The sequence below is a fragment of the Zonotrichia leucophrys genome, chromosome 4 (assembly GCF_028769735.1).
Source record: "Zonotrichia leucophrys gambelii isolate GWCS_2022_RI chromosome 4, RI_Zleu_2.0, whole genome shotgun sequence".
NCBI lineage: Eukaryota > Metazoa > Chordata > Aves > Passeriformes > Passerellidae > Zonotrichia > Zonotrichia leucophrys.
In genome coordinates, this window is record NC_088173.1 from 46,898,124 (window position 1) to 47,042,302 (window position 144,179).

The 144,179-nt window shown below is 39.5% G+C and overlaps 2 protein-coding genes and 1 long non-coding RNA gene across 11 annotated transcripts; 2 read left to right on the plus strand and 1 right to left on the minus strand.

Moving 5' to 3' along the window:
* Positions 1–13,499: 13,499 nt before the first annotated feature.
* On the minus strand, positions 13,500–51,137 carry PCDH10 (protocadherin 10). Of its 3 annotated transcripts, XM_064711553.1 has the most exons (6): positions 47,515–51,137; positions 46,012–46,070; positions 45,365–45,471; positions 35,997–36,302; positions 20,720–20,794; positions 13,500–18,436 (listed from the first exon to the last, which is right to left on the minus strand). In XM_064711553.1, the coding sequence occupies exons 1-5, from the start codon at positions 50,110–50,112 to the stop codon at positions 20,760–20,762; spliced, it is 3,105 nt and encodes a 1,034-aa protein (XP_064567623.1). In that variant the 5' UTR covers positions 50,113–51,137; the 3' UTR covers positions 13,500–18,436; positions 20,720–20,759. The 3 variants fall into 3 exon arrangements, with proteins under 3 accessions (XP_064567623.1, XP_064567624.1, XP_064567621.1); XM_064711554.1 differs by lacking the exon at positions 20,720–20,794; XM_064711551.1 differs by lacking the exons at positions 13,500–18,436; positions 20,720–20,794 and adding an exon at positions 22,222–22,914.
* Positions 51,138–59,552: 8,415 nt separating this feature from the next.
* Positions 59,553–75,443, plus strand: CCDC81 (coiled-coil domain containing 81). 6 transcript variants are annotated; one of them, XM_064712374.1, is made up of 14 exons: positions 59,553–59,624; positions 65,277–65,588; positions 66,300–66,391; positions 66,491–66,537; positions 70,563–70,624; positions 70,768–70,921; positions 71,278–71,534; positions 71,805–71,890; positions 72,531–72,625; positions 73,620–73,722; positions 73,953–74,058; positions 74,155–74,286; positions 74,943–75,076; positions 75,214–75,443. In XM_064712374.1, the coding sequence occupies exons 3-14, from the start codon at positions 66,378–66,380 to the stop codon at positions 75,245–75,247; spliced, it is 1,224 nt and encodes a 407-aa protein (XP_064568444.1). In that variant the 5' UTR covers positions 59,553–59,624; positions 65,277–65,588; positions 66,300–66,377; the 3' UTR covers positions 75,248–75,443. The 6 variants fall into 6 exon arrangements, with proteins under 6 accessions (XP_064568444.1, XP_064568447.1, XP_064568442.1 ...); XM_064712372.1 differs by having other exon boundaries at positions 59,557–59,624; positions 66,360–66,391; XM_064712376.1 differs by having other exon boundaries at positions 59,557–59,624; positions 65,494–65,597.
* Positions 75,444–81,663: 6,220 nt separating this feature from the next.
* Positions 81,664–100,461, plus strand: LOC135447438 (uncharacterized). 2 transcript variants are annotated; one of them, XR_010440118.1, is made up of 8 exons: positions 81,664–81,710; positions 82,119–82,233; positions 83,427–83,466; positions 86,107–86,150; positions 86,711–86,787; positions 87,504–87,639; positions 98,723–98,890; positions 99,400–100,461. It is a non-coding gene; the product is annotated as an uncharacterized LOC135447438 (long non-coding RNA). The 2 variants fall into 2 exon arrangements; XR_010440119.1 differs by lacking the exons at positions 98,723–98,890; positions 99,400–100,461 and adding an exon at positions 90,119–90,795.
* The last annotated feature ends 43,718 nt before the right edge of the window (positions 100,462–144,179 follow it).

Sequence of the window (144,179 nt, forward strand, 5' to 3'; positions counted from 1 at the left end):
CTTTGTCTTTTTCTAGGAAGAGCCTGGGAATCAATGTTTGGCTGAGAAAAGCATCACAACAAGTTAAAACCAATATTATGAATGATACTGGAGATTCAAGGACTTGCAGCCTGGATATTTAGAAGTATGGAGATTTATGACTTTTCTATAAAGCTTTAGTGTGAAGAGTCTGGAACACAAGATTTCATTTTAAAAATGGAAAAAATATCATAACAGCTTAGGGAAATCAGTAAAAAAAAAACCCAAAAGACAAAGAAACAAAAAAACAAAAAAAACCCAACCAAAAACAAACCCCAAAAACCAGGAACAGTATAACTAGTACAACTAACATTTCTGGATTTATAACTTAAAAATTAAAGGCATTTCTGTTAATGTTAATCCATTTTCATTCTGTTCTTTGAGAAAGATATTGCATTGATTTCTAAATTTTAAGGAAGATTTTTCAGTACAGGTTCAGCTCTGATTAATTTTTTCTAGGCCAAACAGCAGTGGTGAAATTAATAACAATGCTGCTTTACTTATAAACAAACTTTGAAACACGCCTCTGATTATAGGCAGTTCCAATGTGAGCATGTATTGGTAAATTTGTGTAGTGGGCTGATCCTGGCTCAATGCCAGGAACCCACCAGAGCCACTCCATCATTCCTTTCTGCAAATGGATGGGGGAGAAAAAACATATGAAGGTTCGTGGTTTGAGACACACCAAATATTGTCCCAGGGAAAACAGACTCAAATTTGGAATATTACTTGGATTTATTAATAACAAAATCACAGCAGCATAAGGAAAAGTAAAATAAAAAAGTAAAATATCAAAAACACCATTACCCCTCCCTCCTTCTCCATTCTACCTCCTCCCCTGCAGCTCAGCAGAGAGGAGGAGGAGACAGTTTGAGAATTTTACCAATACATGCTCACATAGGAACTGCCTGTAATCAGAGGCATGTTTCAAAGTTTGTGTATAAGTATAAAGCAGCATTGTTATTAATTTCACCACTGTTGTTTGGCCTAGAAAAAAAAAATCAGAGCTGAACCTGTATTGAAAAATCTTACTTAAAATTTAGAAATCAACGCAATATCTTTCTCAAAGAGCAGAAAAATGAAAATGGGCAGGGGAATCCCACCTCTGGCACCTGCAGACCTTGGTGTCTGCAGAGCTGCTCCTCTCACATCTTCTCACCCCTCTCTTCTCTGCCACAATTACAACTGAACAATAACTTTTTTTTTCTTTTCCCTTTCTTCCCAAATCTGTTATCACAGAGGCGTTATCACCATTCCTAATTGGCCTACACCCATATTGGGGGCCACCTGGCATTGTCTCTGCTGGTCATGGAGGAAGATTCCAGCAGCTTCTCACAGAAGCCACCCCTGTAGTGTCCCCTCTTCCCTCCATCCCACTACCAAAACCTGGCCACAGAAACCCAATACAACATATACTACAAAAAATGAAATGCTGGTAAAGTGATTGCAAGCAGGAGGAGAGGATTTCTCAGAAGATTACGACAGGCAGCATGCAGTCCTGATTAAAACTGTTTTCTTGCTTGTTATTTGCAAATGCCATAATTTCCCTTTATTTTAGAGTCTCGTATATTAAAAAAAAAAAAAAAAAAAAAAAAAAGAATAACTTCAGGCTTTTAGCACAGAGACATTGAAGCATATGGTAATCCCAGTCCCAAACACTAAAATGTGCCTGTCTGTGCCAAGTCTTAATTACCAGCTCATTAACACTCAGGTGTCAATTGCTGATGGCAAAGGCAGTACTCAGTTGGCCTGGTTTCTGTCATGCACAATGTAATTAAATTGACCTCGGCAAAAGGAGCCCTGTAGTTGCCTGATACCACTTGGACACCCATTGCCTCACTAATCACAATCGTGTAATTTAGTGAATCACAGAGTGTAATGAGGGAAAGGCTCTGGAGAGTACCAAATTGTACTTGCATGTGTAATAATGACTTTAAGGACAATTAGGGAAATAGTGGCTGCTCTGTTTTCTTCCAAGCTAATAATGAACTGCAGTAACTACTTGAGTTTCTATAGTTGATTTAGAACTTTAGCTGCTTTTTTCTGTTTTAAAATTATGGTCAGAAGTAAATAAATGTTAAAAAAAAATATTCTGCTGATTTTGGTGGAGGTAGAGGTAATTTTCTTCATAGTAGCTGGTATGGGGCTGTGGTTTTGGATTTCTGCTGTGAACAGTGTTGATAATTCAGTGATGTTTTTGTTATTGCTGAGCAATGCTTACAGTGATGGACATGTCACTACCCCTGGTAAGGGCTCCAGCTGTGGCACCAGCATCTGCATGTGACTTCACCTTGAGTATTGTGTCCACTTTTAGCCACCACAACGTAAGAAAATATAAAAAGCTTTGTCCTGCTTCTGGCCAGGACAGGGTTAATGATTTCCAGTGTCCAGGAGGGGCCATGGCTAGGAACCTGAGTTTATTTATTCTGTACTGCTATTTATTCTGTTTATTTATTCTGCACAGGGGGGAGGGGAGGAGGAGGGAGAGGGTCCCTTTCAGTCATACCAGTGGTGAAAAAAGCAGCAAGGGAAGCCCTGGGTTCTGCATGGTGAAAAATCACATGTGAGTGTCCACCCTCTGGTATCATTATTGGGTTTTTTAATGTTTTATTTTATTTCATTGCTGTTTCCAGCAATTGTTCTCATTTCAGTCCATGATCTTTGCCTTTTGTGTCTCCACTTTTTCTCCCCATCCCTCCACAGGAGAAGGGAAGGGGGTGTGGGGAGCTGGTGAGCAGAGTGTGGTTTGGGGCGCTTCAGTGGGAACACTGCATTGGGGAATAGCATTGCTAAACCATGATCAGCTATGAGAAAATGTCCAAAAAATGAAAATGGTGAAGAGTCTTGAGGAGAAGCTCTAGGAGGAGCAGCTGAATTTACTGAAGAGACTGTAGAAGAGGGGGTCTCACAGCTGGCTACATCTTCCTGACAAGGGAAAGAGGAGGGGCAGGCACGGGTCTCTTCCCTCTGGTGACAAGTGGCAGGACTGCTGCAAGCCACCTCTGAGGCAGGGCAACCATGTTCTTCATTGTTAAAGAATCCCTGGGATGGATTAAAGCAAAGTTATGTTAAATAACAGAGCAAAAAAATTTCATTAGAACTGCTTTGAAACTGTAGCTGGGAAAATAAGGTAATTGATTGGAAAAGGGGTGTATAGCCATCCTGGGATGTATGGCCACCCTAAGAGAGGAAATTCTGAAGGGAGAAGTTGGGAAAGACAGGTAGAAGAAGAGCTAGAGGAATATCCCCACACCAGCAATGAGTGTATGATTGTTGTCTGGGGTTGCAACATACAGTCCAGGTCCATTTGGGGTGGGGATCGATATACACATCAAAAATTGGGTTTTTCACAACCCTGTTTTTTTCCAGTAAACACCCCAATACCTACCCCGGAAGCAGGGCATGCATCTTCTTGGGAGACTGGAAGTCTTGTGGCACCAAGGGGATGGGGGGTTGTGTCCATGTCTGTGTGTCCAGGTGCGCCTGGAGAAAGCTCCTGAGCTGTCACTGTCATATTTTCTGGAAAAATCCCTTGGCCAGGATTTCTTCTCCTGGGAAGCTGAGAAGCCTCAGAGAAAAACATTGTTGTCTCATCTGCTTCTCCTGTGTTTTGCTGCTTTGGAATGTGGTTGGAGAGTGTTTATCCAATACACTGGATAATTGTTTATACTTAATGACCAATCACCATCCAGTTGTGTCAGGGCTCTGGAGAGAGTCACGAGTTTTCATTATTCTCTTTTAGCCTTCTGTCTGTATCCTTTCTCAATTCTTTAGTATACTTTAGTATAACATTATTTTAATATAATATAATACAATACCATAAAATAATAAATTAGCCTTCTAAGAACATGGAGTCAGTTATTGTAGGAATGCAAATACTCAGTTTAGCCAATAATTAAATAATAAAACTTTCTCTGGTCAGCACAGAGCTTCTGAACTCTTCAGAGAACTTTCTGCCTTAGGAAGATGAGGCTTTTTAAGACTGAGTTCATTGTATTGAAGTTTTTGTGCCTAAATGAAGCCATCAGCATTTGAAGTCTATGTAATCTTGACCTGCTTCTTGGCCAGGAACCAAGCAGCACTACCACTCATTCCAGTGCTTCTTCAATTTTAACTTTGCCTGATACAATTTTCTCTTTCCCTGTATTATTTAGCAGCTTACTGCCATATCCTAATGGGGTCATCTAATGTTGATGTCTAAACTTAAATGGGATCAATCTAGGCTACGACATGCAACAATTCAAACTTGCAGAGTTCCAAAAGGTCAGGCACACCTAAACTTCAGTATTTTGTCTTCATTAGTTCTGAAGGCTAAGAGTCCCCAGATGGATCTCTGTTCTTACACAAGTAGTGGAACAGCAGAATTTATATTTTGGTGAAGAAAAGCTCAAATTTTCCGGCTTTCTCCATCCCTGCTTACCCTCTGTCACTGGGCCATATTTCCTACACCTCTTTTTTATGAAGTGCAGCTGAACTTCAGTACCACATAGACTGGGTTCCCACTTCTCATTATTGGTTATTTTCCCTTGTGGTCCTTTTTGTTTGGTTGTCTAAATCCTGCTACTGCCTTTAATAATTAAACTGTTACAACTGGGTATCCTATGTGCTATTTAAAAAAAAATACTGATAAACAAAAATCTGATTTTTCTTTATCCACACCCAGTATGGGTGAAAAAGGATATTTTGTCTTTGCACTGATTCGTTGCATGCATTTCATTAATCATCAAATCACACAAAATGAAGCAGAATTTTTTATTATACATATGAGTAACCTTTTTGTATGTACTACAGAATGCCAAATGTATTTTTATGGGGAAATTGAAAGGTGTCAATTTGTAACACATGCTGAAATGTAAAAATTCAAGACTCTGCTGCAAGTGTTTTGCATATAATAAAATCTGCACCTTAGATCTTTCTTTTACTTTGACATCAGTGGGTTATCTAAGCCCTGGGCTTGTGTATGATTGATTCAGTTGTCACAGTGAATGGTTAAAAAGCCACCACCAAAGAGTGCAAGCCATCTGATGAAGAGTTACTGAACTGGGAGAAGAACAAAGGAAAAGTGAAAACTTTAGTTCTCCAAGAGTGAAGTAAATAGATTGGCTGACAACTTTATGCAAAACATGTAGAAGGAACAAAATAATTTCTAGAGATGTTACAAAATCTAAAGACTAGATGAAAGCATTTTGTGTGATGGTGTGTTTATTAAAGATTGTGAATTCTGGAGAAGTGATCCATCTAATAAAGAGAAAGCAATGCTGTGCAGAGATTAGGAACAAAAGGGAAGGATGCTTCTTGAAGAGTGGCAGGCCATCAAGGAAAGCTACTTCCCAGTGAAGTGCTAACAGATGTAACACATGAGACTCCATCAGTTGAAAGTCACACAATCCACAAACAAGTGGAATTCAGCATTTTTTCATGCATAAGTTCCTACCTGCAAAATAGTGCTCAGCATGGATTGCATAAATATGCAGCTAAGGGAGACAGAAAAATTCACAGTACCCTCCCAGCAGACATCTGTAAATGTGTCTCCTGTTTGTTGAACAAAGAAAGCTTAATGTTGAAATAAAGATGATGGAAATGCTGCATTCATAATTGTGGGAGAAAGGAAGTCAGGCTCTTTCTTAATGTAGCAACTTGCTTTTGAGAAACACTGGTTATTCCCAGCACCCTTTGACCTGTGATTGCTCAGAACTTTTAAAAATCGTTGTTTGGAGACAATGCCCCGATTTCAGCCAGGATGGGGTTAATTTCTGCAGCATCCAGGAGTGGGATATGGCCAGGACCCAGAGGATATTCTATGCCATCTGATATCATTGTTAGGGGATCAGAGGAAGAGCTCCCTTACAGTTTGGGGCAGAGGACTGTGGTTGGGTGTTGTCAGGCTCAGTGGTGAGCGTTTGCGTGGGGTTCTCACCCCCTCCCCTCACACTTTTGTTATTAATATTGCTGCTGTTTATTTCCTTATTTCCTTGCTGCTGCCAGTAAGTTGTTCTTATCTCAACAGATGATCTTTTCCTTTTGTGCCTCCAGCTCTGCTGTCCATCCTGATGCAGGGGGAGAGTGAGAGGGAGCAGGAGTGAGCAGCACAAGGTTCAGAGTGGTTTCAGTGGGAAAACTTAATTGGAGGATTCCACCCATAAACTGCCATGAAGCACTTTTTGATAAACAAAGAAATCAACAGCTGATTTCTTTTTGGCTGTGAGTTGTGAAGGATCCACTCTTCAGGCTGAGTACAGACCAAAGGATAGTTTTGTCAGATTAAACCCTTTTCCTGACCTAGAGATGGGGCAACTGAGAGGTGTTTTAAAAACTTATATTCCATTTTCAGTCTCATGAGAAGAGTGAGGCAATACAGATGTTATAATTCACACCATCACAATCAGAAGCCAACTATTTCCTAATTACAATACACTCTAAATGTTTTATGGCCTATCAGCTTTAGCCTTACCTTGCTGTAAATGCTTTAAAGCCAATCATCAAAAATTAACCCTTGTGGTCTTAACTTAACTTTCATAGTTCTGTTTGTCCAAAGTATCTAGTCTGATTTGCAAGGCCATCCTTTGAAACTTGTTCCTAGCTCCGTTTCTCTCTCAACAATGTTTGCCCCATTCCATGGCATTCCTAAGTCAGCATTTCTCATCTCAAGGTTTGCATACAGGTGCACACTATGTGAGCTTTCTGTCAGGCTTTGAGAATTTTCCACAAATCCATTTCCCACACAGCTCCACAGCAGGAATGGGCTGCTCCCCAGCTCATTCAAAGAAAGGTACCCAAAGGCAGGCTCCGTGCTGAAGTCCCAGCAAAGAGAGCTCACTGTGCGAAGTAGATGATGGTGTTATCTCCCAAACAGGAGAGTTGGCTGCAACCTTCTGAAACTCCAAACTATCGTTTATTGTTTTAGCTATTGCATGGCATAAGCACACATAAACAAACCTAATAAAATGACATTTAAAAGTGTCCTCCATTCAGTTTTTGAGAAGCAATACACTATAGTGATGCAGACAGAAGTACTGAGATATGAATGCAGAATTTGCCCCATATTCCTCAAACAGCATTTTTAGTTACTCATCCACCACCTGTACTGTCCATACCACTCAATTTCTACTTTGTTTTGCCTTCCCTTAAGGAAGTAAGCCCTAATTTTTTCTGTGTATGTGTATCCCCCCTCCAACCCAGACTCCCACACTTTCTGATCATGACAGCTGCTGGTGATTTAACATACAAATGGCAGCCAGAGATGAGCAGGCCACAGGGTGTCATTTTTAATGCTATTTTATCTTTGATTCTTCTCATTCTCAGGGCAATAAAGAGAAAGATGGTACTGATATAATTCAGGGTGATAAGCAGATCCTTCTGACTTGAACAGGCTTCTTGTGATCTTCCATATTATTTAAGGGTTCAAAGCCTGCTACGGTTTTGATCTTTTAAGAAAGACATTTCTCCCAATTTAGCTCCTGTGTGTTGAAAAAGTGCAGGGGGAATACAACAGGGTGTTAAAATACAAGATCAGTCCAGAGAGATATTCTCACCAGCATCAAGACAGAACAGTGTCTGCTGCTCTCCTCTTTCTTCTTTGAAAGCCCTAAGGGAGCACAAATCCTGGGAATGGGATGGGAGCAAAAAGAGACCTCTACTTGTAATAATACAATCTGGAATGATATAATCTATTGTAGTCTGGATGGTTGATGAAAAATTGACAAACTTCTATTATGATTAGCCTGTCTCAAGAATGCAGAGTGATTCATTCAGATACCTTTTTATATTAGCTCATTTCTTCTTCCCTAAATTGTGAGCTCTGTGCTACGCCTTTGAGAGGCACAACCCTTCACTTTTTAATTCAGTTTGCATTCATTGATTACTTATTATATATAAATATATATTATAATATATCTAATATAATATGATGTAATATATTATAATATAATCTGTAATATTATAATATTTACATATTAATATAATAACATTAGAATATAGTATTATCTCATAAATATGCATATATATTTAAAACTATAAAATATATATGAATATATATATATTAGATATAATATAAAGTATCACTTATAGGTTATATATTTTATATATATATGTATATATATATAGTTACAAAATACAAATATACCATTGTAGTTCTACATAGATATTTGGTATTTTAATTAGTGTATCAATTTGCCCTCTTTACAATGGACCTGTCAGGGCAAGATGTTGACCTGTGGTGGGCTAAGAATCTACTTTTATGCTCCTTGGTTTATTTGGATAAAACAGGAATCGAAGTAGGATTTTACCTGCATGCCAACAAGTGCACAAAATTCTTTTAATTAAATTCTTTTCATATGTCTCCCATTATCTTATTTTTTCAAAGTACTTGGTCAGGCCAATTTAAATGTCTCAGAAGGGGGGAAAAATTGGGTAAAGAGGAAGACAGAACTCAGTTACATGTCTGCAAGATTTTCCTTTATAAGAGCAAGCCTTTATAAGAGGACCGAGTACGTAACGTGAAGACCTCAAGTAATATTAGTGACAACATATGCACAGGAAACATTCTTGTCTGATTTATTTCCAACAGCTAGTATTTTGCAATCTAAATACTCTAGTATTTAACAATAATATAAAATCAAATAAATAAAATTATCAAGACAAAGCTGCATCTCAAAATGAAACATTCTTTTTCCACCACGTTTGGGACCTCCCTTTCACAATGGAGGCATATCATGCCTGCTTCATTGCAGTCTCTAGCAACAGGTTAGGTCAGCCTGTATTGGTGGAAACAGCCCCAACCCTGGGTACAGAGGGGTGGGCAAATGCTCTTTTTTTACCAGCAGTTCTGTGAGCCACAGTCTTACTTTGTGCCTTGCCTGTGCCTTTGCATTTTATGATGCTGGAGTGCAGGCACTTGTTCCAGGGAAACAACTCAACTGGTATGGTAATTTTGTTGTCTTCAACAGTGTGACTCAGGACAGACCTTGCAGAAAATGAATTCAATTGTCCAGAATTTCTGAACTTTTCAACTTTTTCTGAGTAAATACCAGGTAAGTCCCTCCCAGCAATGCATGCTCTTAGTGTAGGATTCTTAGACTGCCCTTTGTCATAGACATCCTTCATGAAAAATCCTTTCTTTAGGATTTATTCCTCCTGAGAAGCTGGGAGGAATAAATCCTCAGGAACAAAGTGGAAACATTGATTATCTGCTGCTGTGGAATGCAACAGGTGCATCTGTGATTGGTCCATGTTGGATGTTTGTAATTAATGGTCAATCACAGCCCAGCTGGCTCGGACAGAGAGTCAAGCCACAAAACTTTGTTATCATTCTTTCTTTTTCTATTCTTAGCTAGCCTTCTGATGAAATCCTTTCTTCTATACTTTTGGCATAGTTTTAATGCAATATATATATAATAAAATAATAAATCAAGCCTTCTGAAACTAGAAGTCAGATCCTCTTCCCTTATCCTAAGTCCCCTGTGAACATCACCACAGCCCTTGCCACTGCTGTGTCCAAATATTTTCTGGTAACACACTCATCTACATGACCAGCATTTCAGGGGTGGTTTGTTCTTGATCTCTCCCTTTGGAAGAAGAGAAAGCTCTCTGTTATACACCTACTGCCACTCTCTGTGCCATCTACAAACACCTACTGAGCAAAACCCTTTGCACAGCATCACACACTCACTGGAGAGCAAGGAAATGAGTCTGTATTCAATCAGTGGTAAGCCATGGGAGGTGGCAAATGTGCAAGAGGTGTTTAAATGCTCTTGCAGGCTGCAACAGTAGAAAAGGAGAGAATCCTCCAGCTTGCTGTGTAGAAATTCTTCCAGGCTGGGTGTGGATGCAGAAATTCCGTGAGGTGGAAAGAACTGAATACAGATTTCTCACATCCTGGTAAAATATTCCAGAACCATTCATACCATACCATGTCATATTCATACCATCTGCCCAGGAAATCTTAGGTATCTAGTCTTTAACACCTTAACAAACATCTTAACAAAAACAGGATCCTGCTTTTAGGTGTTTGCAGAAAAAAAGTATTGAGCAGAAAACTACCAGACAAAGAAATGCTGTCAGAGGCCCTTTTTATGCCATGTGATCATGGTATTTGCTCATAATCTTGGCTGCTGAGGACAAATGCTTCTTTAATATGATGGGCTCTAAACCCAATTTCCTTTTCCCAACCCTCCCTAATCATCAAATCCAAAAGGATTTGGGCTCTGAGTGGAAAGATGAAGAGCTCTTCATTTTTCTCTTTGAAGCTGTCCCATTTTGAAAAGAATAATTATATATTCTTTTGACAGAGAGACCAAGGGCACCAAATTGCAGATTGCTCTCTAGACTGCTAGTTAGCTCATTAACCTGGATGTGGGGAGAGCTCAGCATGGCAGCACCCATGTGATTTTACATTATTTTCTTGCATAATGATTGTTGTGGTTTTTTTTTTTTTTTAATCTTATTATTTTGATTTAGGAATTAGGTTTTGTTCCCACCTCTGCAGTATGAAGTTTCTCAGTTGTGCTTCAGGAAAATAAGGATAGTGATGCAGGCATCTGTCATAACACTGGAGTATATTTTTGTTATTAATAAAGGATATGAAACCATGCAGAACAGCAGCAAATAAATTTATCTTTAAAAATCTATCTTCAAAAAATCTATCAATAAAAATATCCATCTTTAAAATAAATATTTTTTTTCAATTTCCATATATTTTCCAGTGCTGAAAGTTATATTTGGGATGAGAACATAAGACGTGTTGAGTTTGTTTATTTTTTCCCCCTGAAGCTTTAAATCTGTGAATATTAGCAACATGTTGAGTAAAGCAGTAGATTTAAATCTGTGAATGAAGAATTAAACACCTAAAAAGTTTGCGTGCAAACAGCGGTTTCCAGTTTACTCCAGACAGAGAGGAAACAGGAAAGCAATTTCCCTAGTCCAGTGAATCAAAGTGCAGACTTCAAATATTTTCTATTACTGCATTTTATGTCCTTCTTGAACAGTGGTAGGTCTGGAAATTATTTATATAAGAAAAGAAAAACAGCCAGTTACTTGATTATGCCTCAATCTTTTCCTAATTAAGGGGTACTTCTTAGATTAGACTCACTAAATAGAACAAAATTGTATTTCTTTAATAATAAAATTAAATTTATTTCCATGTGTTGGAACATGGGAAGTGACAACAGGAATCAAAGTAGCAAAATTAAACCTGGGGGCCTTAATCACAGTTTCTATATGATAAGGGCTGCTTGAACTCCATCTATAATTATAAAAGAAAATTTAAGTTAGACTGGTAAATCTATTACTTAACTATTCCTAATGAGAGGGAGCCTTCAAAAATAGCTGACATAAATAGTCAAAAGCACAGTGAAGTATCATCCTTGAAAAAGTTGTATTTGAAGAGGAATATATATTAATACATCTGGAAGTAAATCTGTAAATTATTAAATGTTCACAATAGGATGAGGAATGTTCCAGAATGTTCCTGTCTCCAAGGAAGTGCTGGATGCCAGGATCTCCCCCCTTCCCATCCCCTGGAAGCAGGTGAAAGAAAAATATGATCTCCTCCCATATATACCTCAATCATTTTATTTCAGCTTAGCTGTGATCTAATGTAAATGTGTACCTGGAGTGCCAAGAAAGAGATTTATTTTTTGTTTTGTTTCGGGGGTTTTGTTGGCTTGTTTGTTTAATTTTCAACAGATCGTTTCAGGCAGCTCAGTGAGGTTTAATGATGTTATTACAAGGTATATTGCATTTTCCCCCTAGATTATATTAATTACCTATCTTTAACTTCCAGCACAGTCTCTCTTTTCTTTCTTTGTTGACAGCTGGAATAGAAATCAAACAGAGCCTCTCTCAAAGACTGAATGGCTGTGAGCTCCAAGGGCATCATTTAGCCTCATCTTCAGGGGGTTGAGAATGAGAATGTTTGCTTGCATTCTTCCTTTCTTTTTTTTTTAATATAGCACAAGCCACAACAAATATATTGCTCTCGTGGTAAAATACTTCTCCTTTTGTGATATTTATGTTCCTGAACAAAACACTATTTAAGTATCAATTAATGATGTCTGTGAGACTAGGAAGAGCAGAGAATATTCTCTCTCTTCCTCTTTTTTTCCCCACATAGGAAAAGTGCCACAGCACTGCTTTTTCCATCAGCATCCCAAAATATTTCACCCTTAAATTATTCTGATACCTGGTTAGAAAAGCTGTAGTGATGGACATGGAATTACAAGGCAATTTTCACATCAGGCTTCATCTAGGTCATTTTTCCAGATTATTCTCAACAAATGAGAATTCTCCACTGAGGTGAATGTGCAAACCATTCAGAGGGCTGCTTTTACACTCCAAGTATGTTAGACCAGCCAAGAAGATAGAAAACAACTTTCAGCCAAGCATGAAATGAGATAATGTTCTTAGGATCTGTTACCTTCCAGAGCAAAACCTTCTGAAACATCCACGAGGTTAAGGTTGATTTTTTTTTTTTTTGCTTGTTTTGCTGACATTTTTAACCAACAACTAGGGCAGTGTAAGAATACTCTGTTCCAATGAATTGTTAGCTGTCTGAACTTCTGCATAATAAAAACATGAATCTGTCTTTTCAGGATTGCATTTCTGTCTTTATCTTAATAGAAAACCTAAACATTTATATCACTTAACACCTTGTGTTATTTTGCTTTGAGATAAAATTATCAGAAATATCTGTTTCATACTAAAACATAGCCATGTCTGAAGTTTCAAATATCCAAACTGGATTGTGCAGCTTTTTTAAAAGGAAAGCCAGTGAAGTTTCCCTTTTTATGATGTCAAATAATTTTATTGCAGGCTGATCTTGCTTAAAAAATGCATAAAGAAAGAAACGAAAACTTCCTTTTGCTCTCCTTCATATCACTGCAACTTGGGCCACTGCCTTTAATGGAATTAGGCTCTGATGCATATAAAATACAGCTCAGTTTTTCAGCCTGAATGTTTGTATCCAATATTCCTATAAATTAAGGTTGGTTTGGTTACATTCCCTTTATCACGTATGGTAAGACTCTGTCATATAATACATTGCTCTCCAGGGTTACTGAAAATCAAAGATGAGTTACCCAAAATATGCTTCAAAGTTGAGCATCACAACTTTAATCTTTGAAGTGCAAGTGTTTGAAAGCATTCACTTTTCTTAAATTTTTTTTTTCCATACTGTATGATATAGATCAGTATTTCAGTATAAATTCACCTATTTGTCTGTGTCTCTCTTCCACAGGAATGGTAAACATTATCTCAATCCTGCTTGCAATTTTTGATACCTTCTGCTTGCCTAAAGTGGTTACCATCCAGAGGACACTTTAATCAGTGCTGACACAGTGAACAAGAAAGCTTTAGCACAGTATCTTTCATCTTGACTCAGCAAGATTTCCAGCAATTGCATTTATACAGCTTTTTGACAAGATGCTTCCTAAGTGAAGCGTTTGCCTTCTGGAGAGCTACACCCACAGAGATTTCATTTTTCTTGATGTCTGTCAATATCATGAACTTTATTAACAAATTCAAATTCAAAAACAATTTCAGTTCAAGAAATCTGTCCAAGTTAGTTCTTGGTTATTTCTTACATATGAGGATATCTACAAAAACACAGATGCTCAACAATGGATTGTAATGGCTATGTATATCTGTTTTTATATATATATATATATATGTATCCATTTCTTTGAGACAAAATAAAATGAAGGAGCTCTTTATGAAGAATTTGCTCTATGATTGTAGGGATCAGTGCAAAGGATTTGACTCACAGTTTCAGAATTTATCATAGCACAATATTATAATAAAGTCCTACTGGCTGTCTTTTACATTACTGCAAACAGAACAGAATAAACAACTTTCTACCCTTTATAGACATCTGATGCCAATTTTTTGCAATCAAATTGCAATACCTAAATGTATATCAAAAATGCTTATTTTGGCCCCTACACTTTTGTATAGGTTTAAATTCACAAGCCCAAATGCCATAAAGCTTGAGACTAGAAGAACATGGAACAGTGGCAGGTTACGATCGCCTTTTTCCAGGTAAGACACACAAATATTTAACAGCCTTGCAAAATTGCAATTGCAATTTATCAGCCTAGGAAGACTATCTATTTATCTACCCTTTACCCTGAGGAATGATATTACTTTAAAAAAAGAATGAAAAAAAAAACCTTGAGCAGGTAACATTTTGGAAGTAAAAATAAAAATGAGTTGTGTGCTTGATTGTGGGTTTAACACATGAAGAAGGGGCTGAATTTAATTCTTGAATGCAAAACTCCATTCTACACTAAGGAACAAGTCTTGTTTTGTAGTACCCTAACATGTGTTTCTTCCCTTTTGTTTACATTTACTGATAGGAGCTGTAAGAAAAAAAATCCCATGGCAACTTCCCAGAATTTGAACTATAGTTACACACACATACACATACACCCATGTAGCTCCCCCACAACTATATAGAGGCTATAATGCAGGAATCTTTACAAATTGTATTCATCTGTGTATTTAATTTCACCTAATTTTGCAACAACATTAATGAAAAAGAAGTAACTACTTAAATTACTACACCTTGCTCCAGAAATTTAAGAATATGTTCATGGAAATACCTTCTCTCAATAGGCATGTTAGCAAAAACTTGCTTCAAAAAATTGGAATTCTATTTCAAGTAGTGAAATGTTTTAGTATTTCTAAGTTTTGCAAGAAACTGAAGTTTGATTTTGAAGAATTTTGATAGGCAAGCTGCTTGGAAATCTATTGCTACATATCTAAATCAGGAGTTTAAAAAAGAAAAAAAAAGATTCACAGACCTGATTGCTATCTTTTATAAGACCCTGTCTTCTCTGCTTGAACTCTAATTTACTCCAAAGACAATTATTCTCACAGGCAGCTTGTTCTATTATGCTCATAAATGGTAAATCGAGACATTAAATATTGCTTCAAACAACTAATTGAAGGATAGAACATTCTTATCCCTACAGCTGTGCACAGATTAACCCCTCCAAAGTTCAGCATGCCCCACCAGGAGCATTACAGACCAACAGGACTGAGAGCTTTCTCTGTGCTTTTTCTCTGAGGCAACTTTAAGTACACTTAGATCATCCCTTACAGGTGTGGGGTTTTTTTTTAATTTTTTGCACTGTCCTTGAAAACCTGCAATGAAGAAGATTCCCAAACTTTCCTCATCTCAGTTTTATGGGCATCAATCTTTCCCCTTAATACCCAACCTAAAAATTTCCTGATTATTTTTAATTCACTGTTGGGTCCAATATACAATGAGAGTCCTTCAACATTTGCATCAGAGGAGGAGGCACACACACACTGGGAGAGCTCTGAAGGCATTCACAGGCCTGCCCCTGCTCCCAGCAGTGCCATGGAATATTTGGGAGATGCTGAACAAGGCAATGTCAAAGGCAGGTGGCCAGGTGCCCACTAAAACAAAGAAACAGCACAAACTGAGCCTCTGCCCTGCCCAGTTTGCCCTTTTTTTGGGACAGCAGCTATGCACTGGGATTTAATGTGTCCCAAGGCTTGTGCCAGCAAATTTCAGTGCACCAAAACTCACAGTGAGCAAGGGAACCAGCAGGAGCTACAGCTTCATCTCAAAAGCTCAGGCTGCAGCACTTCAATTCTTCCTTTTCCTTGACACTTCTGCATCCTACCATGACTCCCTCTAGGACCTCTCTAGGATGAACTGAGTTCATCCCAGTGAACTCACAAGGATTTCTGTGTATATATGGGCCAATGCCAATGGTATTTAACATTAAATACAAATAAAAAAGATCAATAAATCTGTACATATATCATACTTGATGGAAAGAGTTTGGTTTTGGAAATGAATGACAGGACATGATATGGTTAATAATTTTTCAGAAAAAAATGGCATGCAAAATGTGAAGGGAGTTTCATAAAATAGAAACAATTTGGCTGTCCATGAAACAGAAAGTAAAATAATTTCCTTTCCCTCACAAAGACCAGAAAACAACCATAAATTACAATATATGTCTGTATTAAAAACCTAATTAGAAACAGGTTTCAGAATGGCAAGGACTTTCTTGCTTTAAAAGCAGAAACAAGAATCTAGAAATCTCCTTTAAATGAAATATTTGTCACAAATTCCATTGCTTTTCTTCATAAAATAAATGAAGGCTGTGGGCAACTAAAAGGTCTGCTACCTAGAGCAGGAGGAACATTTCACTGTTGTATTTGTTCAAATCAATAGCTGTTGAAGTGGTTTGGGGGATTTTTGAATTAGGTTTTTTATAACATACATTTTTAAAAGAATCTCATGAAACAATCTGTCATTATACAATCATGCTAGGTGTGCACATTAAAGTGTTTAATGAGCATATTATTTTGTTTGGAATAATAAATTAATCATGGTAGGGTCCACTAGCTGTACAAAGAACTCGTGGAATTTGATCAGGAATGTTGGAGTCCCTGTGTACATTTGGATCCACAGCAAGATGGCTTTCATACAGGTGATTTATATACTCGTATCTAATAGAAACTACCATTACAGAGAACAAAAACCCCCAGAACCCACAAACAAAAATAAGAAACCCAAATTCTATTATGACATAGCAGCGACCTCTCACACATTCATCCATGGCAGAATTCCAAAATAATGGCATGATTCAAATCCCACTGCAACCAATGAAACATTTGCTCTTGTTTTACTTAATATTGAACCATCAGGTGGAATTGGTTTGAATTTGGCTAGGCATTGGCTGACAACAAGGTGTGCTCTCATTTGCTTTCACTATTTGATGTATTAAGGTACAGTAAGGGGAAAAAAATCACAGCACAAAAAAAAAAAAAAGAAAAAATTTTACTAGATTTTTACATTTAGTAAATGGTACTTAAACTCCATGGACATGAAAGTAGTTTTAAACTTTACCTTCGAAATTTTACTTTTTTCAATATTTCATAGAAAAGAAACGCTCTAAGATACTGTTTCAGACCACAGAATTATTACAGAACATAAAGATTATATGCAAGGGCTTAATCCTTTTCCCAACAAAGATGGTGGCCAACACCATTTGAACTCCCATGGGACAGGGGTCAGCTGAGAATGTGCCATGTTCCTAATTGGAAATCTCCTTTGTGACAAAAGAGTCTTCTGGCATACACTTTGCCTTTGTAATTTGAATTCTATCAACAACTATTCCTAGCCACAAGAGAAATATTTTTAGGCAATATATTTGTATAGTTTCACAAAACTATGTTAAAGAGAGATGTGTGGGTGTTTTTGTGTGTGTGTGTATGTATTTATGTATGTATGTATACATATTTATGAGCTTGGGATGATTTTCTTAAAATACTTAACTTCACTTACATTATATCTTACATTGCAAAATGTACAGACACCCAGTGTTCTTTTTTAACAACATATACAGGTGAATTTATAGAGCCTTATAAAAGATTTTGTGATTCCAAATTAAAAACCATAGAAACATAACCAAAGTAATGGAGAGTGGTTTATACCTCTGATAGTACATAGCGCTCATTGGGGTAATACTGACAGCTGCATCTTTGGCATTGAAAATTCCTCACGACTTTTTAGACAAAATGGTGCTGCTTACAGCTTTTTTTTTTTTTTTTTCAAACAAGAAAAACAGGATGGACCAAAATACGAATTTTGGGGAAGTACTATTAAAGGTTTATTTTATTTTTGTTTTTAGCAAGGATAGCTTAGGAACCCTGAATTATCTTCTCGCTTTAGTGGATGGTGTAAACTGTATGAATCCATTTAAAAATCAACTAAGTTGTACCACGTTTTTCGGAAAATTATATATAATATAATATATATATATTTTATATTTATTTAGAAGCTTTGAAATAGTACAGTAAACACTTTGCAACACGGTGTATAAACTACAGAAATGTCTTTGATAATTTTGTGGGTCTTCAGATTAACAACATTTTTACGACCCACAGGTGAAAAGAACATGATCACAATCTCTCTTGTAAAGTTGGAATAGTTTGGGGAACACTTGATCACACAAAAATAATATAAAACAGTCAAGTTTAAAACAGTGATATTGCATTTATAATGCACATCTCTTTTATCTGTACGATTGGCTTTTTGTGGTGAATATAAACATCTAAAGGGCTCAGTGACATTTTGGAGAGAGAAAGATATATAGTGCTGTAAACAGGCACACACTGATCAGAGAGGCAAGATCAGTTGCCTCTGAAGTTTCTACAGTTCTACACATTTCAACTCATTTCTCAGGCCTGCTGAGAGCAATTAGGTCCTATGGTTGGCCAGGATGTCTCCAACAGCACACAAATCCTTCAGTTACACAGAACTGGATGGCCAAGATAATGAAGTTGAAAGCTGATGCTTTTTGTTGGTCGACTTTCTTTTGTGCAAATCATGCTGCTTCAGGTAAGTCCTGTAGAAGTGACTAGCATATCCTTTTCCGTGCTGCAGGAAAGAAAGAAAGACACTTCTGAGAGGAACAAAAATAAAAAAATTCAGTCTCCAACAGTTCTTAGGTTTAGGGTTTCTTAGGGTGTAGAGAAACAATCAAAACTTGTCACAAACTGAGGCTGGAAATTCCCATTATAGCAAACAGTTTAATGTTGATTCACTTTTCAGAGAAAGCCTCTTTGTGAGGCTTGATAGCCTGAATACCAAATTTCATAGGTTGTTTTATTATTCTGTCTAACTTGTCACGGCAAATATTCCAATGTGCCTGTACAGAATCAGTATAAGGCAAATATTCAGACTTACAGGTGAAGTATTACTCAAATGTCACAGGCTAATTTTTCCCTAGTTCAGCTTGTTTTTTGAAGCAAGATCTAGAATGCCCCCTAAAATTCAGAAGCTAGTTTTCCTTCTCTTTCAAAGTGAACCATTATCCTCATCACTAAATGACCCTTCAGTCTGGTTTGACAGATGAAAAAAATGGTGCATTAGTGCTACAATTCAAATTTCAGCATTTACTGTCAGGCTGGAAATTAACTCATGTTATACAAATGAAGAAGGTCAATGCATTAGCAAAGCCATATCCTAATCCAGCAGCTGCAGTAGCTGTACTACCTCAAGACACTGGCTAATTCAACTGTAATTGGGAGCAAAAGTAACAAGTGATTTGTACCAGCATTCAGGAAGACCCCAGGTTAAATTCTGATCTCAGTCACACATTAAACCAAAGAACTAACCCACTTACTCAAGTATTATAATTAGCATCAGCGCCACTCTTATCTGGTAAAACTTAGAGTGATAAAATCAGGTGTTACCTTAGCTCCAAACACACTAAATCCCTACCTGAAATTCAGTCTGCTTCTCTGTGTGAAGTTTTACAGCTGAAACAAAAAGGAATCTTAACTTTCAAATGGATCTTTAAATCGTGTACAGGTTGATGCTTGCGTGGTGACACATAAACACATCCAGTCTCCGTTCCATTTAACATAAATATATACATATATAAATATATAAATATATATTAGCCATGCTTATTTCCTAGATATATATTCACCAGTAAAGGTATGAAATGTGGGTACTGTATCACATGGAAGTTAGCTTGGAAGTTAGATTACTTACAGGAAAATGTTACTGTGAGTGTTGGATGTTTGTCTGATCTAGCCTGCCTATGCTACAGGGTGCACACAGGAAAATGTGAAAAACATTTCTGCATCTGTTCAACATACAGAAATTTGCCAGATGTGTTGTTAAAAATAAAACATCTAATAGACGAGGTTGTCAATGTTTCAGGTCTGTAGCAAATTAGTAGCAGAATTAGAAAGAATTTTTAAAAGCTTCTGCAAGGTGTTTTTTAAACAATGATTTTAAGAATAATGAGATCAGAACCTTCATGATGCAGTAAATGATCAGATTAATCCAGTATCCAAATATCTTTTAATGTATATTTTTTTAATATTACAAGAAACAACCATTCCAATAATGGTAAAAAAAATAACAGGACTTCTATTGGATCTTTAAAACTTTTTTTCCCAAAGTTCAGTCATAATTTCAGTTCTCCTGTAAATATTTAGGCATAGTTGTCTAGATTGGTGTCTGCCACTGAGGAATTCATGCTGCACTACAGACACAGGAGGAGTTTGCTGGGACAAAGATAAACAGAGATGCAGCTGGGGCAAACACTGCTTTTATGCAGCACCACTGCCCCTCTCCTGTCTGACACTGTACTGATGTGGCACCATCTTCCAGATAATGCAGAGACTGAGTTACTGGCTGTGTCTGGCCTTTTGCCATGGAAATTGATGCATTTGGAAATTTTTAATCTCCATTTAACATGCTTATATTACAAAATAATCAAGCCCTTTTATAGCAATAACTAAATATTATGCATTTAAGTTGCAGAGCTACTGCAACTCTCCCCACCTACAAAAATTGTTGCTTTAAATCTTAAAATATCCTCTGCCAACACATAAAAAACATTGGATTTTAAAGGCAACTTTTGGCTTTCTTTCTGGTTCTGCACAGAAATTTATGTGCAAGCAAATCTCTGCATGTCTATACCTGTTTCCGTCTTTTTACAGATGGGGAATATAAATCAGAGAGGTTAAATGGAAAGGAGGGTGGACTCAACTTAAAAAAGAGAGCAATGAAAGTTCTGACATCTGTTTCCAGTTCTCTGTGTGTGCATGCATGTGTGTTCATAAATAAGCTTTTAAATAACAAACACTAAGCCTCTCTGTATCACAATTTCTCCATCTGTAAAATGGGAATAATATTGCTTACCTATCTCCTAGAGGTGCAGGAAGGTTTAAATCACTATTCTTTATAATCCACTTTGAGATCCAGAGATGGCAAGTGCTATAGAAATGGAAGTATCACAGTCAGTGTAAGAGCTGGAACAAGAACACCATAATTTCTGGTGCCTAATTTCTCCTCTGAGATCACAGCTCTCTCTTTCATCCCTGTTTTATCACCTGTTCCAAACTCTCAGACTAGTACACAGGGAACCCTCAAGTCTCTGTGAGTATGGGTAGTCAGAAAAAAAGGCTTTAGTCACAAGCAGTTCCATAATTCTGACCATATAATTTATACTAATTGTACACAGATCCTAACATTATTTGAGGTGAGCAAGATGATTAAAGATCCACAAGCATTACAATTAAAATTCTTAGGGTAGAGGATTTGTGCTGTATCGATCCTTCCTGAAACAACAAAGATTCTGAGCATTACAGCAAGAATCCTTAATGCATACAATTTATATGGAATAACATACAATAAGATAAAGTAAAATGAGAAATAAAAAATAAAATAAAATAAAATAAAATAAAATAAAATAAAATAATAAAATAAATAAAAAATAAAATAAAAAACTGGCAAAAATACATTAAAATTCATTTGTTGCTCAACACACCCTAATGAGCCTCCCATCCAGAGTGAGCTAATTTTGTGTAGACTGATAAGGGAAGACATGTCAAGACATCAGTGGTAGTTGAACAAAAAAAGAAATTAAAAATATTAACACAATAAACAGGAAAGAGAAACTAAAGTATGCAATAACTCTTCCTAGCTCATGGATCAGAAATGAACAGAAAATACTGTAAAGCCCCTGTCTCTTTAATAAATCTTCCTTTCACCTTGTTGCAAATCATCCAAACTCGATGTTGGATTACTACTTTATAACTGTGAGTACAGGCAGGAACATTTGCTCTTATGGAAAAGCCTAGAAGGGATTGCCTGTGCTTGGAACACCTTCAAACTCTCCAAATCAAATTTTGCTGCTGCTTAGCAGTGCTAGCTGATCTGAAGGGGACAGAGAAAGGGCTCAGTGCTTCCGTCCACAGCTGGCAACCCAAGCAGGAAAAGAAAATCCATACTATAAACCCATCCTATACCTTTTAGAACCATTGTCACTTTCCCTCTGGACTGTATTTAAGAGCTCCATAAGCTCCCACAGCATTACTCCTGCTCTTAGAGAACAACTGCTGAGTCCCCCTAGAAGTGCCAACAGCCTAAAGATCCGAAGGAACTGCTAGACCATAAAATTTCCAAAGAATATAAAATACCAGGCATGCTGTTTCTGTTACAGATATACCCCTGATCCCCCTTCACTTAGGAGAAAGATGACACAAACCCCTTTCTTTTAAATTAAAAACACCCCTGCAACAGCAGAACAGGGGTAAAGCCACTATGTAAATTCTTTTCTTGTTTCAGAGCTACATTTATTAAGTTCAGAGAATATCCAAGCAATATTTGCCTTCACACAGGCTTTTGTGCAAGCATTCAGCTCACTGTCTTCTCTTGGTCCCCTGTACAAGCTGTGTGCCTCACCATGCCACACAGATCATGCCTTCCCCATAGAATATGGCAAATGATAAAGGAGCACAGGGTGCTGTAAATTCCTGCATTTCACTCAGAATCAGCCCAGCTATTCTGGCTTCACTTGCAGGGAGCAAGAATTTAAAAAAGGAGTTAATCACCTCATATGCATGACGCCAAAGTTGGTTTTAAATCTGCATTGTTAATTTTAAGCGTCCTTTATATTTTGATGGTTTCCCTTACAGTCTACATGTTAACTGTAACATATGAAACATGGCTCTTCACTAAGTCCTATCAGAAAATGATAATTCTGGTGACCAGCCAACCAACCAGACTGCAAGTTCATCACTCCTGCTCTAAATCCACCCAAGCAAACAGAGACCAAAACCTAAGCAGCGGCAGAATGCATCCTGTCAGAAATAACCTGGCTGCTCCTGTAAGCTTGGAGCTCAAACATCAGCTCCAAATATCAAATATCAGGCATGTTTTTTGTTTTTTTTTTTTTTTTTTAGAAAGAGGTGAACAAGTGAATGGGAATGCAGAGCAAGCTGCCAGAGCTCCCTCACCCTTCGTAGTGGTGCATCCAGGTAAAGGGTGAGACACACGGCTGGGGCTGGGGCTGGGGGATGGAGGATGGGGGTTACTCTGCTGCCACCCATGCTCTGTGGATAAAAAAGCATTCCAGTCACTGCAAGTGTCAGTTCAGTATATTTTGCAATCCATAAAGTCGTTTTTTTTTTTTTTCTTTTAAAAGTGATCTATTACTTAAAGAAGTTTGCTAAAGCCTTGCTAATAATCTTTTATGAATATTCCATTAATGGCATTATAAAAAGAGAGTGTCTCACCCAGGTCAATAAACTTTGGCACACAAATATAAAAATAACATTTTACTCAGATAGCTTTTGCTCATGAATAAGTTTAAGGGGGACTTTTTTTCCTTTTCTTTCAAGGCTTTAGCGCAAAGATTTTGTCCATCAAATCTATATATTCTGTAGCCAAATATTGGATAAAACACCTTGAATTCCAGATGTCTATGTTTAATTTTACACAATTAATGTGGGTTTAATTTTTTACACAGTTAATGTGAGTTTAATTTTACACAATTAATGTGATACTTTTAAACTCTGAATTAACAAATAGCTCGGGGGTGGGAGGAGAAAAAAAAAATAGAAGGAAGGCGGAACATACTTACTTTTGCATTTGAAATTATAGATAAATAATTCAGTAAGATCAAATCTCCCCTAATGTCAGTGAGTCTGCTGGCTTTGGTGATCACTTTAGGATGTGTCTGAAGGGCCCTGAAGGCCACTAAAGGTGTTCGGTGACAATGAAACCACATTCTGTTCTGTCTGTTGAATTCTGGCATGTGACAACACAGGCAAGGCAGGAGAAGCTCTGTCATTTTCCCCAGGGTAGAATTTCTCCCCCTGATACCAATATGGCATTCAGCATGGCTGAAATGCTCCTTCTGGCATCTGCAAAATCCTAGATATAAATATTGTTCCGAAAATAAACCCACAGCATTGGGACTGATGGGTACAATTACCCAGATTTCATGTGAAACAAGAAAACCAATTGTGAGCACCGGGTCTTCAGGCTGTGAATAAATTAAAGTAAGCCAAAATGCAAAAGTTTTTATTGCTGCACTGAAAGTTTTCTGGAAACAGGCTTGATTTTAGCTAAATAAATAATCTCCACAGGCCATTAAAATAATTTCTTCATTTGAGAGTATATATTTACTTCTGGAACACATATGATTATCCTAAAAAAAACCCCTGTCTTTTGTTTAAAGAAAACTATATAACCATATATACTCTGCTTTTCTTTCTCCTTTCATTGAGAGCATAACATTTCCATGTCTATATTCATTTAAATCAGTTCAAGAAAGAAGGATTCTCAACCATGCCAAAATTTGACAGTGCTGGATATTCCACTGACCACAGTGCATTAAACCTGACAAGCAGTGTTACCTACTGCAGGAAAAGGGGGAGAGAGGTTTGTCCTTTGCACTTAAGTACAAAACTGCCACTTTGCAAATTTGAACATCATGTTCCAGACCAACAACAGATTTTCAGTATTTTTACAAAAACATTTTTCACCAAATTGCTGATTTACACATATTGCCACTTATTTTAGCTTCAAGACTGGAAAATACATAGTTAAAAAGTATTAAGGTATTTTCAATGTTTGGAACATGCAACTATTTTGTTATGGAAAGTGAGATGCCCGATACAAATGCTGACACATCATGACAGCCACTGAAATAATGTTTCTCTGGTGCTAATGGTTGATCTGAGATTTATTTGCTACCTGGACTTTGCTAATCCTCTGGAAAAGGAAAAAAAAAATGGGGAGAAAAAAAAGAAAAAAGAAAAAAAGCTTTTCAGTTCTTAAGAACAACTACCCAATTCCCAGTTCATGTAAGCAGTGACCTTAATCAACATGTGCTCTACATCAAGCACATGACTAAGAGGGATTGACTTTTGAATCAAGCCCTGGATTTTGTCATCAATGTTCTGCTGCACACAGGATACTTTCATGTGCATTTGATTTTCTGTTCTAAATGCAGAGAATTTTTCTTTTCCACCCCCAGCAACAGCCAGAGGCACAGTAGATGTCAGATTTGATTTATCTCTGGCTCTGATTATTTACTACCCAAACAATGCTTTTTAGTTACTACAACTCAGCAGAGAAAAGCACTAAGCTGTATTCTATAATGAACCATAAAGACACAAAAGACTATTTTTTTTCCACAAGATACAGAGGGAATAAAGCTTCTTTGTCTTTCTGTACTATTATAAGCACATTATCTACCTGAAAACACTAAAGATAATGCATGACAGCACCACTGAAGTCAGAGAACCACGGAATATTTAAATTTGTAAGAGTTTTTATAATTATGTTCGGTGTTAAGGCCTATTAAACAACTACCAAATTACTCCTGATGTATGTCAAACTTAAAGCACAGAGCATATTACCTAAGAATATTTCCAATTCTCTGTCAACAACTTATTCTACTTGCATACATATTGTAGTACCAATTCACATTCTTTGTAACTCACTATAAGCTAACAATTTTGGTATCATGCTTAGTAAAACTCCTATTTGATTCCTTTCTTAATTTTTTTAATAAAAATTGCTTATATGCATGTGTGCAGCAGTAATTTCTCCTCCTCCATTTTCTTTTCTTTTTCTCCATTTGTTTTTCTTCCTTGTTTTAAAAATTCACCATTTTTACTGCATTCTTACAAAACATGCAGTACACATTTCTTTCAGCTGACAAGCCTGGAAATGAACATTTCAGTTTGAGGGTTAACCAATGCAGAACACATTAAAGGCCAGCTACTATGTGACTTAAAATTTTCAGAGCCCTGGGGAGAAGAGGAGGGATAGGAACCATTCCTCCTAAATTGCTCATAAGTGCCTCAGTTCCCTATGGATTCCAGGGAGAAGCAGACATGTAGATCACCATTTGGTGGCCTTCAGAGGTGTCTAAATTATTCATGCAGGGTTTGGCCTGAAATAATTAAATTTACTTGTTCTTACATGAGGTAACATGCATTACATACAGCATTACATCAGCATCACACAATGAATTCCTATCCAATTTATCTTTGCCATGATGGTTTTTTTCCAACATTCCTCTTTCCTAGCAGGGATTAGCTGGCATTAGGACCTGACAAGTATGTTCCCACTCTTTTTTCTGAGTGTTTTATTCTCTGTTTCTAAAGCACACTGCTTGTCATGAGCAGCACACACTCTGATTTTAGGGAGTCTTTCCCACTTTACCAAGATAACACACTTAAGTGCAAAAAGCCTTCTCACAAGCCTTTCAAAGCTTCTCTTTTCCAAAATCACATATTGGCTTGTTTCTATCCATACATAAAGCTTGCCCATCACCATTCTTTAGAGTTAAGATGACCAGAATGGAATGATTTATTAATCATTAAAATTCCTCAGCCATATCAAGCAATCCACGTGGGCCACAGCACAGGAACATATTCCATCTGCATCCAGGAGTGGTCCCTGGCACTATGTCCCAGACTTTTTAGGGAAAAAAAAGCTGCTTGACACAGGTTAAAGACAGGCCACAGAGCATCACCTTCCAGTGGTGGAAAGGATCCTGTTTAATTCATCAGAGTGGCCATAAAGAAGCGTGGAAGTACAAAGCACCCAGTCCTTTATCTCAAGTGGAGCAGAAAAAAAAGTTATTACTGCATCTCATTTGTAAGGTAGAACTTTTTTAGATCTCAGAGTTCCTATCAATACCCACAGCTGTTTGCAGCTCTATTCAATTGTCATCTAAATTCCAACTGAGCATAGATGGATGTTAAATTAAAGCCCAAACAGTCAACTAAAAAGACACAAAGTGACAGAATTTTACTCTGACAAAAGATGAGTTCACACTATCAGCATCTACAAAATCCCTTATGAATAAAAAAAGGTTGTGTTCAAGCAGTTTCATAATGGATCTTTTACCAGGGCTGAATGCAGCTGTGATGCTGAAGGTGAAAAAGATTAAGTGAGAAGACTCAGCTCACTTGCAAAACCAGGAATCTGTCATCCCTGGACTTCTTTGGGGGATCTACTCTGCGTCCTTTATTTTTCCTTTCTAAGCCACATTACTTCTGATGACCTGTAAAAATGTCATGTAAAATAACACCTTTCACACATATGAAATAGGTTCATGTGTATGCAAAAAATGTAGATTTACTCCTGCAAGTACTCATACAAGCATGTGATTTTCAGGCAGAATCTGGGAACCAAGTTCTGAAAATTTGCTTCTCCATGTCCACTGTATTCTCTTCAACCCATAAAGACCATTATCCTAACAAAGAAAGAAATCAAATTGACTCAGAAGAGTTTGGATTTTCAGTGAATCCACATCATATTTAGTTTTTCAAACAGGTATTGAACTTAAAAATAATATTCTTATTGCATCTCCTACTTCCTCTCCAAAAAGGTACCCAACACCTAACTTTTCACTTTTCTGACCTCGCCATGCTGCGTTCCTAAAACAAATATATTCACAGCTACTTCCCAGCAGCAGTCATCAGACTACTAGCATGGAAATGTGGATTCTCAGTGGTTCATGCACAAATAAAGCTGTTTACAGGCTTGCCAGACAAACAGCAACACCGATCCCTACAGCGTGCTTGTCCAAACGTGAGAAACAGATGCACTTCCCCATCTCACTGCTTGTTTGTTGCACTCTTTAAATGCTTTTCCCTGTGTCTCCCCACTTAGGGCAAGGCAAGAAAAAGTAAGAAAAAGGAAAGGAAACCCCCTCTAAAAATTAAAGCAGTGGAAATGACCGTGGAAAATCACAGTTATTGTGTACAGGAAAAGATCCAAAGCAAGAATAATTGCCTGTGCTCTGCAGGGCAAGGAGTTCCTTGGGCAGAGGCACGCAGAGAGGAAAAGATTTGCTGTGCACAGACCCAGGATCAGGCACACATTCAATTCTCCAGCTCCTGACTGTCACAGCAAGGAGGTTTTGTGCATTGGAGAGCAGCATTTATTTATAATGAATAGAATTTTGCCTATCAAAAATAAATAACTTCATTGCCTTTGAAAATTTTAACTGCAAACATCTCCATGCTTCCCAGAGGGACTCGTGTCCCTAAGTGGCTAAACTGCTTTTGGCATAGGATTTAAATTGATGGGACAAAAGGCATTTTGGAATTTTAAACCAGCATAGCACACTAATCTTAAAAATTACTCTAAAGTTTCAAGCAAGCTTTCTGCTAGGTTTTTCAGACTTCTTCATACTCCACTGGTAGGAACACAGAAAATGGTATCTCATCATTTAAAAAGAAAAATCTCCACAGATGGTATATGCACAGCACACATAAGCACTGCCAAAATTGACCTAAATGAATAAATATAGCAGCAGTCTGAGATAGCTCAGATACACGAGACTTCCATGCATTCCAGTCAGAAGTGGCAAATACAGATTTTTACAGCCATTAGAGGAAAAGAAGCAGTTGAAATTCTGTATTTTAAAGACTAATTAAAAGTATAATTTTCTGTCAAATAAAACTCACTAATTTTTTCCAACTTTTTTCCAATCACTTTCCTGCACTGTAGCTGGAAAGAGCTCTAGAGTTATTTAAGATAAAAGACAATATGTAAACTCAAGGATGGGCACAATTTTTAATCAGTATGTACAGTGGCAGACAATTTTTTTCCAAGACCACAGTTACACAAACAGCTTGAAGCAAATAGTATTAAATAGCTATCACCTGTGCTTTAAAATTAAAAGAACACATATTTCACTTCCTTATATTATTTCCATAAAAATTGATTAAAATAATGTAATTTATAGGCTTTACTGGGCCACAGCCAAGTTTTATTCTCTGTATTTATATATTCCTTTCTAATCTGGCTTTCTGAACTATCCATTTCCTTTCTGTTGCTGCAGTGATGCTCTGTAAGTGTTCTCCTTGAGCAGGAGCTTCAAGAGAAATATATTCAGAAGAAGAACGCGAACCAGTCGTGAGTGCAAGATAAAAATACCTTTCAGAAGTTATGCAATAAACACTGAGCAGTTGAATCATCAGGAGTGGTTTACTCAAGATCATAAAGAACCTACTATTATGAGTAAAAGCACATCAGTGTCTTGCTCTCCCTAAATTATATTTTAATTAGCACACAACATTGAAGTTTTATTTCAGGTGTAGGAGGTTTCTTGTAAGATTTATTTACCTAACAGGGGTGACGAATCTGAAGTGGCAAACTTGAGGTATGAGGAAATAAATCTGAGCATTTCAAATGCAGCAAATATGGGAATGCTCTAGTAGACTTTTTAGAAAAGAAAAACAAAAAATTCCATTAGGTTTCTCAGCATTAGTAGATGGTGGCCCTTCAACTCATCCTCTGTTTCTGCTGAGCAATTTTGCACAAATCTGTGCAGAAATCAGATAATATCCCTATCCCAGGGATAAATCCCTGAATATGAGTCAGGAGCTTCACTGTGGCAGGATATCCACAGAGTTTTAACTCTTTTTGACCACAAACTGTATTATTCACAAAGCAACAACTTTTTACCGTGCACACGTAACTTGTTTATTCATGCCAATAAAAAAAAATTGTTTCAAAAATTTTGTTTTGTACAACTTTTCTTAATCCAGCATGATGATGTTTTCTTCTTAGACCAAGAACTCCAATTTACTGGAGCTAATTTCTTGGGTTTTACTTCTGTGCCTTTTTACTTCAAGTGGGTGCAAAAATCACAAATTGAATTTATAAACCTATTAATGAAGGGATCAGACAGCTCACAAATTTATACCCGATCTGTATTAGAAATCACGTAGGCTAATTTTAAAATAAAAAATGAAGGCAGGTCTCATTTTTTTAAAATTAATCAAGTGTCCCATTCAAAAATGCTCTTATTGATGTTTATGCAAATGGAAAACAATTATGTCCATCATCACAGCTGTGATAAAACTACCCAAATAATTTCCAGAAATGAGATGTAACTAAACAAATAAAAAATGAAAGAAACGTCTTCCATCATATTGACTGTACCAAAGTGTAATTTCTCTCTCCCTCTTTTTATTTTTTTTTTGGAAAGTTGTCTCAAGACAGTGAAGACTTCTTGTTTAAAACATCTTTTCAAATATTTATGTTAGACATCAGCAGAAAATGTTGTGTTACAAATCCTGGCATACAGAATTGGGCCTTTATGATCCCAACTAGATCAAAATACACAATAAATATTTACATGCACTTTTTTTATTCCTTTGAAAAATAATCAAAGGATTGTGAGGCACTTCTTGTCCCGGTATAAACACATGAACATTTTTCTCCTCTAGGTCATTTATTCTCATCTAATTCAGGGGTTTGGATAATAACTAGAAGTTAGACTGTGATTTGTGTCAGCACTGAGGTAGTTTATTTTAAATAAATGGATGGTTCAATTCATAAACATTGAACAACTGTTCAAGAAGAAAGGGATTCTTTCCCCCTTTCCAATCCACCTTGCTTAGACACCAGCTCTTTGGGTAAGAGCCCAGCTTTTTTATCCTCTGTGTCCTACCTAACATGATAAAATCCTGATTCATCCATGAAATATGTTGATGGTGGTGGCAATACTTTCTATAAAAATGATACCTTTTCATCAGTGAGGATAAAAATGCCTGAGTGTATGTAGAAAACGTTGCAGAGCTAACAAGGGGGCTACTCCAGAACACAATCATTATTCCAGAATGTCTACCTGTATAAACATTGTTATTTCATGCAGGAAATTGTGCCCTTATGGAGTTTATTTTAACCTGCTTTCAAAGGAGATTAAGCTTTGCCAAAGTAATTTTTTTAGAGCAAAATAAGCATTTCTACATAAAAAAGTTCAGGTGTTATGACTGTTTTTGTATATTGAAAAAACCCAAACCCTTTAATAGGAAGAAAAATTATTCTGTCGCTAACGTCAGTATGAAACTTCAGGAAAGCTCTAAAGCATTATAAAATCATTGCCCATCTAGAGTGAACCAGAAATTATATTTAAAAAAAATGAAAGCTATTTATTGTTAATTATAGACCAAAATACTCCTGAGGTGGATTTAATGGTGCTGTTTCCACTGCCATCATCTCAGGACCTTGTTCAAAGTATTATAAATAGAGCAGAATCAGACTGATAAGGTATTAATCGTAGAGACAGTCTCTGTTATATCTCCTACAGAATCTGGTCCAACAGAGTTTGAATCTTGGATTAGGGGTTTTGGTAACTATAGCAATATTATTTATAAAAATAATGGCTAATATAACCACCACTAAAAGAAAAAAAAAATGCTATAAATGGTTAGAATTGAAAACATAGGAATTCTTTAAAAGCTACATTTTATTTTCCTCACCACTGTTATTTCACTTATTTTATTTTCTCCAGTGAAGTTCAGAATTTCTTTCATGTTTTATGAACATTCAAGTCATTATGAAAATTTCTTAACTGTCTGCAGTTAGGAACACTGAAGAAATGCACTGTTCAAACCACATGGATGAACAAGTAGTAAGTGTTAGTTGCACAGTAAGAAAAATATGTAAGTTAGGAGAATCCTGGAGTCACTCCATGAGGAAACTATTTTCAAAAATCTGATCTAATCATAACTTTGTAGTTTTTACTCATAGCAATTACATAAAACTTACAGAAATAAATATATTCCTCAAAATATATTATTTAAGCACGTAGAAATCTACTTACATTACATTTCATTCAGAATAATACATAGAATATGAATGTTTATGTGGAAATTGGTGTATGAGTAAGTCCAATGGCTTAAGTGAAAATTCCATGATGGAACAAAAAGAAAATATGAGATTTGTATACTTATCTACATAATTTGTAATAACAGCTGCTGTTTTCACTTGACCAAGCAATGCCCTAAACCTCCAACCACAAAGAACCAAACATCCAAATTCCCACTATATGGAGTCTCCAGCGTCAACCACGCTGCACAAGTTCAACAAGTCAGAATTGAAAACATGGGAATTCTTTAATATCCAAATCCCCACTATATGGAGCCTCCAGCTTCAACCATGCTGCACAAGCTCAACAGGTTACTGCAATTTATGTCCAATTGGTATCATTTTATCAAATGTGTGTGATTTATGTGTATTTTATCAAATGTGTAGGGTGTATTATCCAATGTGGATGATCAGCTCATGACCCTGGTGCCCTGCAGTTGTTTCTCTGCCTTGCTGCTCTTTGCTGTCGAGCCCAGCAAACAAAAGCACACAGTTTACTTTCCCCACTCCTCCTTCACTCCCCACCCCTATCACAGCTTGCCTACATTAATTAGCAGCAAGCTTTTGATATGACTTTGCACAGAGTTATTTCCAGCATTGTTGCTGCTGTGCCATGTGTTTTTATGGAATGAATAGACTGTCTGGAGGAACACAGTGACACGAGCTGTGTAGGGGTTTTGTAGCACTTTTTTTTCAGTGTGTTTTCAATTCAATTCCCCTTTTTACAACCTAGTGTTTTATTTCCTTCTGGCTGGCTTTGTGCATTGTGGGAAACTTCTCAGGGAACTACTCCACGGTCTTTTTTTTTTATTTATTCCTAAGGATGAATTCAAATTTTTCATGCTAACATGCACCACCTTCTTGATCTTTTTGAAGGTTCTGCACCGAATGCACACATTGGAGGAATCCCAGAGCAGACACACTCCTGTGGCACCATGAAAATGACATCTGCAGACACTGCCCCCTATTTATGGGTGCTGCTTCTAGATAATTCATTTTTTTTAACTCCATGGATTTCTGTATAAATGCCTGGGGGGACTCTGCTTTTGCTGAAATGTTCCATTTATCCTCATGATTTTTTTCCTCTTAGGCACAGAGTCTAGTAAGGCTTTCACCTATGACAACACTTGATTATTTTAGGAGCTTCCTCTAATACACAGAAGCTGTGCTAAAGGGTTTTTTCTGACAGTTCAAATACACTCTATTGATCAATTCTCACTCTATCAAAATTCTAATAGATTGACAATCTTCCTGCATCACTTTCCTGGTCAGATGCCAGCTACCTTGTTCCTAAAACCCCTGAATTACAAATGTATGTCCTATGTTGAGGCTTCTCATTGGTCTCCAATTCACAATGTTTTCTAACACATTTTTAAGTGACAAACACATTTTTTGGTTACTAGCTCTTGTTAGAAGCTGAAAAGTAACAAAACACATAATCAACTGACTCTTTTTCTATCTGTTTTAGTCATTTTTTTTCAACAACATCCTCCTCCATTTTTCACACATTTATTTAAAATGGTTACCTGGGATGGGTGCTATGCCTGCCTTTCTCTGTCCCTGTCCCTCCCTGGGTAAATACAAATACAAAGAGTTTGGAATCTCTGCCACATCCTTGTCCTCACTAACTGCAGCTCAAGAGACTCACCAATTCTACCCTATCTTACTACACCTGGTATTTTGAAGTTATCTATACTGTTTGCATCCCTTTGGCTATTTTGCTCTAAGGTGTCCCTTTTATTTTCACTAATTACTATCCTCAAAGTCACTAGCTACAATTTCTGCTTTTTTTCTGATCATTTGTTTAGAATCTTTTTTTTTTTAAGACACCTTTTAAATTCAAATAGTTTTTGCATTCTGCAATACACCTTTTATTCTTTGCTGCCCATTTTGCATGTGGCCATTTTCAAACATGCTTCAACTTTTTGTACAGTGTTTTTGCTTAATATGAAGGTTCTGTTTCATACATTTTGATTATTTCTTTTAAAAAGTCATTCTGCAGACAAACTGATTTTGACATGGTCTTCTGTGCTAAGAAGTTGAATTTAATTTTTTTTAAGTGCAATTACTCAGTGAATCAACTAAGGTTCCTTCAAAAATCAACTTCCTTTTAGATACTTTTCTTACCTTATTCATTTAATACATTATTAATAATAAATAATTTACTCATTTCTACAACTAGTGCTCACTTGGTTTTTGTTTTGTTTTGTCTTTGCTATAAAAGTATAATCTAAAACATAGAAAAAGAAAAAAAAACACAAAACAAAACAAACAAACAAAAAAAAAACCTCACCAAAATAAGGGAAAATAAACCAGAGAAGCATTACTATTGTTTTATAGAAATTTTAGTTTTGAGGTTCAAGAAAAAAAAGCAAAACTAAATCTGGATTCTCAAGCGTGGATTATCCAATAAGACTCATTTATATTCGTTACTTCTGATATTTTACTTCCAATTGTTTATACCCTTGTGCCAGGAAAGTGCGAGATGTAGATCAATGCCTCTATGTAAAGACATTGGTCAACAAAACTACTTATGCTAGTGTAACAAAATTTAAAATCCCCAAACTATCAATACAAGAATTATGTCACTGCTATTTGAAATTAAACTCCCAGGCCTAGAACAAATCAGAGCAGAACTACCACTGTGGTGTCACCAGATAACAATCATCACTGCAACATCCATCCTGCACCAGAACCATCTAAAGATGCTACCAAACTTGTTACATTAAAATTAGATTTTTAACTGAGGTGACAGTGATAAAATCAGTGCTGCTAGATTGTGCCTTAGTGCTGAAAGAATATTTTGTAGAAATAAATCATGAAAGATCAGTTCAGCAAAGACTGAAATTTGTTAGGCTGTACTGAAATTTCACACCAGTCTTTAGAATATGACTGGATAATTGGCACGTGACATCTTAGCCCAAAATAAGTAATTCAGCCACAAAATGAGCTGATTGTCTCAGGACAGGTTTTTAGGAAGGGCTTTCACAGATCAGAACTGATAGCCAAATTTAAAGTTGTCAGTAAAGTGAATCTAAAGAGAAGAGTGGTAAAAAGACCTCTCCTGAATGAATGAAAATACCAGGACAGCCAATTTAGAAGGGAGAACTGTGCTAAGAATGATCTGTACCAAAGATCTTCACATCTCAGGACTGCCAGCACACCACCCCTCAGAACAACTAAATGCTTCAAGAAAATAAATAAATTAATACCATTCAGAGAGATTCTTTTCTCTTTTACCCCAAGTCTGTTATCCTAAAAGATCTGTTGCTTTAAAACAGGGTCAATATTGCAGAGTTAATGTCTTTGGCTTATTTGGGTGAGATAAACATCATAAATTCTCAAAGTCAAGGAAATTACAGTCTCTAATAAAACACAGAATGCATCAAATAGAATGAAAAAGACATATTAGATCAAAGTGCTATTCAAGGGTTCTACAGCTGGCTCAGACTCCAAAAGGAATTACGAAGGTCGCTGAGATCTATCACAGTCTTTAATGCCACACAACCATAGTCAAAAGGTGACTGAAGAAAGAGGCAAGATTTTGGAATGAGAAAGAAGGCACAGAGGAGCACTGACAAGAGTCAATACTATGTAGGCTGAAAGATGATCAGACTGAGGGCTATTCCTTCCAAACTACGCAAACAGCTACTTCAAAATAATATACATAATGTTTATTCACAAGATACTTCTCAATTATAGAAAGAAGATCCCAGAAGCTCTCTCAATTTAACTCTAGTCTTAGAAAACGTTAGCCTGGCAACACCAATGTTTAAACCATCTACTGAAGAAAATTTTGGAAATAATCCAACAGCAGAAAACAAAACTGAGCGACTCCCCTGTGGCATTCACATTTTTTGAAAAAATCCCTTCGCCCAGGATTTTTCTCCTGGGAAGCTGGAAGGACTCAGAGAAAAGGAAAACAATCCTTGTCTCATTTGCTTCTCCTGTGTTTTGCTCATGTGGAATGTGTTTGGAGATAGTTTACCCACAGGTGATTGTTTTACTGGATTCTGGTGTGAGTTCTTTTGACTCATTGGCCAAGCTGTGCTGGGACTCTAGCAAAAGTCACGAGTTTTCATTATTATCTTTTTAGCACTGAGTAAGTATCCTTTCTGTATTCTTTAGTATAGTTAATATACTATTCTTTAATATAATTTAGTATAATAAAGTAATAAAATAGCCTTCTGAGAACATGGAGTCAGATTCATCATTCCTGCCTTCATCAGGGCGACTCTGCAAACAATAACTCCCCCACTAATATTAGCTGACACTTTTGTTGCTGACAATGATGTCACACTAAAAACAAGCAAGATTTTGTCTTTTTTAAAAAAAAGCCCTGAACAATGCCTTCTTCACTGGTGCCTGAACCCAATAGAAGCCATCTCCCCCCCCACCATTCCTAAGATTGTGCCTGTATTATTCCTAGCATGAAAAGCAGAAAGAGCTAATTTTTGCTCCTGCAAAGGGAACTCTTCCAGAGAGCTTTTTGAGCAGTACTTACTCAAATATGGTGGTTTGTAAGGCGCTCGTGTATTAGACAGCAGTCCATCGAACTCCTTCCTCTCCAGACTGTTGTGAAGGGCCTTCTCTTTGCCAAAGGTGGAGAAGGACCTTTCTGCCCCGGGCTGGGCTTCTGGTGTTTCAAACACTTCAGTGTCTGGAACGGAGTCCATGCCAGGTACGTGCAGATTGCTGCGGTAATCCGCAGCTTGGCGTCCATCGGATGGAACAAAGGAAGGCATCCAGCACCGATCCGAGTGGCCCAGTGCTTTACATTCCTCTGTGCAGTTGGAGAAGAGATCCATGCCTGCAAGCATGAAAGGAAAAGAGACTACAGATATAAGCTTCGGCATCGTGAGCAGCTGCTGACAGATAAGAGAGATTACGCCAAGGAAAGAGGAGCAGAAAGAGAAATGCCGTAAGAACTTCTTCCGCTAGTTTCATCTCCTCAACAACAACACGAAAAAAAATCTAGCTGTCCAGTCTTCAGAAGTTAAAGACACCCTATAACATGAATAACTAAATGCCAGAATGTCTCACACACAAAAATACCACAAGAAGAACAGCATCAGAGGTTCTGTCTCATAAAATCCCACTATTTAGAACCCATTCATACAAGGTTCGATTCTGCTTGTAGGTTGTTGTCTGCGGTTCACTGGTTAAAAAATACCTGCTTAAGAACACACAGGAATTGTTGCTACATAAATGTGTCTCTGACCAAAGAAATTGAAAGTCTGGATTTAGAAATCACAGATTTCAGTTATGAAATGAAAGCTTAATGAGTCCTATAAAAGAACTATCTGTGCGTACATCGGTATACAGATGGAGCCCATTGATATTAAAAGCAGATGTTACAAAGTAGGAACTGAGCTTTCAAGCGATCAGGAGAGCTTATTCAATCATTACATCACTTTTTCAGAGACAGTTTTCATTGCTGCTGCAGTAGACCTTGCTATTATCAAGTCAACCAAGAAATGGGACAGAACCCTGTAATAAAATACTGTAATTAGCAGTACAAAGGCAACTGCAGTCCAGTGTGATGTGGCTGTGGACACTATTGAAAAAATTGTTAATGCTTCCCCTACATAAGCAAACAATTATCCATGCCAACACCAAACTGTTTGCTTACAAATCCTTTAATGCTATTAAGATCTCAAATGACAAGCTATGCTGCTTTTGACCACTTTCAGAGCAGCCTTCCAAAGGAATATTTCCTGGCTGAGAGTCACGAAGTCATTGGATTATACTTGAGAGGAATGGCGTATGAAATCACAGGCACAGAGTTAAAATAAACACCAGCATCTGCAAGTTGGTTTGTCCTGCTTTTGGGTGGGACAGAGTTCATTTTCTCCCTAGTGGTTTGGTACAGTGCTGCGTTTTGGATTTAATATGAAAATAATGTTGGTAACACATCAATTTTTTGTTAGCTGCTCAGTAGTGCTTACACTAAACCAGTGACATTTCAGTGTCCCATGCTTGGCCAGTGAGGAAATGCACAAGAAGCTGAGAGGGAGCATGGCCAGGACAGCCATGCAAAGGGCTATTCCATACCAGAGAGCATCCTGCCCACTATATAATCTGGGAGGTGGCCAACCACTGCTCAGGGCTGGGCTGAGCATCAATCAGTGCCTGGTGAGCAAGTGTAGTGTCCATCATTTCTCTGCCTTCAATTCCTCTCTCTTTCTCCATTTTGTTATTATTATATTTCAATTATTAAGCTATTCTTAGCCCACAACTTCACTTTTTTCTGATTCTCCTTCCCATCCCAGGAGAATGAGCAAGCAACTGTGTGGTGCTTAGATTCTGTTTGGGTTAAATCAATACAATCTTCAACATCACACTAAAAAAAAAAGCTCCTTTTCTTGTATTTATAAAGAGAACTGAGCATCTTAGTTGTGTATCAAAACTGAACTAAATCTGTTATAAACACTGCACCTACAAACACTTCATTAGAATTACAAAAAAATAATGTTACTTGTAACAGAAACAGGAAAAAAATTTGAACAGCTGTAATATAGAAAAGAACACAGCCTTAAGCTGTGCCAGGGGAGGTTTGGGTTGGACATCAGGAGGAATTCCCACTCAGAAATGGAACAGGGAGGTGCTTAAGGAAAGACTCAAGGATGTGCCTTGAACTTTAGGGCTGTGGCACTCAGTGCCACGGTCTGGTTGACAAGGTGGTGTTAGGGCACAGGTTGGATTTCAATGATTTCAAAGATTTTCCAACCCAGCTGATTCTTGTAATAAGATTCGCGTAATGTAGCTCATTTACCAGGGAACATGGTAAAGAACTGGATTAGCTTGATCTCCAGTGTGAGGATTAGTATTAAGAATTCTACCACAGTTTTGAACTCTAATTTGAATTATATTAATAATATTTATGTAACATCTCCTACTACAAAAAAAACAATCTCCTCAGAAAGGAACAATGATTATGAGCTATCAACAAGTGCTTGAGTAAGAAAGGCAATCATTTAGACAGAAAAAAAAAAAAAACATGAGGAAATGAGAAATAAAAGGTTTTTGTCTCAGATTAATCTCACTTTATAATGACTTTTTAATTTTAAATTAAGCAATATACAACGCCAGGTCCAGTTTCGATTAGAAGCTTGCCTTGATAATTGGCATGCAAAAGCCTGAAAATAAATTTCTGATCAGTGAACTGTTGAAGAATGCAAATGTGAACTGCAGAACTGCTTAAGGAATCAGATGAAGATCATCAGGCAAAGAGAAAAATAGTGCAAATGTAAATTTTGTACTGGTAGTAGCTATCAAAGACTGAAAAGAAATATTTAGATGCAGGCTTCCCAGAAAGAAATTAGTATCTAACAATGTTTATAAAACCATGCATGTATCTTATGTATTGAAATATCTGAAGAAAAATATGTTTTGCCTTTCCAAAGATTTAAGAGACAATAAACAAAAAATAGTTATTTCAATTTGCAGACTTCTTGGCAAAGCTACATGTAAAAAACAAATAGCCCTACATTTAATAAGAAAATAATTACAGTTACATTTTGCTGATAATGTATCAGTGACCATATTAATTGAACATTTCCTGAAAGACAGGAGGAGAAAGAAAAACTTAAAGGTAAATATTAAATTATATTCTTTAGTTTATGGGAAGGGAAAGATTAAAAAAAATATTGTTTTAAATATAAACATTCAGGTATATACCCTTTTCTTCCCTTCATGGATCTTTATTCCACCTGGAAGATTACCCTCCATTTTACTATTTTGTTCTCACATCAGTGCTAAACTGCAAAATATCTCTATACAAATATTTTTTTTGTTCCCTTTTGAATACTGCTTGTCTACTGCAGTGCACTGAATAGTATTATATAACAGCTTATTATAAAAGAGATGTTATAGCCACTATAAATCAGGATTCTTAATAAAAAAAGTAATGAATGCAGGGGATATAAAATGTGAGCTTGTACTGAAAACTTTTTCTCTCTTTGAGAGGAGAACTTGTAAAAAGAAAAAAAAAACCCAAATTATATACATTGGAATTTAAATATACCCTGCTGGAGCACATAGCTAAATGTAAATGCTTGTTTAGAATGGGAACAAAATGTTCAGAGAGGCAAGGGTTAGGAATTGTTCCAGCCTGAAGCAGTCACAACAGCCCCTAAGAGTTTAACAGGTGCAGAACCAAGCCCTCGGGTTCAGCATTTTGACAGAAAAGAAATTCAAATTAGCAGCTTATTTCCAAAATCCCTGGGCAGTCATGCAATTTACACTGCCTGTGGTATGAATGCTGGCTATTCTTCCCCACCTTTTTCCTGTGGGTCATGGTATAGAATTTTCTGGCTCTAATTGAAAAACATTTAACACACGGTTGGGGAAAAGCAAGGGCTATTTGTGGCTTTCCAAGAAGGAAGGACATGGCATGGTGAAGAAGTGAGACACTCAGCAGAGAACTCCTTCATAGCCCAGGAATCATGCTCTTGATTTATAACAAAATGTGCAGTAGTTTAACACCTCCATCTCCTCTCCCTCATAAATCTGGTTTTATGTGTGTATATATATATATATATATGATCCTATATGATCCTTCTGTACTAAACTAGCCATCATAATTACACATCCACATTAAAGAAAAACCCTTTGTATTTTGATTTTTCCCTTACTTATGCTGTTCAACCTCGCACACACAGACAAACTGAGATTTTAAAGGTGACTCCGAATGAGGAATTTCAAATGTCCTTTGTGGATACAAACAGACAGGACAGTGCACAGAAATTCTGACAGGGATCAGCACTGCACTATTCCAAATGCAGCATGCACAGAACAACTCATGGCAAAGGCCACCAGCTCACTCCTATTTTATTACCAGCGGGGCCAGTGGACAATATGAACTCTCCCACAACCCTGAATTTGCAGATTTTAAAGGAAAACAAACCCCTGTCCCTCCCTCAAAAGCTGCCAAAAACTAGGAAAGGTGTTATTTAGGTTTGATGTCTGAGGTACCTGAACTCAGGTGCTTTGAACCACATACTAGGCAGCACTGCATTCTGGAAGCGCATTCCCAATTTGCTTCCTTTTCATATTTCAAAAGAAGAAAAATCAAAATTTCTCTGTGAGTTTTAATTGGTTTGAAAGACTGTTTTGTCAAGGCAAAAAATTAGGCCTAAATTAATTTTTAAATAATGTGTCCTTTCTCAAATTAACCAAGGGAGAAGAACCATACACCAAGACCAACAAGTGAACACTTTCATGTGCATTACTCAGTAAAAGACGTAACAAAAATAAAAAATACAAATTAAATGCTGATAAAGTATTTGTTGCAATACAATTATTGAGAGGGTTTTCTTCCCAATGTGTGCAAGTCTTTTTTCAGAACCTTGCCTTTTACTTGGAAAGAAATGACATTTCTGTTTCTCCTGTGCTAGTTAAATGTGAGATAGGTGTGATGTAGGGAACCAGAACTTCTCAGAGCTCCCATTCCCAGAACAACTATCCATTTGGTCAGGTTATCAATGAGTAAGTATCTCATTTCCCATGATTCGTGTTTTGTATCGGTAAATAAGGATAAGGATGTTAACCTACTCGGTAGTCATCTACTTTAGAATCGGACTTTAAGAAACAAAGTTATTATCACTTATTCTTGCTAAGTAATTGGTGTGCTGCCTTGGATATAACTGACTTCATCTGCATCAGAACATGAATAAAGACTCAAATATCTTGAATATTCAGCTCTTCTAAATCTCAGCTTCAAAGGCCTATCTGGACCACTGAGATGTCAACATTATGAAGCATGCAGGCCAAGGAAGAAGAGGGGAAAAAAACCCCCCAAAAAATAAAAAAATAGAAGTAGCACTTAGCTTCAGTCAAAGCACTTTTTAAAGCCATTTTCATGTACACTCTCACTTTATCTGAGATAGACTTTTTGCCCAAGTGATCTTCACAACGGGATTTAGCTGTCAGTCTCCATAGGCTCAGAGGAAATACTGGTTTTCTCTGTCCCTTTATCACTGAAATTTTTCTTCTGACCTCTCTTACTCTTCTCCTTATGGACACTGAAATATTGCAGCTCTTCTGCCATAATGAACCCTCTTGGCATTCAGCTGATCTGCACTGAAAAGGTGTGAGCCAGTGTTTCACCCTGTGCCTCTGCATTAAACCCTTACCAGTTCCCTTCATAAAATCCAACAGGAAAAGCCTAATTTCAGGTTTCAGCCAGTCTCCAATGTAAACTGTCCAAAAACAGATCAGAAAAACACATTTTATAGGATACACAAGGCAGGCTATTTTAATGCATTTTACAGGATATACAAGGCAGTGCATCTACTTGGCTCCTCGTCTTGGGCTTTCCTCCCTGAAGTGCCTCTGAGATACTGTGCCAATTCCATGGGAAAAAAAAAAGGGTAAAACACTCTGAAGGACTCTGCTTGGGAAAGCCAAGTAGCTAGTGAGCAACCACACGAAATAAATTGATGGCACAAGTCCAAATCTTACAGGACAGGTGTCTAATCATACAATTTAAATGTACACACATGCAGAGCATTAATTGGCACCCAAGCTGGCAGTTTCACAAGGGAGGCCAAGAAATTAATCAACCATGGGAAATAAACTAACCTCGTGCTTGAGAATCACTCTTACAGAGCACGGCTGAAATGCAGTGTGTTAGTAAGAGGTAGAAGTGTTGTGTGAGTTGTGTTTGCTCTAAAACAAGTAGCAGTTTTTTCTCTCAAACATTTTCAAAGAAGAGCATGGGTCATCAGAACCTAGAGGTTGAGAAACCTCTCCTCTGCTTGCCAAAATCCTCCAGCACTTCTTCACCTTTGTGAAGTAATTTTTTTCAAAAAGCTCAGATTTTATTAACCCAGTCAATGAAATAAGTATTCAATCCACAAAAAATCTGGATCTTGAGCATCTCCCTCCTGCCAAAAGCAGATGCCAGTACTTTAGTACTTTGTCAGTGTAAAGGCAGGTAAGAATGTGGATAATTATGAGGCGTTTATATGTTACTTTAATGGGAAAAATATGAATCCCTTACATGCATTTCAGCACATTTAAACTATGATTAAATCACTTTTAAGAAAACATATTTTGTGAAAAGATGAACTATGATCCAATATCAAAACCCAAGAAAACATTTTATGATACATAGAGCAGCACAGTTCAGATTTTTCACTAAATTCTACAAGATAAAGCTGTGGCAGCGTGATGGGTTTTCATCCTACATGTTTTCCTTCCCAATTAATAACTGACCATGGCACCACAGTTTGGATAGCAATGGACTGCTACAGAATAGCTACCTGTGTGCCCCAGGACTGCTCACCAGTGACAGAGGTCCTGTGCTGAACAGCAAAATGATGTTTTGCTGCTGGCTGAAACTGCTGGGGAATGAGTTGTGTCTGCCAGTGTGAATTACCTACTCAATATTTTCAGGTGCTTTTGAAAACAAATATGATGCTGCATAGTATCAGGTAACATCTTGGGGAAAAAATAAGACAGCCCAAACTGCTGCCATGCTATCAATCAATGTGTTTTCCTTCAGTAATTTAGAAATAATTGATTATAGAGCATAAGAATGACCAATGCAATTGAGAAGGCATTCCCTCTATACTTCCTGTAGCCATTTGAGATCAAACAAGATTTATGCTCTTTTTTTCCCCCATAAAATTCATCCCCAAAAGCTCGTAGCAAGAGTGAAGATTTATGTCAAAATATCTTGTCATCACTGAGGTAAAAGGGCACACTCTTTGCATTTAGGCAGCATGATTCAGCCTAAAACTTACAGGAAAAGTAGATAATACGTGTGAAGATGATTAAAGCAGTTTCTACAGAGATCTGTATTGAAATATTTATCTGGGACTAGCATTAAAAAATGGTGCATGCAAATTATTCTCAAATATCAGTAGCAATATATGAAATTGGTGTATTCTGAGTTTTCAGTTCAAACTACTAATTGTGAGTAGACCAAGCCTAATTGTCAGCTTTCATTACTGACTATGTGATCACCACTGAAGATACAGAAGTTCACAGATCACATCAGATTCTTAGATGCTTTGAAATTATTTAAAAGTACAGAACAGTTTTTCTCCATTATTTGATAAAATGCAAGTAAAGAAGAATTTACCCCACCAAGAATCAATGTCAAACATGACAAGTATTTTTAAAATGGAGGGAAAGCATAAAGAACAGAGGCACAACAATACCAGCACAGAATGCATCTAAAAGAAAATAGCTTTCAGTTGATGTGCAACTATGTGATTATATTCCCACCATCAGTCAAAGCCAGCCCCTTCTGCAGATGTTTGTTCTTTTCTCTCCTGTTTGGTTATTATGGTTCATTATGTTGAGGGACTAAGCTGATTGAAATGTTCATGGAGATGACTGCTGCAGTAAAATGCGTAAAAGAGGAGGAAAAAAATAAAAAAAAAGGAATGCAGGGAGGGCAGAAGGAGAGAGAGCTTTTTATAACTCAGTAGCCCTGATTGCTGCATCAGAAACAGTGCAAAAGAAAGGCTGGGGGGAGGCTAAATACATGGCTTTTTCAAACAATAATAAATCATACGCCATATATAGGCCAAAAATGAAAGAGGCTCTGTGTTCAGATGTAAACTTCTGGCAAGACCTGGTTTGTTGTCAGGTTCCCAGACACAAAATAGACACTCTGTTCACTTAGCATGAAGCCCTGCAAGGAGCAGGGAGCTCCAGAGAGACTCTTGGCTCTTCTCAAGTCTCATTAGGTCTGCATATTAATGACTTGCAGCAATAGAAAGAGGCCCTGTGGCAGCCTCCTCTTCCCCTGGTGCCTGGGTTTCCCATCCTTAAGGGCACAGCGACTGCAGCAGCAGGAAAATAGGGGACATTAACAGAGCAGGAGGGTGAGGCAGCGCTGCTGTGACAGCACTGGGTCCCCTGCCCTGCTGCAGGGGTGGGGGGAATAAAAAAAAAGCAGACTTGACAGTGTTTTGTATGTATTTGTTGTAGCAAATCCTTATACGTGACAGAGCACAAAGCAAACAAGGGGAAAGGCAGCACTGTGCTGCACAAAGATGTACCAGACCTGGGGAGGCTGTGGTAGGAAAGAAAGCCCAGCATTTGTAGCTAAAATGCAGTGAGAGGGTGAGTGTGAATTCTAATGCACAGGCTCTGAACAAATGTTCCTTTCAGAGGCAAACTGACAGTATGGGAACTGAGACAGCAAGCCCTACATATGGGCATAACACTGCAATGTGTGTATTTCCTAAGTGATTCATAGGCTTGTAAAGCCTTTCTTTCCTCTGTCAGGAAAATTGTATTTAATATCTTATTAACATGGAGACTACTTGCACTATATGGTGCCTCAATTTGAATTAACAGACAATCCTCCAAAATTCAAAGGTATTACACATTCAGAGCACCCAATGTGTCTCCACTGATCCCCTGGAAAAGAAACCCTCACAGTCTGGCTGTCATTCAATCACTGGGTTCATTCTTTCCCTTGGGAACTCCTCCTTCACTTCTCACTGCTGTGCCAGCTGAAGTGCCTACTAAACAGAACTGCTTAATGCTTTGACATTCTCTAAATCTGCCATAGGAGAAAGTGTACTATCAAATGTACCAGTAACTTTGTTTTAATGTGCAGGAAGCCATGCTACAGTGAATGATGCACTATAACACACCAATTCCCATCTCTAACCACATGAATAAAATAAATTCTGCCCTGTGACCAAAAGAGGTTCAAAACTGCCTTCAAGCTGTAGCAGCAAGCTGATGTAAACTCAGCCTACCAAAAGATAAATATGCTCACCTTGTATTATATAAATATAATACAAGATTTATGCCTCTCTTGTATCATATTCCTATAAGTAACTGCTCCTTCTAGTCTCCCTACTTAAAGATCCAATATTCCCATTCTCTTATCAGACTTACCAGAGGATTGACCTCGATTAGTGGCATCATGATCACTGTCTCCTTGCTCACTGTCTCCATGACCACTGTCCTTAGAGCTCACTATGTCTGCTTCCTGGAATGCAGAGCTAGACACAGAAACATCTTTGCATTAGGATGAACGCGAAAAGAGGAGCTCGTAAAACATTCTTCCGCCATCACATGGCCAAACACGGCGCTGCATTCCATCCCCCTCATCCCTTCCGCAGGAATTCCACCGAGGTGCCCTGCCCACCCCGAGCAAAACTAGCAATTTTCAGACCTTGCAAGGGCCAGCAAGGGTTATTGCCCCTGCTGAGGTCTGTAAAAGTAATTTGGTAGCATTTCCTTAAGCTGGTTAGATGAACTTTAGCTCAGTGAGACAATGTTTGCTGGGAGACCCTACAGAAGCACGTTATTAAGTATTTGAAGCACGTTTTACACTCGTACAAACCGAGATTTTGTTCTCTTCTCAGTCAGTTTGGAAACCAGTTTAGAAAAGCCCTAATTCGAACTTTATTTGGTGCATCTACATCCATTCGACTTCCCAGTGCTTTACTACCCAGTTACACCTGTAGTAAATACATTTCTGCACAGCACTCAGACCTGCTAAAGCATGCATGAGGAAAGCAAGGCTGCAGAGCTCCTACCTGTTTACTCGTCGGGGTCTGTCAACTAGATAACTGAGCTCGGCACGCTGATGCTTGGTCTAGGAGAAAACAAATTATTGGGAGACATTTTAATTCTTGATATTTCTGTAACCAGCAGCAGGAAATATACAAGCTCACTAGATATTCACTATAAATGGCAATGCTTAGCTGCAAGCAGGCCTGCAAAATCTGTTTCTAGAATGTAAGGGGGGAAAGAATCAGCTCTTAGTCACACAGATGGGAAGGCACAAGGGGATTTTTTCTGGAGTTCTTTGAGACAAGACTCTGACGTTTTCTCACAGTGCACACTGTTGAGCATCACAAGGACTCCCACAAAAAATTAGCATAACTATTTCTAGAGTTGTGGACTGCTTAGATGGCACTGGTATTGCACCATAAGGAAAAAAAAACATACTTTGAGATACCCTCAAGTCATTAAAAAGGCAGCAAAAGTCAAGAGTTTAGTAGACATTTTGAAGCAAGGGCAGTACTACAAACCAATATTAGAAATTTCACCGCAGAACTTAAATGCCTTAGAATACACCATTCAAACCACCTTGGTGAGACTGGACAGCACTCAGGTTTCAGGGTGCGAGAGAAGGTGAGGTTTTCACTAGTGCACAGGCAGAGAGGTGCTGACAATATATGAGCAAACCCAGCACAAAATGATTAATGGGGGAGTGATATGGCATGGTAAATGCTTTAGTAAAAATACTCTTCACACCAGGCAACACAAGACTGCAAGGGACGTTAAGTCTCAGCACACAATTTTACAGAAACTCTTTCTTGCTGCTCTTTGCAAACTTTGGGGTTATAAAGAGCTGTGCAGACAGAGCCAAGAAAAGTCAAAACCCCTAATTCACAAATTAATTAAAGCTCCTGCTAACTACAGCGATTGTCACAGTCCCAAAGGGGGTTTCCCCCAAAGCTTTACTCGCACATGAAAAGATTTCAGGACTGAAAACCACACGGCTTTAAAGCCTTCCTTCGGAGCATCCTGTGCTTACACCCCACGTCACTCCAGCCTTGTCAAGCGGAGAGATGCTGCAAAGAGCTGTAACCCCCCCCTCCCCTTCATCTCCCAGCCCACCGGCAATCCACTCACAGCTCCCGCAGCCTCGGGGGCATCTCTGCATCCCGGTGCTGCCCAGATTCCTTCAGAGGCACCCGAGGGGGTGCGAGGGGGACTCGGGGAGGACACGCTTGGCTGCAACAGCTGCTCAGCCCGAGCGGGAGGGAGCCAGCGGTGTGCGCGTGTTGTGTGTGTGTTTCTACCCCACAATCGCCTCTGAGACCCCCGCCTGTCGCTAAAACCCTCCGAAGATGAGGGCAAAGCGGGGAGAGACAGCGGACGGATTAAAGGAGAAACGAGCAGGATTGGGAATGCAAAACGCCTTTCGCGACGGGAGAGGAGGAGGAGCGGGAGCTTGGGGAAGGATGCTCGGGGATGAAGTCTGCGCGGGCTGGGGGGGGTGCGGGATGCCGGGGGGTGCCGGTGCTTACCTCGCTGGACAAAATGCTCCCGTTGGAGATGATGTCGGGCTGCTGGTCGGCGTAGCCGGTGACGATGGCCCCGCAGGGGTTGTGCTCGGCGTCGGTGCTGCGAGAGGGGCTGCAGGGTTTGAGGAACATCAGGTCGGTCTTAGCGGATTCGGGGGTGAGGCAGACTTGGTAGCAGTAGTTCTGGTTGTGGTGGTGCGAGCCGAAGCTGCCCGACTCCTCCACCGGCACCTGCGCGGGGTTGCTGGGCACGTTGGAGCTCTGCACCAGCATGATGTCCGACTTGCTGAGCTTCTTCTTGCGGGCCCGCGCCTGCCGGCTGCAGCAGGGGCAGCAGCAGCAGCAGCCCAGGCAGCAGTCGCTGGCCAGGCAGGTGTAGATGTTGAGCTTCTTCTCCTTCTGGCAGCGCACCGCCAGCACGATCATGGCCAGCAGGAAGATGAAGGAGACGGAGCCCAGGGCGATGATGAGGATGAGCGTGAGGTCCAGCGAGTTATCCCCGCCGGAGCGGCTGGGGCGATGCTCGCCGGAGCCCCCGGAGCCTCCCCCCGCGCCGGTGCCCGCGGCCGCGCCGCCGCCGCCCCCGGAGCGCTCCCCCGCGCCGTCCACCAGCACCACCTGCACGGCGGCCGTGGAGGAGAGCGGCGGCTGCCCGTGGTCGCGCACCTCGATCACCAGCTCGTAGGGGCGCTGCGGGTCGCGCTTGGCCGGCACCCTGCGCGCCGTGCGCAGCTCCCCGGAGCGCCAGTCCATGCGGAAGAGCCCAGCCTCGTTGCCCCGCGCGATGCTGTAGGTCAGGCGGGCGTTCTCGCCGTCGTCGGCGTCCACGGCCGCCACCCGGCTGACCAGGTATCCCGGCTCGGCGCCGCGGGGCAGCGCCTCCCGCGCCGGGGTCCCGTTGCGGCCGGGCACGGGGCTGACGATGGCGGGCGCGTTGTCGTTCTGGTCCACCACGATGATGTGCACGGTGGCGTTGCCGGCCAGCGGCTGCGGCTCCTCGCCCGCGTCGCGGGCCTCCACCTGGAAGCTGAACTCTTTGAGCTGCTCGTAGTCGAAGGAGCGCAGGGCGTAGAGGAAGCCGTTCTCGGAGTTGATGGAGACGTAGGTGAAGACGGACATGCCCTGGATCTGGCTCTCCAGGATGGAGTAGGCGAGGCGGGCGTTGGCGCCCTGGTCGCGGTCGGTGGCGCTCACGGCGTAGATGTAGGCGCCGGGCACGTTGTTCTCGCTCACGTACACCTGGTACACGGGCTGGCTGAAGCGCGGCGCGTTGTCGTTCACGTCGCTCACCCGCACCTGGATGGACTTGCTGGTGCTGAGCGGCGGCTCGCCGCGGTCCCGGGCCACCACGGTCAGCGTGTAGGCGTCGCCGCCCGGCTGCTCGCGGTCCAGCGGCCCCTCGGTGACGATGGTGTAGTAGTTCTTGAAGGAGCTCTTGAGGCGGAAGGGCGCGTCGCCCTGCAGCAGCTCGCACTGCACCTGCCCGTTCTCCTCCGAGTCGCGGTCCGACACGCTGAACAGGGCCACCACGGTGCCCGGCGCCGCCGCCTCGCTCACCGCCTCCTTGACGGTGGAGAAGCTGATCTCGGGCGCGTTGTCGTTGGCGTCCAGCACCCGCACCAGCACCTTGCAGTGCGCGGGCACGGCGTTGGGCCCCAGGTCCTTGGCTTGCACGTACACCTGGTACACGCTGCTCTCCTCGTAGTCCAGCTCGCCGCTCACCTCCAGGCGCCCGGTGCGCGGCGCGATGCCGAAGAGCTCCCGGGCGCGGGCCGAGATGTGGCTGCTGAAGGAGTAGATGATCTCGCCGTTCTGCCCCTCGTCGGGGTCCGTGGCGTTCAGCTGCAGCACCAGCGTGCCCGGCGGCGAGTTCTCGGGCAGCGACACGGTGTACACGGGCTGCTCGAAGGCGGGCACGTTGTCGTTGGAGTCCAGCACCCTGACGGTGAGCAGGGCGGTGCCGGTGCGCTGCTGGGGCTGCCCGCCGTCCACCGCCGTCAGCACGTAGCGGTGCACCGCCTGCTGCTCCCGGTCCAGCGGCTGGTCCAGCACCAGCTCGGCGAAGCGGTTCCCGTCGCCCTGGGTCTGCACGTCGAGGGAGAAGTAGCTGTTGGGGGTGATCTCGTAGGTGCGCAGTGAGTTGGTGCCCACGTCGGGGTCGAAGGCGCTCTCCAGCGGGAAGCGGGTGCCCGGCGTGGCGCTCTCCGAGATCTCCACGGTCAGGTCGGGCTCCGGGAAGGAGGGCGGGTTGTCGTTGATGTCCAGCACCTCGATCTCCACGCGGAACAGCTCCAGGGGGTTCTCCAGGAAGACCTCCAGGTGCAGCAGGCAGGAGGGGCTCTGCTTGCAGATCTGCTCGCGGTCAATTTTCTCGTTCACGTAGAGCACGCCGGTCTCTAGGTTAAGCTCCAGGTAAGGGCTGCGGGAGTTGGGCGCCGTCTGGAAGCGCCGAGCCGAAAGTTTTGTAATGTCCAAGCCCAGGTCCTCGGCGATATTCCCCACGAACGTGCCATGCTCCTGCTCTTCCTGCACCGTGTAATGGAGCTGGCAAAAAGCCCCCTCCAGCATCCAGAGCGAGGCAAAGAGGAATAGCACAACCATCTCCAGACGGGGAAAGAGATTCCCCCCTCCCCGACACCACCGCTGCCTCCTCTTCCAAAAGCCACCTCCTCCTCCGAAAATACACAGTACAGTGTGTGTGCGTGTCTGTGTGTCTGGGTGCGCGCGTCTGTGTGTCTGTGCGTGCGCGCGCGTGCCCGCGCCTGCAAGCGTGTGCAGAGAGAGAGAGAGAGTGGGATCGGGGGAAGGGGAGGGGGAGAGGTTGGTTTGGGGGGGCTGGGGGGTGCTAGATACTATTTCTTCTGATTCATGTTAGGATTTTTTTTCTCCCCCATCTCCCTCCTTTTTGTTACGGGGATTATTGTTTCACACGCTGAGCCAACGAAGAAGGCAGGCGTCCCCGCTTCATCTGTGATCTTCGAGATGTGCCGGCCAACTAAAATAGCTATTAGCCGGCTGTAGCTAGAGACACACACTGTAGCCCTCTTTTATTTATTCCGAGAGTCTTGGCACTGCACCGCGGCAGCAGCAGTGGCGGCGGAGACAGCAGCAGTAGCAGCAGCAAATTCCAAGGAGGAAATTTTTGTATTTCAAGATTGTCCTCGGTTTGTCTTCCTGGTGGGAGTTGGAGGGTAGATGCTGCTGGAACAGCCGGTGGGCATGCCCTCTTTGGATGCAAGGAAAAGGCAGAAAACCGCGAAATTAAAAAAAAAAAAAATTACCCGCAAAAGGATTTCATATACATATAAAAAAAGAAAAAAAAAAGGCAGAGAGCAGCTTAGCTACCCAAAACTTTCATTCCCCGATGTCCCTGGTATTTCCTTTTTTTTTCTTTTTTTTTTTTTTAATTTAAAGATTTTAGATTTCTCTCTTCTCTGTCAAAGGTCTTTTCTTCTGTTATTGCTACGAGTACGATCATCATCGCTCTGCTTTTACGGCGGTGCCGATCGCGGTGGGGATTATTATTTTTTTTCCTCTCTCTTGCTGCTTTCTCGCCTAGCCCCTGTGTCTGTGTGTGCGGTGCCGCCGCCGCTGCGCTCCCGTCCCGGCTCCGCTCCCGGCGCGGCTGCCGCGATCTCCGCCAGCAGTTTCTGAGCGGGCAGCGCTCCGCTCCGCTGTTTTTGCGCAGCGCTCGGCTCCTGCCAACCAATCGGCGCCCAGCACCGCCCCCGGGGGCGGTGTCCCATTGGCCGCGTCGCGCGTCGGGGGCGCTGCGTCACGGAGGGGCGGGGCCGAGCCGCGCGCGGGCTGGGCGGGCAGAGCGCGCGCCGGCCGCCTCAGCGCCTCAGCCCCTCAGAGCTCCGTGCCCGCTTCCCTCCTTCCCTGCCCGCTTGCCTCCCTCCTTCCTTCCCTCCTTTCCTCCATCCCCGCTTCCTTCCCCCTTTCCCTGCCTCCTCCCCTGCCTCTCTCCCCTCCCCGGGTGATGGTTCCCCCGCCGCGGCCGCTGGATCGCCGCTCGTCCCTGGCACACACACACACGCACCCGGGTAAACGTCAACAAGCCCTGCTCCTTGGAGAGGGATTTTCCACCCAGCCGCCACCAACTTTCCTTTCCAGTGGAGCTTTTTTGGAAAAAAAAAAAAGCGTAAACAAAGGGAAACTTGCGGGGGTGGTTGTTGTTGTTCCATTCCCCTTCCCCGCCCCTCGGTGTGTTCCACAGTGGAGAGAGCGCAACTTTCCGTCATTTATTTACCCGTGCGGGGTTTGCAGCTCCGGCCAATTTAAAGCACGGCGAGCCTGCGCCGGTGTTTTCCTATTTCCATTTTGGAATTTCCGCTGGTGCAACAGGAGACCGTGAGAAAAAGGAGGAATACTGCCTGTCATCATTGGGTGCTCAGGGTGGTGGGGCGGATATCCCTGGAGTGGGATATTACCTCAGGGATAACCAGAGGAATCCAAGGGAAACGCTACGGTACCGGCTGAGAGATCCACGTCCCTAAGGCTACCGAATGAATAACTTAAAAGAATGCAATACTTATAATTCTGGTGGAGGGTTTCCCCCCACCAAATGTTATTTTATTTGAACAGCAGCACAGAGCAGGGACGTGCACCTCCTGCTCTAACCCCATCACTAATCCATCACACAGCAGCGGCTCCGTCCGCGCATCCCAATGAAGTACAGGCGCGTTTTTCCTGCGGGAACGCAGGAATCCACATTAGGATGGAGAGGCTCCGGCACAGTTCTCCCCGAGAAGCTGAGGATGCCCCATCCTAGGAAGTATTCAAGACCAGGCTGGACGGGGCTGGCAGCAACCCGGTTTGGTGCAGGACATCCCTGCCCGTGGCAGGAGGGGCTGGAACCAGCCGGCCTTGAAGTTCCCGTGCAATTCCCAGCAATTCAGCGATGTCCAGAGCGGGCTCCAGCGCCCGGAGCCGCGGGCGCGCCCCCGCCCCGCCCCTCCCCCGGCGGCGCGGCTGCTGTGGCGGGCGGCGGGCGCCCCCCAGCGCCGCCAGCGCTGCACTGCGCCCGCCAGCGCCGCCGCCGCCCCGCGGGGCACTCAGCGCGCCCCGCTCCGCTCCTCTCCGCTCCGGGACCCGGCCCCGGCCCTGCCGCCGCTCTCCGCCCGGCCCCGCGCTCCCCCGGCCGCCTGTGAGGCCGCGGCAAGCGTCGCTGCCTCGGCGCGGCAGGCAGGGAGATGCCCATTCCCCCCCAAACTCCATCCTGTTCTCCCCTTCTGCATTGCTCCCTACCCACCCCCGGGCTCTGTGGCGGGGTGATTCCGGTGGGTGCTTTGCAGACAAATTGAAAAATTTTTTTCAGAATGGCCCGGCTGCTGGCGCTGCCCGTGGGATGCGGACGGAGAGCTCGCTGTGCAGAAGCGCCGCCGCTCACCTGCCCGCTCACATGCCCGGGCGCGGCCCGCGGGGATCGCGCCTCTCCTGCCTGCCTGCCTGGGGGAACGACCCGTGGGTGCCCATGGAGAATGCCCTGAACGCGGGGCAGTGCTAGCCCTTCTCTCCCCGCCGCCGGAGCGGCTACCTCTGCTGCCTTCGAGGAACGCGGGCGAAACCCGGGAGACCGAGCCCGCCCGTGTCTGTGCCCGTGTCCATGTCCGTGTCCGTGCCCGTGTCTGTGTCTGTGTCGGTGCCGGAGGAAGCCCGGAGGGAGGACTGGGATGGGGAAACACATTCCCGGGCTCGGGGCGCTCCCGAGACGCGACACCCACGCGAGGCTCCCGCGGAGATGCGGGGGGCAGCAGCAGCAGCAGCCACCGGGGAGCACACACATATTTATATCCACACACGTGTATAGGCGGGGGAGAGCCGCCTCCCGCCCTCCCGCATCCCCGGGATCCGATGTGCCCCCGCGGTTCCAAGCGCAGCCGGGTCTCCATTTTGGGAAGCGGCGGGGATGCGCGGCGCCCTCCCGCTAATGCCGAGTGACAAATTGCACTTAGGCGATACATGAACGAGAAAATGATTTATGGATTTTCGCGACGGGCCGAGGCGATGAAGGCGACGTGAATTATCCATCCTAATGTGCAATGTATCATTTTCTAATAACGCCGGGTTTGCCCTAACGCTGCGCGCTGCTCCCTTCGATAGCAGGTATCGATTCGGCACCGGACACGCACCTCCTGCAGCACCAGCTGAAGGCTGTGTATTTACCTCTTCCTAAAGCCCAGGGCTGCGGACAGAGCCCTGACACCGTGGCCTTTAGTTTTTCCATCTGGCATCGTTTAATTTGGCAATCACTTTGCCGAATGAAGACTAATCTTTCGTATCACTGTGTTTCACTCAGTGCTGTGATTTGGAGACGGAGAGGGAGGATGGCAGGTTTTTAAATGCTCCGTGCTGATGGGGATGGCACCTGGGTGAGTCAAACCTTTTCCCCCTGCCAAATCCTCCTTGGCACCAAGAGTACAACGGGGCACTTTCTAACAAGGAGAACAGATGCTAAATCATCCTTCTGCTCACACAGAGCTTCCCTGGCACCTCCATTTACCAGAGCTCAAGGATCATTTTAAAGACAAAAATTTTTGCTTTTAACTCACACACAGCAGGAAGGTGAATCATGCACACCCAAAACTGAATTCATGTGCATAAGAGGGAGAAGATTTGCTCAACCCCAGCCTGTGCTGTGCCCCAAGGCCAGGGCATCCCCCCTGCCCCAGCCAAGTTCTTTTGCCCTTCATCACAGAGCTGCAGTGAAGTCATGGTGACATAAACTATGAACAATCCCAATTATTTATCCAAATGGTTCCAAGTCTAAAACATCACTTTCACATTGAGAAGGACGAGAAAGTTCTGGCCTTCCACGAGACAAAAAAAGCAGAGATGGGAAAGATGGAGATAAAGGATTAATGCATTCATTTGGAGTAGGACATTAATTTACTGGGGAAAGGGTGAGGAAATGCTTCATTTCTCATTAGCCAAGTACAGTTTTTCCATTGCTCGGACACAAAAGGAGTCACATGTATAAGAAAACATCCAAATGCTGTGTTCTGGAATAAACAATTGCTATCCTAACCTGCACAATCATATTTTAGGCTGTAGAAAGTTAATCCACACAGTTTAGTTGAGTCACCAAAATGGATGTTCACCTTCTATTTTAGGTTCAGTCTTAGTTTCAGGCTGGGGAACACTGTGGCCTCTTTACTATCTGGATGTTAAAAACACATCAAGAATTGCCCTGCCCTGTCCCTCAAAGGCCCTAGATTGTCATTCCTTGTTTTAATATGAATTATCTTGGTTAAAAAAAAAAAAAAAAAAAAAAAAAAAAAGCAAAAACCGCCCAGGTTTTCCCTCAAGGAAATGACAGCTCAGGGTGCAGGAAGGATTACTGGAATCAATGATAGAATTTGGATTGTAAATAAGAAACAAAAGGTGCTATGGTTAGAAAAAGCCTGCTTCCTAAGAGGAAGATATATATGTAGTACTGATGGGGCCATAGGATGAAATCCTGCTTCAAAGCAAGGTCGATACAGAACAATTTCTCAAATTAACTAAGAGGCCTGGTTAAAGTATCAGAGGGGAAGGTTCACTGCCACCACTCCCTCAATGGATTTCTCTCTTAATTGCCAATGAGGAGACAAAACAGGAAGGCTAGACAATCTGGCTAATCAATAAAAAAAGCCTGTCTTCATGTTTGCCTCAGGAGCACTCTGGATGTCAGATCGATGTGGAAGCCACCAAAGTTCTTGCAGGGGTCACCAGTGATTAAGACATTTTCTGATGGTTTTTAAACAGCCCCAGAGACAAGCACCTGCCACAAGGTTGGAGATAGTAGCAGAACTAGAGATACAACGTTAATCATCCCCTTCACACGTCTGGGAGTGCTCCTGAAAACAGTTTTTTGTATTTATGACCTCAGCCAGCTGTTTTAATAAGTGATGATCCAATATGACTTCATTTCATGCTCTGTGCTCCACCAGCCATCAGATCTGATGGAGCCTCTCCAGGAGGTGCCAGGAGTCTAGAACAGAATGGATGCATCCTACAGGAGTTTCTCAAGTTCAGCTTCTGCCTCCTTTTCTTTGACTGTCCCCAAAAATTCAATGCACATTTCAGGGAGGCTAAACTCAAGCAGCAAGAAGCTGTTCAGTGTGAAGCAGTGGATTGGTACAGCCTGCTGCTATTATCCTGCCTTCTCCAGCTTTCAGAGTCTATCATAATGTTTATCACAAAGAGAGAAAAAAAAATCCCAGCCTGTTTCAATGAGTTGTGGTTTTAGCTGATTCAAGTCTGCATTGAAATAAATGGAATAAAACTATTTTTTTCCCACAGTTAAGCTCTGAATGTTTTCTATCAGTCAGGGTTTTTACAGTGTCCTGATCAAAGCAGCCAAGGTCCTGGTCACTTTAAGTTGTTTATGTATGCATGGCTTTACACTAACAATTGGCCTGATTCCTATAATCTTGTCTCATGTCCCATAACTATTAATGTAATAGCCACAAATTTGGCAATTTTTAACTCCACTTTTATTATCATCCTATAGATACATTATAAACAAATTAAAATGACTTTATACAAGGTGATCAGTCAAAAATACTGAATTTTATCTGTTTACTTGCAGAAAAGAGGTGACATGTATATCTAACATCACAGAAGATATTTCTTAACAAAAGATTTTCCAATAAGGCAAATTTCTTACCATCTAGCAAGAATTTTCAGAAAGATAGTTTAATCCATATATAGAAACCTGGTACTGAATCAGATGAAAAGCAAAATATGATCACATTGATCAGGACAGGCATCATATTTTTTTGCTCTATAATTTTCTGTTTTTATGGTATTGCTCAATCAGCTGCACCCATTTCTTGAACTTCATCAAAATACAGTTGACCTGTATCTGAATTCAACCAATGTTGCTAAGCTTGAATGATTACCAGAGCAAATGAGGACAAAAACTACAGTGGAAAACTCCAGTTGCTTGAGACTCTGTTAAGCTTCTTACAATACACTCAAAGCCATAGGTAGATGTAGTTGCTCATGATAAAGAAAATTGCACTGTTGATTTTCTTTTCAGCAGCAAGTTCAAACCTTGAACTAACGCACAATTTGTTTTGAGGTTCAGCTTAAAAGCAGTAGTTCAAATACAAAACTTCTATTCTTAGACATAACACTCTAGTGCTCGACAGAATAAATACACAAAAGCCCTAAACTTTAGATTGTTTGCCCAGAAGAATTTGCATTCTTGGGCCTCAGTGTTCCATGTATATATAATTTCCAGCATAATTCTATCATCTGAGTCATCGTGCCAACTATGCAGCAGATAACAATAGCACCAACTAGGAAGGAAAAGGAACAAGATGACAAAAGTGATGTTATAATTATGTAGGCACTTAGGAAGAGTGTGCGCATCTGTATTTTTGTACCTATCCTAGGTGGAGCTATTTGCACTAAGAATATTCAAGACTGTGTTTTTTGAGACTTCCCTTGGTAAGATCATATGCTCAGGTGCTTGCTTTTTCTCCTAAAATTGCATCTGTCTAGGGAAAACTTTTTCATAGTCTTACCCATCTCTATTTCAGAGCAAGTTCCACTTGGGAAGCAGTTGAGTCTCTTATGAGGCAATGATCACAATTTTTTTTTTTTTTTTGGTCTATGCTAAAAATATTGCAATACTCAATTCAAAATCTTACTGCCTCCACATTTTGGAATAGTGACTTTAGCAGATGGAGGTCTCAGGAGTACTTGTTGCCATTCTCGGGAAGAGACACCAAAGGGATAAGTCCTCAAAACTTCTTCCACAGAAGCTGTTCCTTGAAACACTTCCACACTCTCAGAAATTTATGGGTTGGTCTTTGAAAAATCTGTGCTAGACACCTCCTCTCTCATAACTTCTTGGTGGCTGGACTGTGTGACAGAAACTGGGCAGGTTCATGTGTTCCACACAACTGCTGTGGAGGATGAACAGAGTTTTTCTCAGAGTAATTATTTCCAGGGTTCTGCAGAGCTGGATGTAAATCTGAAGCATGTGCACACTTACCCATACACTTGATATTCTCCGTGGTGCTAAGGAAGCAGGAGAAAGTGGAAAAGGAAAAGCATCACTATAGAACAACAGAGAATAGCAGAAAAAGATGATCACAGTTACTAAAGGATGGGGAAATGGCTATAAAAGTATAACTGCAGCAAAACAAATGGTAAGAGAGAAAAATTAAACAAAAACAAAGCAAAGCCAAACAAAACAAAACAAAACAAACAAAAAAAACCAAAAAACAACCAGCCAACCAAACAAAACCCCCCGCAAAGCTAAACACCCTACCAGACTTTTCAGCAGCTTCCTAAGTTCCTGCAGCCTAACAACAACAAAAGTTAGTTTCCTTTCTCTTTTCATTAGCATGCTTTGCATATGCATATGGAAAAGCTCCTTACTGTGAGCTGTTACTTAATTAGGTAAAGCAGGAGTCGTCTCTGCTATAGATTTCAGTGGTCCACACTCTATTCATTATGCAAGTTGGGGCCTGGCGTTGCTACAATTACAGTTTTTCAATTAAAAATCAAACCAGAAGATTGTGTCCCTCACCAGAAGTGTGTGCAGCAGTGGCATCTCCAGAGGCTAAGCCAGCCTGGCTGCTGCTGCCTCACGGAGCTGCAAGGTTGCTCTGCTCAGCAGGATCTCACAGCTACAGGGCACAGGGACAGTACACCTCGCTCAGCAAAACCTTGGAAACATGATTAGCAAAGTATGCAAGTTGCATAAGCAGGCTTGGGAAATGTTGGATTTCAAAGTTCCTGATGTTGTTGTTTCTAGTGAGCCTGTAAATCACGGTGATCTGTCACTCACTAAAAGATCCCTCTTTGCTGCCTTTCAGTCCTGCAGTTTGTGCATTGGAATGAGGCACTCAAAAGGCACCCAGCTTGGGTTCTGGGATGAGATCTTTCCCAAAAAATCTTCTCTTGTTGGGTCAGTGCGCACCACGAGCAGCGGTGCTGAATCAGAGCTGGTTCATACCTGCAGCTCTCTGGCTGCTGGTACAGCATCCAGTGCAAAGGGAAGGGAAAGGGAAAGGGAAAGGGAAAGGGAAAGGGAAAAAGGGAAAAGGGAAAAGGAAAAGGGAAAGGGAAAGGGAAAGGGAAAGGGAAAGGGAAAGGGAAGATCCTGCAGCTGAGGATGTTGAATGCCCTGTGCTTAACATGTGTGTTACCATGTGTAACACGTGTCCCAGTTCATTGGTTTTAAGACAGGCTGTAACAGAGTTGCCAAATATATTTTGTTGTGAGTGTTTGAATACTTGGGAAGAACTTGGACACACTGAGAAGAGCTCCGGAGGTGATTATGATTTTAGAGGAAGTGGAAGGTTGGCACAATATGCTCTGAAGAAGTCTGCAGCCACATGTGACTTTCTCCTCACATGCCCACAACAAGCTGCTGAATCACACCTGCTTCCTTTAATACTGGTGTTTTCTCATTTTGCAGGCTTTGCTACGCAAATCTTTTTGAAGTATTACAAGCATATACAATCCTATGCATATGCTTACATGTAATTACATGAACCTTTGTAGCCCCACAAAAAAAAAGCAAGGCCCAATTCTTCCCAAGAATATTTCTGGGATTCACATTCTCTGAACCTCAGAGAAAGGAAAAAAAAATCTTATCATTTGCTGTGCGTGTGTTTGTGCAAAAGTAGAATGTAACATGGAGATTGTTTACCCAAAGTGATGGGGTTTTGTTTCCTTGGCCTATCAGGGCCAAGTGTGCGTGTGTGTTGGGACTATTGGGTGAGAGTCACAAGTTTCAGTGCAGTGTGAGCAGTGGTGTGCAGGATTGAGTGCTTGGCAGATTCAGTTTTAGATGTATAGAATAATATAGCATAATAAAGTAATTCTTTAGCCTTCTGATATCCCTGGAGTCAGATGTATTATTGTAGGGGGATACAGTATGGGTAAATGAATGTGGTACAGAATGTAACCTTATCCGCCAATGAGTTGCAGCTGAACCAATTACTAAAGATTAGGAGCAGGCCTGATGTTAACAGGCCACACTTGTGGCCAATAAGAACAGTGGTATAAAAGAGTGGGTTGGGGGGATCTGGAGTCAGAGGGCTGCTGCAAGGACCAGGAGCAGTCAGTGCTTGGAGGAGAGGCCTACAAGAAACATCAAGAAGGTATGAAGCTCTGCTGATGTGGAATCCTTGCACTATAATGATAATAGAACTCTTGGATATATAAGACAACATATCATTCACTCTCCCCTTTGTCAGAGTCACCTTTGATATGCAATAAGCCTTGATGTCAAGCTTGGAGAGAAATGATGGTTCTGCAAGTGGGGGGACAGGGGAATGTAGCTGCAACCAAGTTCATTGGGAGCAATGGCCACCACAAACCCATCCTCCCTCTAGTGAGAGTCTTTCTAAAGTGCTTCTGAGCACTGGGGAGAGGCTGATCAACTCAGAGACAGCAAATGTTACCCCTCCTCACAGAGCTGGATCATGGCTGCTCCTCCCAGCTGCCAAAGAGCAGTGCAGGGCATGGGGAGGAGGGAGAGCATCATTTCCCCAGGAGCTCATGGGAAGCTGTAGCAGCTGCTGCTTAGGAAGGGATGGTCTGGCAAATCCTGCAGCTGTGGGAGGCAGCAGCTGCATTGCAAACAAGCAAACAGAGGAGCTGTGCTTATTACAAATCAAAGTGGAGGTGTGTCACAAACACATTTTGTGGAAAAATCCTTTCCTTAGGATTTTTTCCTCCTGAGAAGCTGAGAGGCCTCAGGAACAAAATGCAAACATTGATTATCTGCTGCTGTGGAATGCAACAGGTGCATCTGTGATTGTTCTTGTGTGGTTGTTTCTAATTAATGGTCAATCACACCCCAGCTGGCTCAGACAGAGCAGAGCCACAAACCTTTGTTATCATTCTTTGCTCTTCTATTCTTAGCCAGCCTTCTGAGGAAATCCTTTCTTCTATTCTTCTAGTATAGTTTCAATGTAATATATATCATAAAATAATAAACAAGCCTTCTGAAACATGGAGTCAGATCCTCATCTCTTCCCTCAACCTGAGACCCCTGTGAAAACAGTCACAGCTGTGGGAGGCAGCAGCTGGATTGCAAACAAGCAAAAAGAGCTGTGCTTATTACAAATCCAAGTGGAGGTGCAGTGTGCTGCTGCTGTGCAGTCAGGAGGGGAGTGTCTGTCTCCAGGAAGGATGAGAGCTGACTTCAAGAAGTGATCAGTTGGGGAAAAAAAAAATATCACATGGGTGCTGTGAAAACTCTGAGCTAAGCATGAAAGTAATGAGATTTGCAGGAAAGGGAGGGGAAAGGAAGTGAGGACAGGAAGGACTCAAGCTGTGGGAAGTGTTAAATAGAAGAATGAGCCATGTAAATGTGATTTAGGGTAGAGTGGGAAGATGTCAGAAGTGTTGTAGGAAGGCTTGGATTTTCTTAGCTCTGAAGAATATTTGAGAGTTTGCTGGCTTTCAGTGCTTCTCAGAGATTTCCCTGTAATTGGGCAAGACTTGGTGAAAGAGGATCAGTGCTTCCTGTAAAAGGCAGTGTCAAGAGCAGAGTGGGAATATTTTGGAAGAACTTACTGCTTTTACTGGTTGGGCTCTACTGCTGCCTTTAATTGGAAAAGCTTCTGGAAGAATGTATTGGGAAGTTGTCTGCAGCTCTCCCTTACTGCTGTAATGCTGGGCAGCAGGGATCTGGGGAGCACTTGTGTCCCCCAGTTTCCACCCCTGTGTAGTTTCCAAGGAGCTGACCAGGAAATGAGGTTGTAACATTCAATTTGCTGGAAAGAAAGCATCTAGACATTAGACCCTTTGCAGTGTTTCGCTCAACACAGAAAGGAAGAAAAGCACAATTAGGAAGGAAGAAATAGCTTTTATGGCATGACCATGGTGCTGATAAATAGCTTTGGAAATGCAGTTCTTATTGCAAGTCAAGATAGAAAATCCAAATAATAATTGTATACATTGATTTAACAATGTAGCTGTATGGTCTTACAGTACAGCATTGAAGAATATTAACTGAAAATCCTCGAGCAGAATTCAGAAAATTATAGCATCATCAGAAGTCCTTTATCTACAGAACTTTACTATGTAAAACTCTAAATTTTAGTGCCCCTTTTTAGAATTTTCAGCAGGTAATAAATAACCACCTTGTGTTGTGGTCTTGGCAGGAAGAAGGAGAATAACACTTGATTGGCACTCTGATCTCTGAGAAATCACAAAAAATAGGGCTAGGAAAAAAAGATGCATATAACTGCCTTTTTTTTTTTCCCCTCCCCAAATGAGCTTTCTGGGTAATAAAGTGATACTGCAAATTTCTAGAGGTGATTGCAGTAATAAAATGGTTTCCAGAGTTTACGTGCTTTTAGGGAATGGCAGAAATTGTCATTTGATGTAGTACCAATGTTAGACAGGATTGTGCTCTTGCTTTGCTAGTGGTGGTGACTTGGAAGAACTGCCTCAGTCCTTATATGTGTATAATGGGCATAATATTTCTCCCCTGTGGGGAAAAAAAAGTGAATTAAGTCCATAAGAAAAAAGATTCCATACAGGAATTGGACTTCATTATTGCACATGAGCCTACTCTGAGAAGGTTTCTCTTTAAGCCTCCCTGCTGAAATAGGATAGAAGCAGAAATGTGTGCTTTGGGCATCCTAACAGCAGAAGTTTGGGAGATTTTTGTAGTAACTTGGTATGGTTTGGCAGTATGAAAAATGCAGTGTTAGAGCTTCGAGTGCCGCATCAAAAATGCTGTGGCCATGCCAAAATACAGCCTGGTATAAACACATTTGGCTTCTTCAAATGTCTTCAGAATAGAGAGAGAAATTAATTTTGTAGTGGCAGTTGCACTGCTTGTCCCCTGTATGCTGGATTGCAGCTGCCATCTGTCCTGAGGTGGAAGAAATCAGTAGACGTTCCATATTGCTTGATTTAATCTAAGACTGGGACTGTCTGATAATCTGGAACCTGATGCAGCTTGTCCAGTTTGTTTTTGCTGGGTGATGAGATAGTATGTCTATATCTATCCATGTATAGAAGATGCTGAGCATATTTTAGCAATCTAAAAAGCTTAAGATAAGTTTATTGAAATACTCATGAAATTAGAACAGAGGTTTCCTTTGTACCATTTGGGTGCCAAGTGTGGCATTAAGCAATAATAGCTCTCAGTCTATGACAGTGTTAAAAAAAATTACAATGTGGTTTAACCTTTTTGGCTATAAAAGCGTTGAGACTCTGGCATACGTTCTAGTCCCACTTAAATCACTGGAGTTTTTGACACTTTTTCGTTTTGGTTTTTTTTTGTTTGTTTGGGTTTTTTTGGGGTATGATGAGCTCCTGCTTGTAGCCATGGCTTCATTTGTCCTACAAATCTGTGTGTGTTTGTCAGCCATTTGACAACTGTTCTTTGATCATGGATTTTTGGGTTTTGTTTTTCATTTTTCTCATGCAGGGACAAAAACAAAATGTATTTTCTCTGTCACTCATGGCAAAACAACAGAAGCCTTGCCTGAAATTAGGAATGATCAGTATCCAACCAACATACATTTTAGTTAAAATATTCTGGAATCATGTTTCTTATTTTTAATGTTTGCTGCCATATTCATTTTTTTTGGCTGTGGTCTACAGTATAGGTACATGAACACACATACAAATGTGCACAAGTGGGAGTACTGTTTAAATAAACTCTGTTACAGAAGTCTGATCTTGCATTTTGTGAACCTGTGAAATAATAAGTCCATAGGTAACTGGGACATTGACAAAACTGACAATACAGAGAGCATTTTCTGGAAAGAAAAAGTGTGTCCCATTCTCACCCCAATTTTTGGCAAATAATTTTTATTCAGCATGAAACTGAGGGATAAAATTGTAGTTATTTTCACTGTGAATAATGATAAATCTCAGCACTGGAAACAACTTCTATGCCTTATCTTCATTTCACTTCTTCAAACTAAATTAATTTGATTATATTGTGGAGCAAAATGCTGAAAATGTCCTTTTTAAAAATATATGGGAAGTAAAGTAAATAGAAAGCAAGCATGTGTTCCTTTTTATTGTATTTTTATGGAGGTTATAACCAGAGTTATTTTCCTCCAGATTTAATCTGAGTCCTTATAAGCAGTTACTCTTATGGAATCAGTATGGAGCAGATCCAAAGTTCTTCAAGTAAAATAGAAGATTTCCACTGATTTCAGTATTGTTTTGATCAGGCCCTTCACCTTTTAGAAAATATTAAGCTTGATAGGACTTTTGTGTAAATGGTGCTGCTGGAATTCTTTTGTGCCTAAAGGAGAAGAAGATGGAGATTTACTAAGGGGCTGTCTGTAAGTATTGTTTTACTTCTTTGTCATTCTGTTCCCTTTCCAGCTGTTTTTGTATATAAAAAGCTAAAGTAAATCCCTTTTTAGAGGTTCACTGTTGTGTTAAGGTACTTAAAGTTTAATGTCTTTGTGTCAAAGAGCTTTTATGAAAGAAGATTTGTCCAGGCATATCCTGTAATAAACATCTGGAAACTGCAGGGATTGGCCTATGGTGGCTGTATAGCAAGAGTACAGTTCAATTAGCTGGCTTTACATCAGCATTAATTTCCCTTTTTTTTTTTTAATTGTTTTGTTTGGATTTTTTTTTGTTTTTTTGGGTTTTTTTTTGCCTATTCACTTATTTTTTAGTCTGAATCTATATGTCCTATCTTGGTAAAATGATCTTTTCTGATTGGTAGACAGCAGAAAACTCCTCATCTGGGATTGATGCTGGGAGGGCTGTATGAAAGCAGATTACATCTCTGCATGGCATTCACTGATTAATTGTTTGAAGAGCAAAGTTTCTCATCTTGAAATTTCCTTTAGTACAAAATGTATAGGAAAATGAGTATGTCTCATAGATTACTCAAAAGAAAAAAGCTGCCACAGAGGTAATAGGCATCATTTGTATGTGGGCCAGAAGTTTAATTAGGATTTAGCAAAACAAAAAAGTAGAGCTTTAGCCCATCTGATACAAACCAGAAGTGAAAGCCCTTAAACAGTTCAGGGGGGAAGGGAATTTCAGGTTTTTTGCAAAATGAAAAGGGAAAGACAATGAATAATTTCAGTAGTAATAATGAAGGTGGGAATAAATTGCAGAAAATAACATAAAAGAATAAAGCAACAAAAATTTGCTGAAGTCTGAGGGAAAATTAGGTAAGGAAAGTTCTAGCAAATAAGAACTAGAATATGAAAAAGTAATTCCTTTGGTACATTTATAGTCCTGTGAATGAACAAGCAAAACCAAAATCCATATTTTGGATGTGATGATGCTGAACAGTAATGATCTGTAATGGCAAGAGTCCACATCAAAGTTCTCAGATGACAATAGGAGGCTTTGGAAAATAATTTTAAGTGTATGACTTAATCGGTAATTCTTGGAGAATTATTATCACTGACAGTCCAGGAACAGATTGAGTGGACATGCAGAAGCAGAGTTATCATCTGCCCGATTTAGCTGCACTTACCTAAAATGCAGCTTGACTCTTGCAGACAAAATGAGGCTAGGTCAGTCAGGGTGGAAGGGAGAGGAGTGAGTCAGCCCTTGGCCAGAGGCACAAACCTGGATTCCCACACAGAATCACGGGGTTGGAAGAGAGCTTTAAGATCATGGAATCCAACCCATGCCCTAAAACCACCACAACTAAACCATGGTATCACATCCAATCTCGTTTTAAACACATCCAGGGGTGGTGACTCCACCGCCTCCCTGGGCAGACCATTCCACAACTTTATCACCTTTTCTCTAAAAAACTTTTTCCTAATATCCAACCTATATTTTCCTTGGTGCAGCTTAAGACTGAGTCGTCTAGCTCTGTCACTTGGTGCCCAATGGAAACAGCATTTCCATGTGCCAGCAGTGCTTGCTGAAACCAAGAAATCTTTACCAGCAGCACAGCACCACCAGGAGTAGTGTGGAGAAGATTCTGAGGAAATAAATACCCAGGGGAAGCTGGTTCACCTCAGCACCTCATTGTCTCCCAGAACTCCCTGTGACTATTCCCCACAGGCCTCCCAGCAAAAGGAAGATTTTAATTGCTATGAGGAAGAAGGAGAAAAAGCAAGATGGAAATGAGAAATGCAAGTGCTTACAGATACTTGCAGGTACTCGCTGTAAGTGCCTTTGTTCAAGAAGTCCCCAGCTCTGTTTCAGTCTGAAGGAGGAACAAATCTGCTTCTGACACATTTAAAACTAATTTTGTTCTCATTTGTGTGAGAAGATAAATTGCAATTCTTATGAAATGATTTCATTTTAATTGTGTGTGTTAAAATATGTTCAGCATACAGGATAGCTAGATTTAGTCCTTGGAAGTTTTATTTTATTGCTCTATGCATTTCACCTGTACTCCCAATCTGTATAGCACGCATATTACGAAGCTGCAAACAAAGTCTCATTGTATTTCTCTGCTGTCTCACCTCTGCTTTTTCTGAAGAGGCCACACTTTCTAAGCCCATAGTTACTAGCCCAAACTGCTAATAAAAAGCCAACTAATATTAATGACAGAGTCGCTGTGTGGTTCACATTGGGAGCAGCAGGATTGCTCTCAGAACCAGAGTGGATGCAGTCTGTTGCAGCAGTATGAGCGGGGAGTGGGTCTTCCCAAACAGAGGTCATCTATAAATAACATTTCTCAGACCAGAACCATGCAGACTTAGGCATTTTGAAGTTAATCAGTGCTCACATAGAGCCTCTCCTCCCATCATCAATCTTCTAACAGAAAAGAGTTCAGGAAAAACCCATGCACAGGCATCATCTAAGTTTGGCTTGTGTTTACCCGGTCCAACCGATGAACTCATGATTTTATTTATCTCCAGAGTCCATAATGGGAGAAGACTGCAAAAGGCATTAACAATGCCCTCTTTCCTTTTTCCCAGCATAATTCAGATGGGATTATGGCAGTGCTTAGGTGAGTTCACTGCTCTGAGCATGTGGGGAACTGTGATCCCTGGTCTCTCCTCTTCTGTTTTACTGATGTCCTTCTAAGGCATTTTCTTTTTCTTTCCAGCTTTCCAAATGTGATTTTGTTACATACAGAGGTGACTTCAGACTTAGGTGGGTTGTGTTCTCTTCTTGTTGGCTTGACAGGTTATATGGAACCCACTTGTCCACACAAATGCTTAAATCAAGTGGGGAATAGGTCTTGAGTCCTCTACCACAGACTTCCAGGTGCTAGACCAGACATAATACATCCCTCAGGTTTGATGACTCTAAGTATCTTAATTACATGGATATATGCTGTAGGATCAAATTCTTCAGAGAATTTCATACTTGAAATCAATTGATTCAGACAACTATTTTCATTAAGGAAGAAAACCTCTAAAATACCTGTTTGAAACTGGCTGAAAGGAAGTTTAGTTCTGTTTTCTACAGTTCCTGCAGTTATGTGAAATAGTGGAGTTCAGTTTAATTGAACATGCAGAATGTGTTTCCACATTGCTAATTTCAAAATCCAAGGCTTAATGAGAAAGTTAGAATTTGAATGACCTAAACTGACAAATACAAATTTTTTATATACACTAAAATTTTCAATTGCTATGTTGCTAATGCTTAGATACCTTATTTAATGATAGTTAATACAGTGATACTGATTTTGTCCCTGCTGTGTTCATTATTAACCCCAGAAGGCAATGGAAATTTTATTAGACTCAGTATTGGATATTAATACTGTGCCTGACTATGTTGTGAAAAAAATAAGAAGGAGCCTGCAAATATTTGTAAGTTAATTGACTGACTTGGAAACCACTAATGTGCATGAATAACATTTACTCACAGATATTGTCTCAGTAAATTCAAGATCTGTCCAATGAGTGGTTGTCAAATAAGGCCATAAATCACACCTTTCTATAAAGTTTAGGAAATCTTAATGACAAGGCACCCCTAAGGTATTATGGAAATTTGAGAAGTTTTCATGAACAGTATTTTAAAGCCATGTATCATTAAATAAAGGAACTGGTCAAAGTTTAAAAATAAAGAACTGGAAGTTAAGGTTAATTTGCCTATATTAAAAAAATAAATCTGGAGCAGCCATCAGCTCATGGGGGCTATTTATATTTTACTTGACAACAACAACTCCAATGTCCACGTTCCTTCAAACCTGGTATCCATACCCAGTGGCTGTATTATACATGCCCACTCATGGGTTTTCACTTATTTTTGTGTCTGGCCAGTGTTGGAGCAGAATCAGTGGGTGGGCAATCACCTGAGCCATGAAGGAGCCTGGCACTCAGCTTTCACATGGGAAACAATGTGGGGACAAATGTTCTTATGGCCCGATGAAAATGGTCCTCCAGGGTTTCAGCTGTGCCTTGTTTTCCTCAACAGAGAGTTGGGATAATGTCACTAGAGTGAGTAGGAGAAAGTTACAATCTGATGGCCAAACAAAATTCCTGTTTCAGAGAAGGTGATTCCCTGCATCGCCTGCAGATGGTTATCAGTTCCTGTCTGGGATGGTTAATTGGATGCATATAGCCAGGTACAGAGAATCTCTGCAAATTCAGTGGGAAGCCAATAGTTAAACCCAAGGAAGTCTTCCAGAAGGGTGACTGAGCAATGGAGGATGCAGCTGCGGGGCACACAGTGTGTTTGCAGCAGCCTATGTGCAGTTAGCAGTCCCCTGTGGATCCTGGTCCACTGAAAGAGTTACATCCCAGTGGCCCTAGGGAGTAGGAGGGAGTGAATGTTGTCCTTTAAGCAGGGTTAATGTCTCCTGTGGCCTGAGGTGGACCTCTCCTGAGCTCCAGGGGGATCTCCAGCCCTATTCTGAGGGCTCAAAGCCTTTCAGCACTAATTTCAGCACCCTCTGTGTGGCCAGCCAGGGAGGATGATTGAGATGTGCAGGCAGAATGCTCAGTGCAGCAGCCTGGGGTGCCCAGTGGGGCTGCCCTGGTGAGGCTGGCTGGTGGCAGGTTCCATGCAGGCCACTGCCCCATGGCATGATGTCACAGCAGGGCACCCACAGCAACAGCCCCTGCCCCATACACTGTCCCTGGGGAGGCCTGGGCTGACACCAGGCCTTCTGCCACTCAGCAGCTGTCCTGCTGCCAGGAGGTGAAAGGAGGCTGTGGAGTGTCGAGGGGGAGGAGAGGAGCAGAGTTTTTGTAGCAGGAAAAGCACCTTTTGCCCAGCTGGGCAAAGATGCACAAGTATCTACTCTATAATCCTGTGGAGCCAGAGGAGCTCCCAACCCTCAAGGAGCTCAGCACTGTAGGTAAGGCCCCAGGGGTCCCTTGCAGGAGCAGGATGCTCCAGGATCACATGGAGACAAGGTGTGGAAAGCCTGAGGCTGGGGTCATAGATCTGGAGGGTACAGACTGCTGCAAGGAGAGCCCTGCTTTGTTGTGCCTTGCAGCTCTAAGGTGCCTTTGGTAGTTGTGGTGTCCCACCCATAAGGAGAAGGGAACACCCAAGATTCATAGATGCCTAAAGATCACTTACTTTTCATGTATTTTTTCATGTATTCATAGGACTATGAATTACTACTTCATACTTGTGTAGCTCCCAGTATTTTTCCTGCCCTTAGAGTTATAAATTAACCATATAACCGATTAATGAAATACTTTTCAGTCTTATTTTCAAGAAGACAACCTAGAAGTACATTTTGATTTCCAATCAGAATCTGAGAAGACACCACAAGAAGTGGAGCAAAGAGGCCCTGGACCAACTCCGATGGGGCAGTATCCAAGGAAAAATTACCTAACCTAATTACATAATTACATAATTCTTCTAATTGGACAAAGTTTGTTAGATATGATGATTTGCCAAACTTATAAAATGGTAGAAATCTGATGCCAGCTGTGTCCGTGACCACTGGGACACCTGGAAGCCTCCAAATAAAGGAGGCTTTTTATTTTACTATTTTAACAGTGTTGCAAGGGTTTTTCTCTTTATAATGTCAGGCAACTGCAGGGAACAACAAAAATCAGAGGGTCCACAAAAACGCAAAAGGTTTTATTTTAAAAATTACGCAGCTGGCATGGATTTTTCTATTTAATCCCTGACTTACTGCTAAATAAGCACATGGATATAAGTCCAGGTAGTGGGGGCTCTGACCAGGCTTGGTAGAGGTACCTTTTCAGAGATAACTAATTTGTGCAGAGAGCAAGAAAGCTATCATGTGCAGTCTGTTCTTTCACATCTCTTTAAAAGTAGGTCAGAGGACTTTGGGGGTCTTTGGTGGCCTTGATTCCCCCTATAGTCCATGCCCATTTCTTGGGCTCTTTCTAGCTCTTGTGCTGTACTGTGTTGTGCTTATCTCCAGGATCTACTACAAGATGTTTGTCCCAGGAAAGTGCTGCTCTATTTACACATGGCCCCCTTTCTCCAGGCCTGTGACCATGTTCACAGGGGTCTCAGGTTGAGGGAAGAAACGAGGATCTGACTCCATGTTTCACAAGGCTTGATTTATTATTTTATGATATATATTACATTAAAACTATAATAAAAGAATAGAAGAAAGGATTTCATCAGAAGGCTTGCTAAGAATAGAATAGCACAGAATGATAACAAAGGTTTGTGGCTCAGCTCTCTGTCCAAGCCAGCTGGGCTGTGATTGGCCATTAATTACAAACATCCAACATGGGCCAATCACAGATGCACCTGTTGCATTCCACAGCAGCAGATAATCAATGTTTGCATTTTGTTCCTGAGGCCTCCCAGCTTCTCAGGAGGAAAAATCCTAAGGAAAGGATTTTTCATAAAAGATGTCTGCAACACAGCCCCATTTTGTCCTTTCCCTCTGAGTGTTAATACCAACAACCCTCTGCAGCCATGCTGCTGTGGGTGTTTCAGACATACACATTGCATCCATCTACAGTAGCCCAGGCCTCCAGGTGCTGGCAGTGTCTAAAAGTGGAAATCACCTTTGCAAATACAGCCTGTCTTAGCTCTCCAGGCCTGTCTTGGACACAGGGCAGGCTTTGGTGCTGGGGGCAGTCTGGAACACAGCTGCGCAGCCCCAGTCAGTGAGAATGCTTGTTCAAGGTGAGGGGGAACTTGAGAGCATCCCACTGGGTAGGGCCATGGGGGATGGTGGCCTGTGCTGACTTCAGAGCATGGTATGGATTCCACTTGCTTTCCAGAAATCTGCAAAGTCTGGTCTGGAATGTCTCGGCACATCTACAGACAGCTCTTGAAGAAGAAGGTGAGTCTTGCCTCCTGCACGGGCCTCATCCTGCCACTCTGGAGCAAGGTCCAAAGTGCCATCCCCAGAGCCATGCAGGTCACCTGGCAGCCTCTTTACTTTGGGGCAGCCCTTCCAACACTTCCTCTTGTTTGTGTTTTTAGGCAGTGGATATCGGATTTGGGAGTTTTGCGGTTATCCCAGTGCACGCCAATGTGGCAGACGGCAAGGTTTTGCCTGTTGAGAGACCTATGTTCATTATGAACAAGACTCTGAAGATGTTTTACAACCTTGAGGCTGATGAGACCAAAATTCCTGGTAAGAGGATGGGATCCTTTCCTTACCCAGGCCTTGCATTTTGTCTTGGTGCCAACCCCTCTAATATAGTGAATATCAATTCTTCCAACCTGCCAAGTGCAGAGTGAGCCCAGCACCCTGCTCCTCCCTGAGGAACCATCCTCCTCTGCTCAGCTCCCTGTGCTCCATCTGGCTGCTCACAGTAGGAGGCAGAGGTTTCCCTGCCCTTTCCTGTCCACTGTGTCCATCCTGGAGATGTGGATGAAGCTGGAAGGGGGAGCACTGTCTGGCAGTGTTGCCTGGGAGCTGGGTGCTGATGACCTCCGGTTTCTGAACTGTGGTGAGAGAGGCACTGTCATTTTGTGCTTGTTCACTAGAGGACATCCCTGTGGTTCAGCCAGACTTTGAGGACATCGCTGCACACATCCACTTTCGCCGCGAAATTGTGGAGCAGTGCGTACAGGAGACCCTGCTTTACTTTGCTGGGGCCCTCCGAGAAAACAAAGAGGTGGAATTCAACTTCAGGACCATCGGTATCCTCGCTGTGCGTAAAAAGGTGGTTACCATGACCTTCTTTGATAGCTGCGTGCTGGAGATGGATACAACAGGGAACATGCTGACAGCCCTTCTTGAGGTGAGCTTGTCCTTTCTGTGGGGTTCCTCCTCATGACTTTGTGGCAGTGTGCTGTCAAAACATTCCAGCTGCCTTGTCTGGGCTGTTGTCACCTTCCTCACCACCCAGCCTAGGCACACTGCCAATGAGCTAGTCCAAATCTCAGGAGTGCCTCATCCCCTTTGAGGGAAGGGCTAATGACATCAAGGGAGAAAGTGTGTGAGGGCTTCCTGTTTCAGAAATCCAGCACATGTTCTGGGTTTCTGCTGATGTTCTGCTGTTCCCTTCCAGGACCCCGACATGATGAGTGCCGTTGCCTTTCCGGGCCAAAACAATTTTAGTCGGGTCAGTCAAGACGAGGTTGTCATACTGCCAAGGTGAGCCCCCAGCTTGTCAGCCACTGTTTTGGGGGTACCCTCCTGCCAAGGCTCCTTTCCAGCCAAACTTGGGCAAGAGCAGCCACTTCATAGGAACACTTCTCTTTCCACTGCTCACTCCTCCCTGGCTTTGGAGGTTGCAGATGAAGTGGCCATCCTGCTTTCAAGAGGGGCGAGAGGGTGTAGGGGGATATATATTTTTATATTCTTATATAGAATATAAGAAAATAAAGGTAGTGTAGAAAGTAATCTTACCCCTATGGAGCTGCAGCTGGGCCAATTATCAAAGATTAGGAACAAGCCTGACTTTACAGGCCACAGCTGTGAATAGTGAGAAGATGAGTGCTGTAAAAGAGTGGGGTGGCTGGGTGAGAAGGGAATTGGCTGCTTTGTGAAGAAGAAAGAGTTGGTGCTTTGAGAAGCTGCCCATGAGAAACACCAAGAAGGTGCAAAACTTTTGTGATAAGGAGACAGCAGTACAGAACCCATGCAATAAGATGACAAGAGGGTCTGTGCAGGCAGCAAGGACAGCATGAATCCTGTCCTCCAAGGACCAGGCAGTGTGCCTCAAATATGTGTGCCAGCCTCCAAGAGAGCCTGCTGCCCCAGGTTTACCCAGCTGGTGCCTTCTTGTTTGCAGCTTTGTGGCCGAGGCCCCTCACCAACCATCAGACCGGCTGGTGTCCCTGAAGCCCAGGAGAGAGTCAGCACCGTGGGGTGGGGGCTGCCGCAGAGGTACGTCCCAGCTGGCAGGGACTGTCTGTGCTCTTGTCCTCAGGAGGGAAAAAAAGTCTGGGGGAACTTTTTCTGAAGAGGCTTTGAGCTGTGAGGAGCCTCTACAATTCAATTTCCCCAGTGGGCTCCTGGGATTCCTCAGTGCCTCCCAGTTCTTCTCGCTGGTGGGTCCCTGCTGCTGGCAAGGTGTAAGAGGAAGATGAGGAAAACCATGTCCAGGGGTGGTGGGTGGCTGGATGGGAATTCAGCTCTGGAGCAAATCTGTTGCCAGCCGGGGGCTATTTACAAATCACAAACGAGACGGGGTGGCTGTGGAACAGGCCTTGAGCTGTTTCATTTTCCAGCATCACTCTCATTACGTGGTTGTGACAATGGGAAGATGCCAGCAGCTTACATCCCAGGCAGCAGACAAAGAACTTCATGTTACAACTCCCTTTATAAGTTTTTTGACCAATCACACAAAGCAAAAGCACACTGACAGTAGTTCTATCCAACCACTATAAGCACAGGTACCTTTGGTTAAAACAATGCTTGCTTATTTTGAATATAATACCTGCTTGTAAGCCTTAAACACAATGCACAGAGCTCCATTATTAAGCTTCAACCTTCCTAATATCTTGCTAGATAAACTCTTCTGTAGCTTAGAGAGTTATTCTAGACAAGTGTTAATACACAGACCATTGTTCTATTTGTCCTTGCTTTTTCTACAATTTAAATAGTTTTTCTGCTGACCTATCTCATGGGCTGCTGCTTAGCTCTAATCACAGTTCTGCTGTCTTTGAGGCCTGCCTTTTGCAGCTCTCACAAAACCCTCTGGTTTTGTGGATTCCCACGCAAATCCAGTGTGGACGAAAGAAAAGGGCCTGCCTGGGACTCCTAGGAATGGCAAGGATAGTCAGTGAGCCTTGTGTAGCGTGACTGCACAGCTCTGCCACCCATGCTGTCCCACATGATCTCAAAGATTGTGCGCTCTTGTCTCTCCTCCTGCTTGCAGTGAGTGTGCTGGATCCAGTGTTCCTGGCTCGGAAGAGGGTTTCTCAGGCCAGTCAGCAGTCGGCGGAAACGGATCACGGTAGAGACAAGGAAGCTATCCTGGGGTGAGCCTTGTAGGGCAGTGGTGTGGCTGAGGGCACACTCTCATCATCACTTGTGATCATGGGTGATGCTTCCCTCGTGCTGATGCCAAACAGCCCTGGAGACACTGTCCTGCTGGACACGTGGTCCACCTACTGAGCTGCTGGGTGGTGCCAGAGGACAGGCTGCCATCCCACAGATAGAAATTCACACTTGGCTCCCACCAGCTCAGACTGCTGTTTGTCCTTTTCAGGTACCTGCCTGCAATCCTGGAGAGGACCCATGTGATGAAGCGCCCCACCTCTCCAACTCAGCAGGGCCTGAAGGTCTCTGCAAGTGCTGCCCAACGCTCAAAAGAGGTAGGTCCATGCTGGGGTTCTGCTAGTCCTGCACATGGTCCCAGCCCTCCTGCCCTGCCCAAGCTCGAGGTGGTTAATTCTGTGCATGGCCTTCAGGGGAAGCACCCCATCTTTACTGAGAAGGAAGAAAGAGAGCTGCAGCTGCTGCTGGCGTCCAAGCGCCATGAGGTGGAGGCAGACGTGTATCGCAAATACTTTGGCAATCGAGCAGCCACTGAGCGAGGAAAGGTATGACACAGCCCCCAGGAAAAGGGTGTTTTACCTTTCTGCTTGGTGGCAGGGGAGCAGGGAAGGTGTCCTAGCACAGCAGTGGTGCCATGGCTGGGGGCTGGACAGGGCTCTTCTGCCCTGCCCCCTGTCCCTGAGGCTCCGGGTGTCTCTATAGAGCATGACACAGTACAGTAATACACAGCTCTATCAGAAGGGTGCAAAAGAGAAAATTTATTAAACCAATGTAGCTTTTATAGTTCTTCCAGATATTGACACCCTTCTAACACATATACAGTGCCCATTGGCCAGAAAAGAGAAACAAAGTTCCCAGCAGGCGACCAGGGAGCCACGTCACTCTGTGAGCCAGCGAGAGTCCATATCTCCCAACTTTCTCTCCTTCCTCTGGCCTCCATGGTAATGACTTTGGTGATCCTTCAGGAGAGATATAGGGCTTCTCTTATCTTCAGGAGGCCTTGCTAGCTCACAGGGACAGCACAGAATGTCTTTCCCACACGCGGGCTGGAGCATGCCGCTGGCTGTGGCACGGGCTCTTTGCTTTGTGCCCTCTCTGAGCCCTGAGCCAGGCCTTGCAAGGCAAACACCTTGGCTGAAGGCTTGGGAGGAGCCCCAGCTGCTGGTGGCAGTGCTTCAGGAGACCTCCTCTGCCTTTTCAGACCTCCTGTCCCTACGTGTTTGAGGATCCCTATCGCCCTCCCCACGTCCTGAGGAAGGCCTACGCTGAGAAGCTGAAGGAGATGAGGCAGCAGCAGGAGGAGGAGTCTCAGCTCTCTGGGAAAGTTCTGGAAGAGTAAGTGAGGTGGAGGGAGGGCCCACAACAGGCTCTCTAGAGCAGGGAGATGGAGTCAGCAGCACTGTCAGGCTTGGGGCATGGGGAGCCCTTCTGCCCAGCTACAGAACTGAGGCCCTTTCTCCTGCTTCCTTCAGCAAGGGTGTGCAGACAGGTCTGTTGGAACGCTGAGGAGAAGGCCCAGCAGCTGCCAGCCCTGCCAGCAAGCTGCAAGCAGCCCTGCAGAGACAATTGTCACAGAATTCCTCCTTTCCAACTGGAGAGCTGCCAGGATTGGGCGGCAGGGGCAAGGACTGCCTTAGCTAAGGAGAATGTGCCAAATAAAGGTTGCTGGTACCTGAATTCCATTAAAGTGAGCCTGCTGATGCCTTCATTGCCTTTTTTTGAAGCCAAGGGGATGGGAGAGCCTCCTGCAGGCCGTGGTCAAAGAGCAAATGGGCTGGAGGGACCTGGCCCTGCCAAGCAGTTGTGACAGGCCATGGGACTGAAAAGTGGTGTCCTTTCCAGGGTAAAGGCATGGGGGCTGCAGAGCACAGCTTCTCTGCATCCAAACACCGCTCTGTAGGGATAACCAGAGGCCTGGGGCTGGTCATAGCACTGTGAGGGCAGGTTTGATCTGGCAAAAGCCAACAGTAGGCTTGATGCTGCTTGGAGAGCTACACTTGCACAGAGAAATGCACTTCATTGAAGACACTCCTTAATTTAGTCCATGGCTGACCCTCAGGAACCATTGAGTGGCCTCCTTGGGAGAGAGCTTCTTCATTTCAGGAAGAAAGAAACTTTTGAAAGTGGGAAACTTTTTTTTTGGCAAGGTTAACTTACAGCATGAACAAGAAAGCTGCAACCTGGAAAGGTAAAAGAGCACCAGCAGCAGCATAGTCTGGCAACAATGCCAGACCCTGTCAGACCCTGGGGTCTCCACTGGGACTGCTGCTGCTGAATATCACCTTCATTAATGCCACAGCTAGTGAGATTGAGTGCAGCCTCAGCACATTTGCAGGTCTCTGTCACAGGCATTTTTTATGAAAAATCTTTTCCTCCTGAGAAGCTGGGAGGCCTCAGGAACAAAATGCAAACATTGATTATCTGCTGCTGTGGAATGCAACAGGTGCATCTGTGATTGGCCCATGTTGGATGTTTGCAATTAATGGCCAATCACAGCCCAGCTGGCTCGGACAGAGAGCCAAGCCACAAACCTTTGTTATCATTCTTTGCTATTCTATTCTTAGCCAGCCTGCTGATGAAATCCTTTCTTCTATTCTTTTAGTATAGTTTTAATGTAATATATATAATGAAATAATAAATCAAGCCTTCTTAAACATGGAATCAAATTCTCATCCCTTCCCTCAACTTAAGACTCCTGTGAACATGGTCACAGGTTTCTTGGGAACAGGAGCCAGGCGGGCAGTTTTAGAGGTAGATCTTCACTCTGTGGACTTTATTACAGGACTTATCCAGGCACTGAGCAGACACAAAACCTTTTTGGCTTCCTCTCCAGGTTCCCAGGCCTCCCAAAACATGATTTCCTGACTCTGCTGCTGCCTGGCAGCATATCCATAGTAGCTGGTCTGTAGCCAGCAGTCTGTGGTGGCATCAGCAGCTGGCTTGACAGGGACAGAGGTGACACAGGGCTGTGGGGGCAGACTTAGGTGTTTGAAGTCACATTGCATTTTGATTGCAAACTTAGGTGATTAATTGGTTATGTGTGTTTGTGGTGTTGAGAGGTCCCCAGGATGAGGTGAGAGATGAGAATTTGACTCCATGTTCTCAGAAGGCTGATTTAATATTTTATGATATTGTATTAAAATAAAATAAACTATATACTAAAACTATACTAAAGAAAGAGAAAGGATACAGCCAGAAGGCTAGAAAAGAATGAATAATACAAATCTGTGACTCCTCAGAGAGTCTGACACAGCTGGCTTTGATTAGTCATGAGGAAAACACAATTCACATGGAACCAATGAAAGAATCACCTACCAAGAATCATCCAAAACAGCAGGGAGAAGCAATCAGATTATTATTATTTACATTTTTCTCTGAGGCTTCTCAACTTCCCAGGAGAAGAAATCTTGGTGAAGGGATTTTTCAGAAAATATCACAGTGACGTGTGTAATTTTTCTTTTTTTTTTAATTACCTGGGGCACCGTTTCTGTTGAGAGGCTGAGGGGAGCAGGAGGTGTTGGGCAGAGGTGAACTGCTGAAGCAAACAGAAGCTCAGAAGGGAAGCAGCAGGACTGGGGAGGTTGGGGCATTTTCCTAAACCTTCCTTGCCTTGCAGAGGGGGCTTGGCCAGAAGCTATTCATGAACCTCCACCAGCTATGTGGTCTTGTGTGCCAGTCACAGCTGGTTTACAACAGTGTGAAAAACTAACAGCTTTGTGCTCAGCTAAAGTGATGGATGAGGTGTAAGGGCTGGCCATTTGCCTGCTGCTGCCAGTGAGTGCGCTTTGTAGAGTTTTAAAACGTGAAGATGGCCAGATTTGTCAGTTTTCTAAACCTTTTTAGCACATTGCACCCAAATTCCTCAAGTGATATGTTGATATGTATTGTGTGTTTGTGATGTGTGTTAATTTTCAGCACAGAGGAGCAGCCAGAAGGAGCAGAAGAAAGCTAGTGTACTTAGTTATTTTCACTCTTGTACCTTGAAAAGGAAATCTGTAGGACCGTAAGAATGTCATAGCCAGCTTTTGCTTGAAGATGCTGGGGATGATCTAAAGTAAGATAAAGGTCTGATGATTGACTGTCCTATTAAGGGCAAATGCTTCAGCATTGTAGTTTAAAAGTGACACCTGCTCCCACAAAACTGAGACAGGGCTTTAAAATGAGATGTGTGTTTAGCCAGAAGCCCAAGAAGGACTAATAGCCTCTGGAATGCCTTGGGAAGGTACAACTCTCACTTTGGTGGAAATTAGTGTAGCAACTTGCTGGTGAAACTGGTTTTGCTTTGATTAGCATTTTGCTTCTGATGATCAGCTTCTTGCTAGGGAGCACAGAGTCTCAGACCTTGGCCTGTAAAATGTTGGACTGGCCTTTCAGAAAGGTGCACGCTCACATGTTTTTCTGCTTTCAAACAACTAATGTATAATTAGCATGCTGACATTATTGGCTGTTGGCTTTTTGTGTCAAGTGACTGAATTATTGCCTGAGAATGTTATGTGCTCACATAGAAACTTTGTACAGTGAAAAGGCAGGAATGCTTTCAAGATGTGATTGCATTAAAAAAACCAAAACAGGTAGTTCATTGCCAATAGGATATGGAGCAGTAACCCTTGCTCCTAAACATAGACAGTAATCTAACCAGAGCTGTAAAAACTGACTTCTTGAACAACTGGTGAAACTTCTAATCCTTCTGGGGAAATAATTGTGTGTTAATTAAGAGCCAGGATTCCATGAGGCTTATTAGCTGTCTAGCTGGATCTGAGAAGCAGAAGGTTGAGCAGAGTTTAACTAAAATTTAGAACTGTTAATTAGTCTGCTTTCTTCCTAGTCTCCTTTCTATTTTCCTGTTTTTGGTTTGTGTAGCACACTTTGAATGACCCGTGAGAAGCTACTGCTACTGTGCTTCTGACATGATAGCTCCCAATTGTAAATGCTGTATTTTTCTAGCTGTGAAAGAATAAAGCTTTAAAAGAGCTTGGCTGCCCTTAGCTACAAGCTGGCTTGTTATGGATGAAGAAATGACAGAAAGTGGAAAAAGCAGGCTGGCTAATCTTGTTAAATTGGCTGAGTAATGTTGCATTCACAATATGTGAACTCCATGCTGCAAGGCACAGATGCTTTAATAAACTTTAGATGACCTGTCTTACTTTAGCACTCTTTACAGGGCTCAGAAAATATTTGATAGGTGCATGGAAACCTAAAAATGAATCCGCCTTCCTTACAGACCTCTGTTTTGGGAGTTAGGGATATGGGAATTTGTGACTGTGTGAAGGTTGTGCTTCCCTGAGGCATGCCTGGGCAAGATAAGGGAGGGAGAGGTAAAACCTGAAAGCTCTTTTATTAGGTTCAAAAGTTTTTTAAACAGCAATTGGAACTGTTTCCTGATTTTTTTTTTCACTTGGATATTATGATTCAGTTTACTTTTTGGTGGGCTGAGGTGAGGGGTATGCTAGCATGCAGTGCAAAACTTCCAAGGATTCTGATAAGATGTGAGATGCACTGAACAAAATAGCTGCTATTTAACCTCAATAGCTCCCGAGAGCCCCAGTGAAAGCATTTTGAGCCTGATGAGTAGGAATGGTTTGAAGGTCTATTGTAAAAGAATTCTACTGGAATTCTCTTTGTTAATTCGTTAATTAACACTTGTCAGAGTCTGCTTTGTATTTCTTACAATGATTACCACTTCATTCTAGGGGTGTAGTTAAGCCCTTGAGCTAATTTGACTTCTGCCTTCAGTCCTCTTATATTTAATGTTCCACTTTTAGATGTTTTCTTGTTCTGCTCATTACAATGTTTATATCTTCCTTTCAGTTTGTAGTATGACTCCACTAGGACATTTGCATCAATATAAATGCATTTGCTTAATACAGATGCACTGGAAAAAGGAATATGCATCAGAATGACTAATCCTGGTAACTTCAATGGGTTCACACCTGTGAGGTGTGCCTGTATTTTAGTTCAGAAGTTTGGTGGGTGGGGCCAAGTGGAAAAGGGCATTAAGTGTGATGTAGATAGCCCTCCAGTTATAAATGGAAAGAGTACTTGGATTTGTAAAAATGTCCTAATCATGCAGAGTAGAGTAGTTGTGCTGTATGATTAGAGCCCTATTGTACCAAGCATTTGAGGGTGATGGGGTTTTTTTCTCAAGTCCTCATTTATTTCCCTGCTCCTTTAAAATACATGCTTGTTTTTTATTAAGAGTAGCCTAAGAATGTCTCTTAAATCTAAATTTGAGGAGCCCCTGAAACAATCAGATGCCTGATCCTAAATGTGAGAGTATAGGCATGCATTAGTAAGAACCCCAAAAGCTGTTACGGAGAGCACTTATTGTGTCATTCTTTTGGCAGTCTTTGAATTCTTCCACTACCAAATCGTGGGTTTGTTTCTTGTTACTACAGTAGCTTTTCTGTCAAATACACAGAACAGCATTCTGATCTGACACCTGCTTGGCAAGAGTTGCTTACTTGGAGCTCAACTACATACCTCTAGTTTAATTTTGAAGTTAAAGGTTTGTTTTATAAAGGCTGATCCTCAGTCACATGCAGATAAGTGTTTTAAGTGTTGGTTTGGACACTAAACCCTCTAGTCTTTAACAGAGGAAGAAAACTACCTTTTAAAAACATAAGTGGACTTATAAGTCCAAACATCTTTTAGTGATTGTGATTTGGAGAGTATACCTGGATAGAAAGAGTTCAGCTCTAAGGCACCTCACCTAATCCTGTTTGCTTGACAAATATCTGTGCATGTGTGCCCTGTTGCTTACTTTGCAGGACCTTTTTTTTTGCTAACTTCCTGTTCTGTTTTACCCTCTGAAAAACTGATGCTGACCTTTGTGACATGTTTGATCTCAGGAGTTTCTCTGCATTGTTGGGATATAATTCATTCCCATTTCCCAGTTCCAGGCTCCTTTATACAAAGTGTAACTGCAGGCAAAGGTACTTCATTGTTTAGAACTGATGCAGTGAGAACAGCACGTTGGTAGGGGCAGTGCACACTGACAAAGGTAATTTTATGATTACAGCTGGGTCAACAAATAAAGCTACAATAAATTTTAATGTTTTGAAGAAATACCTTTATAGTGGTAACAGCTGAGCTGTAGATCTTGGCAGGAAGCAGCTGCTTAGTTTAAAAGATGGCAACAAAAGATTATTTTAACACTGCAGGGGGAAAAATCTTTTTTTGAGAAAAATACTGATAATATGAGTAAGGCACCATTTAGAATGTGTGCAGTTTCTTACCAGAATTTAACAGAAGGAGATGTACAGGTACGGACCTGAATGTGGAACAAGTCTCTAAAACCTTTGGGATAATCTTGAGAAAGACAAAGTAAGTCAGTGTCCTGTTGGTCTGTTATTTTATAGTCCCCAACATTGCAGGATAAGCTTGGCAGCTCCTTTGGGTGGTAGCTGATGTACTTAGTGAGGAGCTGTAGAAAACCATGCACATCTCTATACATGGAGATACTGCTTCTGTAACCACAGAATCACATGGTAGGATGGTTTGGGTTGGAAGGGGTCCTAAATATCTTGTAGTTCCAACCTACAGCATGTGCAGGGACAGCTGCTGTTAGACCAGGTTTCTCAGAGCCCTATCCAACATGTCCTTGAACACTTTGATAGATGGGGCATCCACAGCTTTCCTGGGCAACCTGTTAAGGGCCTCACCAACCTCACAGTGAAGAATTTCTTCCTAATAATTAATCTTAACCTACCCTCTTCCAGTTTAAAGCCATTCCCCCTTGTGTAGGGGGATACAGTATGGGTAAATGAAGGTGGTATAGAATGTAATCTTATCCCCCAACAAGTTGCAGCTGGACCAATTACTAAAGATTAGGAGCCGGCCTGATGTTAACAGGCCACACCTGTAGCCAATAAGAGCAGTGGTATAAAAGAATGGATTGCTGAGAGGAGTTACTGCAAGGTCCAGGAAGAGTCAGTGCTCGGAGGAGCTGCCTATGAGAAACATCAAGGAGGTACGAAGTTCTGGCTATAAAATATGAAATCCCTGCACTATAATGATAATAGAACTCTTGATATATAAGACAACACCCTTGTCCTGCCACTGCATGCCCTTGCAAAAAGTCCTTCCAGCTCTCTTAGCCCCTTTGGGTACTGGAAGGTGCTCTGAGATCTCCCCAGAACCTTCTCTTCTCCAGGCTGAAACCCCACAACTCTGACTTCATTGGAGAGGTGCTCTGGCCTTGTGAGCATCTTGCTGTTCCAGACTTCCACTCTGCATTAATGCCTCCCATCCCCTTCTGCATGTGCTTGGGAGGAGTTTGTGCCTGTTTGGCTGTAGGTCCAGCTGCGGGCTGTGCTTTGAACCACCTAATTCTCTCTGTGTCCCTGAGGTTCTACTGCCTTCTCATTGTCCCGTGCAGCTCAACCACCTGCAGGTTCTCCACCTGGGCCCAGCTCTACAAGCAGGTTTGCTGCCTGTCCCTGCCCCAGGAAAAGGGTCTCAGTGAAGTCTGCTCTGCATTGACCACAGGAAAGGTACATGGTGCACATTTCCCCACTGCTTCAGCCACTCTGGCTGGGCTGGTCTGGAGTTAGTGTTCCCCCTGCTCAGTGTAGCCCCTGTGTGCCCCCATCCCTGCCCCAGAGCAGTTCACCTCAGCAAGGGACCAAACTCTGACTCAGCTCAAGGCCGAGCTTCCTTGAAGCACCTGCAAGGAACTGTATCAAAAGAACAGTATAAAACCAAACTCCTCCAACTTAAAGTGGGTGAAGAAACATGAGGCTTGCTCTCCACACCTCTCTTACCCACTTTAACTAACTGCAGTGGGAAAAAGTGTACCTTCAAAGAGGGTATTAGCACAAGAATCTAGACTGACTGTGAGTGTCCTATTCAAAAACCTGCCAAAGACACTGTGACCTTATTTCTGTAGCCCTGGTGTGTTATTAATTTGCTTGGGATTGTACCCTGTAATTCTCTCTGCTGAAGCAAGCTGAATTTCTGACTCTTTCCCAGCAAATTGAAAGTGCCCTTTTAGGATGTTAGGTAAGGACTGACCCTGTCTGCTTTTCAGGCAGAAAAGAGAAAGGCAAGTTTCATGAGGTAGCTTTTGGGTTTGGCTTGCAGCATTACCCAGATGAAAACCCCATATTCATCTGAAGAGATGGCCTCACATTTCCCAATGTGGGACCTAACAGTGGTGGGCCCCTCTGTCACACAGGGACTATTTTAGGGGTGAAATCTCTCTGCTAAAAGGAGGAGATTAGGATATGGAAGCACACCTTTGTGTACAGCTCTGTGGAGTGTAATCCAGCTTCCTGGAAAGAAAGCAGAAAAATCCTTACAGGTTTGGTATACAGAATAACTGAGCCTGGGTGATCTGACACTTTTTTAACTCTTGCAAGCTGAAATCAAATGAATCATAAAACTAGAAATCCTGGTAAACCGTTTGCTTTGTAATGGTTAAATGGCTTAAAGGTTTTTGAAAAATCAGGAATTTGTGAAGTACAAGGCACCAGTGTTTTATACTGTGGTGAAAAATGCTATATCTCTATCCCAGTTCAGATGAGATAACAGATACATTTAGCCTTTGTGCCTTAAAGCTACAGCATGTGAATGTGTATATAATATTCAAAATATGTGTTCAATAAAAATTGGATTTCACTTAATATCTGCATCAAAGTCATGGATTCATGATTGATAAATTGTTCGCCTTTCTTTCCTGTCCTAGGAGATGTACAGAAGAGAGCCAGTGATGATATGTTGTCAAGGTAAAATGACTTTGCTCAGAAAAGGGGAATATTGGGAGTTCCTGTTTCAATGAATAACATCACTGGAATGTTCACCCCATCAGGCAGCTCAGGAAAACAAGCTTTCAGAAGGTCAGCAGCTTGTGCTTGTAACCTTGCTGCCATTTGTCTGGTAGGATCTCTCTTCATTGTAAACCTGAATGCATTTATTAGGATTGCAAGGAAGAGAAAGTCTGAAGAGAATATTAAAATAGTTGCTGTTGTGCCAGGAAGGAATTGTTTGTTTCGGCAAATAGTGGAGTCCACAGAGCTGTTGAAATGAAAGGTCATTTTCAGACTGTGCAAGAAAATAGGATATTCTTGTTCAAGGAAAGAGGAGAGATGTGTATGTGGGGAAGGGAACATTGTTTCTGTTGTCCTAGCAAAGAATCAAAACGTTTAAAAGTTAACTTTCAATTAAATTTTTTAACCTATAATGACCAAATACTGTGTTCAAGCAATCCTCCAGACAGACACAAGTGGGGTTTCTTTAGCTTCAGGGTTTGTTTTTTTTTTTTCAGCTGAGTTTGGAGAAAGAGGCAGGATGAATGTAAATGCTCTTGTTTAATCTATCAAGTTGATATGAAGTTCACTAAGGCTATTTTTGACTGTGAGGGACTTCTTGAATTGAAGAAGATAAGACACCCCACTTGCACTCTGTTTTAGGACTAGAACTTAAAATTGCAGTGGAGAAAGCAGATATAACTGTTGTGCCCAATTTACTTTAATAGGACTGTGAAGTTGTAGAAGTCTGGTCTTTTGCTGTCAGTGGCAGGAAAAAATCTCAAAAATGTTCTTTGGAAAATATTAAGTTTCCAAGAAGGATATCAAGCTTGGTTGTTCTTTTGGTTTACTTATTTTTTCATATCTATTTATATGTTATTTCTAAGAGTGCAGGAAAAGATTTACAGATAAGAATTGGTGATTATAAATAGATGCCTTTCAGAGTGGGGAAAATAAATTAGTGTCCCCCTTTTTCCCCATGTAGGTGTATGAGGTGTGCCTGCCCATGGCAGGGGATTTGGGACAAGATGACCTTTAAGGGCCCTTCCAAATTAAACTGTTCAATGCTATCTGACAGAAACAACCATGGTTCTACAGAGAATATCTCACATATGTTTATTCTCCTTAAAAAACCCTTTCAGACCTAATTTCTTGTAATCTGCTTTTTATCAGTGAACAAGGAAGAAACCTGCCAGGAAACTGAACCAAAGCAAATTTCTTTCTCAACTTTGCAATGAACATCAAATTTAACAAAGAATGGCCAAATGCTCTTCTTGTGTATATCACCTTTTTACACAATAGCAATTTGACCCCATTAGAAAACTTTTCTTAAACTTATCTGAGGGGGCAGGGGGTTGTCTCTAAAAAAGGGTTCAAGATAGTAAAATTTGGCAGTTAGGCACCAAATATTTCCTCTGAGAACTTTGGTCATACACAGTGCTAGGGGATATGTTGACATCTGGTGCTGTAGTTATATTCAAATTCAAAAGAACATGGACAGAAATCAACAATGAGACTGTTGGTTGCATTGTATTAATAGCACCTGCAGGACAAAAATAAAATCAATGAAATCAAAATGAATGCTAGTTGAAGCACTTCACTTTGTTTATTCATCTGCAGGTGAACAACCTGCTGTTATATCTATTTCCTAGATGCCGTTGCCCTGGATTTATTGATACTCTCACAAAGGGGTGTACCAGAAACCTTGTAATCCTGTAACAGTTTACTTTTATGCTTGAGGCAAGTTCTAAATTGGTAAATGTGAGCGTTTGGGGTGAGAGAGACAAGGCTTGAGTTTCCCAGCAGTGCTGGGAAGGGTGGGCACTGAAGGTGCTGGCATTGCCTCCATGGATATGGGTCGTGCAGAATTAGGCAGGCTCACCCATACTCTGAGGAAGATCATCAGCAAGCTTCATTCTTTCCTTTGAAATGTAAATCATCAGTGTCTCAACCACCTGAATACTAAACCCAGCAGATCAAATGTGTGTAATGCTGGATTCTCTTTAGCTAACCTGTCTTTTGAAGAGTGCTGTTTTGTTTTATTTTCCTCACCATATACTACTCTTTCTGCTGTATTTTGATTTATTCTTTCCAACCTTGTGTTGGTGAATCCTGACAGCCCTGAAAAAGCTTTATTTTGTTAGTAGGTTTTTGTGGGCACACTATACATAAAGGTCACTCAAACACAGATTTGCTGTTCTGCATTTCAGCTTGACACTGTGTGGGTTCCAGATTTCTTATGTAAATGGTGTTAGGATAGTATATTTGTTTCCAGCAAAAAGACAGCGCAATCAATTTTAAAAAGCAAATGGTGCTGCACTAGATCACTCATTTTCCTGGCTAAAAATAGCAAGTACAATGCTGGGAGTTGCTGAATGCTTTCAATCCTCAGTCTAAGGTAAAATTTCAAATTAGGAGTGTTACCTAATTTCGATTTAACAATCTACTGCTTTCTGGCCTTAAGTCTTTTGTTATACGATAAAATAGTTAAATCACAACCCTCTGGAAACATTGGCTGAATATTTCTGAAATTAGCAGTGTATTTTAGAAAAGAATTATAAGGTAAGATTGCAGGAGCTCTTGTTCTTTCTGTTTTTAATTTTTTTTTCTTTCCCCCAGAAATGTGTTTTTCTAACACCTGCTGAGCAAAACAGGATCTCTAGGTCTGTAATAGCCTTTAAACTCCAACCTTTTGGTATGTAAGAGAACCACCTGGCTAATCTTAAGACATTCTAGAATAAATAATGCTTTCTCTCCTGTGGATTAACAGCAACCTTTATAGAGGTTGCATGCATTCTTTCTCTTGAAGGTTATGATGCTAATTTAATTTTTACATTCTTTTCCTCATACTATAAGCACACATAATAATCCCATTTATTTTGTTTATTTTAAAAATACTGAAATGCTAACCACAATATAAAAAGTGGAAAATGCATTGCTTCCATCAGCTTCATTCTGTGTGCTAATGGCGATGAATTTCAAGTTACTCATGCCAACTTTTCTTGGCTGCATACTGCTAATAGAAAAAAGCAGGATTGGTATTGCCTTGGAAGTAAAAGAACTGTAGGTGCTAGGGAAAAAGAAACATTACATAGACTGAATTTTTTTCTCCTTAAATTAATATTATTTTTCTTTTATTAGGCTTTCCTTTTAAAAATGAGCTGTGTTATCAGAAATGTGAATCTTAATTGAGTATTCTTTTGTCTGCCATGATAATTTTTAGTGTGCTGCAATAGTGGCTATACTGCTCTGAAGGTTGTTCTGACTTCAAGTCCTAAGTAAAAGAACTTCTTACAGAGGGTAAGAAAACCTTCACATGTACCATAATTGTCCTTGGATTTCTATACACCTTAAAATACTCAGTAAAGTTTAGTAAAGATTTTTCTTTCCATCTATCATTTTCACGAGGTTCTGTCAAGTTAAAACTTAAAAACTGATTTTTTTTAATATTATTTTTAAGTCTGCAAAAGAAAGCTCGTGAAATGATTGCACAGGTCCAGACACACAGGCCTTTCTTGTTTGGCCCCGGTAGCCTCCATTCTGAATCACTTGCCTGCCACCTTCTCTAGTAAAGCTTTTTTTTGGAGCTGGTCCTTAACTTACTCTTCTGTATTGTGGGTGAATTGGAAAATCTCTTGTGCAATGTTGTGGGTCTACACCAAAGACTGTTGTATTTTCTGAGACCCCAATGAAGGGAGGAAATTATGAATCTGACCCCATGTTCTTAGAAGGCTAATTTATTATTTTATGATCTATATTATATAAAAGAATAATATACTAAACTATGCTAAAGAATAGAGAAAAGATACAGACAGAAGGCTAAAAGAAAATATTGAAAACTCGTGACTCTCTCGAGAGTCTGACACAGCTTGGCCTCTGATTGACCAATGAGTAAAAACAATTCACATGAAACCAATCAAACAATCACCTGTTGGATAAGCAATCTCCAAACCACAATCCAAAGCAGCAAGTCACAGGAGAAGCAAATTAGGTAACATTGTTTTCCTTTTTTTCAGAGGCTCCCCAGCTTCCCAGAAGAGAAATCCTGGCAAAGGGAATTTCCCAGGAAGTGTGACGGTGATAAAAGAGGTGTTCAGGATAGAATTTGGGCTCTGATGCTACACACTCTGTTCCCTTGAGATCTTCCAAGAGGTAAACAAGATACTGAACTTTCAAGGTTAATTTTTCTATTTCTTTGATTCTTAATATACTCCTAATATCACTTTTTCAGAAAATCCATGCACTTTCTTTCCAACCTTGTGTTAACATATTAGTCTCAAACTTGCTTAACAATTCTAAGAGAAAGCAGTAAAGGGAAGCAAAGCATAACATGGTGTTTGAACTGGGATGGCAAACACAAATCACCATGAATATTCATGTGAAGGAGACTTAGTCCTTTTTCATTTGATGTTTTTATTTTGCTTTTTTCTTAATCTGACAGTGTGTTGCTTATGAAATTATCAGAATAAGTGCAAAACTTTGTATTTATATGTGTTTCAAGTAAACTTGGGATGAAAATCCTATTTAAAATAATGTCAGGTACAACAATAGCAAAATTAAAGTGTGGAAATCTGATTATGCCAGTTAAACAAAAGGTTTTTACCCTTTATTTATTTATTTTTTAACCAACAGCACAATAGTGGCTCCTATTGATTTGTACTCTGGTGCCAGACATTATTACTGCTAAAATATAGTCCATGTAAAAATCAATGCATGCATACTATAGTACATTAATTACTCTATAGTTTTTCTTCCCAGCTAGGTACTTACTGTTTCAATATTAGGTCTTCACATGATAGAGATCTAATGAACCTTTCTTCTGTAATCCATTATATATTACTGCTGCAGATGTAGAACTGATTTGCTCACAAATCAGTGAGCAAACTTCAAAATTCAAAAGTTTTGTGATATTGTTGCCTCCCAGGTTTTGAAATTTTTCGGCTTGTTTAAAGACAAAATCTAAAATCCCAGAAAATAATTGCTACAGGATCAGATGAGCAAGTAGAATGTACATGTGGCTGAAATGAGGAGCTACTAAAATTTATCATTAAGAAAAATATATTAGTTTGTATATTAAACTGTGGATATGCTTTTTTCTGTATCCATGCTTTATTATTAACTCCACCAGAATAGAGTAGACAGATATACAATTTACGGGTTTTGCTTTTAAGTGAGTGGCCTCCTTTTACAGAGTTCTCTTTGGAGAAATCATCTTGCATTAATGCTTGTTTTTTTACATCAATCTGTAATACTTTTGAAGAAGTTTGTAGTGTTTCAGATGGGCATAAAAAGCAATTCATGAATGTACACAAACTGAAAAAATGTATTAAAGAAGCAAAATATCTTGCTTTCCTGTAAATAGCTGCCCTCTCAAGAAGTCAGAAAATGTGTTGCTTAGGAATACAGCTGGAGTTAAAACAAGTAATCAAAACATATTTCCCTTTTCTGAAATAAATGTAGATGGAGGTGATTTTAACTTGGAAATAACTGCAACTTAAAAACACTCTGCTGCACAGACCCTAAACCTGACGTGTTTAAATCTTGTTAAGCCCATTTTTTTCTGATGTGAGTGCTTTGAAGCTCAACTTATACATTTTAAATTTGACTTAACTCTTTGAGCACCTGGCTCACTCGCACATTTTACTGTGACATGAAAATTTTTTGAATGATGCAGCACAGTTCATAATGTTCTTTGTGTGCCCTGATGTGATTATTCAAGAACTACATATTGAAAATGTTTTGTGAAGCCTTACTAACGGAAGATGCTTACTATAAAAAAATTGATATAAAATTTTTTAGGAAATAGAAAACATGGATTTCATTTTAAGGCATTTCACAGCTGTACTTATTGCAGAATCCCAATATACAACCAGTGTGATGTGCTCAGTTTGAGCACTACCAGCATCAAACACTGAGTATTTCTGTTGTTGAGTTACTTCTCTGCACCTTATGTTTTAGCTTTCTGGTCTAGCTAATCTTGCTGGGGGTATATTTGTAGTAGATTTTGCTCGTTCTTACACTAATTGATGGCTTAGGGTTAATATAAGTATGTTGGAGTTTTTGGGCTTTGGCTTTGGATTTTGTGGTTTTTTTAAGTCCTGTCATAGTTTTTATTATGTTCTGGGGTTTTTTTTGCCACTGGCTATAGCTGAAATTCCCTACACTTGAATGATCAACAAGTTGCTAATCAAGTCTTCATTAGGTTATCTTTTTTCTTTTGGAGTTTTTGTACTAAGTTTAGAAAGAGTAGAAAAGCAATTTCTAATGAAGAAAACTGACCTGGAATGACACTAAGACCTAGGTGTACTGCATATGTGATTCATCAGCACATTATATAATTTTTCTTCTAGAGGTGTCTGCACTTGTGCATTCTTTCTCTCAAAGTCAGCGGCATTCTTAGTAATGCCTTTAGTGCAAGCAACTTGTTAGCATCTTCCCATTAAAAGAGTTGTGCTCTTAAACAGTTCTTAATTCTGAAAACTCTGAAATGAGTTTTTAGAATTAAGTGCTGTAGGTGATGACCAGTTATGTCCCTAAATTAGATGTGTAACTACTGTGTTGTCATATGACATAGAAGTAGCAGATGGATTTTTTCAGGAGTAAAATTCAAACTACTTTCCTTGTATTTCAGTCCTTTCAAGCTGTAAAGGAATCAGAATTAAGTTGCAAAGAGCATTTTCTCTGAACAGCTCTTGGAGCCTAAAATCCTTCAGTCCATACTTGCTCACCAGGAAGCATTGTATGAACAGGTTTCTTCACACAAGGTCTTGAGTTTGGTCTTGGCAAAGAGGACAGGATCTTAATTCCCATTTTATTAGACTAAGTCTGTCATTAAGTCACATGAGGAAGTAATATGTGCTGTCAAGTTCTCTTGAAAATATTAAAAGAAGAGTGGGAATTACTGAAAGGCATCACAGTCCTTCCTTATTGGGCACGTAATGAGATGAAACTTCTTTGAAAAGTAGTAAAGAGGAGAAGAGGGTTTAAAGTACAGCTTTTAAAAATGTATAATGATGTCTATATTTTTCTTTTTGATCTATGGCTGATATAATCAAGTATATTCCCATACAAAGCAGACTAGAAACTCACTTGAAAATGGACAATAATATTTTTTTCAGATAACAGGCCCTAAAAGGCTGAATTTTGAGTTTTTAAAAATAACAATTAGAAAAAAATAAACCAAATCATTTCAAGAAAGGTTTGCAGGTGAAATATTTTTTTATGCTTCATATAATGGAAGACAGGTGGGAGGAGTTGTGGTCATCTGAATTGGGATTTTTCTGCAGTGCAGTTGTGTGTCCTCATAACAAGATCACAGATTCAGAATGTGAAATTATAGATTAGTTATGCATATTTGAAATCTGTTTAAGAGACTTGCTAAGCTCTAAATTGTGGTGGAGTTGTTTCAACAATAATTCAGAATTAATTTGCAGAGTTTATGAAAGCTGAAGTTGACACAGACACCATGAAAACAAAGTGCTAATATCACAGTGTACGACATTTTTAGTTAGAGAGTTTATAATTTTGACAGTGGATTTAGAGTTTAAATCTACATTTTCAGTGTTTTTCCATAGGTATGTTTGTTCATCTCTACCTCAAATAAATATAGTCACTAAGTAGAGGTGAATTTATTCTAGGAGTAAGAATGAATTTCAGCTCTTTTTTCATCAATGGCAAATAGCAATTGGGGTTTTTTTTAAGAGGAGAATGAATTTGAAGACACTTCTATTATCTGATAAGAGTATAGTTTTGTGAATGGTATTAATCTCCCCACAGGTTCAATATTTGTCTTTTGAGTCCATGAAGACTCTTTATGCGTTTTGAATGATGGCTCACATTGATTACATTAAACTGAATAAAATGACATCCTCAGTATTGTGCCTATCTCCTCCCTCTACCTTTCACTGACTCTACAATTTTCAATTAAGTTGCAGTCTGATATAATATTTTTAAAGCTCCCTTTTAGATATTGCCATAGTGAACTGGATCATTCCTTCTTGTTGAGCAAGGAAAACGTTAATCTGTGAAGAGAGATTTTTTAAAATATGTATGATTTGAGTAAAACAGACATTGTCTAGCCATATTACAGGCACTCACAAATGTTTAATTTTGATTATCTTTGCTTTCAATTCACCTATTTTTCTTTTAAATTGCAGTTGTATTGTTTGGAGATTTGAACGTATAATTAGATTTCTCTCACAAAAGAAAAACTGGATTATATTTCTTGATGGTAGGCTCTCCATGGAACTACATCACAGAATTACAAGGTTGGAAAAGACCTTTAAGATAATGAAGTCCAACCCATGCCCCAGGACCTCAAATAAATCATGGTAGTGAGTGACACATCCAGTCTTTTTTAAACACATCCAGAGATGGTGACTGCACCACCTCCCTGGGCAGAGCATTCCAGGACTTTATCACTCTTTCCATAAAAAACTTTTCCCTACATCCAATCTATATTTCCCTTGATATATTTTACATTCCATTGCATAATTGTACATATAATTTAGTGTAAAGTCTGAAGGCTGTCATATAATGCCAACATGACCACAGCCTCTGCTGGCCTGATCAGACTGCATGGTCTAAGCAGTCACACCTGAGACAGCACTGCAGAAAATTACTACAAAAGGGAAAAAATAGAAAAAAAAGGGTTTGACAAACCAGTGTGTAGGCTTTTGTAGTACCTCCCTTCTTAAACTTTTCCAAAATTCAAAAGAATCCACTTATTTTTATCCCAAATTATTTCTTCCCATGTGTTCTTTTTCCTTTCTCCCTGTCAACACTTCTGCTTTGATATCACTTGATCCATGGGGTTTTGGAAGTGGTTTTTTTTGTGTCATTGTGGCCCATTTTGTTTACTGCATCAATGGCTTTGCTATTAATGAAGTGGTGTGGCTGGGGGGGAGTTCTTGAATGCTGATTATTCCAACAGGCATCTACACATAGTGAAATAATAAAGCATCTGGGAAGTTTCAACTTGAACTGGCATTTTAGAATTTATTGATGTTTGTACTCTATTACTTGCTTGGAAGATGAAAGAACTGTTAATTTCTGAGGGGTTAGATCTTTTTGTGGTTAATTAAAGCAGAATAATTGAGTTCAGTTGATATGAAATTGTTCAGTTTAGTTGGTGGTCTGAACAGCTCATTCAGGGTTTTATGGCCTGGTACTTGGAGTGTAAGAAAAGAACAAACAGGAATTTGCTGGGTCAAAAAGCATGTGGAAATAGAGGTATAAATTCTGAAGTATATGAACAAGTACTTCTCAGTTCTCAAAGTAGTCCCTAGAAGGAGCATGTTACAAAACTTGATGTGTTTTATGAGTCCTAGGGTGAGGATTATTTCTACTTATTGTTTCAGCTATTTACAAAATTTTATACAGTTTCCTCATTTTTTTTTAGAGCTTTTTTTTGGTTACCCCCTCCCCTTCTGATCTCATGGCTAACATGTTTATCCCTTGCTGTGTTGGCAAATAACTGCTCAGCAGGCAAATGCCTAATGCAAGAATGCTGCAGAAATTCAGGCTGATGACTCAGGTCTCCACAGGACAGCACTTTCTCCCCTGTCACTGCTCAGTGACAATTGATAGTCTACTCTCAGAGAAGAATTACACTCTCCTGTATCATTGCTGGACGATGGAGGGTTGGGTTTTAATGGGATTCTGTTGCTGTGGGAGAATGGTCATCTGTAACTCTTAGCATAAAAGGAAAATAAGGATTTCCTCATCGGTTGTCTTACTAAGAAGTGGGGACGCTGCACAGTTTTTGTTTCTCATTTTGCGATAAAACCTCAAGGGTTGTGGAAATTTAAAAAAAACGTCCTATAGATGCATAATGGTTTGGGGTTTTTTTATCTCCCTATTGCACTATTTTTGGCTGAGGACAGAAGATTGACTTGTGAGCGACAGAGCAGTAAACATTGTTTATACATCCTGCTGAGACTGAAAGATTCCTCTTTGATCACTTCAGATGGAAGGAGTGATTGAGAGAGGCCTCCCCATGTTGGGGTGGAGTTTTCATGTCTTGCATCCACATTTTGCTCTGGAACTTTAAGAGGGTAATGGAGTAGCAAATTAGCCTGTATTTATCTTGGATTTATGTCTTTTACATGCTAATATATACCTCAGAACATCACAGTCCTCTGTTGGAGTATGTCTTGCCATGAATAATTAGTACTATCAATGTCAGGATTTTGTTACTAATACAGTCTTGTTGCATTTGGTCATTGAGACATAAAAATATTTCCAAACTCATGTTATGATTTGATTTATCCTTGTTCTTGGATTGCAGGCTTTTACCAGTGGTGCCTGAGGCTTGCTGGGTTAAATGATGTCTGAGGAAGGCTTTAGCATTTCACTGCTTGACTGCTTTATTTGGAATTAAATGAGCTTAATGATACACTATTATGGGTAGTGATGAGCAAAATAGAACTACAGTGTACAACACTGATTAAATTACTGTATTTTTCTTAAATTGAAGTTCTACATCAAGATTTATAAGTTGATTAATGTTAGTCATGCATGAAAGCCTGTCTGAATTAGATTCCCAGTGTTGCTATAGGTTATGCTTAGAGAATTCTGATACGTGTATAATCTTTGAGGTCATCTTCAGTAAGATCTGATGCAAGTAAATTAATAGGGAAGAGGTTTGAATTCCACTTTTTTCTCCACTCCAAAACATTTAGGAAGGATGCAAATATTGCCACTGTCAAAGTTATACATGTGTTATAAAATATGCACTATTGATCCTCTCAAAGTGCCAGGTGTGGCTGGTTTGTGTGGTTCAGGGCTTGTAGCAAGGATATTAAGATCATTCAGGTGCTGTATGTTCATGACCTTAATAAACACATGACAGCTTTTATTATCTGAGGTTTCAAACCCCAGTGTGAAGAGGGGAGGGATGGTGCTAAGTGAGGCAGAAACTGGAAGGGATTGAGCGATTGCTTGTTTGCTTTGCTTATTTGTTACAACACTACTCAAGCATAACTTTCTTCATGACCTTTTAAATTATTTGGTACTTGATGATGTACTTCATTTGAGAGTGTGTCTCTAGCCTTGAGATTAAAGTGGTCATTGCAAAGGAATTTTGATGTGCAGGCAGTTAATAGATTTTGATTCTGTGGAAATGCTGTGGGGCAGCTCAGTCATTTGGTTTTTGACACTGGCTGCATTGTGACACTCGAGTTTTACTGGATTAAAGCAGCTGAAACTTGCTATGTGTTGACTGCTATTTCCTTTTTAGTGTTACTCCTACTGAACAACAGGTTTTAATTCTGTTAATGCATGGCAATACTGTATTTTGGATTTGTAAATCACTTTTTTGGATATATAGAAAATCTATTTTGTTTCCTGCCTATGAATCTTTTGTGGGTTGAGTCTGACTTTTAAACTTCACTTCAAATTTTCTTTGAATATACCTACATAATTCTTGATTATATCTTACTTGCATGCAATTTATTTCAGACATTCCCACTATTAGCATAGGTACAGATAATTATGAGCCAGCTAACTCAAAGAAAGGAATGGATATGTGATAATTTACCTTTCAAAAAAGTCTTCTATTCTTCTCCTAAAGCTTGCACTAATAATTTCCTCTTTCAGGAAGGGAGAATTATTTTTTCTTTGTAGCTTTTTTTTCTTATTAAGAAACAATTTCCAATTCTATAGCTTATGGAGTTCCCATTAGTATATGAGCTAATAAAATAGGTATTGTTTCTTTTCAGTTGTAGTGTCATTTCTGTAATCAGCTATGCATTCCCATCTAATGGCTATTTTTTTTTTTTGAAGATCACATGAGAAAGATTTGTTGAGTGGAGGATCTGTTTGTGAAGTCCCCGTTGAGACTGAAATTTCAGTAGAGTTTCCTGAATACAGAGATCTATTAGAAAAATGCTGACCAATATATTGCAAATATAGTTCCCTAGTAAAATGCTGAAAATACCCTACATGCTGCTGCACGCTCTTGTTGGCATTTGTACAAGTACAGTTTACAAGGGGAAAAAGGAATCTGTCACTTTAAGATATTACTTCCAAGAAATGCAATAACTAACCTTTTTCAACACTTGGGAAGAAATGCAGATAGCAGTTAAGTCATCTCAACTGTGGTAACAACTGAGACACACCTAAAAAATAAATCTCATTCAACTCTAAGGTGCCTAATTTTGACATTATAGTTTCAGAGCATCACATGGAGAACAGCACAGAGCTGAATTTAATTGCCTTGTGTTGGAAAAGGCTGCTACAAGATACTCTGGAGCAGATTGCCCAACAGCCTTAAACACAGCATAATTCCTCTCACAGAGTGGGTGGGAAATACCATCACTGCTGACATGATTGTGTTTTACACTTGGTTTGCACATATGCAGGTGTTGACATAAGGTCCAGAGCAAAATAAAGGATGGTGTCCTAAAAAGTAGTATAAAGAGAAATAAAATGTTCAGCATGTATTAGGTAATTGCAGAGCTAGGAGTGTAGGACAGGTAGCTTCTCTGGTTGAATATGAAGTCTGACTTTGTTTATAACATAACAAAGCACATCACTTTTTCAATATTAATTTAGTGTGCACGAGTAAAAAAGTGTAGTTTACATGACAACCGATTTTTGTTAATGTTTTCTTTAAGGGAGGACAGAAGAGATCTGGATTCATACTGGTTCTCTACTATAAATCAGATTAGTCTTGCTCTAATTGTTTTCTTTTTAATGTTCCTTTCTTGAGGTCATCTGACTTCTGCTGTTTTAAAATCACTGAGAGGGTGAACTGCCTTCTGTCTTGATCTCTTAGTTTCTCTTTGTAATAGATACTTTATAGAAAACATAGTTATCTCTTCATTTGGCTATTAAAATTCTGTTAACTTTGAAAATATAACATTTAAATATCAGAAATGGGAGTGAAACTTTGAACTGGTATGGTGTGGCTTTAACTTTTTAATTAAAAGTATACTTTCACCAAGTTTAAAACAGTAGGTAAACAGTACTTAATAAACTGGGTGGCCAAAACTGCTATTGGGAAAAAAAAAAAGCATAACAAAAAGATTATTTTTTTTTTCTTTGAGGGCTTCAAATTCAGATTATTTACCAGTAAATGTTGATCAAGTCAGCCACAGCGGATTGCTTAGACTTTAAGCAAGCCTTCCCAGGCCAGCATCTTGGCACTCAATAGTCTCAGGTCTGGTGATCACCAACTCACATCCCCCACACCAAAAAAACCCCACCTTGCACAAAACCATATTTTATGTATGTCTTGCTTCCTCAGTGGTGAGAAGACCACGCAGAAGGTGTAATCAAGAGACCTGGGACAAAAGAAGGGGTAGCAAACAATCCTGAGTCAGAGTTCAGTATTCTGTTGCCTTTCAAAGAGGCCAAGGGAAAGAACAACCAAACATTGAAAGAAACTTCAGATCACAAGTTCATTAATTATGAAAGCTAAAGAATAGATAGCACACACTTCAGTGAAGGTGCAATGATCAGTACACTCCATGACGTGTGCACAATGCAAATTGCCTTGAACCCTGTGTGAGAAGTAGTGAGCTGTTTTTGAGGAAAAATAATGAATACACTTTAGAAAGGTAATGACATGCCTATACATCACTGAAACAGGAGGCAGAACACAAAACAAATTAATGATTATTTGTAAACCTAATAAGGAAATGTCAAGGACAGCTAGTGCACCAGAGAGTATATGAATGGGAATGGAAGAAAAGGGAAAGCCAACTAAGAAAACTATAGGAGAATTACTAGTAATTACTGTAATGATCATTATAACTGTATGTAAAGACAATTAAAGATTAACAGAAAGACTAACAACTCCCGGTTTGGTAATATTCAGGATGTTTGTCAAAAACTTATATGTTGTAGTTTGCAACTGTCCAAAAAGGACCTTTCAGAGAGTGAAAGTATGGAAAGAGAAAAAATCCTTTGTGAACCTTGGTTGCTTGTGTGGATGTGGAACCACCCAACCTTGTGCAAAACTATTTATTGTGAAAAAAAATAATTCTCAAATACTAACCTTAAGGTAAGTCTACTTTATGAAGGTTTTTTATTTTTTGGCCAATGGTCGAGGCACTGTTTTAAAATGTAAAAAAAACCCTTGCAAAACAAAAGTCATATCTTTTCTTATTCGGAGGAAATGCTGTGTGTTCTGCTACTGCACATGGTGGAGTATCTCTGATCTCTCATGTCTCAGGCTTCTTGGGAGAAGAAGAGAGCAAGGAATAGTTGCCAAGACTGGAAATCCGTATACACTTCCTCTCTTGTGTTTCTTAAAAATCCTTATTTTACTGTGGAGCCTTGCTTTTGGGAGGGGACCCAAAAGAAATGCTTTTGCATTGGGAGAACTACATTTCTTTGCAAGTGTAGCCTTCTCAGGGAATGGACCAAGTTTTGCAGTCTTCTAAAATAATATTAAAAAGAAAATGATATTTTAAGACTGCTTCATTTTGTCCTCACCAGAGAGCATTTTCTTCCCCATTTAAAATCACAAAGTTTGTAAACTTTATCTTTTCTGCTGTAATATAAATCTTTAATAATGAGGTGAGAGAATTTTTGCAATTTGTCTGTTTTCAGCCCCAAATTTTGACTGGCTCTGCTTGTAGCCTAATGAAATTCAAATAGCTGGACTGAAGGTTAGAAGGGCGATGACACAAGAAGCTGATATTAATAATGTATGTGAGCAAATAGACTTGCAGCAGCAGTTCCAACAGTGTGGAACAAGTTACAAAGAGAGGTCTGTCTCAATATGACCTGCACTAGAAAACAGGATTGAAACTCAAGGTCTGCAAGTTCCAAAACACAGCTTTCCTGTCTGCTGAGCTCCTGTCTAGTAAAAGCCATCCCCCGCTGCGCAGCAAATGCCCACATCATTTCATGACAATCTGGCCAAATAAGCAGTTACAGATTTTCTCCCTTCTGAAGCTGTCAGCCTTACCAAGTGTGATGTGGGACTGAATCAGTATCTGTGCTTGGTCATTTGTCACAGTGGAAATAACCAGTTTTTGTACTGGTTTGGTGACAAAGCAATAGTAAAATATGCAAGCTAAATTACCCCATGCTCCACCTCGTGTTTATGCTTCCTTAGCACAAAAGGATTTGCAGTTCCATTAATTGAGCATGGATTTCCACCTGGCTAAATGAACATGAAATACAATCCCAAGACCTGCATGCTGCTTTAGGTACTTTATTATTAATAATACTTGTTTCTTTTCAGATAAGGATTTCCAGCTTCCTGTTTTGTTTATCCTAGAATCTGTCAATGACCTGAAAGGAGGATAATCTTGTCTGTCGTCTTCTCTCAAAAGTCCAAGAAAAATGAATGCATCAGATAAAGCTCATGTCTTACATGATTGTTTTTATGTCAAGTTTTGGATACACCCATGCCATTTTTTGGATATTTTCAGCTGAGGATTCATTGGTAAGATTGTCTTCAAGTCTTCTTAAACTCCCCTCCTGCTCGTGCTGCCCACTCCTCCACCCCTCAGAATTTGTTTATGTCAATTTTTCTTCCAAACACCTGACAAGTGTCTTATATAGTGAATTAAGATAAAATGGTAATTTTGAAAGACCTGAATTATTTAGCATACTTTGCATTTTGATAAAGTGCTTCAGAGATTATGAAAAAGTTGGCATTTACTGGGGCAAGCCTAGAAATTAAGTGATGATCTTTATTGGTGGGCAACCATTTATCAGCCAGCTTCAATGGTTTCCAGAGTTTATAAAGTGACAAATCGAGCCAATTCTTGCACAGATAACACTTGAGCAGAGTATTTAGTCACTGTTGTCAACTTTGATCCATCAGATTTTGATGCAGGTAGTTGATCTGATGGTAAGCGCAGCCTGTCTTTTGTTTATAGGCAAAAAGATATTATAGTCATCCATGGCAGCATTCTCCCAAAAGCTTTGTTGGTTCTTTTTGTTGCTCAGTGGATTTATGAGGTCTCTCTTGCTACATCATCCTCCTGACTCAGCAGAATCTGCTGTGAAAATGAATGATGTTGCACCAGAATAGACTCTGACCCGAGAACAGCCTTGCATTGTGTGCCACCAAAAGAGCAAGTGTAGTCTCTGAATGCTTTGAGCTATGCAATTTCTTCAGCAGTACTCCTGTTACTCTGTGCCCCTGGAAAGGACTGGAAGAAGATTATCTGCCTTTCACAGAAGAAAGCATTACAAGTATCAAATGTGTGCTGTTCTCTTGGTGACGTGATTTGGCTGTTCAACCCTGACTGCGAGATGCCTGCCCCTGCGGATGTAAGTAATCTTTTTCAAACAGTCAAAGTTAGATCACCAATTTCCCTGCACTAAGTGGTTTATCACCAATTAAAATTTTCTGGAGTGTTAGCAGCATCTTATAAAAAGTAACTTGTTCTGGTATGTGTGCTGCTACTCTCATGCTAGACAGTTCTTTGGTAGCTAAGCCACCACTGAAGGAGAGGAGACAAGTCACTCTTTATCTCATCCCTGAGTTTATAGTTACTTTAATCCTGGAAAGATGCTTGCTTATTTGCCCAAAGGCAAAAGGCAAGCAGGGACTAGCATCTGGATTTGCTCAGGCCACTAACAAGCAGTCCCCATTTAAAAAAAGGTACACATGTCCTCCTGGTCTGTCTTTGTTGTCCTCTCCTAACAGACTTCAGCACATTTCCTGCCCTCTGGGGAACTGACTGGGCAGATATGTCATTGCATTTAGCATGTGCTGTGCTGAGATCATAAATCCTGCTGAGAGGAGCCTTCAAAGCTCAGGTGAAGCAACTCACTCAGTATCACTACCCAGAATTTGGGGATCTTGCTGGCCTGCACTTCAGCCCAGTGCATGGACAGAGGGAGTGTATTAGAGGCATGCTTTCAGCTTTTCTTGCATAAGAGAGCTGTTTCAGGGGTTTTTTGGAAGTAGCTCTGGTTCAGCAGTAGCTCCTCAGGATCAGGTGCCATTTGCAGGGAAGGGGTGAGAAGCAATACTTGCTTGGGATGTGGGAAACACAGGAACCATTAGCTTTCAGTGGTTTCTGAACCATTCTGCCCTTCACTAGTCATTCTTGATGTTGTTTTATTATTTATCTTTGTTAACTTGCTTCATTACTCTTGTATTTTCTCACTGCCGGTCATTTAAAAATGTTTTCATTCACGGAAAACGAAAATAAATTCTGAATTCTTAATGTAACCTTTCCTAAACTAAGGAGCCAGTCATGGGATACAGCTCTCAAAGCATCTTTAAAGATTTCTCTCCTGCTGCCCTGCTGCTGTCCTTGCTCTGATGTTTATTCTGTTGGTGAGGTTGAAGCCTCATTATCACTAAAGAGTGAATCTCAGAGTTTATGATAAATAATTTCGTGAAAACCTCAGGGCAGCAATAAACAAAAAAGAAAGCAGAATATTAGGGCTTGTTGAGAAACAAACAACAAAAGAGTACATCATGTACTAATCCCAGGTTTGCCTGCCTTTCATTGGATACCATATGTAGCATTGGTTCCTGCTGATTTGAAAAGGATATAGCAATAGCTTCAGAGAGGGACAGCAATAAACTGTAAAGCTATCCTCCAGTTTCTGTTTAAGGAACAACCAAATGTGGAAAAACAGTTTCACAGTTGTAGAGAAATGATAGACAAAAATTGCATATGGGTTCAGAGCATATTTTTTGAATCCACATGCATTTTTTTCTTTTCTTTTGTTGAGGGTCATTAAAGGATAATATTTTCTCACATGTAATGAAAAAATTCCCTACTATGAGGGTGGTGAGGCACTGGCACAGGTCACCCAAAAAACCTCATCCTGTAAATATTTAAGGGCTAGTTGGACAGGATTTTGAGAAACCTGGTCTAGTGGAAGGTGTACCTGTCTATGATGGCAGGGCTAGAACTAGAAGATCTTTAAGGTCCCTTTTAACCCAGACTATTCTATGATTCTGTGATTTATTTTTTTTTTTTTTATCCTAGAGAGGAAAAAATCTGGAACTCTCAATAACTATTTTTCATTCCTTTGATGGTGTTTTTTTACATACAGGGAAGTCTGATAGAACAGAAAAAAAACTGTCAATTTTAAAATTAAAATACTAACCAATTACATATGGGCAAAAAAAAGTGCCTCATCCTGTAAATATTCAAGGGCTAGTTGGATAGGGCTTTGAGAAATCTGGTCTAGTGGAAGATGTACCTGTCTATAATGGCAGGGTTAGAACTAGAAGATCCTTAAGGTCCCTTTTAACCCAAACTATTCCATGATTCTGTGATTTTTTTTTTATCTGAGAGAGACAAAATCTGGAACTCTCAATTATTATTTTCCGTTCCTTTGATGATGTTTTGTTACATACAGGGAAGTCTGATAGAACAGAAAAAAAAAACCCTGTCAATTTAAAAATTAAAATACTAACCAATTACATATTGGCAAAACCAGCAAAATTTAAATTGGGTAGCTAGTTGCTATAGCCTCAGGCTGGTGCATCAAGTAGTTTGATAATTATTTTCCTGCTTGTCAGAAATGGAGAAGTGCTAAAGGCAAGCTCTGTACCGTGTAACACACATGCATGAGTTCCACATTTGGACTGGCTCACATGCTGACAGACTGCTCTGGAAAAATTAATGATGCCAAACTCTTACAGCAATTGTCTTCTAAACAGGGCTGTTAAACAAGGCAAGTCATGCCTTGAGAGTGATTTGTTTGTTTGGGGAAGGGGGAGTGTGGGGGCAGGAACCAACTCTGATTTGGGTTATATTTAAAAATTTTCCTCTGGACTTGGAGGAACAATGCTAGGAAAGGAGTTTTTCTAGCCTCAGCTTCTCAGTTATAAGTGAATTTTTTCTTTAGTTTCAGAGTGCATACAATAAGCATATCTTGTGTTTACACTTGGAACCAACTAAGCTAGTTTCAACATATCCCAATTCTGTTCATCTCCACCACAAATGCAACCCACGCCATTCTCAAATCTGTCTGGTAGCTTTGATTTCCACAGACATTTCTAAATAAATTAAAATTTAAAAGTCCTTGGGTTTTTTTTTTTCTGTTCTAACTTTTTTTTGAATATAGATATTTCTTTACTTGAAAATAAGTAATTCCCATTGACATAGAACTGCTGGAATTGCAAAGATGTTCCATATTTTTGGGACAGGAATGTCCCTCCAGCCTTGGATTCCTCCTAAAAGTCCTTATAAAGAAATCCTGTTACACCACTGAGACTCAGTGCATCAGGTGAGGTTTGTTAACAGGATTTAATGCTTTTAACAAAACCAAAATTACACTGAAATCCCTTGCAGAAAAAAATTTGTTCTATTCATGGTGTGCAATGCTGCAGATCGTGTGATGTTGTGCAGTTCCGAGTGTCAAAAGACACCAGCCCTGAGGGCTTGAGATGCAAAAGCAAGACAGAACAGACCTGGGTCTGGGTGTGACTGGCAGCGTGCTCCCTGGGAAAGGCTGGGAGCCCTGGAACCTGTGATTCATGTATACTACTTATAAACTATTATTTTTTTGTAATATTGCTTAATTCATTAATTACTATAATTGCTTACTTAATAATAGGGTAGTGAAACATGATCTGTTTATGAAATTGAAAATTGCATGCTATGGCATACCTGTCTGCAGCTAGGAAATGTTTTACACTGTTTGTGTTATTGGATTTCAAAGATTATTTTATTGAAATGATGATAATTTAGGTTTTGGCATTAGTTCTTAATAAGGCACTAAAGTAATATTGCTAATTAGAGACTAAGAAAATGGGATTAGAATCCAAAATAGGGATCAGAGTTTAGAATAGGTAATTTGGATCTGGTATAGCCTGAAAATTGATATGCTGTCTCTGCAAGACTTTCAGCTCAAAGAGTAGGATATTGAAATTGTCTCTTAGTCAGAAACTCACAAACACTGTGTGTTGAGGAGGAGAAAGAGAGGTCGTGTGTGGCTGGTCTGAAATCAAGTTCATGTAGAGAATTCACAAGAGGTGAGCATAGCTGTTCATATGAGCCTGCTCTCTGTAAATTCAGGTGAGGGACTCAAAATTGTGTTGTATTTCATCTGTTTCTATTGTATTTAAGAGCAGGTGTTTAGTACACAGTTCAAAGATTCTTGTGGACAGCCTGGGTGAAGTTTGGGAAGATGATCTCCACCATTTACTTGTTCAAAGAGGCAAAGTTTGCAAAGAGAGAGACCTGAAATAATTTTTTAATGAAAGAGGTTTAGGGAGAAGAGGAGAAGGAAAATGAAGGGAGATTCAGGAGAAAAACAGGGTTTTTTAATTCCTCAAGCAGGATGTGGCATATTAATGTAGCAATTCAGAAGTGTGTTCAATTAAAATGTGTTGTTGGAACTCAAATGATGTTTGAACAGATGAGTTTTTAAAAAATTATTCCAATACCAAAAGTTTTAATTATCTGGTGTGAATAAAATGCAACTTTTGCTCAGTTATTCTTATTAAGGAAGGAAGTTAAAAAGAAAGTCTTCAAAGGATGTGTAATTTGGTTAAATTAATTGAGAGCTGGGTAGCACAACCCCTCTGCCTCTGCCATGCCTCTTTTTTATGAAAACAGGTATATTTATTTCTCCTTTCAAATGTGTAGCTTGTCTAACTTTCCGGGGAAAGAACATGTATCATGCAGTGCATGTACTGAAACAAAATGGTATTTGATCATTATGTGCAGAAAAAAATGTCCCTCAAACCATCCACTTAATACCAAATCTCTGGTGGTGTTTGCAGGGGTCCCAGGACAATGGAAGAGATGAGAATCTTGACTCCATGTTTCAGAAGGCTGATTTATTATTTCATTATATATATTATATTAAAAGAAAACTATTTACTAAGACTATACTAAAAGAAAAGAGAAAGGAGGCATCAGAATGCTAGCAAAGGAAAAGAATGGAATCATAATAAAATCTTGTGGCTGCTCACAGCCTCGACACAGGTGGCTGTCATTGGTCATCAAGTAAAAATAATTTCACATGCTGGGTAAACTGTTCTCCAAATCACATTCAAAAACATGGAGAAGTTGAAGCTTTTCAGCTTCTCAGGAGAAAAGATCCTGGCAAATGGATTTTTCATAAAATATGTCAGAGACACCAAATCCTGTTCACAACTTTGCTGAACAATTTCAAGGGGTGATAGTAGATGTGTAAAAGTTGCTCCAATCCATGGTGAACAGCTGCTCGTTTAGGCAGTCATTTTCCAGTGGGAGATCTGGAATTGGATCTCAACTTCCAGTATGATGTAGGTGGAGAATTGGGCACCTCTGCCTGCAGTACTGGGTCAGTTCATGTGATGCTGACCAGGCATTGCTGAACTTACCAGAGGGAAATGCCAACCATGGGAATGGATCTTTAAACTCCTCTAAAGCTAAAATTTAGATCCCTTTCTTCATTCCTCTGAGGGATGTACTTTCATCTTGTGACTGACAAAACAGTCATTTTCTGGATATTGGTGTATAGCATGTTTTTTTCTCACTTTGTTTTGTGTCTTTAGTGGATTAGGAGCTTTAGGAATGCAAGCATGTGCTCCCCTTCCTCTTTTCCACCCCTTCCCCTGCTTAATTCACCAAATGTAGCTCACTGGTTAGCATGCTGTTGCAGGATGTGAAATTGAGGTGCCAGTTTCTTCAGCAAGGGAGTTTGCCGTTGTTTGTTTGTTTGTTTTTAATTTTTTGCCTTCTAAACTATTTTGCTGAGTTAGTCTGTGGTATTTCCTAGCTCTTGAATTTAATTTTGTTACAAACAGCAGAGCAACATCAAAGATTAATTGGGCCAAACACACATTGCTCTCCCTTCCCAGGGAAGTGTCCTGATTATGAAGTATAGGTCTGTTTCCTTCATTATGTTCTTCGAGGATTACTTATTAATATGACTGAAATTATTTATTCAATATGAGATGAAATGCATGCTTTAGGACGCAAACCTACATAGCTAACAAATGATAAAGTGGTTAGAGCTTTCTCCCTCTGTCTCATTGCTTCTTTAGCTATTAGACATTATAATAATTTTAATAATAGGGTTCGACAGTAATTCTGCCTTAGAGATGTCCATTGTTTAGTTTTTAGGATGACTTCCCAGGCTGAGGGTCATCTTTATATTGGTTTCCTCTAGCAGAGGATAATCCTGACTGTACAATATCAGGATGAAAGTGTTTCTTGGTTTTGTTCAGCTGTGTCCTTCACAAAAGGAAATCAGGGGCGATGCATCTGTTGGCAATATTCAGGTTTCTCAAGAGCAAGGTGGAGAAATTAGGCCTGGGTCATGCTTAGCAGAGCAAGAGATCAGAGCTCAGATCAATTAATGAGAAAACATAAGCTTCCTCCTAGAAGGAAAAGCAATTTATATATATATATATATATATTTATTTTTGGGATGGTTCATCTGATCAGGTTTATCAAATAAATGCTTTACTCTTTGCCTCCTTAAGGAGATGACATTATATACTTGAACACCATTACATTAAAATGTAGCATTATAGAAGGTTACTTGTAATACAGGTGACAGTTTTTAGAGTTTTTGTAACTCCTTGCAGTGTTTTTATGGAAGTGACCTTGCTGAGTCGTATCTTTCTCTTCAAATGTCACCAAAGAGACAGAAAATCCCCTAGGAAAATTTGCATGAAATTTTAATTCCACCAATGAGATCCATTGCCTTTAAAGTCACTGTGATTACAAAAGTTAAGTCTGTCCAAATATAGTAATGGTGAGAGTTATGAATCCTGTCCCCTAAATATCTTACTTTGGAAATAAATCAATTACTGCATTCCTGATCCAAAAGACATGCTGTTTTATTAATTAGTGTACAAGGAATTGTTAAGTTAGATGATTATGTCCAATTAAGCATAACAAAACTGATTAATATATCTTCTAGTTTTAGGTGGTTGAGTTAATAATGCCATTAAATGCTTCTGTTGTGATACTGCTTGTTCTAGGAGAGAAAAAAGTTTAAAAGGAAAGAGGCCAAAGTGTTTTTTCTTCATTTCTCTTTCAGTGAGCAAAAAAATTTCCCCATCATAATAACAAATGCAGAATAGTTTACATTTCTGTTGTAATTGCTAATGCTTATAAGTACACTGCATTAAAATGCATTTTAAAATTTTGCGCCATATCCTTTAAAATATTTAATTACGATGTGGTTTCAAAGTACCAGTCACAATGAAGGGAGTGCACTTCAAAGTAAGCAAGATTTATTTACCAAACACCTCATGCCCTGTTATGAAGGTCTAGAAAAGGGCCACAACAAATGCTGTTTGCAAAGGAAGTGGTTCCAAGTAAGGATTTCCTCTGGGTGTTACCGTGTCTTTCTGGCTTCTGCTGCTTTGTTTTGAGGAGGTGGCAGTGGAAAGTTGTTTCTCATGGATTCACACAGGGTAATTTTATGCCTCAGAGTTCCTAAGCCACCAAATAAAGAAGAAACTTGTGATGAACCAGCTTTGGAAGTACTTAATTTCTCTAGTTGTATTTAAATGAGACAAAATGAAATTTTGCAGCATTACCAATTCCTGTCATAACTATTTCTCCAGGGCTTTTTACTGCACAGAATGGAATATAGGGGTGGTGGAGGTGATGTGTTCACTTCCCTTGGATGAAAGTTGCACTCCTAAAGTTCATAAGGTACACTGATCCAACACTTAGCAGATCAGTCTCTTCAGAAAATTCACTGGGCACAGCCTTAGAAAAGGCTTGGCAGAACAAATTGCACTTCCCTATATTCATAAGCAATATATTCCTACCTTAAAAAAATCTGAACAGCAAAATCTTGATTGAAGGAACATATAAATTTGAATTTCAGGATATAACTACATAGGTATGTAGAAAAAGGGTAGAAAAATATACCAGCCAGCAATAAAAAACCCAAATTTTTTCTCATGGTGATTAATCCTGCAAGCAACCTGTGTTTTCAGTAAAATGCAGGCCAAATGTCGTTTGAACAATTTCTATTTGTTTGACATTTTAATGAGAAATATTTCAGCCTTTTCTGCTCTACAGCTAATGATACTGCATCTCTTGTCCCTAATACATAAAATCAAACTCTAGATTCTTTAAAATTGAAGATGAAATTGACCTGTTATCCATGCTGCTAGATGAGATTTGTCTTCAACATCTGCTCTAAATATGCACCTGGTAAGAGCAGTTGCCTGTGTATTGGCTTAGAAGTGACAATTGACTGGAGCTTTTCCTTTGCTGTGCAAGAATGAAATTTCAGCCTCTGCTAGATGTAGTTTCCCACAGCTGTTACCAGCTTGCAACACATCTTTCTGTTGTTGCTGCAGCTGTGGGTGTCCTGGAGCTGGCTGATGTAGAGCTCAGTGCAAACCACCAGCTCAGTTTTTCTGTGAAAGGACAAGAAGTGCTTGCATGTACTTTCTTTTTTGTGCTTCTTCTACTTGTGGAGGACTTGTGATGCATGAACAATAAATGTCTCCAGAAGCAAGCCCTATCTCAAGTGAGCTGTTGCTGGAGAAGTTCTGGGGTTTTTTTAGGAATGATCTGTAACATGAGCTAATCACTGTGTTTGTATGAGGTCTTTTCACAGCAAAGCCAGAAAGATAAAGCCCTAAAGCAATTATTGTACATTTTGCTGCTTCTATTCCCTCTACATCCTTGCTCTCCCAACAGAGACCATATTATGCTCTTTTTCCTTACTGCTGAGAAGCTCAAAACTATGATTCTGTTCTAACTTTATGAGCTTAAAAAAGTGGCCAAAAGACATGCAAATGAGAGACAGAAAATCTTTTCAGTGTTGCAGAAAGTGTACAAAATTATTCTGCTATAATTGGGTAGTTGAACCGAAGGAAGAAAGTGGTGATTCAGAGATAAAAGTGGCAGAGGCACACTCTTGTAGATGCTGCTACTTCCATTTTTCCCCCCATCTCAGTCAGGGGGAATTGGCAGCAGAGGAATGGAGCTCAACTTTGTGCTTCACGTGTGATATTTCTAGGCCATAACAAGATAAAATGATGCAGAGAAGTCTCTTTTAATGGCACACATTTCTCTGATGCATCCCAGAATTCATAAACATTGAATTTTCTATCTACTTGGGCTTAGTTTGAAATAGTAAGGCTTGAAATCTCTATGAAATGTCTAATTGAGCTTTGGGTTTGTTTTTTTCCATTTAACAACACAAAACCTCTGTAATTATAGCAAAGAAACTTTTGTTAATAGGGAAAGATGGTGAGAAACTATAAAGTTATTGTACCAAATGAAGAGACAACAAGAAAAGACACTACTAGAGAACCTACCTAGGCTGTTATGTTACAGAACTGCTTTTTTGCCCTTGAGAGATATTTGATAAGCTTGTGTGTTTCATGCAACTAAAACATTGCAAACGCAGAATTCTAGTATTGATACTGAAATGCTTAATATCAGATTAATATACTGCTTACTAAAGGAAACAATTTGGTAGGATGCTCTGGTGGGATCTTAAATAGATTTTTTTAAAAATGCTGTTATAAAAAAATATAGATCAGTGTATAATCTCTAAGAATTTCATCCTCAAACTCTGAGTGTGTTACACGATACTAATTTTTTACAAAGAAATATTTTCTCTTGTGTGTACATCATAATAGTGAAACAATTATAAACTCTTCAACTGTTGCTGTCTGCTGAGCCAATCCTTTGAACTTCACAGCTGGCCTTAGCTTCTTATTCTATGCAAAAGTGAAACTCAAACACAGCAGCTGCATTGCAGGTTGTGATGCTGCATGACTCTCTCACCAGTTCCACTCTGAGACCTGCAGTCCTCTCAAACAGAGTTATTTTCTTACTATTTTTTCCATGAGTTATCATATTAACTTTGGTATGATGTTGTTGGATTGCCATGGAAATTCCCTTCAATGGCCTGTGATGCAGAGATGTGCTTGCATAGCAGTAACAGAAAAATAGTGAACCTTGCCTCTGATTTGATCATAAGAGACTCCTAATCAGCTCAAGAGATCTGTTTCAGCTGCATGCCACCAAAGCCTGCGCAGCTAAGGAGATGCTGCAAAATGAAGTAAAGGAAAAAAACCAGGAAATAAATCAGAAGTACTTCAGTTATGTGAGTGCATGACACTAAGGTGGTGAAAGTAATGAGAAATGCATTAAATGAGGTCAGAGATATGATTTTCTTGAAGCTACTTGGTGTGTCAGAAGCGCTTTAAAGAACTTTGTTTGCTTTTGACATTGTTGCAATAATTTAAGAAGAAAAATGCCCAAGATTTCTGGTCCTTCTAAATGAATATGGTTTCTGCAGATCCTTGTGTGTGGTGGTGCTCACAGGGGTCCCAGGATGAGGGAAGAGATGAGAATCTTGACTGCCTAATTTATTATTTCATTATATATATTAAAAGAAAATGATATATTAAAACTATACGCAAAGAAAAGAGAAAAGGATTTAATCAGAAGGCTTGAAAGGAATAGAAAGGATGGAATGGAATGATAATAAAATCTTATCACTGCTCACAGCCTCGACACAGGTGGCTGTCATTGGTTATTAGCTAAAAACAATTTCACATGCTGGGTAAACAATTCTCCCAATCACATTCCAAAGCAGCAAAACATGGAGAAGCTGAAGCTTCTCAGCTTCTCAGGAGAAAAGATCTTAATGAAAGGTTTTTACATAAAATATGTCTGTGACTCTTGTGAGTTCCTCAGGTGGAGGATCTGTACAATGGGAGTCAAAGGAGGTCCCTGGTGTCTCTTTTGACAACCAGACAAAATCTGTCCAGTACAGATGTTCAGGTAATTGAAATTCATCATGCATCTGTAAAGGTGACAGCACAAATCACCATGGCTGGAGTCTACAGGTTGCAGCCAAACCCTTTAAAGGTCTCCTCTATGAGCATGAAAGGTTAGTGTGGTGTTCTGCAGGGCTCTACATCTATCTTTTATGGTGTCAACTGCCACAGAACTGGGAAGAGAGAAAAAAAGAGGAAATTTCATTAGAGGAAGGGATGGGACAGGACATCTGGTAAAGGAAGGTGGAAGAATTTTCCATTTGTATGCAAGGAAACTTTCGAATCAAAGGGTGACTGCAACCTTTAAAAGGGGATTTTTTAATAGCCTAATGTACTCCAAGTTCATACAGCAAGAGACTTTTCACGGGTGATCTGCTCCTCCTGGGCCAGGTGTTCTGCAGAACAAGTAAGATCAACTCCAGAAGCTGGGCTTAATATACTCATCTCAGGTCTGGCCAGTGCTGGTTTTATTTTCTGCAGACAGAGCTGGGTCTGCTCCAGCACCAGAGGCAGCAGCTGTTGGGCTGCTCTGCTGTCACCAGCAGACACCAGAGCAGTGACGTGGAATCACCATCAAATGCCTCAGACAGTGACATGGGCACATCCTTTGTTCCTCCCTGGCAGCTGCCCAGAGGCCATTAGTCCGTGATGGAAAGGAGGAGGGCTTGGCAGTGAGTTGTGTGTTGACAGAAGGCACATAAACAACTCTTTATTTCCAGAGTCTTCTTGGGTAGCTCTGAATATATCCTTCCTGTCATGAAAAATGTAGCTGATTATGATCTTGAATCTAGGGAGAGAGGATGCTGCATATTGATGTTTCTAAGTGCCCCTCTTCCCTGTTCTGCCCTCTTTATCAAAAATAAATGTAATTTAAAATTAAAATGATACATTAGTGAAATTTTATTAAATTTAATTTGATTTAATTTAAAATGAAATTGCTGAAAAGTTAGATTAACATAAAAAAATGCATAATAAAATATTTAAACTGCAGAAGTCCTTGGGGAGAAGTACTATCATAACCCTCCTTTTCCTTCTACCCATCATTTCCCCAATGACTGTATCTTGTGTACTCAGATTCTTTAAGAAATGATGCACTTGAAAGAGTAACAGGCTTTTCTGAATGCCAATAACTGTAAAAACATGCATTTGAAAATGAGGAAATTGATATGTAAAGGTTCAATGAGTTCTTCAAAGAACAAATTAAGCTGGTGTTAGTCATTATGTATCATTGCTTATACCCGTGGAGGTGGGTGTATCTATCATGCTCCCATCCCTAAATAAATGTATAGCTAGACATCTAACAGGAGCAGCTGTAAATGCAATATTTACAGTTTAGGTTTTTTTGGGGGTGAAAATCTGCATATCACAGACTTCCACAACTGTAAGCACAAGATAATCCTTCACTAGAATTAGTCATAATGATTGTGAAGAGATCTGAATTTTTATATTGCTCCTGTCCCTGTTGTGAGTTTCTTATGGATAAGCTGGTAGTTTTGGTTTTTAAATGTGTCAGGCCACCATTTTTTATACTGATGAGTAACAGAGGTTGTTCTCTGGCAATAGTTACCTTTATCTTTCAGGGCATATAAAGCAGTAAATAATGTTCTTGAGGTGAAAATTTATTTTGCTGTTGTTTAAAGCTTTGAGTATTTTAAAGAAAATTTTCTAGCTGTCTATGAAAAATGAAAAAAAAAATGCTTGGTCAAGATTGTGGAATACTTTTTGATTGCCAGTTATTTTATAATTGCATTAAGATTTTTAAAATTTTTAGAGCAGATTTAGGGTTCTGCCTTTAAAATGTTGCTTGTAAAAGAATGTAAATCAGTGTAAGGAAGATCTGGCATGCTTTTGATGTAACTGAGCCTACCAATCATTCTTCCTCGGTCGGCTTAGGATAATTATTTGGATCTAGCTTCTCCACAGAACCAAGATGTGCATAAAAGTTCACAACAACGTGTGATAGACTACTTCAGGGCTGTGAGTTAATCTTTCATTCTATGTTTTGATGATCTGAATGCTTCTCTGTTCCAAATAAAATCACTTTTAAGCAAAATGTAAAGAAATCATGCAGCCAGTAGTTAACATGTTAAAAGTAGTTGTGTTATTTAACTAAAATATCTTCTGTTTTGGGTTTTTTTAATGTCCGTCCTGTTTCATAAATGTTACAAATGTACCTTTAAAGCAACCCAACGATAAAATATTTGTCAGAGGAGAAAGGACAAGGTTTGGGGACTCCAGTACTTAAGACTTGTGATTTAGGAGGAGCACTGATTATTAAATTGAAGTCAGGAGTCATTCAAAAGGCATTTAAAAATTCAAGAAGGGATGAGAGTGAGGTTCAAAAATGAGAGCATTATTAATTTCAGTTATATACATATATATATATATGGTATTTCTATTTTCATGTGGCTGATGTAGAAGCCAAAACATCATAGGCTTAAATCTTAGTTCTTGCTTTTCTACTGAAGCACAGGGCTAAGTTCCTTGCTGGCTCAAACTGAGCAGAGTCCAAAAGCACAGATTTTCCAAGGCAATAGAAAGGGAAATCTATGGCATGACATTTGGTAAAACTGGAATTTTGATCATCTTAATATTAGCTAAAAATCTTCTTTTTTCCTTTTTTTTTTTTATTACTTGAAATACAGGATTTTGTGGATTATTTTGAAAATATTCAAGTGTTCTTTTAGCTTTTAAGCTTCCTTTGTCCTCCCTGTCCCAGTTACCCTGACAGTAGCATTGTATTCACTTTATTATTTTCATTTTAGGACTTTTTTTCTATAAGGAATAAGTTCAAGGTTTACCAACCATTCTTTATTCCTACATCTATTTCCTTCCTCAAGTGAAACAACTGGGAAGCTTTACATGCCAAGAAGTCAGTCTGAACATAATTGCATCAAAATGTGCCCTTTCATCAAACAAAGTAGTTAAAAAAAATTAATCATGTTTAAGAAAATCAGTGTCAAGCTTCATCTGACTTCTGTAACAGAAACAAAACTGAATACTGAAGTTTGTCCATTTATTTTAAGCCCTGTTAATGTGATATTGCTCTGCAAGTGGTCTGGGATATCAGTTTTGTCCTCAGCAGCCTTAATTGTCTAACTTTCTACTTGTTTCTTAGTGTTCAATCATCACAACACAGATTGCCATCAGTTACTGTCTCATTAATGCCTCCAGGCTGGATACAAAGTGAGGAGAACAGAGGTAGACCTTGCTTTAGATGTGTTATTTATATTCTTGCTTTCTTTGGAGAATTGGTGGATACCAAATTCTTGGCTCTCAAATTGAAAACTCTAACTCTGAGGAGGCAAGGCTGGAGCTGAAATGCTTCCCCATGGTCCTGTGCCAAACAAGGGTTTGGCAAAGAAATTACCCTGCAAACACTTTTTCTGGTGAAATAATGCTATTCTGAACCAAGACTTTCTTATATGGTGCTGGAAAGAGTAGCTTGATTTTACTTTTCAACTTTTTACTTTTCGACTTTTCACTTTTCGGCTTTTCACTTTTCTTAGCTGTGCTTGTATTCTTCTGCCTTTCTTTGAATTTAGAGAAGAAGATACAAACTTCCGCTTACACCAGTCAGGATAAATCAGATCCTGTTGTAGAATCATAGGATGGTTTGAGTTGGAAAGGACCCTGAGGATGATCCAGTTTCAACCCCTCTTCCAATGGGCAGGGACACCTTCCACTAGGCCACATCTACTAGAATAGTTTGGAGAAATGTCTAAAAGGTGGTTTTCTTTTTTTTTTTTTCATTTGTTTTACTGGAACTGTTTCATTCTGTTTCTGCTCTACACTAGTGCTTTAAGAATGTTCAAATCATTTTGAGTCCAGAACAGAGAGATTTTTCCTTCCTGTGCATCAGCTGCTGTTTGAGGTGTAAATGAGCAACTTTCAGCCTTGACTGTTGACAACTTTTCATGTAGGTATAACTTCATGACTGCAAATTCATGAAATACAGGGACCATAAACCACAGTCTTCTATTATAAAGGAAAAAAGTTTTTCAGCAAAACTGAAAACATGTGCTTTTGATTCTTGGAAAACGTTAAAATAGTGGAAGGTACAATTACACTTAAAAGATTTTAGGGGGCTTTTTGAAGAAAATTTCAAAGCTCAAATGGAGACTTGAAAAGTTGCAGTCCTTTTACAGAAAAGGCTTAACATATGCATAGAAAAGTATTCTTTGTTAAACAGAGAAAGAACAAAGAAATAAACCATTATCTTGTGCCACTGTGTAAGATGCCATTACATTATGCTTCAAGAAATGACAGCAGATGAATGGAAGGAAAAAATTGGAGGAGCTAGAGATGGCAGTCCATGAAAATTGTGCAAGGGAAAATGGACTGACTGAGTTAAAGAACAGGGAAATAATTTCTTCTCTAAGCTCAAGCATTAAAAGAGAAGAAGAAAATCTGAATTGAAACTCAACTGAAACTTTTCAGATGGCATAGCTCGTTTTACCTTTTTTCAATCTAGACTTCAAATAATAGTTCAAAATGAAACATTTTCAAATGCTGTACTTTACATTTTAGACTAAGGTGAAAGCAAAGGATGGAATTTCTTGCTGTTATCTTGGCAGCTCTGCTTGTTACAGCTCTGACTGTGTTCTCACGTTAGATGACTATTTTGAGATTGCAAAGCAATGTGGAATGAGGAGATAACTTGCCTTTCACAAAAAATTTAAGGCAGGAACATGAGACAAAATTTCAAAACAACATGTTGAAAATTGCAGGCCATTTCAAAATTGGAAGAAAAAAAGAAAAATATCAGGGTAATTTTTCATTAGTTTTTCAGAATTACAAATAACCTTTTCATTTCTTTCCTTTTTCTTTAAGGAAATTTTTAAAAAATCAACTTTGCAGTGCTCTTTCAAGTGTATCTTTTTCTGCTTTTTGCTTGCAGGTCAAAATTGAAATTACATTGAACAAGATATTTTGTCATGAGCTAGTGGCCTGGATAACCTTAATAAGAAGTGGTACAGTTTAATAGAAATAAATGGTCTTTATTCTCCCTTCTGTCTGTTTGGAGGGAATAGAGGTTTTCATTTCAATGCAATTCCTACATAAACTAAAAGTGGAAAAAATAAAATGGTAAAAGCAAACTAAAGGAACTTAAAGTTCACCTTAGAGAAAATATTTGTCAAAGCAGCATCAAAGTCTGCAGTGTCATGAACTGATAGTGAGAGAGATTCTTTCCTGAAGAAAAGCATTATATCTGAGATGTCTTTTCTCTTCCATGCCTTCTTTGAAATACTTTACTTTCATAAAAGCTAGAGATCCATATTTCATTTCAGGGACACACAGCCTGATGTCTATCAAAAGTTTCCATTTTTTAGATTAAAGTGGAAGTTTTGAAGCAGGACACCTGTTTATATTTTCTTCAGTGCCTGCATGGCTTTATTTTTCCTTTAGTTCTGAGAATCACAGAGTCATTAAGATTGGAAAAGACTTTTAAGATCATCAAGTCCAGCCATCAACCCAGCACCACCACCATGTTAACGACTAAACAGTGTCCTGAAGTACCATATCCAAGCATTTTTTGGAAATTTCCAGGAATGGTGAATCCATCCCTTCCCTGAGCAGCCTTTGCCAGTGCTTGCCCACCCTTTCCATGAAGAAGTTTTTTGTAATGCTTAATCAAACCTCCCTTGGTGCAACTTGACACCATCCTGTACTTTGGTTGTAGGGCATTCTAGAGCAAGGAGCCAGTTTTGTTTCCTGCTTGTACCTTGCTTGGCTAGTGTTGTGTTTTTGTTCTGTTTTTTTTTTATTTTTTAAAATGTTCTTGATGTTTACATTTTTGTAATAGAGCTTTATACGCATTTTTAATGTAAATAATGATTGTTTTGTGTCACAGACTTCTTTTATGAAAAATCCTTTCCTTAGGATTTTTCCTCCTGAGAAGCTGGGAGGCCTCAGGAACAAAATGCAAACATTGATTATCTGCTGCTGTGGAATGCAACAGGTGCATCTGTGATTGGCCCATGTTGGATGTTTGTAATTAATGGCCAATCACAGCCCAGCTGGCTCGGACAGAGAGCCGAGCCACAAACCTTTGTTATCATTCTTTGCTATTCTATTCTTAGCTAGCCTTCTGATTAAATCCTTTCTTCTATTCTTTTAGTATAGTTTTAATATATATCATAAAATAACAAATCAAGCCTTGTGAAACATGGAGTCAGATCCTCATCTCTTCCCTCAACCTGAGACCACTGTGAACACTGTCACAGTTTTGTATTTGTTTTTTTTTGGAGGAGGAGAGAATGAATGGAGTTTTAGTTTGATTTGTGTGGTTGGAGAGGTAGCAATTTCATCCTCCAATCCATGGTCACTTTTAGAATTCTATAAGTGTTGAAGTCCAGAAATAAATGTGCCTTTTTTTTTACCTCAGAAAACTCAGGGTGTGAGTGTCGTTCATTTTGTGTCATATTGTGACAGTGTGCTGCAAAAGGGACTGGTCCTCGCAGTGATGAGAGGTGCTGTCTCAGCGCCTATGTTAGGAGCAGGATAATTCCTGAAGGCTCTGGAGCAGTGCTGAGAATGGCTTATCTGTTTTTATGGCTTCCAAAGAAATGGTGTGTGTGTCTATGTGTGTATTTTTACCTGTGTATGTGCATGCAGTGTGAAGATGACTAAAAACACACTTGCATTTTCTTCAGTAGGTACTCAGGAGAAGGGGATGTGAATAACAAAAGTGCCCAGGCTTTTTACAGGCTCCTCTTTGTCACACACCCAGCCTGCAGAGGTGAGCAGCAGCCAAGGCACTGTGTGTCATGTTGTGACGCTAGATTAACCTTTGGCGCTCCCTTATTCATCCTCAGACACATACAGAGACGTGTCTGCCTCAACACAGGAGGAGAGGAGACGCTTGGTCACCACTGCAGCTCCCGCTTCTCCCACCTTTCCCAAGGGAGAATCCCCTGCAGCATTGTCCTACCAGAGTTTGTCTGGGCAATACTTTACTCTCTAAGCCATTTATCTTCTCTCATGTCTAAAACAATTTTTAGGTAGAATAATCTCTGACCCTGGTTGCTTGATTTCCTCAGCAGGTCATGCTTTGGACAACTTGGGAATACCTGGACTTGCAGAAATCTGAATTAAAAGTGGATGTATGCAGCTGAATTCAGTAGTTCCAGTGTCAATCTGAAACACTGTATTTTGGCTTTACACAGATGAATTGGTTTATTTAAATGTTCACTAAAGCTAAACTGATAAAAGGTCTGGGTGGTATGCTCAGACAATACAAGGAATATCATAGGGAGAAAGGGAATAGGGCAGTAAAGATTTTTAGGTCTCCATAAAAAAAAAAAATCTAGTTTTTTAAAAATCTATTCAAAGTTTGTAAATGCAGGTTTAAAAGTTTTTGCATACATAAATTCTCTGAAACACACATTCTTCTTTTTCAACAACATTCTGGCTCATTAGTTTTCTTAATACTTTAATTATTTATTCTGGGAAACTCATAACTATTTTTTCTTATTGCTGTGAACAAGCAGATAGTGAAAGATTGCTAAAATTTCATGACCAGTATAGTGTAGCTTTTCAGACTTAGTATATTTAAATGCCTGAACTTGCATTAAGTTTTTTGGCTCAATTCCATGACACAGTTCTTGTTTTTTTTTTTTTTAAGAGTGCCCAAGTTTAGATTTTCAGCTAGAAAGCCAGAAGGCTTTGGAGAACAGGTAAAACTTGTTTTATGAGCTAAGTAACTTTGCATGAGTTTGAAAGAGGTTTAAAACCTTTGTGCTTTAACCCAAATCCAGCTTTCAAATTCAAAGTTAGCCCACCTAATTGGGATTTGGATCAGACAGGTGAATTTCTGTCTTTACCATTTTTATTTATACATGACACTGTCTTCCCCTTTATCTTTTTTTTTTTTAACTTAAAATTAGTTCTGAATAAAACATTTTTTTGCTGTATACTGAGGCTGCATGTTTAAAAAAAAGAATAAACTGACCCCCATGATTTCCAGTCAGTTTCTTTAGCTGGAGCTGGTCTGTTAACTTCCAACTCATCAGTGAAAGAAAATGCTCAAAATCTAGAGCATTATTTTAACATTTCTTTTCCTTTCTTTAATACAAGAAGTATCTTGGCATGATCAGTGCTCACCTCTCCCAAGAAGTCTGTAGCTATGTGATTTACATCTAGACCTAACAGCTGCTTCCTGAAATATGCACAAATAATTTACAGCAGCCTGTGATAACTTGTTGAATGGTGCATGAAACCACCTGAAGAACAGGTATTTATGCAAGCCAGCTATGTAGAGCATGTTGCCAGCTCTGCTTTTAGGGAAATAATTGTTGTGGTTCAACTCATGGCTGTGCCAAGTTTTTCACAGTAATTTTAGAGGCAGATTTAAAGAAGAGAAGGAGTTTGGTGCAGTTAAGTTTTGTGCTTGCTGTAGGTATCTACCTGGCCCTTAGTCAGTGAACCTCTGCTGGGAATTAATATAGTCAGTACTGGCCTGAATGACTTTCTTTTGTTGAAAGTAGGCTTTGCACCATCACTTCATTTTATCAAATCTGTGTGAGCACTCTTGGCTGACTGACTGGCCTAAGGTGTCAGCTGCTTCTGAAAGACCAAGTGTCTTTGTTGAGCTCTGTGCCCTGCAGAATGTTTCCACTGCAAGACTCCCTTCTCTGGAGGGAAGATGACAATTTTGCAGAGTTCTGAACCAAGGTGACTTTTGCTGTCTGTGTCTAGATCACCTAGAGCAGTGTGGAGAGTCTTATGGCAGAGCATTCAGAGGTGGTATCAATTTCTAAATTTCATCCTTGCTTCTAAAGACCCTGTGTGCCTCTCAGAGACTTTATAATCACTTATCTACCTTGGACTCTACTCACTGCCTTCAGAATGGTCTTTTCTATTCAAAGGTTTTATAAGATAAGAGCTGAGATAAAGATAAGAAATAGAGAGATGTAAAGGCTTTAATTGGTTGCTACTTTCCAGTGTTCTGTATTTCAATGTGTCTTTATAATATATCTCTCCATCTCTTAGTATTTATTAAGAGAAATATTTATTCTCCTCCTCCTACTTCCATTCCATCAGAAAACCAGGGTGTATTCCACAGTAATTCCACACAGTAATTTGATAAATTGACTGCTTAGCAATATCTACTCTGCAAATGGTTGAAAACATTTATTTTATCACTACATAATAAATACTGAATACTGGAAAAGAGCTCCAGCTACTGAAGTCACTTAGTCCCCTAACTCTTGGAAACGGCAGTGTCTATTGAAATTTAGATAACTCAAGTTGCTGAGTAACCTCGCACTGTGCGCAGGGAGGTGCTAAGAGTGTGATACAGAGGCAATAGCAGGGAGGGGAAATGTCTAAAGCTTCTCAGAATACTGTGCCAGGCTGAACTGGAGGTTTTTCCTAAGAAGAAAGTGCCCCTTGGACTCTATGCCACGTTATTCCCCTTTCATGGCAAAAAGAATCATCTGCATCTGTGGCCTAATGTCCCAGTGGAATTTTTATAAATGTCACTCTTATTTGATGCAGAATTTAGAAATATTTTTGCTTTCACTAAGAATATCCCAACACCACGGTCTGTGCTGTTTTGGGAACCATCTGCCTTCTTCTGAAGCTGTTTTTAATCTCTAATCAAAGATTAACAAGGCCAAGCTTTGGGCCTGTGGAGGAGAGAAAAAGAAAGTGCCTGCAGCATTCACCAAAGACATGGGAAAGTGAGGAACAAGTCGGTGCTGTGATTTGTAGCTGAGATTCAGCAGCCAGGGATGCTGAGATAAGCCCTGAAACCCCACTCTGAGGCTGTGAACCTGCTGTGTGCCACCTGAGGTGCTTTTCCAAAGAATCACTTCACACCTCCCAGATGGCATCTCCCTACCTGCACTTGCAGCTACCCAATGCTGCCTTATCTGCCAGCATTTCACTTGGAGGGCTGTTCCTTAACTCTTGCATCCCTGAAGGATGTATCAGTGTCCTGGATGTGCCTCCATAGCCCAGTTTGGTTCAGATTTCCCAGGAAGGGGGCTCCCCAGGGCTTTTCTCTTTCACCTGGATGTGCATCCAATATTAAAGTCCAGTCTGAGGCTGAACTGCTGCTTTAAAATTTAGAATCCACAAGTTATGAGACTAAATAAATGTAAATTTAATTCTGATCGGAGCTGAACAGTCAGGTTCCTCTCTGACTGCTTTCTTCATGCAGAGCTGGGGCTGAGCCTTCAGTGTCCATAACAACAACTTTCCCTGCAAATGGTGTCCTAATTCTGTCTAAAACTGTCCTGGGGGACTTTGACAGCTCCTCTGAGCTCTTTTTGCTATTTCTCTTCATCTGTTCCCCTTTATCCAAAATTCTTTTCATGATGCCAGTCTGTTGGAAATACAGTTTTGATGGGTTATTTGAATATTAGCTACTGTTTGAACAATTCCAGCCCTGTGCTTCTTGGGTTACTGCTGAAGTTGTTGAAGTACTCAAAAAATCATTCAAGCTTTTCTATACATATTCAGAGAAGATTTTTATCTTTAGAATATTCTATATAGCTCTCTAACACTTGAGTGATATGAATCATCTGATCATTGGATTGTTTTTAGGTGAATGGAGAATGTATTTCCATTTGCTTTCCCTCCTTCCCTGTCCCCAAACATTCAGAATTGGAGAAACCTGGTTTTCTTAGGGAATGCTCAGATCCTGAGGGTTGGGCTGTTTCCTTGGGAGTCAGAAATCACTGTCCCAGAGAGAGGAATTCCCAATTTCAGCAGAATTAGAAGCTGATCCTTTAGTTTCCAAAGGGTTTTTGAAGCGCTGGAGTTTTAGGACAGCTTTTTTCACCTCCACATTTCCTCCCAGTTTGTGTGGTGAGAAATCCAGTGTGATAAGAAGATATTTTGAGATCACCTATCACATAGATCTGTACTAGGTGGAGGCAAGGTGACAGGTGAGTCTTGCTGCCTGTACCCCTGGAGCTGCAATCATACCAGCCTTGATATCAAGTGTGGTTTTATATCGCTTGTGCCAGAAACAGCAATAGCTAAGGAATTTTAAGGCAGCTCATGAAAACTGCCTGTTTTTATATTGCTGAATCTCAGCAGTACTCCTAAAGGGTTCTTTATTTGCTTGAAAGTCCCTTGTTATGTATCTAAAACATTATCTCTGGGTTTATGCTGGATATGCTTTTTTGGTTTAGATTTGGTTTTATTTGGTGGTATTTATTTATTTTATTTTATTTATATTTTATTTATTTTATTTATATTTTATTTTATTTAAATTTAATTTATTTTATTCGTTGTGTTCCTTCCTGCAGTTTAATGTTAGCCTTCCTGCGATACCTTGACTGATATGCTTGGTGGATTTCTTTCAACTTGACATTTAAATCTGATTTCACACATCAGATTTTTTAAAATGATATAGTTACCTAAGAGAAATGATTAGATGTAATTTCAGAGTTTATTGGACTAAATTATTACCTAGCATAAATTCAGGAGTCATTTGCTGCCCATAATGGTCTGCAACTGAAAACTTGGGCTCCAGTAGAAAAATAACCATGATTTTCTTTCCTTTTTCTTTAATATTGATGACATCTAGGTTCTCTATCATTATTACCTGTTTGGAACATAGGGGAAAACATAACCTCTATTCACCAAGACAAATACAAAAAGGAGATAAAAGAAACTCTTTTTAGGAATGAAATTATTCTCATCTTTGGCACAAGTAATAAGCAATTGGAGAATATCATCTGCCTAACCATTGTCAAGTTTTGTAAACATCATGACAGAGATAATCTTTAAGAGTAGTTTGAAGAGAAGTTGCTTTGTGAATAGTCATTTGTTGTTGCTTTTGTTGTAAATGCTACAAATTATAGCATTACTGAAAACAGAGATGGAATATATCTCTTGGTTGCTTATCCTTTTAGTGCTTTTCTTCTGTCAAGGCCCAAGTCCCTTTTGCTTTTGGGGAACATATGTCATCTGCCAAAAGCCATTTGAAATCTGAAAGCACAGTAATGTTTATCTTTGCTTTGTTTTTCAAAAGTAAAACATTTACATTTAGGGGAAAATGCTTCTTTTAAATACAGCATACTCTAACTACAACACTAAGTTCTAGGGGTTTTTTTTTCCCCCAAACAAGTTCAGGTGTTTTAACATTTGGCTATAAAAGCTGTAATAAAGGCACATTTTCAAGCAATAGAGATCTCTCAAATTACTTAAAAACTAGAATGACTAGAATAGGATCACCAGACCAAGAATTTGGGAAGTGTTTGTGTCTTACAGTAAAAGCAAATTCTTTACAGGGTTTCTTGCTGATCCCTGCAACTCTTTCCTGTCCATGATAGGACAAGGGGGAATGGAATAGAAAGAGGGGAAATGGCCTTAGGAGGAAGGAGAATATGTTTAGATTAGGTATTGGGAAGAAATTTTTTGCTGTGAGGCTAGAGTCCCCGGCACAGATTGCCCATGGAAGCTCTGGATGTCCCATCCCTGAAAATGTCCAAGGCTGGGTTGGATGGGGCTGTGAGCAACCTGGTCTGGTGGAAAATGTCCCTGTCCATGGCAAGGGGGGTTGGAATAAGGTGGTCTTTAATCTGCCTCTGATGATCACATCAAAATCACTCTTTCCTTTCTGGATGGAATTAAGATGAACAGTCAGGCAAGCTGTGTGGGCAAGCTGCAGTGAGGAGTATGAAAATGCACCTTCTGCAACCAGAATCTTTCTTAAAGATTAACAAAGTTGAAGTTTAACAAATTGGGTCAATAGCTGCTGATAACATTTGTGTATTTTGCAAGCCCAGAATGTCTTGGGGCAGAGATACTTGCAGTGCAGTGGGAGTACAAAGATATGCTCCTGCCAGCTGCCTTACCCACAAGAGATGCAACCCAGCTCTCAACTAATTGTATAATGCAAAAATCCTTTTAGGATCACTCACCTGAACTGGTAGCTCTAATAGAGCTCTATTTGTGGCTAGAGTATTCCTGATAATGAGAACTAGATTTTTTTTTTAATTTATTCATCTGTCTGCTTGTAAGACATGCAGTTTTTTCTTGCATATTCCTGTCCTTGGAGTACCTTCTTTGCTTTAAGGAACAAAGCAGAGGCAAAGGTAGGGGGTTATAGCTAGTCATTGTCAACTACCAATTGTTATCCACTAGCTTCACCAGAAATGTCACTCCCAAAAGCTCCTTGCCAAAGTTTAACTGTGAAAATAATCTTTCTTGTTTTGTCCCAAGCTTGATGTATGTTTGAGGTTATTTACTAATAACTTCAATAGGAGAAAGATTTCACTTGGTCAGGTTTGTCCTTTTCAGAAAGTCTTTTATATTAAAACATATCTATGTTTGATTCTCTCTATAAGATATATATCTGTCCTTTCCAGAAAGCATGTTAAATTAGGACGTATCTAGGTATGAATGTGTATAGAATATCTGTACATAAAACCTTACACATATGGTAATGTGCTTTCTAATACTTTGAGTGAGAGCCTGGCTGTGTGAATCACTTGTGAATATGGGCATGAATTGCTCTGTTGATTATATAAACTGCTTCAGAAAAGGTGTTCAGGCCAAGTGAGAGCACTGACTACTCTCAGTAACTCACAGCACTGTTAGGATGCCAGAGATGTAAAAAGTGCCAATACATCCAAGCTGAGAAGAGCAGCTGCTCATTTTTTAATGATGCACTGCTCAGTCCTGGAGGCAGCCAGCGTTCCCGCTTTCATTGCAGAGCACGTGGCCACAGCACAGGAAGGTACAAACCCCTCAAGGTGTGCAATTAGGGGCAAGAAAAGGGAAATATTTTTCTGAGATTATCTGCAGGGAGTCAGGTGTCCTGCAACAAGATCAGCCAGTTTGTTTCTGTGGTGGGACTGAAGTAATTCCAGTAGTCTTCAATTTTGCCTGAAACTGAGCCTCTCAGATAAGCAGTAAAAGCAATCCAGCATTTAAATTTTCTAGCTCTGGTGCCTCCCCAGCCTGATTATAGCAATCAATCTGAACTCTTGACTTTGTTTAGCTGAGTATTTGTTAACAATATAATTTTAAAGTAGTGGATATCTTACTGAGTCTTTCAGCAGATAGATGCTTCAGAGCTTTAAGCACTTGAAATAGTTCAAGTGGTACAAAAATGCCCAGTGCACAAGCTGATGCTGCCCTGATTTCACAAGGTGGTTTAAAGTGCCAACATAGATGCTTATGAAAAAAGTTACTGGAACAATAAACAGCATTTTAATCACCTGCTATTCATTTGTTAGCTCTGGGGTGAAGCTAAACTACAATACAGGCATTACATACAACTACCTCTGAAATATTTAATTAAGTTAAAAATATCTATGCCTTTAGTTTCCTTATGTGCAGAGAAGTCAGATAATGGAAATGGAGAAACTTGAAATAACAATCAGTTACTTTCTGAGAGCTTCTCTCTATCCTCACTGATGAGATTTACAATGTAGTAATGCTGCAATTTCATCATTATTTTGTAATCTTCTTAAATGAGTGTCTCATGTTAGTGCAGGCAATCACAATAACTACTTGAATAGGATTTGCTGCTGAGCAAAGCTGCTTGTGTTGCAAAAGCAACTGGAGGAATGCACAAGCAAAAAAACCCATTGTGCAAAGTGTTTACTTTCCCATCGAGTTTACAGCGAGTCTTGAGAAGGGAATTTAGTGATGACTTCACCCATGCTAGCAAGATGTCAGCAAACTGTCAAAGAAGGGAATAATTCTCTAATAGCAGCTTAAGGCAAGTTCAAAACCGAAGGAAATGGGTAAGCCCAACACTTATTTAATGTGGAAGGCTGTCATATTTCTGTGGAGTGAAAAAGGAAATTCTCTTGGCTTTGCAATGCCTATTGCTCCCGTGGTCTTTTGGCCTAGGAGAGGACTTGCAGTGGGAGAAGCATGGCTGGCAGATACTGATGCTCCAGAGCTGTGTCCCAGGGAGATGGGGTTCTGCAGTTTCCCTTCCCTCAGAGGTGGCAGCTGAGGTGATGGAGGCGGACAGAATTGTGCCTGTTCATCTTTGGACATGCTTCTCTTTAAAATGACCCAATTCTCCATATTTTTTTTTAATAAGGTCTTTTCATCCCCATCCCAAAGCCAGGCTGGATGGGTCCCTGAGCAGCCTGATCTCCTGGGTGACATCCCTGCCCATGGAGGGGAGATTGCAACTAAGATGTTTGAGGTCCCTTCCAATCCAAGCCTTTCTGCCATTCTTTTTTAAGGTTGTCTCAAGCCCAACCTTTCACTAAGCATTATTTATTCATGCTACAGTGAACTTATTCCCTTCAGATGAATATTGTATGTTTGGTATATGTTTTATGAAGTGTTTGTTGATATGGGTAAAGTTATCTATGAGAGTCTGTAGCTATAAAGTCTGAACATGGAATTTGATCACTGAGGTTCACAGTTATTAGGCATTAAACACCACAGTTTTAGGTTAATTTTTTTAATATTTTCCCCAGAAGAATATAGCAATATTGTCAACACAGGGCTGTTGTATCATAGCTTTTAATTTATCTTCTTCTTCAAACTTAGGCTACGACATTATTGCTACTCATTACGTCTTTGCCTGTATGCAACCTGCTTAATTCTGCTTTTGTTCTTTTTATCAGAGATGTTGATTTATGATCTGATGTCCCTGGACTGAGTCATAATTTAGGCTGTTGACCTGGGCTAATTGTGCTTCTGCTTTCAGAACTCTTTGTAAAATCTGCCTGGAGGTGTCTCCCATTTAAAAACCAAGATCATAGCTGCTCTACAAGTATTAATGTTAATGGCTTAGTACTGATGCCTCTTCTTGTCTATTTGAATTCCAGATTCCTAACAGCAAATATCTTATCCTCATTTTTATTTGCAGATTTCTGAAGTGGTGTGAAGAAAGAGTGAGAACTGTTATAATCCTTATTAACTTCCTTAGAGCCTTATGGATATTCTCTAGCTATTGAAATAAATAACCCCTTCCCACTCAAGTCCTACTCAAGTCACAACTCAAAATTTCTTCTCAGTAAAAGGTTCTTTTTGGGTCCTTGGTGTTTTTAAGTCAATGATTCTTGAGACTTCATTTTATATTTAATTTTATGTGTGAAATAAGTAAAATTATAAAGAAAAATGACGCATTTTCTCCCAAACCCCATTAAAAATACATTCAATAATTGCATCTTGATTTTTATAAATATGGAAGTATGTGCTGATTTCAGATAGAAATGTGCTAATAACTATTGCATTCAAACATTTTTCTCACATTATGTTTATCAGCCATAATTAATGTTGCAAAATTCATGTTGCTTTGGAGCTACAGGGGCTGGAGGGTGGTTATGTACCAACATGTGGTGATGGATTTGGAAATGCAGCTGGTCTGCCCCTGTACCTGTGTGGGCAGGTGCTCTGATGGAACAGTGTAAGACAAAGTCAGGATTTCATCACCACAACACACTGCCACTTGCTATGTAAAACTGATTAACTCCTTTTTGGATAAAAAAGGATTCACAGCAGTGGCTCTGGAGGTTTACATCTTAGCACAGTAAAAAAAAAAAAATATTCTTTGAAAGGAAGAGGTTTTATTCATTTTCAGCTCTAGGAAGTAAAATTGAATTTTATTTAGAAAACCAATATTTCTGTTACTGACAGCAGTTCCTATCAATTCCTCAAAGACACCTTAAGCAACAGCTAAAATGAGGGATGATGAACATTTACAGGGAGTTTGCTTACTTTGTAGGCAGTTTTACTTGCTAAAAAATATACCTAAAATGCAGGTAAAAAATATGCAGGAACCTTTTTTTTTTTATTAATGCAGGGACAGGATAAGGCCTTTAAGGATTTTAGTTATTTGATGATCACCTCCTGAAAGCACTTTCCTGAGTCAGCCATCGTTTTGCCAGTTAGGAAACACTGTAGAATATTACAATATGTACAATTAGGAAATACTAGAGCAGAGGAAACAAAGAAGCAAACAAACAAAAAAAAAAAACCCCAAAAACAAAAACTAAGCAAACAAAAAGTTTTAAAGCTGAAGTATCAGAAATCTTGCTGCATTTCTAAGTTGGGTATTAAAAGACTTCTTTTTATAAAGGTAGTTACAAATACATCATTGCCTGGGATTTTTGTGTGTTAAAATGCAGCAGTTTTCACAGCTAAATACTCTCACATGGACTTTCTTAAAAAAATAAAAAAAAAGTAGAAAATGAAAGGGGATGAAAATTGAGAGGATGGTTGTTTTTTTGTGAGTAATGAATATGAGGACAGTCCATGGGAGAACACACAGGTGATTGCAGCAGACATCTTTGACCATCAACCCTGAATGAATCCATAAGAAAAAGTAAGAATGTGTTAAAAATGTGATCAATGTATTTTTCAAGCTAATCAGAGGTGCTTTATATTAATCTAGGTATTGAAGATTTGAATATTACCTGCAAAACTAGAAGATTGTTGAGCATTAGAGTTGTTCAGAACTGATCTCTTTCCACACTTTATCTGCTCCCTTCCTCTTCCCTTCATACTTATGTTAACATTAAGCTCTCTGCAGCTAGTTACTAAAAAAAAAACAACAACAAAAACAAAAACCTTTAATGAGAGTCTGCAGACACACAATATTTAATTTTCACATGTGAAAGTCCTGGAAAATTCAGGAGATAGAGAAGAGGAAGATTGATATTTGTTATATCACAGCTGGAAATGCAGGTTTTCAGAGGGAGCAAGCATTGACAAGAAACAAACTCCAATCTGATTTGCCTGTGAGGAGGCAATAGGTAATCATTGCTAAATGTAAACTATACAATTATTACTGTTTTTAAGCAGTTGTCTCTCAGTTAATTTTCAGCTTTTGATATAGAATGGGTGGCAGAATTAAAGAACAGGACAAAGAGAAAGAAAAAAGAACAGGCTGAAGTCAGTAGCTAAAATTATATTTTGAAATTACTTTTAAAAAACAGCTTGTTGATAGAACATTGATTTTAGCTCAGAGTAGTAATTTCAAACAGCTGAAAAGAGATCTTTTGGATACACCTTCAGCCCTTGGTTTGACTTAGAACATGCAAATGGATATGAAATGGTGTCTGCTGTTAAAATATCAGAAAGCTTTGGAAAAATGAAAGCAATTTCCAACAGGACACATAAAAAATGCAAGCTGTAAGGTAGCTTTGCTGATATTACAGGTATTTGGCATCTGGTAAGTAAAATAGGCTGTCTTTGTAATACCACATTGACTAGTCTTTGTTACAAACAGTATTTTAGTGGGGGTTTTTTTCAGCTGTTTTTGTTTCTATTGGTGTACTTGCAGCATTTTCATATCAGGAGATGTAGGGGGAAAAAAGAGATCCTGGTGGAAGGGGGATTCTTGGTTATGCTAAGGTGAGGAACGAAATTCTTCTTCGCTGAGAGGAGGAGGTGGGAAACAGGACACAAGACTCAAGCTGTAATAGTCCAGAAGGACTTCAAGATTCATTTCTGTAGCTCAAAAATGTGTTATTTGCACAAGTTATTCTATTATCAGGCCATGGAGACAATGATTTCATTTTCAAACCAAATGAACTATTGCTTTTTATACTCAAGTATAATGCACTTCAGAGGGAAAAAGCTATTTATGCCTGCCACAAAACACAATTGACTTTGAATTAGAGAAGTATCAGAGCTGAAAATAATGTAACTAAAAGCAGAGACTTGAATTCAAATGATATATCCTTATGACAGGTAGTTCAGTCTCTTACACGTCTGTTTCAGTTTTATGGATCAAGTTTGAAGAGAAACTTTCTTTGTACAAGATTTCCCAGGAACTGGCAGTTTAGGTTAATGGTGTTCATGATTTGTGCAAGAAGCATTTTCACCAGATGTGCAAAAAAAAACCCCCCCCAAAAAAAGGAAAAAAAAGCTTCCTCCCATGAGTGAGGAATGAGACACTAATGAAATACTTAATCATAGCTCAAGCATGTAAACTGGTGTTTTATACAACATACTTTATGCTTTTTTCTTAGCAATATTTTTTAAAATGCTGCTTGAAAAGTCTATGAAAGTCCAAATATATGTATGGAGAAGGTATACTTTTATCAGTATTAATTGAGGCAAAAAATAATTCTTGGAAATCAATGGATTTTAGAAAAAAAATAGCTACTTCATTTTTTTAAGTAGGCTGAACTGTCAATTGGCAATTTGCTGATTGTAAATCTTGTTGTTTTTTTTTTTTTTTAAATTATTCCCTACAATTTGTATGAATTTATCTGGAAGCTTTCATAAAGAACAAAGAGAATGAAAGTCTGAGGCACAGTAAATAACCTCCTTAACATCTGCACAATTATATGGAAGAGCTTTCAAAAGAGTCCTTTACATTATATATCACTACACTATTTTATATATTTCCTAGAAGCATTCAATTTTAGCTAATGGTTCAATTCAATCTCCAGGTCAAGATGATGCTAAATCTATTCTGATTCAATGCAAAGGAAGACAAAGCAAAAATCCTCTGATCATCAGCTCCTGTAGGGCTGGAAAAGTCTCAAAGTTCAAAAGTCACTGTGTTTCTTGTGGCAGGATAATATAATATAATATAACTGGGAGAGATGAGGTAATGAACTCATACATACCATTATAAGAGGTAATGTTTTCCAAAAGATCATCAGATTTGAAACATTACTTGCAAAGGAAGAATATCAGACAAAGTCATTTTGGTGGCAAACTGGTTGACGTAGATTATGAGTTTTAACAAAATGAAAAGAGCAGAAAACTGTTGCTTGCTTTATTTTTTTAAGGGAAAAATCCTTATTTTCAGTGAAATTAAGCAGCTGAAAGGAATGAAAGAAAACAGATGCTAGAGAGGAAAAAAAGAGTAAATGAAAGTGCACTTTGAGAAATGGGTAGACAAGCATAAACACTAATTTCTTCATTACAAAATGGCATTTAATATTTTGCTTTATTAAAGTTCTTGATAGATATCTTGATTGTAGGGCTGGATATGTCACATGGGATGTCTTTCCTCTCATGGCAGGGGAGCAGGGATGATTGGATGTCTTTCAATCCCAGTGTCATCAGTATATAATTTAAACTTAAATTTAACTTTTAACTTAAAGAATAAGTTTTTGACTCAGAGGAATTTGTGCGTAGGGATAAAGTGCTTATACCACAAATTTAAAGTCGTAATTCTTCATATATACCTATTTTTTTTCTCATCATTTACATGGACATTATTAATTTAGATTTTTTTAAAGTCATAATGCTTCATATCAAGCTATTTTTTTTTTCTCATCAGTTACATGGACATTATTAATTTAGGGGTTTGGGTTTTTTTTAGGAAAAGCTTCTGCTTGTTGTAAAAGCACCTGATGTTCCTTGGGGATTTCTTGATCTCATCTGCATTTTGGAAGCATTTAACAACCCCTTCTTTGCTTTGTTTGCCGTGTAGTGTTTAGATTTGTAATTTCTCTGGAGCTTTCTCAGTCCAGTTGCAGGCTCTGTCATATTCTTGACAGCCTCAACTTTTCTTTCTCGTGTCTTGCGGTTTTGTCACATTTCTTGCTTCGTTCTGCTCCCCAGGGGTCTAGTTCGCTGTTTCACTCTTTTTTCTGGGGATGGTGAGAGGGAATGAATGCAGGTCCTGCATCATTCCTGTCAGGATCACCATGGCTGGCAGATGTCTGGCTGTCTTAGCCCAGGACCTGCACCTCAACAGCATCATCCTGAACACACAGCCTGGAGTTTCTGCCTCAGGTTTGAGTTTTTATATTTTTTTCAGATTCTGTTCTGCTCTAGTGTGTAGTTCTGAGCTTCATATTAAGGGATGGTGAGCTCTCTTCACAGAGTAGGAAGACAAAATAATTCCTTCTCTAGCTGGGGACCAAGGACAACTGATCCAGATCTCAGGCCCAAGAGCACAAACAATGGCAGAATGAAGAGAGAAAACAAGAAGGATGGAACTTCATAACCTAAAGCTGTAATTGGACAATTAACTCCCATAGGAATATGCCCCCCGTTGACAGAGTGACAAAACTGTCCTTTGTCCCCTTAAAAAGGAAATAAGCCCAGAAATTTCTCTCCTCAGTTAGGTGAAAAGATATCTCATAGGCCTGGGGAACTTCACCTCAACCTTAAGGGTATCTAACTGGACAGGAGCCAAAAAGTCCTGCCTGGGCAATTTACTAGAAAAAGAACAAAGAAAGTAATGGCTTTTGTGAAGTGTTTTACCAGGGGCAGGAGGGCCGCTTGCACCTGAATTGTTTTTTCTCTGTAAGGACTTTTGTTATTTTGCCTTTTATTAAAACCCTTTTATTTCCAACACTGCCACAGAGGCCATCCTGATGATTTTGTGCCTCCAAAGGTAGCTGAGCTATCTTGGGTGTGAAATAGACCTCCAAGAGCTTGTGAGACCTGGCTCAAGGAGACTCCTATTTCAAACTCCAATATGTAAATGGACCAGAACTTATAAAATGGTGAGACCACACAACCAGTTGTCCATTTTTTTGTGAACATTTTGGGTTCATCTTGGCTGCGCTCTTGTGCTACCCAAGGTGGATCTATTGAAGCCTCCTAATTCATCCCTACTTTATTCTTTAGCTCTGTCTAGTCTCTATTCTAGCTCAGCCTTCACAAGGCACCACTGAATGCACGTGGAGACACAAATTTAGGCATTTTTAGAACACCAAAATCCACCTGGTTATTTTGTTTTGAGGCAGCATGTGTTTTTAGCACATGATACTTCACGTGTGTGTTACTGCCTGTATGTTATTGCCCTGCTGGTGGGTTTAACCCTAATTGTACATCCAGATGTGCTGCTGATAAAGGGAAATTGAGCATTGGATCCTGTCAGGCTGTTTACACTTGGTTTTCAGGCCATGTCCAACACTTCATAAGAGTATTTTTATTCCTTACATCAGTGACTCGTGCTACACTGTCCTCCCTACTGCCACCAGGGTTTTCCAGGCAATCATCCATACCCGTCTGCAGCTCTGATAGCATATTTTTTTTCTCTTTGGAGGACTTTTAGTTTCCTATGTTTTCTTTCCATTTTTGTCTAGTTTTTGAGACTATTTTCTCCCCCCCATCCCTCCTTCTTTTTCTTTTTTTTTTTTTTTTTTTTTTTTGATAGAATTCTTGTAGTACACTTATGGAATATTAGAAATAGAAAGTAAGGACCATATGTCTTGACCCTACCTCCTCTTGGAATTTCTATCAGCTGAACACCACTGGAACCAGGACTGATGGCTATATTTGTTCTTTTCTATATCTTTTCTGTCCTTCTCTCTTTCTTCTTCTAATTTATTCTCCTCAGAATTTTTAAGTAACTTAAAATTAAACGGGCTTAGAATTTGCCTAGTTGAATGGGTCAAGTTAATGCTTTGAGAAATGTTTTATGTAGATTGAATGCTGCTCTTTTCGAGCAACTTTTTGCCAAAGTTTTCTGATTTTCTAAAGTTGCCACTAAAGTTTTTATTGTTGTTTTGACCTCTTGAGGATATCTTGTTAGTATTTCTCCCGTGCCTCTAACTCAGAGTACATGAACAATTGTAAAGCCTTTTGAGAAGTCTCACAGTGTAAGTTTTGGGGCCTTACAGGACTCTATGTAACTTCTGTGTGCATGCTGCAAATCAGATTTTCTCCCAGCAATAAAGAGCAATTTCCCTTTTTGTTTCTTTGAGAAAGATTAAGAAACGGTGATAAATCAAAGGAAAACAATATATGTGTATAGATAGATATTTACCCTGAAACACCATAGAGAAATCTTTATATTAGGAAGCATTTTACTGAAGTAAAAGCTTGCTGGAGAGATAAAGCAGTGGTTGGGGATGTGGAATACTGGAACACTTTCATCAGATGTGTTCAGGGCTGGGCGTGTTATTGGGGAAACAAACGGCTTTCAAGTCAGGCTCCTCAGAAATGTGTGAAATCAATTATACTTGAAAAGATAATAACAGGAGGGAAGAAAAAGTGAGAATGCATTGTTGGTGTCTCTGTTGTGCTGGAGAAGCAAAATTTTTTTTCTTAATGATAGGCCTTGTCACTTCAAACAAAAAGGTGCAGCCGATTTAAGCCCTGAAGGTGTTTTCTTGCTTGTTTAGTCACAGCCATTCCATATTCCCACTTTAAGACCTGGATCATTCCTTTGAAATTTTTTACAAGAGCCGTTTTCAAAGCACTAAAGATCTTATCCTCCATCCACTGAAGGTGATGTTCACATTTCTTGAAGATTTGGAACTGGCTCAAAATAAAATAAAATCAGTTTCTTTTCACAGCCATTAACAGACAGTTTAATTGTTTATTTTATAGTAATTAATCCAGTCACTAGATAATGCACAAAATCAATTTGTCAGTTTGTATAATAGCCTGTGTAATATTTACTAATTTGGCTTTATACTTTAATTATTTTTATAGTCTAGGAGTGCCACTTCAAATAAGTAAATAATATTTAAGAGGGAATAGCATTTTTGCTTATCATTAAATGCATTTAAAATTTTATTAAAACTATAAAATATTATAATTAAATATTCCACATGAAGTTCAGTTTTACATAATATTACATATGGCAAAATTCATGTGTTTTTTCCAATTCAAATAACTGTGTCTTTTTTAGGAGAGCTTAGCACCTAGATGTTGAAAGAATGAAGGCGTGAAATAACCTGCAACTATTGAGGTATTTATAAGTACTCTTTTTTTTTTTTTTAATTTATATTCTTGTTATTTCACTTGGAGTGTCTGTGCCTATTATTCTTATGCATTAAAAATTCCTGAAAATATTAACAGAAGAAAGTTTTTAGTCCTAGTCATCCCACAGGTCAAAAGTTTATGATCTGGCCTGGGTGTTTTTTGAAATATCCAAGCTGCAAATATTCTTGGTGATATTTACATTTAAAAGAAATAGCAGTAAAATGGTTTATGGTTCACTGTTTTTCTGCAAATTAAAGGAAACTGCATTGCTTATAGTCCGAACTGATGTTATAGGTACTATTTTCAGGACATGCATGTTTTCTAATTTCGAGTTTCTTTTTGCCACTCTGCAAACCCAGATGAAAGCTAATAATAATAATAAGTGAAAAAGCAAGGAGAGGCAGTTTAGGCTCTTCCTGTGGCCATTAAAAGGTGTGATGCTAAGAGCAAGTGGGTCAGTGTCAATAAAACCTGCAGAGTTTATATAACCCACTGCAACAGCAGTTTGGATGGGAGGTGAAACCTCAAAAACTGAGACAAACTGAGACAAACTGAGGAGGAGAAAACCTGAAATGCCACCAGGGAAATTGCTTGGACCAGGCAGTATTCTACTGGTTTTATCCCTTCACCTTGCACCGGGGATAAAAATTCCAAGGCATCTTAGTCCCTTGGTCCTGCCATGGCAGTGAAACTTCCATAAGAAAACCAAATTGTATCTCTGGGTCACTGCAGTCTCTTAGGAATCAACATGGCAGCTGGAAAACTGATTACTGATTGTATTCAGCCCACTTCTTCCAGCTGCTGGAAAACTGTGCCAATATCAGCTTGAAAGCCACTGAAGTTTATGTCCTACACTTGTATCCTGGTGAAGATACTAAAATTTGTAAAACCAACAAAAAAGTACCTGGTGCATGTGAACACAGTGGTAGCAACCGAAATGGGGACAGAGGAGGTGTGCAAACTCCTAGCATGGCGAATGTTATTGCTTCAGTTTCTGTGCAGCTTCATCAAGAGAAACAGCGTGAGAGAATGCCATCAATCAACATCAAGATTTTAATGCTTGATGGATTGAGCAGCAGCAGTTTAAAATGTAAAATTACGGCTCATTTTCAAGCTGCTGCTAATTGTAAATCAAACTCTGAAGTGTTCTGTTGGAACTGTAACTGTGGATGAGCATCGTTATTGTTTTCAATTTGCCACTTTCATTTTGATAGGAAAATACATCATAAAGCTTTGATTTTTAATTTATTTTTATTATCAAATGTTTATTATCATGTTTGTCATTTTGACTCGAGCATCCTGGGAGAGAATTTTATTTTTAATGGTTATTTAGTAAAAGAGATTAAATCAACCTTAAGAGTGTATTTTACTTAATTTCAATCATGGTTTATTGCTCAGAATATATTTAAAAAGATATGTGTGATTATATGAATCATTAGAAATTATGTTACCAAGGAAATGACTTAGTGAACCTTTTCTTCAATACATATTTGCTTTAAAATATTACCAAATGGGGGCCAGAGGACCCAAGTATGAGATGACTCAATTAAGTAGGAACTTTTCTGAAGAATAATGCAAATGTTGTGAGCATTTTTTTTTGAACACCTAGAAATTAAGACCACTCTTTAATGAAACTTAGCCTTTAATGACAACAACAAGCTGTGAACTCTCTGAAGGAAAAAATAATTGCACTTTTCAGGCACTGGTGAGTAATGCTGTGTTGCTGATAATTTTTAGCCTTTCAAACAAACCCACTTTTAGCTTAAATAGGTTGAACCTTTGCTATACTAAAAGATATTGGAATACATCTGAATAACACCTTGTTGTCTTTAAGCAATATTTTATTTTCAGTGCATAGGTTGGTATTTAACATCCAATTGAGCACTTGTGGCTCATGGACAAATCTGAGAAGTTTGAAGTTTGGAAAAGAAGGGAATTTTCAGTCCAGAAATTACATTTTTCAGGGCTTTTGGTTTGGTTGCGTGTTTTTTGTTGCTGTCATTTTTGGGGGTTTTTGTTGTTTTTGTTTGTTTGTTTGTTTTTGTTTGTTTGTTTGTTTGTTTTGTTTTGGGGGGGGTTTATTTTTTGTTTGGGGTTTTTTTTTGTGTTTTTTTTCCTGAGATTGAGAAGAGGAAAAAGTGCATAGCACAAAATTCAATAGTAGGCAGTGGTTTTGAGCCAATGAAAGAGAATGTAACCACTTTTAAGTACTTTATTACTTCCTTAGGTTCTGCTGAAATGTGTAATATATTATGAAGATGTGTTTGAGCTCATGATTATGACCCCAGTTTACTGTTGGCATAAACTTTAGGCTGAAAAGGTGTTGATGATTAGTTAACAGTAGATATTTTCATACAGGCTTATTTTTAAGCATCACACCCTCAACAACCCCTGCAAGTTAATGCACTGTGAAAAGACCCAACGAAATAAATGAACATTTCCTTCAGATAGTTTTCAAGGGACCTACAGTTTGCAACTATTAGAATGCTGAATTAATTTAGTCAGTGTGGAGAGGCATCAACGTGGCAGCCACATCCAGGAATTTTACTGGACATCAGTGTGACTTCAGTGTTTCCAGGCAGATGAAGAGACTTTGTCATGAATAAAATAACCAGTGACAAAATTTTATCTGAAGGACAGGTGTCTGATAATGTGAACATAAACCAAAATGAATTGTGGAAAATATGGTACCAGCATATCCTGAAAACACCAAGGGTCAGTGTTACAAGAAGTGGAAAAGCACAAGTATTTTGTGTTTGGCCCAAAATGTGCTGAGGGTTTTCCTTCTAAAGCTGAGCACAGACATTTCAAAATCAAAGTGCTAACTCAGCCTGGATTATACAGGACTTAAATTACTCCTCTGCACAATATTTTATTTATTCATGAACAATTTGTTTAACATGTTATTTTCCTTGTGGTCCTTTTAAAGGAGTAGTCTCTATTTTTTTTTAAGTAGGTTTATTTTAACATCAGCTGGACAGACCAGCTAAGTGTCATCAAGTCTGTTCTGCTCTCAACAATATCACCCCATCCTTTTTATAAAAAGATCAAAGATCCTCTGAATATTATTCCATCCTGTTGAAGAACTTCACTGCTGCAATAATTAAAGACATTCCTCTTACAGGCAATTATCTTCATATTTATTTTTTTTCCATAGGGTGATTTTTTTTTCTGGTTTCAGAAGTATTTCTTCCTCCTCATGTTTCAGTCTCCCAAATTATTTATGAAGGACAAATACGTGCCTTCACAGACTATGTTTGGAAAGGGAAACATAATTTTAAAAAACTCACTTTTTTTTTTTTTTAATCAGCATTGCTATTTTAGGCCTGAGTTTTATGAATTTTTATTGATATATGCTGAATACTTAAATGTAGGTTACAGGTCCATGCTACTCAAGGAACATCTTAAACCAAATAATTCTGTATGCAGTTAGATCTGTGGTGAAACAAATTTTTGGTGACAGAATTTAAATCATTTCAACAACCCTTATAACACAATATTGTGTCTGATAACATAATAATTGTTCTGTGTGGTTTGAACTATATGTCATATGGATTGACATAGCTGTTCTAACAGATTTCATCTGGTGATTCCTGTTTCCCTCTCCTTAGACTGTAACAGGACTGACTGCAAAGATGTTTGCAGTTCCTTTCAGGGTCTGGCTTGATCTGTGGTTTCTAATTGTTGCAGTTCATGACAGGATTCTTTATGCTGTGGCTCGTGGAGTTAACCTCTACATTAGGATAGGTGAGATTCTGTCACGAAGAAATTATTATCTATTTAAGTGCTCTGACTCATATCACTGAGATAATACCTTGGTTGTACTACAATCAGGCAGCTTATCAACAGGTTTGTTGTGAAGTGAAGCCAAACTCAACAACAAGTTATCACTACCTTGAGTTGCTTTGCCCTGTGTTTGGAGAACTGAGCAAAGGTGTGACGGTGTTCACAGGGGTCTCAGGTTGAGGGAAGAAACGAGGATCTGACTTCCATGTTTCACAAGGCTTGATTTATTATTTTATTATAGATATTACATTAAAACTATACTGAAAGAATAGAAGAAAGGATTTCATCAGAAGGCTGGCTAAGAATAGAATAGCAAAGAATGATAACAAAGGTTTGTGGCTTGGCTCTCTGTCTGAGCCAGCTGGGCTGTGATTGGCCATTAATTACAAACATCCAACATGGGCCAATCACAGATGCACCTGTTGCATTCCACAGCAGCAGATAATCAATGTTTGTATTTTGTTCCTGAGGCCTCCCAGCTTCTCAGGAGGAAAATCCTAAGGAAAGGATTTTTCATAAAAGAAGTCTGTGACACAAAGGCACACCAGCATTGCTGTTTGGGGAGGTTTCCTGTACTCAATCCTTTGATCAAATCCTGTGCTCAGCTTACCACTCCAATTGCCTGTGTGGAGGTGGGAATTTTTTCCATTTTCCACACGTGGCTGTGTGTTGGTGCGCTCACTCTGAGTGCTCCCTGTGGCTACCTGTGATTGTATGCCAGATATATGTGAGTGGAAATTATTGGAACACTTTCAGGATTGTACTTCTCATTTTAATTAGTCGCTGTCATTTTTCACACTGCTAGTAAATCACTTCAAATATATTGCTCATGGTTGTGGTTGTGTCTGAGACATAAATCTTTTGTTAAGAGATTAGTGAGTCATCTATCCCACGGCCCTCATTGCCACCCATTAGACAGTTGTAATAAAGCTTTCTCCACTTTCTCATCCATGAGTCTTCTCCTTCAGGGATTGCAGGATAGCCAACTGGTGTCTGAAGCAGCAGGACGATGGGATTGTAGATGGATAATGCAAAGCAATCTCCTTTCTGAGACTTTTTCATGGAAACTTCACAGTACAACTGTCAATTGTGGTGTTTTATCTCAGAGCCAAAAGCAGGACCAGGGGCATGGATGAACACAAGTTTTAGTTTTTGATAGGTAGAAAGTATGTTTGAAATCTGCTTTTATACAAAAATATGATGTTTTCTTATTGGTGACACAGGACCTCTGTGCTCCCTTTTTGTCTTCACAGAGAGCGCATGTAGGATAACATATATTATCTTCTCTGGGATAAAGATTTAACTTGTTCCAAATTGTTGCATCAAGATACTTGACTCCAAATCTCCTGTTTATAAACTCAAAGTCTTTAAGGAAAATTTTAGTTGCAGTTGAATGCATATGTAAATTGTATCTCAACAAACATTAATTTCAAAACCAATCAATTTTCAATTCCAATTCCTACAAAATTTCACTACAGAGAAAATTGAAATAAAAAATTTAGATTTCACAATAATTGTGAAAAAGTAAGAATTTAGGAAAGAGACACATTTTTATAAATCATTTTTTAAAAACTTTTAAATTGCTATTATTATGCCATGAAATAATTTAGTGAGTACTGTACCATATGACTCCAAACATATTTCAAAGAGAGAAGAGAGGTGAAAGCTGATGGTATCCAAGCTAAGTAAAATGTAGGAGAGTTCAGCTTCACAGAACAGCTCTTCTTAAAAATGTAGCACCATTTCTTATATGCATAACTATACAGAGAGCAAGTGTAAACATTGAATCTGATGACCTCTTTAGCTGGTTTCAAGGTTTTCATTAAAAGATTGAATTTATATGCAAACCTCTGTATATATTGAGCTAAATTCTGTTAATCACAGATTAAAAATACTTCTTTTTTATTTTCTGGTTGTCTAAAATAGCAGCTTGAAGTGAAACCTGTGGGCACAGAGAGCAGGATGAACAAAGGGGATGTAACAGAAGAAAGGAAGTTCTTTTCTCACTACTGCAAATACGACTTTTTTCCTATCAAGCATCAAATTAACTTAAAGGTAACACTTATTTTTATAATCTTCAACATCTCTTAAAGTCTGTGGTAGTCATCAAATGATTCTTACTGCTACCTATTTTAAAATATCAAGCAGAAATTTGTTATTGGACTTAATGCTTTGCACTAGTGAGTATACTTGGCCTTTGGATTGATGCTGTGGTCAAACAGGAGCAGAAAACCACAAAAAATTTAAATGAAAGTTATAAAAATATTAGAGTGCTTTTTCCTTTTATGTCTTACTAGTGAAAAAGGCAATGTAACTCAAAATATTCTTGATTCTTCATTGAAAAATTTCAATGCTTTACAGTAACAAGTATACTTGGCCTTTAAATTAATGCTGTGGTGAAACAGGAGCAGAAAAACACAACATAAAATAAAAGCTGATAAAAATGTTAGAATGCTTTTTCCTTATACATCTTACTAGTAAAATAAGGTGGAGTAAACCAAAATATTTTTCATTCTTAATTGAAGGTAGTCATGTCCTCAGTTCAGATTGAAGAAATGCAACAGATTAGGTAGAAAACTTAAGGTGAATGAAACACAAGAAAGTGTTGTTGAATTCCATGTTTACAAATGCTCTCTGCATATTTATGCAGAGAATAAACGGTGATAGTATATATATATATAAAAATATATATATAAGAACACTTATTATGTTATTATGTAAGGGTATCTAGGAACCGAGACACCTGAGACACTTCCATTTTTGTAAAACCACATGACAACACCAGAGCTCCACAAGCCAGAAAATGCATCCCAATTTAAATAGGCAAGTTCTGTGTAAAAAAACTGCCACCAAAGCAAAATGAAAAATCCTCTGAGTCAAGGAACATTATGAGATCTGCTGTTCCATGACAAGATGCAGGAAGACATGATGTATTAGGTGGCAGAACTTCAGGCCTGATAAGGAGAAATAATAATTGAATCTCTCTATAGATGCAGCAACTCATTCCCTCAAAAAATAGAAAAATAAAAATATTTTGAGCTATCCAGGTAAGTTGCTACAATTCTTCACACAGCATTGCTCCAGAAAAGCTAGCAGCACCTTAGACTGATCTGTGCAAGGTCATTTTCACCAATTTCAAATCTTCTGGTGTGTGACTCTTCCCAGTAGAGGGATTAAAAAAATAACCAAACAGTACACTAAGTATTCCTCTCTGTTACAGTCTGTTCTTGAGAGAACTTAGCATAATAAATATGCAAAAAAATAGACAGCAATAAGGAAATCTGATAGAGTAGGAAAAGATGAAACGCTGTCTGCCAGTGCTTGGATTTTGGTCAAAATTCTAGCAGAGATAGAGCCATGAATCCAGTGGAGCAACCTGCAGCTCATCTATTTATCTTATTTTATCAGAAGTGTTATCAGAGTAGACTCCTAAAGAGGGAGAACATTGTTGATCTGCTCTAAGTAATGACTTTGTTGAGGATTATCTACAAAAATACATGTAGTCCCTCAGCTGTTCTACACAGACTTTACATACAAGAGGAAACACACTAGAAAATAATGTTTATTCAGTGTCAGAGTGCTGTTTATGAAGCTCTGTGTTTATGAAGATATCTAATACGCCTAAGTGCCATTGATTTAGGAGTAAAACTCAACTCTCTGGTGTTTTGTGCAGTCTGAAATGTGGCCTTGAAAGCTGAATGGAGTGAAGAGATTGATGGCTATTGACTCTCTGGTGTCCCCTAACATGTGCAATTAAGGAGGTCACAATAAGGGACAACTGCAAGAGGTCATGGCCTTTGCTGAATTCACAGAGGGCTGTGGCCAGGTCGCTCTGTAGGGCCACTTTAAAGTGGAATTCTGTCACAAAAATGAGCTCTAATGCAAAACCATTGATTGATGCTATTAACTTGAAAACTAAGAATATGTCTGATTGCAGAGAAAAGTGAGCACAATGAAAACACAGCCAAGGAATTCTTAGATGTTTTTAGAAAACTTCATTGCCTAGAATAAAGATAAAACTTAGGGAATAAATATTAATTTCTAGTGGGAAATGCTTTTAAATGCTTGGACATGGAAGATAGTCGAGCTGCATGAGGATTTTGTTTGGATTCGGGAACAAAAGAAGATAAACAATTGTTCCTTTAAGAGACTTATGACAGGAGGTATTTGCCGGCCATTGCAGCTACAATTTCACCTACACATATTCCAGGGGTTTAGGGTATTTAAAAGCATTTTTCCTTGAGTTTTTCTTTTAAAGGATCCTGCTGTTCCCTGCCCCGTGCATAGGAACCATGTCTGCTGAATGAATGTGAGAATAATTGATTCTACTCTGTATAATCTTATTACTGAAATAATTTCTGTATTCCAATTAATATTGCTTTTAATGATTCTTCAACTAATTTCAGTGCTGTCACTTTCTGAATTTCATCTCATGTGTGTTTTGTTGATAATATTTAGGGAAACCTTTCTTTGTCTCTCTGCTTTTATTTACACCCAGAGATTTAAAGACAATTTTCCTTCCTACTTCAATGGTTACCAATGGTACCTCCTGTGTGTACATATGTAGTAGTCACTCCTCTGTCTCGTGGGCTTTTCCTCTGCTAACCTTTCAATTATTTAGTTTTAACCCACAGTAAGGTTTTCTGAGTTTTCCTGTTATTGTCCCAAACAGAACATTTTGATTCACTGGAACGTTTTAATTCATGTAGCCTCACATGCTTCTCATTATTTCTCATTATTTCATTTTGCTGAGTTTTGCTTTTTATCTTTCTTGCCACTTTCTAGAAACACTCTTAAATTCCCTGCCTGCTGAATCCCAGTTTGGTGCCCTCTGTTCTTTCCTTTATGGATACAGCTTACTGATTTTCTTTTGTTCTGGCAGCTTATGTTTGGTTTTTGTTTTTCCTGTTTCTTCCTGTCCCCTTCCTGAGGACTTTATTTTTTCTTGCCCATTTAAAGTCCTTTTGCCCAGAGACATTAGTTTTATCTCTCAGCAAATTGGTGACCATGATCCTCAAAAAAAAATTTATCAACACTTTGAAACCTTTGCTTTTTTGTTTCTAAGCCATTCACCTCTTAGCCTCTGATTTACCACCATTATTGTGGGAGTTTTGGGGTTTATTTAACCTTGACAGTGAATCATCTATGATGTTAAACAGATTACACTGAAATTAATTATGTTGTACTTTGGAAATTAAAACCACAAATTCCTCTGGTGGATTCCTAGGGGTTTAATGGAGCAGCAATATTTTCTGCTGGATTCAGGACTGTACTGTGGCATCACTCTTGTAACACCTTAAGGGGGAATTTCAGTGATCTATCCTTGCTCCATGTCTCCCAACTTCCTACCATTGCTCTTCTGCACTGGCTTCCAACGTTTGCTATGTTATAACAAACATTTTCTATGTCATGTATTTTAAATAAAGATCATAAAGTACTGCCTATGCAAAAGGGGTGAGCTGAGGTTACTCAGCCAACCTTGATTTTTTTCATTCCCCCCTCCCATTGTCTAACTTGTGAAACTTTTCCTTTGCAGTTCTGTAAATGTTATTTTAATGTAATTTGTGCCTAACATATATATTATAGATAAGTCTATCTAATAAGCAGTTGGGAATAATATATGTAGATTTTTCTATTTTAAATTCTTTTCTGTAAGTCAGCAGAGTGGAATTCATTAACTTGATATGGATCTTTTTCAGTCTTTTCAGTAACCATTCACCAAAGAATGGACTTAGGAGTGTATTTATATGGTAAATGTACTGATACTGCTTACTTTAATATAAAGTTAATCTTTTTAATGCTTTTCCATATATACACATTTGGCTCTTTTGGAAAGGCACTTGTAATCCAATCTTCTTTCTTCTCATTTTAGCAGAATTATTACTTATAAACTAACATAGATAAGCTGCAAGTATTAAAAGAAGACTATTTATTTGTGTAAAACTTGAAAAATACTTGAGCAAACTATTTATTAAAAAGAGTGACATTTACTATAATACTTTAAAGAGTAAAAACTATTGAGTTCTGGTGGGTTTTTTGTTTGGTTGGTTTGGTTTTTTTATGGGGGAATATTCAAATAGAAATTATGAAATGAATGCATATGAAAAAACCTGTTTGATAGAGAGCTTTAGCAATGCTTAATGGAGTTTTTGCTTTCCTGAGAGTGATAGCACAGCATGTAGTATATAACTAACTAATGGAGATTTGCCACTCAAGTAAGTCAATCAAAAATGTAATTTAGCTGCAAACTCTCATGGAAACAGCTATGCCTCTTGTATCTATCCCAATTAAATACAGTGTGATGATGATTGCATATGTATCACTAATAGGGATGTTGGGAGAATTTTTGATAAAGCTTTTGATAGGGATACAAAAATGTAAGTTTTGAATCCTCTGAATTAAAAAATCAAGCCACTGGCCACATAGGACATTTAAAACAATTTTCAAATGGACAGTATCCTTATTCAAAATGCTTTTCATTTTGAATATATTTAATCCAGAGTAAGGCAGAGTGGAGTGTGGGGTTTTTTGATCTATTTTCTTTAAAATCATTCACAAAATCATCACATTCTGAAATAGATTTGATTTTAATTCTAGAACAAATAAGAACATCAATTTAGCAGCTTTACCACCTTCAACTGTCTCTGCAAAGTGCTCATGATGATGCTGCTGGTGAGTC

Excerpts from the sequence above, each read along its gene's own strand:
- PCDH10 (XM_064711551.1), bottom strand. The coding sequence starts at position 50,112 with ATGGTTGTGCTATTCCTCTTTGCCTCGCTCTGGATGCTGGAGGGGGCT. Across the intron at positions 36,303-45,364 it reads TAATCGAGGTCAATCCTCTG|GCATGGATCTCTTCTCCAAC; the intron begins GTAAGTCTGATA and ends TCATGCTTGCAG. Across the intron at positions 22,915-35,996 it reads TTACAAACCACCATATTTGA|AGCATGGGTGGCAGCAGAGT; the intron begins GTAAGTACTGCT and ends TTTTATCCACAG.
- CCDC81 (XM_064712372.1), top strand. The coding sequence starts at position 65,550 with ATGGAAATGAGAAATGCAAGTGCTTACAGATACTTGCAG. Across the intron at positions 71,891-72,530 it reads GAGGTTGTCATACTGCCAAG|CTTTGTGGCCGAGGCCCCTC; the intron begins GTGAGCCCCCAG and ends TCTTGTTTGCAG. Across the intron at positions 72,626-73,619 it reads GGGTGGGGGCTGCCGCAGAG|TGAGTGTGCTGGATCCAGTG; the intron begins GTACGTCCCAGC and ends TCCTGCTTGCAG.